The sequence below is a fragment of the Amblyomma mixtum genome, chromosome 1 (assembly GCF_055824585.1).
Source record: "Amblyomma mixtum isolate Tamu chromosome 1, ASM5582458v1, whole genome shotgun sequence".
NCBI classification, from domain to species: Eukaryota; Metazoa; Arthropoda; class Arachnida; order Ixodida; family Ixodidae; genus Amblyomma; species Amblyomma mixtum.
In genome coordinates, this window is record NC_143012.1 from 322,011,605 (window position 1) to 322,136,178 (window position 124,574).

At 49.7% G+C, this 124,574-nt stretch overlaps 4 protein-coding genes across 5 annotated transcripts; all 4 read right to left on the reverse strand.

Moving 5' to 3' along the window:
- Positions 1–404: 404 nt before the first annotated feature.
- LOC149372699 (MFS-type transporter SLC18B1-like) lies at positions 405–29,866 on the reverse strand. Its single transcript, XM_089586870.1, has 14 exons — positions 29,581–29,866; positions 26,615–26,727; positions 25,449–25,544; positions 22,120–22,193; positions 19,999–20,146; positions 15,909–15,977; positions 13,684–13,771; positions 6,955–7,100; positions 5,354–5,452; positions 4,784–4,875; positions 3,179–3,274; positions 2,288–2,362; positions 1,447–1,540; positions 405–619 (listed from the first exon to the last, which is right to left on the reverse strand). Exons 1-14 carry the CDS (start codon positions 29,813–29,815, stop codon positions 539–541), a joined length of 1,506 nt encoding a protein of 501 aa, XP_089442996.1. The 5' UTR covers positions 29,816–29,866; the 3' UTR covers positions 405–538.
- A 2,577-nt stretch (positions 29,867–32,443) lies between these two features.
- LOC149372700 (uncharacterized) lies at positions 32,444–37,397 on the reverse strand. The gene is made up of 4 exons (XM_089586878.1): positions 37,111–37,397; positions 34,245–34,491; positions 33,865–34,025; positions 32,444–32,997 (listed from the first exon to the last, which is right to left on the reverse strand). Exons 1-4 carry the CDS (start codon positions 37,178–37,180, stop codon positions 32,720–32,722), a joined length of 756 nt encoding a protein of 251 aa, XP_089443004.1. The 5' UTR covers positions 37,181–37,397; the 3' UTR covers positions 32,444–32,719.
- A 1,369-nt stretch (positions 37,398–38,766) lies between these two features.
- On the reverse strand, positions 38,767–91,219 carry LOC149372701 (ras association domain-containing protein 10-like). 2 transcript variants are annotated; one of them, XM_089586895.1, is made up of 2 exons: positions 90,662–91,219; positions 38,767–40,957 (listed from the first exon to the last, which is right to left on the reverse strand). In XM_089586895.1, exon 2 carries the CDS (start codon positions 40,898–40,900, stop codon positions 39,620–39,622), a length of 1,281 nt encoding a protein of 426 aa, XP_089443021.1. In that variant the 5' UTR covers positions 40,901–40,957; positions 90,662–91,219; the 3' UTR covers positions 38,767–39,619. The 2 variants fall into 2 exon arrangements, with proteins under 2 accessions (XP_089443021.1, XP_089443014.1); XM_089586888.1 differs by lacking the exon at positions 90,662–91,219 and adding an exon at positions 50,264–50,396.
- Positions 91,220–111,802: 20,583 nt separating this feature from the next.
- Positions 111,803–115,137, reverse strand: LOC149372702 (uncharacterized). Its single transcript, XM_089586908.1, has one exon. The coding sequence runs from the start codon at positions 113,297–113,299 to the stop codon at positions 112,103–112,105; it is 1,197 nt and encodes a 398-aa protein (XP_089443034.1). The 5' UTR covers positions 113,300–115,137; the 3' UTR covers positions 111,803–112,102.
- Positions 115,138–124,574: the final 9,437 nt, after the last annotated feature.

Sequence of the window (124,574 nt, forward strand, 5' to 3'; positions counted from 1 at the left end):
CTTGCCCCCTAAAATCAGAAATAAAAAGTTCCTTTATTTTAGTCAATTAACCGTCTAATTATTGATCTATTTCAGGTACAGTGTCCGCCATTCTGTACAATCCAGCTCAACAGAGTGCACGGACATCTGTTTTGTAATAAAATCTCTAAACTTTAAAAATCACGCTGTACACGAAACCCTTGAGCTCTAAAACTTCAACAGCGTCGGTTCTATAGTGTCGCATTATAAAGCGCTGGAAAGGCCATGGAGGCAACCACTAAATTTAAGGACGCCACGTTTCAAATTTTAGGATCTTTAAACTGCGTGTAGAGACTGACCAGTGCCCTTTTTCGAGCATGTCACATTAGTTCTTTTTTTTTTCGGCTTTTTTCCCAGCGAAATAGTGCTCTATGATTGTTATTTCGCAAAAAAGAACAAGGCGCCTTGCGCTTTTTATTGCATCCTAAAACAGCAGATACAAACTTTTTAAAATCCATAACGCAAGCATCTCCTAATTATTTTAGTAAAAATACTTTGATAAAAGTACGTCTTGAACGAATCACGTGGCTGCTTTGAGAAGAGGCACCCGGTCTTGGGGAGTCTTGCGATGGACCACCACGTAGATGCACAACGCGCAGATCTGCAACGAAGAAAGTTTGAAAAGGTGCATATATATTAATATTAATATACGTCGATATATTAATATCTGTATGGCTAATAGAATATACGTAAGGCATATAGACAGGGAGTAAGAAAGTAGTAAAGATTACGCGAGACGAGATGAGAGGTTTATCAAGGTTAAGCGAGTTGATCGGAGCAAGTCTATTGATAAGCGTTCAGCATGTCGCCCGTGTCCAGTTAAAACTATCATTTAGCAAGCATATTAAACTGGTCAGATTTCTTGCTAGTAACAGTGTCAATATAAAATTAACTGAGAACCTTCCGCAATTTCCCTTTTTATCGGAAGTGCTTTGATGTGCTCCAAATTACTTCAATTATATGAAAAAATAGACAGCATCTGAAAAAGAAAAGCAGAGAAGAATGTTTCTGTCATTTCTTATGGTGGCGTCAATCCCAGCAGAAAATTTAGTGATAATATTAGACATAAAATAATTTATTATTAGAAACCATATTAATTCTTTCCTGTGATTTCCTTCGTTTTCAAGACCGTTGGTTCTTTTGCATTTGCATCCTAACAAGCCCGTCATCCTTAATGTTTTCTGCGCACAATTACTTCGGTGACACAAGTCACCAGTTTGACAGAGTGTCAGATTACCGTCACAGCTGTGGATTGAAAACTCGTTACAAATTACAAAATGTCGCGCCCATATACGGACTTCGACATTTTGTTATGTTTAGGATGTACGCAGCTCATCAACTGCTCAACGAGGCTAAGAATGCTGCTCATTCACAGCAAACCACACTGCCACAAGCTGAAAAGTTTGATCGCTTCTCGCGAGAGCTTACGAGAAGCAGCTCGTTGCCCAGGAGTACCATGGTGCCCATCCGATAGCCGATGGCCTCCAGAAGGTAGCCTCCCAATGTGGGTCCCACGAATGCTCTGCACGTAGTGAAAAAAAAAAGGCAATTTCTACTGTGCGCGCTTCCATTATGTATATTTTCTGTGTATCTAAGGTAACGGAGTTCCTAACTGTAATTCGGCTATCTACCTGAAAGCGATGAGCCTAAAATTAATAAAGAGAGTGGGGTTACGTACTCCCACTTTACGTGACACTTCGGAAGTCATGCGACAGCTGAGTAGCCACGTCAGAGACGTTTCTTTAACAAAAGCACGTAGCTGTAGCAAAGGGAACACCATGACAAATTTTACGGGTGCACATTACACACATTATGAACGCATGCTTAGTATACACATTGCGTATTGCACTGTGTGTTGCTGCGCCCAATAGCGCTGTAGTCAGGTAGCCGGGCATTTGTCAATTAGTTCAGGCTGCTATCTCTCGCTCTATACGTGAAATATTGCGTCACTAATTTTATGAACAGTTGGAAAGTGGCGTAATGATTTAACTGTGCTGTATAGAGCGGTCAGCTGGCTTAGCCTACTGCAACAACAGCACAGGCGAATTAGTTAAATTTTATAATTTTGAATATTTTTTTATAATAAGATGTTATGGCTATAGCGCGCCGGCATCTTTCCGGCTTTCTTACGTCGCTTCATCAATCACGGTGATGAAAGGTGAAAAACGTACCCAGATGTCACCGACGGCATACACGTACGCTCAACACACAATGAGACATTGGGCTGACTGAACGGCAAGTAATCCGGCTCTCGAGTTCGCATACGTACCCCATTGAATGAGACACCGTGAACACGGAGGATACAAGGCCATACGTAGACAGGTCGTCCGGAAATCCACGCTTTCTGAAACATTGCAAAAATGAATTTTAGTTCCAGTTTTCTCGGCAACGATTATAATACAAATGTTTCGACGGTGGGAACTGAAACGCAGTATGAGTAACTTGTATAGTACCCACGAGCGCTCCCTTCAGTGAAAAAATCTGTAGTTACTGCAGCTTCTTGGGTGGAATGTTCATCTTCAACGCGGGCCCGCTTGGGAGCAAACAAGGCAGTATTTAACGACTTCTGTAATTTGTAATGTAATGGATAACTTTCCTCGTCTAGCAACTTTAATTCAATGAATTGCTTTCAGGCAGTAATATCGCAGCAAAAGTAATTAATTCCTCTCGAAATTACCGTTATTAAAATAGCAAATATTGCCAAGCGCCGACTGTCGGTGCCGACTCCTAGTAAGGTCGATGTGATAAACGTGCTTCTGCGGGCTTCAAACGGTGAGAACAGCTACAGGCAGCGGGTGTTGGGTTCGCCACTGGTTTGTCTTGTGGACAGTGAAAGCGACCAGCTGCTGGCCTTCCTTGTCTTTTCTTTGTTTTGTTCGCATTGTCTGACCTTTGTGATCAGCCGAGGTATGGGGAAACGAGGGGTGAATAGTTTGCCGGAACAGAGTTTAGCGGGGAGACCTAAGAATGTGAGCATCCGGTTTCAGAATTAAATTGAATTTAATTCAATTAAATTGCCGCCTGCTACTGTGGGCAGGTTCTGATGTCTCAAGATCACATGACCTCACGAATAATCGCGACTTTTGTGACAGACGCAGGAGTCAAAATCGCACGATTTGTAGTCTAATGCTGTTGTATTAAAACCGATAGAGCCACTCACAGGGTGTCCCGGAATGATCCGATGAACGAGGAGACTATGGTGCCTCCAGAGCCGAGGCCGAACAAAGCCAGTGCCAGCATCACGCTCCACAGGGCCCTGCAAAGTCCCCGAGAGAAAGAGCGGGACGCGAAATTTATTTCCCCACGGCGCCGCGGACAACCAAAAGGCTGGGAGTCAGCTTCTGATTGAGCACTAAAGGCACAGAAGTCGGTCTTGACTGAACAGCGTTGAATAAGCCAATCCCAAAGATGTCGCACGTTTAACAAACGCGATGCTCGCAAGCCACTTGGTTCGTGTGGTCTGCGCTGATACATAGCATGCAATGTTCCTAGAGGGCTCTTTCGTATTTCCCGCCTATCTTTCCGCCTACGCCATGTCCATTTCATAGCATGGTCAACGGTAGCGATACGCCTCAAGGCACAGCCGGCTAGTCTTAAGTGCAACTAATAAGTGCAGCGAATAGCTGCAGGATTGAAAGTGAGAGAAGCCAACAGCCACAGAAACCAAGGAGCACAGGGGATTTTTTTATTAATTAATTTATTTTTTGTGGTGTTGATCAAGTAAGAATATTACTGAATATGTTGTCGCTTAAAGCTAATTGATTAGAAAAGCAGAAGAAAAAACAACCACATGCCGCCGGTGGGATCCGAACCCACGACCTCCGAATTACGCGTCCGGTGCTCTACCTCAGAGCTACGGCGACGGCTGTCAAACCTTCTGCTTTCGGGGGTATTTGTGTTTACAATTAACCTAACCTTGAGAGTGTTCATCAGCGCCACCTACGTTCGTAAGCGGCGGACGTGGAACGTCCTGAGTTACCGCTGGTGTGACGTAGAACGTCATCGAACGGCGAGGGTGGAAGCTGTGTGAGAACCCTCTTATGCTTCCTATGGCGTCAAGGCTGCCAGAACCGAGACCCTCGCTAAGCAATTAAGCAAACAAGGGAAGGGGATTTGAGGGGCTCGTTATAAATATGATAGAAGCCAACAGCCACAGAAACCAAGGAGCACAGGGGATTTTTTTTAATTAATTTATTTTTTTGTGGTGTTGATCAAGTAAGAATATTACTGAATATGTTGTCGCTTAAAGGACCGATGATAGAAAGGAAATGCAATTAGTCTGGAAGGGTAATTTGACTTCATGATTTGAAACTACGCGTTCATGGGTCATTCGAGAGCACAGGACTGAGGGGCTCTCAACGAAAAGCTACTCTACATCGACAACTGTATACCTACAGCTACTTTATATTTCAACAAAAATCCGCTGTATATCTACAGCTGCAGACTCAGTCGCTTTAAATCTTCGTATGAATTGCAATCTTCTGCATGCAGTGTTGTTCAGCGATACACACGTAAACCTGGAATGAAGCCAGTTAATGTGACTTGTGTACACCAGGCTCTGTGTGTGTCGTTTGCCATTGCGTTATTGAGTGAAATCTTTTCTCCCGGTGTAAGTATTCGCAAGTTAGGTAGTGGACTCTAACCCCAAACTAAATGAAAATTTTTTAATTGCCTTCCTGCTATCACCTAAAGGTAACCGCGACGACGGAAGAATAGACGCCGCTTTACAGGGACCCAACAGGAGTACGGTCATTAGGGTACGCACGTGGGCAGGGGAATAAAAGGTGCCGGTCCGATGAGTACCAGGCAGGAACACAAGAGGATGCAGGCCAGAATGCCCAGTTCTTTCGTGCGGACCTGCAAGACACAAGTTTCGTCGTCATCATCAAGTTCACAAAATTTACGTTTACGGCTTCCCGGAAGCAAGTAACAGAAGGCATGAGGAAAGTAAAACCAACGTCTTTATGCTTGTCATGGCCTACGTTTTTTTTTTCGTAGAAGCCTGACAGCGCCCGTCTTCCATGACACCCCGTCACAAAAATGCCCTGTTCGTTAGCCTGAAACAGGGAGGTGAGGGAATGATTCCCCTGTCAACCTCGCTTACCACAGGATCAAGCGAACAGCGGCATGTTGCTTCACTTTTAGCTAGTGGCGTGCGTCGCCACTTCCGAGGGCATTGCTCACTAGCGCAGCTATTCTCGGATATGACAAAGGAACCCCAAAGTCCCATTATCTTTCGCATTCAGGTCTGGGTTTTATGCAACGTGGTTTCATGCAGACAAACTTACGGAACTTGCTTGCAACGTATAGAAACGAGGGTAAGAAACGGGCTTACGGTCCTATCCGCCATCTTTCCCCAGATCCAAGCTGTGCAGGCGTACACGCTTCCGTTGAGCACGAACACAAGGCCCACCAGGTACGGTTCCAGGTTGAACTGAAACATGCGTGTTGCCCACAAAATAAGCAACATTTTAACGCCATATGTTGACACAAGAAACGCACTAAATGACAACGCTCATTAGTAGCTGATACTGAATAATTTGACGTATTCTAAGCGTTTACGGATAGAGTTTGAGTAAAGGAAAGCAGGCCTCTTAGCGCGTCACCAGAGGAGTCTTCGGATCGTCAATGCACGAGCTTCCTGCGAACCCCTAGAAGCCACGAAGTTGTTGACCGCAATAAATGGCGCCCTAATTCACAAGCTCTAGAGTGCCATTAAAATTAGAGTGGGTACACTGCAGGAAACGAAGATTACTCAGGTCAGGCGCATTCATAGAGTTTCTTACTATTACCTAGAGGGAAAGCTGGCGCCCCTTCTATGGGAGTTTGCATGGAGCCCCCTCAAGGCCACTGCAGCCACCATGGGCGCTCAAAGCATATCAAGGGCCGGTGAGCTACCGACTGCAGAACCACAACTTTTGGCCAAAAAGTAATAAAAAATAAACGTTGTTCGATAATCAAGAATGTTCTAACATTAATATCCTGTCTAATGATTGCAGCAAATGAGCAGAAAAGCATGTAAATGCAAAGTTTGCCCAAAACAAGAGATGTCTCGCTCTCCTATTGGCCACGTAGTGAACACTACAAAAACTAATATTTCATGCTTAACAGGCGCACTTTTAAAAAGAAATATGTTAAAAAAAATGTTGTTGCTTAAACACTTTAAAAGGTTTTTTAAGGCATTCAAAAATAAACAAACCTTTTATTCGAATCGTGTGCTGTTGCGGTTTCGCTACTAGGCTTTTGCACGCTTTCTTCGCGCCAAAGTCGTCTGCACACACACGAACAGAGTTTTTGAAATGAAACGTCTTAGTAGTGGCACTCCGTATACCTAAAAAAATCCGACTGTCCCGCACCAAGTAGCTCACGGGCCCATGATGCTTTGAGCGTCCATGGTGGCTGAAGTGCAGCGCCGCCAGCTTTCCCTCCAGGTAATAGTAAGAAACTATGGGCGCATTTTACTGACACGGAGTTCATGGTTGCCAATGCAGTCCTATGTACCGTCGCCCGCAAATTTAACAAGAATGTTCGATCGCGTGGCTTTTCACTGCAGAGCACTGGCCGCTGGTTACGAGACCATGCTGCACGGTGTGTTTGCGGCTGCTGTCTACAGCGGATGCCCTGCAGCCACCCTGACATGGTCTCAGGCCCAGCGACCAAAGCTCAGTGGTGCTAATGTCAGTCGAAGATGCGCGCTCGAGCATTCGTCTTAAGTTTGTGGGCAGCTCTACGTTTTTCTGTTACGCACATCCCAGCAGCTACCCTACTTGCGCTGCTCATGTCGTATTATTAATTTAAGATTAAAGCCAGGTTCATGTGAGGTATGACACCCTACTCCGACAAGGCCTGACGTAAAACCTGGAGTGAAAAGCCTGACGTTCTGAAAAGCCTGACGTGTGTGAAGATATCAAAGAACATCACGATGTAGACACTCACCTGCCTGAGATGAGGCTCGAGGACAGCAGCGTTGTAGCCGATTATAACGAAAGTGCAGAATACGCAGTATGCGTCCAGTAGAATGCCAGGGTTGCACCAGAACTTGACCATGTCTCCAGTTCTCTGGTCCGATTCGTTAGAGGCGTCTGCAAGGCGAATCCGGAGGGAACCGCAACATGAGGAAAGAATGGGGTTTGGTGCCGCGCCGGGCTACTGCACTGGATGCCCTTAACCTTAGTGATGCATTTGGCACAGATAGTGTCAAGTAGTAAGCGAAACACAATTCGGAGATAGAAGCGAACTGGCATGTCTGTTCAAGAGGCTATACTGTGCCTAAGAACGAGCGTGTCGGCTCCATACATATTTGTGTGTTAACATCTTATACTCACGATATTCAAGCCACCTCCCCCCCCCCCCCTCTTCCTCGGACGTGAAGGGAAATGAGATCACAAAGCCCTGTTTTGTTTGCTTAGTACGCGACCGTTACATTGATAATTCAATCTGGACATTTCGTCGGCCGTAACAGTGTTTAATCAGCACACCCGCGGAAGATCGCCAGAGTACAGCTGACGTGTTTCTTCGGTATAAAAAGAGAAAAATACACGGCTAACGTTGAAGCTGCTGAAAGGAATGAAACTGTGAGAAAAGAACACGCACTCATATGCTTTTAAATTCGATGCAATTGCGTTTCGCTAAATTTAACAAAGTATGCTGTAGGGCCAGTTGGTCGGACATTCTTAACAAAAACGTAGCGTAAAGACGGGACGAGGAAAGACGAGGACAGGACGGTGCTACACTTACAATTGAATGAAATTGAACAACGAAAAACGTCCCATCACTCTGCAACAACGCATGTTCATGCGCAAAACATAAAAATGGCTGTGGCTTAGCTCGGTTAAGCCCGGTAATTGCGAAAGCAATATCCGTAGCTACGCCATGGTTCAGCTGCTTGTAGCTGGTGGTGGTGCTTGTGGTTAGACTTGTGGCGATGCATCGGTGTTGTGTTTCTGCACCCCCCCCCCCCTAACTCTCTTTGTGTGTTCCCGTCACACCTGTGTCCACTTAGGCCATGCCCAGAGGCAGTGGTCTTCATGAAGCACGTGCTCCCATGCAACCTCATGACAGGTGGAAAACGAACAAGAGGGAGGTATTCAGCTCCTGGATTCCTGGTACCACCACTTCGGACCACGTGGGCCCGATCATGCAGCTACCGTGAACATTCATCGAGGCCGACAACCCCGCGACGGCGGTGGGAAGTGGGATGCTTGGAATGCCCCTCCGAGCCTCAGCGGATTAGTGTAGCAAGAATGCCAGGGGCCATTGTCGGCAATGACCCCAGCGAAATTCCTATGCCGGAGGTATTGTTCGAGCGACCACAGAGGAGGCGACGGGCCGGCGCCGGTCACGCTGGCAGATAATTGAAGAATTCTGTGGCCCTGACTCGCGTTCTGGGCATTCGGCGGGGAAGCAAGTCATTCACCTGCTGGAAGACTTCGGAAGATTCCTTTCCCGCAGGGCTGGACCAGCGGCAACTCCCCCTCTCATCGACCCAGCTGCGAGAGAGAGTGGAAAAGCTCGCACCTGCCCAGCCGTGGGCGGTAACAAGAACGTCCCCTTCGGTCCATCCGATTGGACAGTGTTCGTCGACCCTTATTCCCCAGCCAGGGATCTGGGGAAACCGAACGATATTTAACTCGGCCGTGAGTGTGGCCGAGAGAAGCCTGCTAGCTCCAGTCGACTACGGTTGACGAAGACGTTGCCCTTCCACTGAGAGCCATTCTCAGTCCCGCTCTTGTAAATAATGTAAATATGTGAATACAGTTTTTTCCTTCTCTTCCCCTACTCCCCGTCTCCGGCCCACGTTCCTTCCTCCTTCGGCACAGCGGCGGTGCTCCTGGACCCGATGCCTGGTGGGACGCGCTTCTAGCATCGACAAATATATCAACTGGTTGGCAGCGGCGGGATCTTCCACGCTTGGTCCTGGCTTCAGCAGTGGTGAGCGCTTGACTTTCTTTAAGAATCTGCCAGGCTTGATAACTCTGGAAATTTATCACTACCTGTAGATTGTTTTTCTGCACGTGCTCGCTTAAGCATTTCACGTAGCAGCTTATTTTATGAAAGTCCTCGTTCGGAAGTTGCCATGGATTTGAGCAAGCTAAAGAAGCCAGAGTTGATGTTGCTGGGTGAAAAGCTGGGTATTGAGGCCAGGAAGAGTCACAGAAAGCCGCAGCTGATTGAGGCTATTGAGGAATGTGGTGCTAAGGAGGGAGACAAAATTTTGGAGACCTGGGAAGTCATTCAGGAGGGAATCAGGAACGCTAAGGAGGAGGCCGACAGGGTTGAAAAGGAACGCAAGGAGAAGGCCGTCAGGGTTGAAAAAGAACGCAAGGAGAAGGCCGACAGGGTTGAAAAAGAATGGCAGGAGCAATGCCGTAAGAGACGCGCTGAGCTCGAGGAACTACGTAAACGAGAGCAGCAGGAGCTCATACGTACGACTCAATTTCTCAGACGGAAAAGGGCCCGAGATCGGTTGAGGACTTTTCAGAGAGGCGAGAGCTTCAGAACTTTCCTCGCGAATTTTGAACAGGTATGTGCGGAGGAGGAACTAGATCAGGGCGAATGGTCAATGATGTTGCTGGCTATCCTCCCTTGTGATGTCGCTGCCGTATTAGCGCGACTGTCCGATGAGGATGCCCGCAACTACGACAAAGCCAAAAGTGCCCTCTTCCGATACTTCGGAATTCGTGTACAGACCGTATCTAAAAGCCGAAGTGATAGCAGCGGGCAGCGCTCCCATCAGTGCGTCAGTGACCAGCCAAAGAGCCTCGCTTGGTCAGCTACGCACAATTCAACTGCTCAGAAGAACAGTGGCAGTCGGGAAGTTGAAGCGATAATCTGCGGCACAGAGCGTCGTTGTCAGTCACCTGACAGCGACTGTGGCGCTCCAAGCCAGAGCGCAGCGTTTGCTGAAAAGCGGGATGCCGCAGAGATTGTCCTTGCAACCCAGATAGGCGTAGGCGCAGCGCAAAAAGGTAGTCCTCCAGAAAGCAGTCGCGCGCTGAACGCGACAGATGAAAGTTCTGCTGTAAGCGAGGAATGCGCCTCATCGCTGCTTGGAAACAAAGATCAGTTCAGCGATAAGGGAACGACAGCCGCTCGCGACAGAACACCCGAAAACGAGTTATGCGTCAATGAAAACTGCGTGTCTTTGCCAATTGCCTGCGTCGCGATCGAGAGCCCGCTCGAGGTGCGTCTGACCGAGGCAGCCGTCTCCCAAAACCTGCCTAAGCAGCATCCCTCGATTTTCTCAAATCGCTTGGATATGCTTCCCCAAGAAAAAGGCCTTTGTTTTGGAGATAACGCTGCGAAGGTCCTTACCATTTCGAAGGCTCGTGAGGTCGCGGCGCCAGCAGAGCACGTGGTTGAACAGGGCAAACCTGAACCTGTAAGCCCGAAGCCTGTAAATTCTCACGGTGATGAACTAGAGCAGGCTTTATTGCAAACTGTCGACGAGACGAACGCAGGCGATTTAAGCTGTGACGGCTCCGCGCTACCTAATGACGAGCCAGCCCAGGACTTACTCACTGGTAGCACAGGGGTAAAGAGTACCGACAGTAGTGCAGGCTATAGTGAGTCTTCCGAAGCAGGCGCAAGTGATGAGCTGGGGCTAGGTGAGAAACTGAAAACGAATCAAATGTTGCCCCACTCAGATGGCTTTCTCGAACTCCTTCGTGTGGACAGAGAAACGTTCACCGCTGAGCAAGAGAAAGACCAGACTCTACATTACTTGAGTCACCAAAGTGACACAGATGTGTCACGGAGGAACATACCTTTCCAACTCCGTTCTGGCCTGCTGTACCGCCAGTATAAGGATAGGAAAGGTATCGAACACGACCAACTTACTGCCCGCGTCGCGATCGAGAGCCCGCTCGAGCTGCGTCTGACCGAGGCAGCCGTCTCCCAAAACCTGCCTATGCAGTATCCCTCGATTTTATCAAATCGCTTGGATATGCTGCCGAAAGAAAAGGGCCTTAGTTTTGGAGATAACGCTGCGCAGGTCCTCACCAGTTCGAAGGCTCCAGAATTCGCAGCGCCAGCAGAGCACGCGGGTGAAGAGGGCAAACTTGGCCCTGTAAACTTGGCTCACGGTAGTGAGCCAAAACAGGCTGGATCACAAATTGGAAATGAGGCGAACGCCGACGACTTAACCTGTGACGGTTCTGCGATGGCTAGTGACGCGCCCCGCAAACCAACAGCGAGGGTTTCCACGGAGCGGCAGCGTAAAGAGGTGGCCAAACGGGAAGAGTTAATTAAGGGGAAAGTGCGCCTCATGTTGACTGCTGCACAGAAAACCGGACAACCGGTTACCCGCCCCAATTTGGCACCTCAGCGCTCCAGAGTTCGCACGCGCCGCTTGAAGGGAACACAAGCTAAGGGGACGCGACGCGCGAACCCAATCCGAGAGAGGCAGATTCGCTGGCACGGCATTCGCACTCGTGCGCTCCCTTCTCGCATTCTGCTTTCTGAGCGTCAGCTAAACTTCAGAACCGCGAGACTTGGACGAAGAACAGTGCAGGGTCCCAAGCTGAAGTTCCTAGCCTTGTGTAATTTTGCACCTGCTAGAGTAGCTATCGGACCGCGGCCGCGCAGGGGGCGGCTGAAAAATAGGAACCAGTAAATTCCCTGAGTCGCACCGCTGTTTGCGGGCGGGTTCGAGGAATAACCCGTTCTTGAGTTGAATGCTTGTCTCTTTTGTTCATTTAACTCTCCTGTACAGAAATGCAAGCTGAAATTCCTAGCATTATGCAATGTCTCATCTGCTAAAGCAGCTGTCGGACCGCGGCTGCGCAAGGGGCGGATATGACGCATAATCTCATATTGAGTTTAATGCTTGTTTTTTGTTTTGTTTTTGTTCATTTAACTCTGATACAAAAATGAGAGCGAAATTTTGGAGCTTGGCATTGCGGGACTCAGTTTACATGCGTTGCAGTAAAGTGCGAGGTAATGGAAACGCTGATGGCCTCAGCCGAAGCTTTCCCCTGTAATGCCCTTTCCTGACTCCCCAGACGTTATTCCGCTATGCAAATTTGTATTTTGTTTTTGCTTTAGCGGGAATCATTTTTGTCTGTTTTGTATGTGTGTTCAGCAGCTCCACCTTCCCTTTGTGCTCTCACGGGCGGTGGCTTTCTGTGACATACACCGTGCTACAGCACCCCCCCAAAATTTTAGGAAATTTTCCTCCCTTTTGGCTAAACAAGCTCTGTGTATTCTGGTTTGGTCAAACATGTCAACTTTCGGAGGAGGACGTAAATTTCACGCTACAGCTCATTTTCTCTAAAGAGGTTTTGTTGACCGAAAACAGCTTGGCAGTTCTTGAAGTCGGTTTGGCGCTTTCTGCTTGTTGGGCTTTGGACTTTGCTGGTTGAGCTCGTTACAGCTGCCAACGAAGCAAGAAGAACCTTTGGGCCCAGCTGTGACCAAAGGCCGAACGGACACAACTCCAGGTCTCTGCGCGCAGCAGCGTTGGCTGCAACCACTACGAGACCTCTTCGGGCGGCGGACGTGCTGTTGTGTTTCTGCACCCCCCCCCCCCCCCCCTAACTCTCTTTGTGTGTTCCCGTCACACCTGTGTCCACTTAGGCCATGCCCAGAGGCAGTGGTCTTCATGAAGCACGTGCTCCCATGCAACCTCATGACAGGTGGAAAACGAACAAGAGGGAGGTATTCAGCTCCTGGATTCCTGGTACCACCACTTCGGACCACGTGGGCCCGATCATGCAGCTACCGTGAACATTCATCGAGGCCGACAACCCCGCGACGGCGGTGGGAAGTGGGATGCTTGGAATGCCCCTCCGAGCCTCAGCGGATTAGTGTAGCAAGAATGCCAGGGGCCATTGTCGGCAATGACCCCAGCGAAATTCCTATGCCGGAGGTATTGTTCGAGCGACCACAGAGGAGGCGACGGGCCGGCGCCGGTCACGCTGGCAGATAATTGAAGAATTCTGTGGCCCTGACTCGCGTTCTGGGCATTCGGCGGGGAAGCAAGTCATTCACCTGCTGGAAGACTTCGGAAGATTCCTTTCCCGCAGGGCTGGACCAGCGGCAACTCCCCCTCTCATCGACCCAGCTGCGAGAGAGAGTGGAAAAGCTCGCACCTGCCCAGCCGTGGGCGGTAACAAGAACGTCCCCTTCGGTCCATCCGATTGGACAGTGTTCGTCGACCCTTATTCCCCAGCCAGGGATCTGGGGAAACCGAACGATATTTAACTCGGCCGTGAGTGTGGCCGAGAGAAGCCTGCTAGCTCCAGTCGACTACGGTTGACGAAGACGTTGCCCTTCCACTGAGAGCCATTCTCAGTCCCGCTCTTGTAAATAATGTAAATATGTGAATACAGTTTTTTCCTTCTCTTCCCCTACTCCCCGTCTCCGGCCCACGTTCCTTCCTCCTTCGGCACTGCGGCGGTGCTCCTGGACCCGATGCCTGGTGGGACACGCTTCTAGCATCGACAAATATATCATCGGTTATACAATCCAATTCAATCTAATCCAATCCAATATGCTAATATGGTAGCTACCGGCCTCGCCACGCGACGGGCTGAAAGTGCAACTAGTATTTGCTTTCGCAATAAAAGAATGCCCCACACTGATAATCTGAAAAGAGGCAGTAAAACGGCTTGGAACGTGAAAGTGCTCAGGAGCCAGGCCTGATTGAAAGGGAAGCCCACTCACCTGTGGCTGGCAAGAGAAGGTAAACAAGAGCGTTGCAGACGAGCATCAGCGAACCAATGCTCACGAAAGGCAGCACGAAGCCACCGACCTGCAAGGGGGGAGCGAAAAGTTTTGAATCCTGTCATCGTCGCGCACACACTGCAATCTTCCTTAGTAGACGCATTGTGTTTAAAGGGCCACTGACCAGGGTCCGGACATTTTTGAAAAACAAGCCCACTGCATAGATGAGGCATCGAAGATAACCTCTGCAAAATACTAGAGCCATGCGCGCCCCGAAAAGCTGCGAAAATTCAAATCAAAGCCCGTTCGTTCTTTCCTTCCTTCAAAAACGGGCCCGGCCCACTACTCTGCACCCCGCTGACGTCAAGGGGGGCTACTTTCGCTAAAGGCACTCCATTGGTGCATCGTTCTGACTGACGGGAGAAGGTTGGGCGTAGCCTTGGCGTCGCGTCGTCTGCACAACGCTTTCCGCAGCGCCTTCTGTTCTGGCTCATGCCTACAAACCCGCATGAAGGAAAAAAAAAAAAAACTGCGGAGGGAGCGTGCGGCGACAGCCTTGAACCCTAGCCATAAAAAGTAAAAAAACAGTAAAACTGAGGGAGTTGGCTCCCCCCCCCCCCCCCCCCCCGCCGTGATCCCGTCACGAGACGCTCTGCGTGCGCGCTCCCTTCTCAGTTTCTTTTCTTCTATGCGAGCCCCCCAAAACAAGGTTTTAATTAGTAGTGCAGCAGAGCCTTTCCCTCGCTCGCCCACTTTACCAATCCGCACACATACCGCTTATCTTTCGTGCATCTTGCGTACGCCTTGACTCCAATGAATGACATATGCTTTGGAGCGGAGAAAAGACACAAACACACAGAACACAAACACGCATGGAGAAAAGCAAACGGGCGGTTGCCGGGTCCGCGCTTCGCCGTGTGTTTCGAACACAACCGACTTCCGCCCCTCCGCTCGTGAAACGGTGGGGAGGCCTAAAAGAAAATGAAAAGGTGGCTCGTTAACTGGGAATGACAAACAGATGTATGAAAGGATGCGCTCGCTAACAAGTCTAGGTGGTCGAGCCGATCGCGCCTCTCGATCGTTCAGTGTGCGGAGAAAATGCAAAAACCAAGAAAAGATTTCTATTGAAGGCGGGGCCATGACGTCGCCCTGTGACGCACTCCACAGACACCACGCCTCCGGCTTACACCGGAGAAGGAAGGGGTGATTTTGCCTTGCCGAGCCTACTCGACGAGGAGCGGGAGAGAAAAATTTCGAGGAGGGAATGGAAGGAGAGGAGGCTCGCTCAAAGTGAGGTAGAGAGTGTCTGCTGGCCGCGGGTGGTCAGGGGGCCTTTAAAGCAGTGTCTGTTCTAGACACTTATTGCTCCCTCGTAGTAGTATCACAGAATGTTTTCTTATTCATGTTTGAACTGTTCTGCCAATCACGTCTTGTTTCCATCCAGTCGTCAGCGCGTTATTAAACTATCCACCAAGACGGCTTTCACTTTACGAGAACGTTGATGACCTTGCAAGATACTCCGATTAGGCTTTGACAGCGGCCTGCTTCGCTGTTCTTGAGTGTGCAGCAGTGAACAATGCAGTGAGGAGCGAGCATCGTAGCAAAGATTGCTGAGAACCGGCATTGCATCAGAAATAAAACTCCAATCACTAATCTTGCAGAGGCAAAAGAAGTTCGCTAATCCTTTAAAATCTCACGATAGTAACACATCTGCAATCTAGCAGCCCGCATATAACTGAACAGTGAGTGTAGCACTTTACAAAGAAGCGTTAGAAATGCGTATGCATGAACAGAAAACCCCGTTTTAGCGTCACGGGCCAATACGGCCCCCTACAGTTCGAAATTTGGAACCCCGTGTTAGCCTTAAACCCCGTGATAACCTTAAGCCACACATACGTGATAGATTAAAAAAAAAAAAAGATGACTTAAAGGGGTTTGCTCAGAGGCAACCCAACCAAGATATAGACGACAGCATCCGTTTTCTCATCAGCGGAGGACAAGTCGTTAAGTGCACATTAAGGGACCTGCCTCAGCTCGAGAATAAAGTCGTGTCGCACTGCCTTTGATATCGCAATTCATGTAACACAACGCCAATAGGTGTACAAAATAAAGCATGGAAACCAGACCTGGGCATACAAATAACTCTGTAAAAGTCAAAATACTGCACTGCAGCGCCGCCAGTCAATGAACAAACAATCAAATTAAACAAGAATGCGCATACTAACCTGATACAGGCAGCCGCCGACCGATGGACCAGCAACAAGACCGGCGCCGAATACAGTTTGCTGGATGGACTGTCAGACACACAAGCGACACGATAATGAGTCGTCGATTTTTCTTTGAATGGCGTAGGGAAGCACACAAGTCAATTACTGAGTATTTGGCGAAATGAAATGTGCACGTGCTCCCACGGCTTAAAAGAAGGAAAGAAACGCAATGAGAGGACAGCGCCTTTTCTGTTCTCAAATGTTGCCTTTTTACTTTTAGAGATGCCTGGTACACGAAGACTGGACAAACAAATCGTTGATGTACAAGAACATTTGTCCGAAATGTCTGGCTTCAATACCCGTGCACAACAAAGTGCGCGCGAAATGTGCAGTCCCCATGGTGATGCCGATAGGTAGGCGCCGTTGAGTCGCGCAAACTATGCAGTCCGTCATGTGACCGCAGTATGCGTTTCGACATGCGCTCTGCACTTGCGTTTCACGTATATCCCATTCTTTTCTCGTTTTTTTGGCAAAAGAAGCAGTGGCCATCACTGTTACGCGCAAACAAACAATGGGAAACACGAGTAAGAAACGAGAAGTGAAGGAAAAGAGCTCGGGTGAAATCTGGAGCGCAGGAATGTGCCAAAACCTACAAAAGTAGGCCCGATTTACTGTCACGCTTTGGAGTCGGGATGAACACACACCTCTGAAAATGACAATGCAGGCCTCTTCTGGAGACCCACATTCTGCCTGCTCTCACTCGCTGCATTTTCGTTTTTCTTTTCCATTGACAGTGTACACTTCGTAGGTTTTGGCCCTCTGCTATTGTTTGAATCGGCTAGATCAAAACACAAATAAGCTGCAGAAAGCCGGTGAGGAAGACTGCCCATGGCCTGAGGATGCTTAGAGTGCCGAAAAAAAGGCGGCAGTAAGAAAATAAAAGGTGCATAGATAAGGATCCCAGAAAAGCTACACTTCTCTTTTGCCACGCCTCCCTATCGTCGTGAAGAGAACAAGCGACTCGCTCGAAGAAGTAACAGTAACGAAAAAGATAGGACAATGACGTAGAGGCAGAGAAAATGATTCCAGAATACGAAGGGAAGTCGGCTGAGCTGCTACCTTTTGTCAAGGCCCGCTTGTCGAGTCGAGTTAACGACAGGAAAAAGAGAAAGGTGCACATATCGCGTGAGCTGGGGGTGGTGCAGATAAATCTCCTTCGCTGGAGAAGTAGGCGTGAGCTTTTTCATTCACGACGCTGACCCGGTTGCGCCCGGCGAGACGATAGGAAAATTGAATATTCAAGCTGTCAGCAGCGAGCTGCCGTAGCCGCCGGCACCGGAGTCCCAGATTTCGGGCTATTCTTCCACACCGCGCGTACGCGGCGCGGCCCGCCTCTGCTTACCTCGCGCGCAAGCTTTCGCGACGAGGAGCCGACGAGCTTTGCGTGGACCGGTCGCACAATGGTCCCCCTCAGGCGACGCGAGAGTTGCCCGAGTTTGCGCGAAGGCATTGAAACTTTGACTGCAGGAACGGCGCCAGTTGTTTAAGCTTCGGACGCAATCAGAGTGTCGAGCGAAATACGAAGCGCAAACAAATTGCAGATACAAAGTCAATACATATTGCGTATACAAAATAGAAATCATTAAACCGTGTGGTTATGTTGATGGCATACATCATCTTTCGAGCGCGGAGGTGCTTACGGCAAGCTCGATGACTATGATGTCAGTATATGTTTACAAGAGTTTTCACTGGGCTTTCCCAGCACAGCAACTATGGCCAGCGCAAAGGCTTGCATCATAAGACATCGTAAACATCAGAAGGCAAGCGGTCAACTTGCAGGCCCCCGCTTGTTAGGAGCTTGTTATTTGTAGGAAAGAAAAAAGCGTGAAGGTTTCAGTATTGTTTCGGCGCTGTTAGCAACAAACGCCGGCTCGAGTTTCCTGAACAGAGCCTGATTTGCGTGTCAGGCTGTGAACTTCAGCTTCGTGACTGCAGCTATTACCTCAGTGAAACCTCACAGTGAAGGTTTAATTTCTTTAACTTTCTCAGAAGAATGCGCATCACGTATACTGCGTACCATGGCTGTGCGTTCTTAACGCCGCTAGTAGCGTATCCATGACGTCACTGCTCCACAGGATCTCGTCATTAACAATAAAGCGGTTAAAATAATTTGCGGGATCGAAAAGTGAAGCCTATTCCCAGAGCTCACATATCTTCGCCGACTCACAGGCCACATGCAGAGCTTACAGAAGCGGTCGCATCCCAATGCAAGCTCTTCGCATCCTGGGGTATACCCTTGAACATGACCATGTCATTACCTCAGTCCCCGGCCTCGAGGGCCTGGCTGGAGGCATCAGGGCTGATACCCTAGCTTGCGATTATATTCACCGAGCAGGGCCTTCTCGCCCTGATCTCTACCCCATATCCACCCACTACGCCACACGCGAGAAAATTTGCATCTGAACAGACGCCTGTATCCCTCACCCAGAAAACACTTTTCCCGGGAAGACACCCACCTTATCCGGCGAGTTCAGACCCTCAATACCACACTTCCCTCTCCTCCACCGCCTTCACCCAATACTATGCGTAGATGAATGTCCTTGGTGTGGTAACACCCCTACTTTTACCCACATCACGTGGACATGTCCACACAAACCCAACCCCTGTGATGCGGCCTTGGAACAGTGGGAGGTGAAGCTGGCCAGCGTCTACCATCGAAGTCAGCAGAAGCCACTGGTGCCCTACGAAGGGCCCCACTCGCAACAGCTCCAAACACCCCTTCTGCCAAAAAATGTTTCATTCGTTCATTCGTTCATTCGTTCATTCGTTCAAAGCATGATTCTGACATTCTGCCGCACCATGCCAATGTTTGACATTACTAATGAACAGGCTGTACCTATAAGCAGCGTGTTCCGTTTATGTAGTAACAGTGATCACATACACAAACTGCGTTTACTTACGGTCTGTTAGAATCAACATCGTCAGTATAGGAGCTCCGGATAAGATCACGAATAAGCCCCTTTTTGAGTGTACCGACAAATGCGCATTTCCTAATAGAGAGGACTGACTCTTCGCGCTGTCTATCAAGACCGCAATGTCAGCAGCTTACCAGCATCTAGATATCGGAGGCACCGCTAGATGAAGTCATTGTTCCTCTCCGTTTCACGTGGGCCTATCCGACCTCCGCTCAGGAAGGAGCAATCTAGATCTCGCGCAATTAATTTCACGGTAACGAGGAAGCCCACGTGCTGAAGGCCAATCAGCTATTCCGCTCGTGTGCTGACTTGGCGCACTATGACGACCCACTTCTCGTCCTTCACCCAGCGAAACTGAGCGCCAGCGCCTTCCTCCCGTAGTGCAGAAACAGGAGCTCTCTGGCCAGCTGCGCGGTAATCCAGGTAAATCCTTCACCAGGGACTCGCAGATCCGAAGGACGCGCCGAGAGATCGACGACCACCTTCCCGAAATGGAGGACGCCGCCTCTAGGGGTACAGGTGAGGACACGGAATTACGCAACGGGTTCGGTGCTTCCTAAGCTCGGTCCAAAACACGATGGAAACGAGCGAATGGTGTGGGTCTCTGGCAACCGCATACTATACGTTCCTCCATATGTGCAACACCGTGTTGTGCGAGTGAAGGGATGCTCTTCGCCTCGTTCACAGCCACAACATGCAGTCATACAAAAGGTTCACGTTTTTTTCTTTTTCTAGGGAAATAACAATGGCTTTATTAACACTACACCAAGACAACTGTTACGAATCAGTCCCATTAAAACTGCGCCAACCTTTCAAGGCGAATTCAGGCGACACTTCGCTTAAAGAGAAAAAGCGGTCTCCTTCGCGTTTGTAGAGCTTTCCTTTTTTTTTCCGCTCAGAAAGTAATTTTACACGAGTAGCTGGTGGAGCCTTAAGATGAGTTAGTCAGTTGACAGAGTTGTGCGCAGGCTGTCGGTGCGCGTATACTTCCAGTCCGCATTTTCTTCATTCAGCTCGCGTTTTTACCACAAGCCCTTCATAACCTTATGAAAAGCGTGGAGACGCCCAATTTCCTTCGATCGGTACCGAATTCAGGACAGCAGCGACTCGGAAAAGCCAGGAAAAATACGTACATATGACGTGGCCAGTGAAGTAGGGAACTCTGCGGCGATTATGGAAAACACAGCTGTCTGGAAGCCGGCGGTGCCGACTCCCTCGATGGCTCGGATAGCAATGGCCAGGCCCAGAAACGTCGCGCCCGGAGGACACTTGTTCAGGAACCTGCAAACACAACGACGCGAAAGAAGAAGAAGAAAAATTCTATTGATGACGCACACGCGTGAAATGTCTTGAGGGCAGAAGTAACGAATCAAGACAGGTATAGTTTGGTGAATTAGTGATGTATGCACGCGGCGGAATCTACCGCAACTTAAACAGCAGGTGAAGATGCGGGTGACAGTGAGTGTCCAAAGACAATGGGACCAGCTCAACGCTTCAGCTAATGGTAAATACCCGAAAGATGCGTTAGGAAATCATCAGTACCCACGTACATATGTATTAAAGCCTGGGCAATGGCTAGACCAAGAATATGTTTGCTTTGTGTGTTCACCAAGTGCTTAAGTGACCGCTTCTCTTGACAGTGGGACAAACTTAATGTATGCACACAGGGCGCTAAAGCCTTTTGCAACACCTCAACACTGTGCTAGTGCACCTCAATGTCAGTGGTTCTTAGCACAAAAAAAAAATGTCTATTAGGTAGGCACATGGGTATTGGGTATGCAGTTCACTAGCAATGAAGTGTTCAAGACATCAGAATTACTGCGACGTAGGATTCATGTTCTCACTTTATTATGAACAACAACCAGCACCTAGCGTACCTAAGATACATTGTCAGACGCCCTGTAATAGCGCGGGGGGGGGGGGTGAGCAGAAAACTGTATACACTTGACTAAGGGCCGCGCTCGTGTATAGGCCGCTCCTCAATCTTGGGGAACAAAAAATATGAGAAAGAAAATTCTTCGCGTTTAATGTCCGTATAATTTTTTTTTCATTCGCCTAGCTCCCCGAGGAGATTCCACATACCGATAGCTTCCTGCTGTTATTACTATCTTATTGCTACCATTATTAGCATCTTCCACCATGCATCGCTGTCCAGCTGTGTGCCACTTAAAGCATAACTGAAACGCCTGCACTGAATGTGGATAGCAGCGGACCAGCCTAAAGTGAGGCAGACAGGACGTATAAGAGGAGCATTGCTTCAGCTCGCCTTCTCCAGAATTCTGAATTCATGGCATGTGGTGTTCCCGGAACCTTAAAGATATTTGCAAGTAGGCGCCACGTATAGCGTCAGAGTGTATAGGGAGAATGAAGTAGCTTCGCCGGAATATATTTGGAAAATTGAACTAAAAAATTCGGTCTTCGTGCAAGTGCCGCAAATCGCCAGAATAATGAAATAAAGTGGGACTCTTAGTTGAGTGAATACGTCATTCTTTACGCCGTACGTATTGAACTGGTGGAACATGAATGAAAAACTATTCTTCTCAGCCAAAACTACAGCGTGATTACAAAGCGTGAAACCGAAAAGAAATGCGACTGTAGCCTCAAGAAACACATTGCAGAACTTTTACCGCCTTGCGATCGCCAACATATCGCATTCTTCTAGTTGCAACAGGCGGCTGCATCATTTTCTAGGAAAATGTGAAGCTGCACTGAGATTGAAAGCGTCACTCGTCTGCTGCACGCCGTTATCTCACCATGATCGACTTTGAGGTGGGCGCTTTATAAACGCGATAACAACCTAGCCTTTTAACGCTAATTTCTTTTTGGTAAAAAAATGCACCATAGAAAGAGCCAATACTCATAAATATCTATTAAAATTTGCACGCAAGCTGCGATGCATTTCTTCGAAGCGAAGTTGTGTGCAGTGATGTTTAGTCATGTGCAACACAAACATTTTAGTAATGAAATTTTATTGTAGATCATTACAGACATTTTGTGAGCACGTATGTAGATTAATAGAAAAAATTGTTTGTTCAGTCCATAATTTCTGTCAAGCTACTGAATACAAAACTTCATTTCTACCACAAATCAATAAGTCCTGAGTTCCAGTTAGTTTTTTGTTGTTCTTCAAAATAATTTTCACGCTGTAACGCTCCGAAGTCTCAAATGCTATTTTTACATTACCTCTGCCTTCAGAACAGCCGGTTAAAGTATAACTATTGGGTTTATACGCTGAAAGTATGCGAGGTACTCACCCGAAAAGTATTGACGCCGTGCCAACGTACAACAGGCCAGAGATTAGCATAAATCTCGGCTTTACGATCGGCACCTGGAAAGAACGAAAGTGCTAGGGCTGAGCAGGCGTCATGTTTGAGTTCAGCGGTGAGAAACCCCTTTGCTCTGATGTTCAGGGGCAAAATAATCACGCGAATTTTACCGCTTTATACGAGTATTCACAAAAATCAATATTCACAAAATATTGAATTCTCAGTTCCCAAAATTCATATTACTTGAGTATTCAGAACAAATTCACGCTAATTTTTTACCCGCGTTCACTCTTCACAAACACATGCAATCGAATCAAAATGACGTAGACCTGCACCAATGATGGCAACTGTCCGTTTTTCACCGATGGCTAACCCTTGTTTCGTACCAATGTTTATGCACGGATCATTCCTCCGAAACATGCAACTCAGGGATCCAGGCACTATCCGCTTGCTGTCAAACGTTGAAGAAAAAATCTTTTGTTTACGTGCTTCTGGATATCCCGAAACCTCGCAATGAACAGCCTTAAGGTTCCAGGAGAAGCAGATTGGTCTGGATGAGCACTTTTGTCTTGCTTTCTGTCAGGGTTTCTCTAAGCAAGCGCAGACTGAAAAAAAAAAATTGCCGATGATTACGTTACTTCCTAATGCGAAATTTGAGCGCAGCTCATCAGCTGTTTCAACTTTTGATAGACAAAGGCAAAGAATTCGAGCAAGACATGTATGCACTGTTGCAGACAATTTGTCATTTTTCACACATATTCCTTCTTCAAGAAACACTCCACTAACATTTTTGATTGTCATGAAGGAAGCTTTGTGGACGGAGAAATAGATGGATATGTGCTCGACTTGCTGCACCAATGCCTGGTTCTCAAACACGAGGTCTGTGCAAGTATTTCAAGAGGTTGTCAAAGCTGTGGGAGCCGTTACGAGCGAGAAGAACGGGATGTTCTCCCGCATAAGTGGTAAGAAATTCCCGCTTGTCTTTACATCTACATTAAAGTCCCCACTCACCCTGCCACCCTGGCAGGTGGCAGCGTTTCTGGCGCAACGTTGTCAATGCCAAATCATGCAGCGCACATCTGTCACTACCGCCGCGTAGCTTAAAGGGACACTGAGGAGAAATTGAAGTTGGCTTGTATCGACAGAATACCAGCTCCTGATTACAAAAACGCCACTCATACTGACAACAAAGCTCTTGTGACGTAGAAAAGAGCAAGAACCAAAATACAGGTATCGCCGCCACAGGCCAAACTCGCAAGTACAAGCGTGATGACGTCATAGGACAAAGCAGTGTTGCTAGAACCAACGGTTCTAGCAACGCTAGGACACGAGAAGCACAAATCACTGAGGCGCAGCCAATGCATGCGCAAATCTCCTTGACGTCGCCAGATGGCGCCACGTGCCAGGCAGCTACGCGCTCGCCTGAAGCATCGGGACCAATCAGCGCCTGCTCGCCGGCGTTAGGCGGGCTCCCGGTATTCCGCTAGCGGTATCAAGGCACACGGTATGCTAAAGGTGTCTATTTGCGAGAACTTCGTTGACGACTTCGAGAACGAGATCCGTCGTAACGCTCGCAAAACGCCGGTGCAAACGTAAGCGAAGCGACTGTAGCGACGGCCGCAATAGCCGATAGATGCCTTCAACGTGCGGCCGGCGGTAGCTTTCTTTTCGGCTGCTGCTAGGCCGCACTGCTGGCAGCCAGAAATCACGGAGTCTGCATCACGTCATGTTTCACGTCACTTAGTCCTCTGTCGTCATAGCCGAATCCCAAGTTTGAATCACAGCGGCGGGAAAAACCTTTTCAACTTCGAATCCAAATTTCTTAGAAATAAATGCATTTTTCGCTGCCGGCCAAGTGGCAACAAAGCCATGACATGCCGAACTATCGGATTTTGCTATAAAAAATATATTAATAGTGCTCTCCTCAGTGTCCCTTTAAAGCATGATTGAGGTGTCCGCTGTTCCAAAAGGGCAGTGATGCGCCTTCCCCCTGGCTCAGGTGTCCACCGAGATGTGTGAGACACATATACTGTTCATTTCCTTTCCTCAAAAATCAATTCACAAATTTTACCCTCTGCTCTCCAAGCACCGCTCTATTGGTTTCGCAGTTGTGGGAGACAGATACTGCGCATTTCCTTTCCTCAAAAAAATACAGAAGACACTTTGCAAATTCTAAAGTGTGCTTGGCGAAAGCCTTGTGGTCAGCCCACTGCCGCTTCCCCGAACCGCTTGGCGCGGAATCACTGGGCCGCTTCGGAGCCATGCCTCTCACTCACTCGACTGCAACGAGACGTCTGGCGAGGGAGCGGCGATGTAGCTGCCACCGCCGAAGCGCGCGCGCTCGTTCTACGGCTACTGTGTGACGTCACGGTTGCTATGCACAGCTGCGCCCCCAAATGACGCGCCGGTTGCTTAGGAGGGGAGGAGGTGGCACTTTTACTTTCTCCTTTCCAAGATACCGCTCCATTGCTTTCGCAGCTCAAAGGGTGCCCACTGCTGGTTACAACGGACAACGGAGACGGCGACGCCGCGAAACGGATCCCGCACACCGTTACCTTATATGGGCCCCTGCTCATCAGGGGTTGGCAGGAAACGAGGCAGCAGACGCAGCCGCCCGCGCGCTCTCTCACCGGGCTGTTTTCTCCTCCCCGTCCGATCAGGAACCCGATTTTAATCCGGTCTATACATTCAAAGATATTACAACGTACTGTCACAATTGTCATCGCCTTTACCCTAGCCCATGTAAAGGCCTGAAGAAAACGGATGAGCGGCTCTTTCTCCGCCTTCTCACCAATACATTGCTGTGCCCGGCAGCGCTAAAACATTTTGACCCCTCCTTTAGCGGCAGCTGCCCACACTGTAGTGCAGTGTCTTCTGACCCCTATCACATGGTGTGGGCCTGCCCCTCCAACCCCGCTATTCCCCCCATCCCCAACCCAACCCGGGAGGACTGGGAGGCGAACCTGCTCGGCTGCCACGACTTACAGGCCCAACAAGCCTTAGTCGGGCGCGCCCGGGCGGCGGCAACCGCCACTGGGGTCCCATACTAGGGACCTCCACCTAGTGTTTGTAAGGATCGGTCCCTTACGGGCTGATCCAAACATACCTCCTGTTCATTCTTAATGTTTTCACCACCACCACCACCAAACGCAGAAACGGGCGCCTATGAGCTGCGCTCTAAAACGTGGTCGACTTAGCTTTATGCCTTTAATAAACAATGTTCAGCGAGAAGAGCGAAGAAACCAGCGATGGCAATAACGAGAATGCAGCGCGCACATAGCAGTGTTTGCGAGATGCAAAGATGTAGAGGAACGCACGATTTTGGCAAAGATGGGAGCCACAAAGAAGATGGTGAGCTCGAACACGCTGAACACGAAGCCGTACTCTGTGGGCGTTATTCCTTTCCTCTCGGCCTGCGGGAGCGAAGAGAAGAGAGGAGCAGGGGAAAAATTATTTACGGAGTTCTCTATTAGCGGCTACTTGAACTTGCAGTCTTAACACCTCCCCAGCATTGAAAATATTTACAAGTGTTTAAGCAGTTTAATGTGTTAGTGATCTATAGCAAGGTCACAAGTACGACCAATAAATACGAGTTGACAAAGAATAAGGGTGAGAGGAGAGGCCTTGGTTAATAACCGAAAGGGCCTTCAATCACTAATTCCCAGGAAAGCAAATGGACATGACAGCTTATTATTCAAAATTTAAATTTAAAGGCTTGTTTCTCAAGGAATGGTAACGTGAAAGAAGGTCGTGGCGAACTAAGCTCCCGATTCTTATATGACGAATGTAGGGTTCTCATTTGAGCTAAGGCTCACCTGGGCTCCTTATCCTGTTTCATAAACAGAGCTTGAGAGTCTCTCTAAACAACCCCAGTTATCGCTATACATGTATATCCGAGGACGTAGTCCATCTAATGAGACTGCAGCTGCTGCGTAGAAAGCGGCCAAAGTTGGGCGCTCATAGTCGACTAGTAGAGAGCTCTCTCGGGATATGTGGAGATTGCTGATTCAATTTCTACTGGTATTCTACCTCTTTCTGCATTATTAAATCATTACTTTAAACATCTTCCTTCTTTCAAACTATATTTCGGTGACAATTACCTGAGTTTACACCTATGACTTGGTCACCACTAATCGCTTTGCTTCTATAAACGCCCACGACTCAGAACATAGTGCTGGTGCAGTGCTTGCAGCAAATATTCAGTCAGTGTTCACTGAGCGGTGTTGATCTTGTGTGCTTGCGATGTCCTGATTCTGCCAGCTTTCCTTTTTCGAGCTGTGACATCCTCGCTTGCACTTTACACTTTAGACTGCTGTTTGCCATGTCAGTAGCGCAAGGGGATCCATTATCAACCACTACAATGTCTATTTGACCCAAAAATAAATAACAAGCTTTGCAATGTCCATTCCGACGTGCAGTGAATTTCAGCTGTACAAATGCGTGTGAGGTTATTACATGGCAGTGGATGCCCGAGCCCACTCACCTCGTTTGGGAAGAAAGGCGCCTGCATCGACACACTGGCACCGACGCAGAAGTTGCCCAGCGCCAGTAGAACGAGCACCACCTTCGATCGGCTGCAGACGCCCGAGCCGACATCTTGGGGGCAAAGCATGGGCAGTCAAGCGCGCAACATATATCAACAGTGAAAAATTCTAAAATCTACCAGTGAAGAAATTTGTCGGTCACTGACCAGTGCCAAACGAAAATTAATGTTTCGGGAGCGCTACGTGGGTGACTTGTTCACAATCAACTTTATTTAGACTCTCGTCAGTGCCCTATGAATTTGTCGAGTTCTCTTTCGTAGCCAGACGGTATGCCGCCATACCATCGACTAACATCCGAGGCAGATACTTTCGGTTGCATCCGTTTCATAAAATTTACCGTAACAAGACACTTAAAAATCAGCTGTTTATTCCCCCATCATACGTGTCATCGTGCATCGATCATCAAATTAAGCTATGTGTTCCACCATGTCGCACCGACATTCGTCATGATTCATTTATTCCTCGTACCTGCAACGAATGGAACCACCTCTCTGCCTTTCGACGGAGGCGAAATTCTAGAGGCCCGTGTACTGTGCGATGTCAGTGCACGCTAAAAAAAACTCAGGTGGTCGAAATTACCGGAGCTGTTCACTACGGCGTCCTTCATAGCCTGAGTCGCTTTGGGTCGTTAAACCCCGAAAACCTAAACCTAAATTCACTGCAGTGGCTTCAAACATGAAAGCGGCTAATGTTGGTTGCACTTTTTTCCAATGCATGCATAGACTTTCGAACCAGCAGCTATCGCCAAGTGTGGTTTGCTTGCTCTTGACGGTGCCGTAGAAGTTTCGACTGCAATCAGATCAGCTAATGAAATTCCTAACCTTGTTCTGGTCGCAACCTGAGCCCGGGATACATGAGACTTTTTTTTTCGACGATATTCGCGCGGCAGAATACGTCGTGGCGGCACGACGCGCGGCTAGAGATACTCGGACAGAAGAAGCGGCGGCGCTCCGCCGGCTGCGTATCCCTCGACGCGAAAGCAATTGCGATCAACCAGTGGCAAATACCACCGAGCAATTAGGTCTGCGAGAGCAGCGACGCTGACTCCTCTGTTAAAACCACGAAAGTATTCCCTTCGACACCAATGTATTTGCTTTAGCACGCGTGCATAAGTATCTATAAGAATTTGCGTGTTCGAATGCATGGCGTCGCGTAGCTTTGGACGCCCGCTCAGCGGCGGACACCACTGGCTGCGGTTTTCTTCGACACATTCGCTTCAGGAAGGAAATGCAGGCATTTAGATACAAGATTCGGCCGTGTTTTCTCTAAAAAAAAAAGCGACATTTCATGTCTGATGTAGCGTCTGTTTTCACGATAACATTTCCATGCGAAAATCACTGCGCAGCTCGACGGCCATGGCGGCCATGCTGGCGACGGCAGGCAGAGGCAGCCAAACGAAGAACGGGATCTGTAAGCTACTAATGACTCTCTTCAGCTGCCACTTCCGGTCTCACCGGACGCCGCGCGTCAATATCTGGCGGAAGCAGAACGGCGGCGGCGGGCGTTTTTCTCCACGCCGGGCGTCAAGTGCTCGCCGTCGGGCCGAAATCGTCGACTTGCAGCCGTAAAAACGCTCCATGTATTCCGGCCTTTCGCAATGCCAGCACAAGGGAGTGAGAACGAATGCACTCAGTAAGCACTGATTGGAAGGCTTGCAAGTAGAACAGGATGTATGCGCCTGTTCAGAGGCACTTCGATTCGCATCCGCGATCTATCGTCGCTTTAACTGCTTGCTCCACAGCTGATCACCTGCACTCTTCATATTCTTAATATTTTCAAAATTAAAGTTGATGAATGATCACCTTCAATAATAAATCTTTAATTAAATCACAAAGAACAAATTGTTTTCGTCGTGTAATGAGCCAAACTGGGGCTGTCCGCTTGCAAGATTCGCTGCCTGAATTTATAAAGAAGCCGCAGTTCATGTCTCCAGATAAAATTAAAGCAACCAACTAGGCACGCTAGTATCGTTTTATACGTGTTGTCGACCTTCCCTCTCTCGAAATGCGTGATTTAGTTTTTGTTTCAGAACCGAAAATGAGAGCACAATTACTCCAGATGAGAGCTCCTGCGCTGCAACAAACTCTCTGAAACAGGGAATCTGCAAAGATGTTAATGTCTGGAGCAGTCGAGCGGCATTATCCGCAGTGTTTCGCGGACTCGATCCGACCACTCGCCACTGGGTCTGGGATGCCTTATTTCTGAACCAGCCCCCAGTGTGTCGACTTAACATTTTAGGCCTCACTGACCGTCATTTTTGCGAACGGCTCTGTTGGGTGCCAGCTGCAGTTCCTCAGCGGCACTTAGAGGCGGTATTGTGTCGTGCCTGCTGCGTGCTTCGTGAATGAGCAAACCTTGTATGTCACCCCGTTCACCCGTCGCTAGGCATTGTTTTCGAGAGCCGAAGGTGCACATAGTAACCGGGAACCAAAGTCACACTAAACGATTCACTAGCACATCTGCACGCGCTCAGAAAATAGCTGCCTTAAACAAGGTGTCATTGATGCACTATCAAACACGGCACTCGAGCACTCTGTGGAACTGCGTAGCATGCACACACACACACACACACAAAAAAAACACAGAAGTACTCCAGCCCTCTCTCAGAGGCCAGAACTGAGAGCTTTAGCTTAATCGTGCCCTTTCCCGCACCACAGAGCTCCCTTTCCAAGGCTCACATGCGCTTTTCTCACCTATATAGCATTACCACACGAGGGGTATTTCCAAGACCATGGATACCTGTTCCCACGAAACACTAGTTGGGCAGCAAGTGAAGGTGGGAGGTTCCATCAACGACATACCGCGCCGACGGTTACACCGCGTACGCTTAAGAAAACGTTGCATACAGATATTCCATTGTGAAATTGGTCTTGAAACTCTTTCGATAGTTGTTACAGCGGCTCACCTTTACTACGCCGACGCGTCGAATCGGCCACTTCCACCTCGTTGCTTCCCAATATGCTCCGTGCTTTCTGATGATCCGGATCCAAGTGATCCTTCGAATCAGCTGCGTATTCCCGTCCGATTGATTCGAAGTAGGCATCCGTCTTATTTGGCTCCGCGGTAGTTTCTTGAATGGTCAACGGCTGCTCGTTCCACTGTGGGGAGATGCCTGTGTTGCTGCGTCCGTTTGAAACCATCGCCGGAAAAGGGTGAACACAGCTAAGCGGCGAGCTGAAGCGAGGGATGCCGCGGCGTCTGCGTTGAAAAGGGGGAGGACGCAGCGAGTCAATCACGTGAACGCCAGCGCCAGCGCCGGGAGCGGCAGCTGTCTTGCCCGAGAACTACTGCTTGTGGCCACTGGATGTCTCGAAATTAAAGCCCGCTTGTCTTCCTTTTTTTTTATCTTTGAATTCGTACGTGTTTTTCGCACGTGTTTTTCTGTACTCGCCCTTACTTTTCTTGTTTTTTTTTTGTTTTTTTTTGTGTGTGAAGGAATCGATAACGTACTCTTGGTCCTTACGAAACGAGCCAGCCAGAGTACTTGCTACCTAAAAACATTTAGTGAAGTCTAACTATAACGAAAAATTGGAAAGTAGCACTCCTGGCTCTCAAACAACGTCCAGGTAAAATGTGCGCAAAATTCTTGAAAACATATATGGGCGTGACATTTGTTGCTTCAGCTACAGAAGGAAAGCGAGCTTGTCAGGCAGGACTTCTTGCTCAAAACTACATTTTTATTGTCTGTGCGCAGCAAAAGTACACGTAACAACAGTACCAGGGTTGTGCTGCATAGTAAATTAATTAGCGAAGTTGATGAAAAAACTAACACTGTTAGGATAGCATCAGCAGACAACAGTTGCTTTGTGCGCGTTTATTCTCGACGGACAACACATCGCAACGTGTTACAGTGTGCGTGGCGCGGCCAGTCGTACCTTTGCGCAGAAGAATTTCGGTGTCCTTGAAAAATTTAAGTGCACTCGCTAGTGAAACGACTTGTCCCAAAAATGATGAAATTCGACAGCGCACATTCTTCCTCGCACTTGGGCTGCACAAGCGCGATGTGTTTCTCACTGGAAAGCTTTGGACTTCGGAAAGCTGTTTACCAACCCGCTCCGACGTTGTCTTGACCAAACATGTAAAATTCCGAAGAAATTCGTAGAACGGCAAGGGTAGAGTTAGACACGCGAACCTTATCAGTCGGCTCTTATCAGGTCACCCTCGCTGGCTAAGGATAAAGGCACTGCCATGTACGACGCATTGGTTAATCGTCACGGTTGCTCAGTGCGAGCAGAGATTGTCGGCGGCCATAGCGTTTCAGCGCTTATCCTGTTCCGTACGCAGTTCTATGCCTAATACGATCGAGATACGCTTGTATATTTAAATATTCTTGTATGCGTGTAAATTTTACATTGCTTCTGTATTGAAGAGTCACGGAATCCTTGCAGCACGGGTTGGAGACTGCTGCGACACCTAGTGAGCTTGCATTCGCACACTTACCATTTCCATAGGCTGTGCGACGTAAGAGCCAATCACATCTTATCTCCGTTCACCATGTTGGCGTAATAGGTGGCAGGAATACGGCACGAAGAGCAACTAGCCGTTCTCACTGCGTAGTGCGTTACCGGGAGGAGGGGCGAATTAACATACTGGCCGATGCAGGCCATAGCACTGACGTGTTATGTGTTCCCCACTAAAGAAAAGGGGAGGGGAAGCAAAGAGTCAGAAAAGAAGTGACCGTGAGATACGCGTGATGTTCTTTTCCTCCCAATGTTTAGCCTTCCTTCTTGGAATAGCTGTATGCAATGTCTTGGCACTGCGATTCGCAAAAATTATGAAGGCCAAGCTAAGAGCACCTAATTTGAATAACGAGCAGTATCGCTGTTTGATCTGAGTAGCAAAACTGGACTGTTAGGGGAACGTACCTTGACTACGCATGTAAGAGTGCGTTAATTACTCTGCGGGTTGTGGCAGACACGTTCAGGGTGAAATTTCGAACGTCTCCCGTTCTGAGCAGATTGAAAAGCACTGCACTGAAATAACACTCAATGTTGCACTCTTACTTCTTTATCTTTTCACCCGTCACTGTGGCTCAGAGCAGGTGACGTGCGCTAGCACTAGGTAGGTCACTAGCAAAACGATGTTTTGTTTGGTGAAGCCTGGTAGTGTATTGGTGAAGAAGGAAAACCGGTTTTCGCGGCAGCTGCAGCCACGTAGAAACCCGTGCGCGCCAGCTGCCGCTCAACACTGTCTGTAAGACCGTCATAAATAAATTATGCGGAAGGTCCATACATATTGTACTAGCGCGCCTACGTCGCAATTATTTTAACGCACTAAATCGGGGTTTATTTTTTTGTTATTTGCTGCTTAAATTAACGGACTCTGGTTTCTTTTACTTTTTATTTGCTCCCGCATGAACTTTGGGGGACATACTTTACCGAGATGTTCAGCTGATCGAGATGAGCGCAGCCCCGCAGCTCTCTGCTCTACTGTCATACATCTTTGTCTTTCTTGTTCTTTCTTCTGAAATATCCTAAAATGGAATGAAATTAGGATGTAGAAGTTTGACAAACAAAAAAAAGAACCTGGCACAGTCGAATTACCTCAGTTCGTAAAATACCGTCCCATTTTTTGAAGGTCGAATGCCTTGTTAAACCCCGAAAGGAACAACTGCTTCGTCTTTTAACGCACACAGAGCAGTATATAAGAAGAAAAAAATGTACTGCTGGATGCCACAGCCATGCTATTGCAACTTCTTTTGTCCCACATTTTAGGGAATGTGCTGTCACGCTCAGTCGCATATCGCAAAAACAGTCATACCACAGCAATGCAAAGTTAGCCTTTTTTATTCTTCCGTCTCCGTTGCAGCGGCGTTCACATTGCTCAGTGTTAGGTTCTCGGCAAGGCATTTCATTCGCCTTTTCGATGCTCTCGACCTTTTTTTTTGTCTTTCGCGTCCGTCTGGCTCTGTTTTTTGTTTCTTTCCTTTTTCTTTCTTTACGGGCGTCGACACTTGGGTCCAGTGAGACGGAGCCGGGTCAACGGACGGGGCTCCTCCAGGTCGACTTGCAGGGCGGAAGCGAGCGTTGCCGCGGCTCCGTCGTTCAGACGGCGTTGCCCTGAGAGTTGGATGTGGACGACGCGGAGGAAGGAAGGGCCGACTTGTCGTCGCCTACCACGTCCGAGTTCTTGTCGCCGGCGGAGCGGCCAATGCGCGGCGTGAAGGGCGTCCTGCCGATCCTGGGGGTGAAGGCCCCGCGTCCGATGCGCGGCGTGAAGGATCCGCGCTTGGGGTCGTCCATGAAGGAGGCGAGCTCGAGGCTGGTATCCCAGCCGGCGTCAACTTCCTCGCCGTAGCCACCGCCCAGGGACCTCCTCTTGCCTGAGAAGAGGGGTTGGATATTTAGCCGCGAAACCTGAGCTCCTCATGCAATGCACTGATTGGTTGGTTGGTTTATGGGGTTTAACGTCCCAAAGCGACTACGGCTATGAGAGACGCCGTAGTGAAGGGCTCCGGAAATTTCGACCACCTGGGGTTCTTTAACGTGCACTGACATGACTTTAACGTGCAATGCACTGAAGATGCAGGAAGAGGCTCCTTCTGTTTCTTCAGCCTCATCACTCGTTCAGCCCTGTAGAAAAGCTTCGCCCAGTTTGCCCTAAAATATTTGGCAGTTACCTATTCAGCCTTATAACATTACAAATGTATGTTTAATGTGAAAACAATTTAACAGGTATTTTAGGTTTCATGGAGCGCCTATGACGGGCTTATCTTCCTACTTTTCTGAAAGCACGTGAGGCTTGTCTTAAGATGACAAACAATGGTTTGTTCTAACTGGAGTGTCTGGCAAACTAAAAGTTATTATTTATCACACGTACAAGACAGGGTGAGTTCAGCCACCCACTTGCTTGACTCCGGCACTCAGAGTGCACTTATGGTGGCTCCCTGGACAGCGGTAGAGGTAGTTTTCCATTTTATTACGAGACAGAAGCGGAGCAACTGCCAGCGTACCGAAAGTAAGGCTAATTGCACCTGCAGCTTTATCCCCCAGCTTCCCAATGGTGGTTTGTACAAATTCGTGCCGTGACAAGCAAACATCGGCGATTTTGGCATTAGCGCAAACCTATGGTATCTCGTTCAGAGCATCGTTGTCTTAAAGCTCACGTTCTCCCTGCGGGATACTAAAATTAACTAAAAGACATGCGCGTTAGGCGTGTCTATGCGTTGCAGCTATGGTCGCCAGCATACCTAGCCTGGGCACAAAGGTTCCCCTTCCGTTGCGGACGACAGGCACGAGCTGTCGCGCGTAGGGCGAGTAGGACCAGTCCAGGTCGCTCCAGGCTGCCTGTCGGGAACGCGACAGTCCACCGTCCTCCTTGTGCACTCCGTCGTCGGGCCGCCCCACGGACCTGCGCGCAACGTTCGTGTAAGGATCCGATATTTGCAGACCTTCCTCTGCCGTTCAACCGTTAGTCCAGCGCTTATAATAAATGTTCTTTGTTCCTGCATAAAGAGTCTGCTGCCAGAGTAGACGGCAGCAGCACTATATTTGTTTGTGTGTTGCGTCTTTGTTTTTACTGCAGTTTGGTTAAAAGCCACCAATGAGCCCAGACCTGCACGTTGTATACCTTCGCTTGCGGCCGATGCGCGGCGTGAATGTGTTGCTGCGGCGCTTGTAGGGGAGCAGCAAAAACGCCCAGCCCCCCGAGGCCGCTGAGTCGGTGTCTAGGGTGATGAGGTCGTCAGGGCTCAGGTCATGGACAGCCGCAGACCTTCCTACCCTGGGGAACGGTATGAGCCCCTGGCGCTTCTGTACGTCGCCCCACCGACTGCCTCCAGGAGACCACGAGTCCTCGTCGTAGAAGGACTCATGACCTGAAGACGAGAGCAACGCATCAATCCACCGACACGCTCTTTTGCCGCATAAATCACGAGCATGTCATGGAACAACATCTGTTCATCTAAATCCTCCTCCCATCCACTACCTCTGCAGGACAAAGGCGTGTCCTATGGATCAACAATTAACTCGGTCCAGAACCAGGTACGACCGCCTTATCCCTCAAAATTTTCTGATCAAATCTGGTCACGTGACTTCCTGCCACCTCCTGCTACTTTTGCCTTCCCTTGGAATCCACTCCATTACCCTAAGGGCCCACCGAGGATGTGTTCTCCACATTACCTGACCTGCCTAGGTCTATTTCTTCTTGTGGACTTCAGCTGGGATATCAACAGCTCGTGTTTCTCCCCGAAATCACTCATATCTTTTTCCGTCTTTAATAGCTCGCCCCATAGTTTCCTTTCAATAGCTCGTAGCGTTGCCCTCAGCCCATATTCCGTTACACTTAGGCTGATCCCGATCGGTGCCTAACCCTAAGCTTTTTTTACATCTACGAATGTCATTCCCGTAAATGAATCTCGTTTCACCAAAATGCAAAACCTAAAAGGAGTAAGGGCACAGTACGCCGTGTGGCTGAAAGGTAAAGCTCTTTGATAACTTTTTCTTTGCCTGAAAGGTCGTTGAAAGAGAAGATGGCTTTAGAAGCGTTGCCACAGTCAGAGCACTAGAAAATGAAAAGTAAACATCAGAAAATATGATTAGGTGACGGTTTGAAAACAATCCATAAGTAAAGAAAAACGGCTGTGATCTTATTTTTCTGACCATTGTTTTTAGCTTGAAATTTACTGCTGGGAAATGATCTTGCAGCAACGGTAAGTGCCCGCGGCGGGTTTGGGGAGAAGCAAAATTAGCAACGCCTGATAATGCCACCTCATTTTGAAATCTTGTTCATGAGGGTGTCAGTGTTCAATTTTGCAGTGCGAGTAAGATTAATGTAAGAGTAAGCTGTCACTTCAGCGACAGTGTCAAGACGCAGTTACCGTTTGTAAAAAAGCACTGGTTGGCTCAAGCTAAAAGACGCAAAATTGTCTTTACGCAATGGTTCCTTTTAACTGCCCCAAACGAAATCCGAGATGCAACTGGCGAACAACAATTACTGGGGCAGTTACATTTTCCTAGCAAGAAAACAAGAGTTGCAGGCCGCGACGTTACTCCATCATCATCATCAGCCTGACTACGCCCACTGCAGGACGAAGTCTTCTCCCATACCTCTCCAATTAACCGTGTCCTGTGCCAGCTGCAGCCACCTTATCCCTGCAAACTTAATCTCATCCGCCCAACTGACTTTTCTGCAGCCTTCTGTTACGCTTGCCTTTCCTTGGAATCCAGCCTGTTACCCTTAAGGAGCATCGCATTATGTTATTCGCTTGCCAAATAGCAGCGTGTCATGGTGTTGGAAGTTTTGTTTTGCAGAAAAACGCCATGCAGCAGTTGAAAAACGACCTATATGTCTGTGCTTTCTGTTTCTGTCCCGTTGGTAAGGGCATATATTCGCGGACACCGCAGGCACACTTACTAAAAAGATTCACAATACATCTATTTCAGAACACCAATTTCTTTTCAGAACACGCATCATCGTCATAATCCTCATGCTGTCTACTCCCGTTGCAGGGCAAAGACCTTCCCCGCTAACCTCCAAAATATCCTGTCCCGTAACAGCTGCGGCCCCCTCAGCCACACGAATTACTTAATGGCACTTGGCCGTCCGATTCTCTGCCGCCCGCTGCTACGGTTATTTCTCTTTGAATGCATACCCCCTTACTCTTATGGAACCATCGCTTATCTGAGCATTCTCTTGAGGGGTCAACTAACCGTTAAAAGGCCTCCTTCAAGCATCATGTTGTCCGCTGAAAACAGCGGCCAAATATGCACCGCTCATGCTTCATTTTAACAGTACGTAAGGCAGCTGTCGCACAGTGCATTGCACTTGAAAAGTCAACGTAGAAACAAGGATGAGACAGCATATACTTTGGTACAGTCCGCTTCACTTTAGTAGCCACCTTCTCTGAATTAAGTCCACTTAGCGCGAACAGTACGTTTTTCCTGGTGGAATAAAGCACTCGTGCGGACACTCCGCTTCGTGTTCCTGGCTGACGTTGTTTATTTGCGCGACAAGGCATGATGACAGCGATGGGCATCAAAAAGATGGTATGAGTCATATGCCTTTGGCATTGAGAGGTTACTCAAGATGACGTAATACGACAAAGGAAAACACCGCCTTGTCGCCTGCTACAATAAGTAATTCAACCATCTTTCTGCAGTGAAGCGGTCATCAGATACAGTGCATATCCGACTGTATCGCTGTATTTTATATGCTAATTTCAGAGATAAGTCTAAAGCTCAGGAAAGCATATATGTTCCTCTCTTTAAGGCCTTCGCGAGCTGTCACTAGTTCCACTCCGACCGATTGCCATCAAGCTCGACGTAAATCTCTTGTAGCTCAACGATTCTGTTTCCGCTCTTCTACGCGTCGCGACTTCAAAGGTGTAGCCGAATGAAGCGGCTTGTGACAAGTTCTTTGGAACGTTTTTTCTCTTCGCAGAAGAGTTTACCATGAGCCCTTTCGTCACTACGTCATAGAAAGCCCGTTTACTTACCGGTAGCACCTAGGGTGACGTAAGCCAACAGAAGTTGGATACAGGATGCCCAGACTATAGAAAGTCGCATCTTGGATGACAGGGCACGAACGATGGCCGGTGCTGTGGCTGTAGGCACTGACTCGTCGTCAACCTCTGACCCAGTTCTCTTGGAGGGTCTCCGTGCGGCAGGCGACCCCTAAACTTCTTCAGAAGGGTCTTGTCAGCGGGGCTATATGTCGGCGAGTTCAACACAACGGCCACACTACTCCCGTGCGCTGTCGTGCTCGGAACGCGGCAGACGCCAGTGTACGGGGTCCTTCCACTGTGTCCTTCCAGCTTATATACGCGCACTGGCGGGGAACCGGAGGAGTGGTCTGAGACAGACCGTTAGCCTCCCCCCGGTGCCCCCGCTGCAACACAGCGACGGGCAACTTGTGATCCCATTTAGGCCTCGGCGCCTCTGCAGATCACGCAGCCGGCTTGATGCACGGATGGCCCGGGGAGCCAAATGAAAATCAATTTTCGGGTTGCGAGAGAAGCGCCGCGTACGCGGACGGCCCGGGTCGCGGATGGGATCTATGCTTCATTCCTGATATTGTGTCGCCGGCTCGGCCGTCGGCACAGAGACGACGGCCCGTGCGCTGCTGGGGTGCTAGCGTGGGAAGAAGGGATTAGCCGGACCTGGCCAGCGATCATGGCCAAAGTGGATCAACAGTGGACTCACTCGCTTGCCGCTTACCCACGCTCCGTGCGCGGGAGGCGCTGCCGCTAAGGCGGCTTTTGCCGTTTCTTTTTCGAATCTAGGATTTGGTGCGTTAGTGCTTGCAGCATCTTCTTGCCGAGCGTCCGTTGGATCCACGACGAGGGGTGTGCGCCTTCCCATTGGGCTGCGCGGCTTCGTGACGTCATTGAGAGGAGGGAGAAGCGCATCCAATGGCGTCGTTATCTGGAGGAGCTTGCAAGTCAATCCTACGCGAAAGCACAAGCGCTGGCGTCTGGACTCAGATGGCCTACTGTAGGCGGCCAGCGAAGAAGCGCACGCGTTGAGGATTATGTGGCTTATAAGTGTGAGATACTCTGCCCTTTTGTGGAACGCGTTGTTGCGACACGTGAGAAAACCCTTCTATCCACAGGGTGGCCCTCATTGAGGCACTAAGCGCCAAAGAGCTAGAACCGGCCGAAATGAAATCAGTATAAATTTGTACAAGTTGAAAGTCATTCACGTTTCTTGTCTTTTTGGACCGTTTCATCGTTTCGCACTAAACAGTGTCTGTGGTCTTAAGGCAAACTAACGATAGTGCACGAGCAACTGGAAGCGATATCGAAGACGTACGCGTATTTGCTTCATCTCCATATATGTCCTGAGTCCCGTGTTTCAACTTTTTAACGCCGCTAATGCACTACATACGCAACAAATATTGGTGATTGAGGGCCTCGAAAATGCAAATAGCTGGCTGCATGGCCGACGAAAGCCATGTTAACATGCAGAAATAACACTAAACTGCCTGCAGGTCAGTTGCACGCATGTTTTGACATAAACTGTACATACCTTCTTGAAAAGCCAGCGATGAGGAGTTGGGGACACGGTGTCTCAAAACACCTTCTTAAGCATGACTAAGAAAAAACACTGGACATCATTTGATTGCTTTAAATATGTCAACGTATAGTTTTATTTTATGCAGATAAATGTTGATTAGAGTTACAGCCACAACTATCTTGCTTAGTTCATAGACATAAATACATCTTCCATAATTACATGGTCACACACCGGGCTGTCATGAATTATTGAGGTTTTTTTTTTTTTCCTTCTGCACAACTGTACACAAACTCGCATCTGTTCGTGAACCCAAGTCCGAACGACCGGTTTTTGGTCCCTCGTCATGAACGCGTGGCGAGAGTCCGTTGCGAGAATTAAAAACGAGGCGATCGTATTTGATCATACTGCAAGAAAAAAAAAAATGCTCATGTCATTCTAAAAGGTTCTCTGCAAAGCACAGGCACTACGTCTGGGGGTGTAGTAGGCGGAATTTCATTAGAAACGTTAGTTGCTTTGAAGAAAGGACTCAGAAAACGTCTTTTAAACACGTCGCTTTCTCTCAGCTACCATCTCTGCATTTACCGCGATCTTTTAAATTTAATTTATTTAAAAATTACTGAAGGCCCTTACAATAGGCCCAAGCAGAAGGCACAAACATGTACACAGAAACCAATGCATATTACTTGGAAATGTGCGAATGTATGCTGGAGAGAAAAAAACAGCAGATATTTCGATTTTTCAGGCCTGAGTCGCTGGATCCTGAAGAGGTTCATTATTCTATCTGGCTCCACTAAAGGTTACCGATGTATTACAAAATCCTGCATTAGCCCTTGCTTCAAAGTAGCGAACTTATTCTCAGGATAATATAAACTTTAACATAGAAAAACAAGCTTTAAACAAACAGCCAGATATGCAGGTGACCCAAGAGGATAACATGAACGCTTTCTTTTCTTCGCAGACGTGAAAAAAACATTATGCACAGTCTCGTTGTCACACCAACGTGTCCAATACGTGGCTCACTTCCTCAAAACTATACATGGAGCTCACGCCTGTGTCTGAACTCGAGTCCTGCACATCCAAGCAGCAGCGTGTCGACGACGTCACCGAAGACGACGACGCTGCAACTACGACGGGCGTGTGCACCGGTGCTATCGAGGCCGGCCTGGGTGGCTCGACGGGTCGACTTCGTCTCAGCAACCGCTCCCCTTCTTCCTTCTCGGCGAACCTGAGCTGCTCTTCGAGCTGCCCCGCGAACCTCCTCTTCTCTCCGAGCAGGTGGTCGAGCTCCCTCAGCGACCGCTCGTTTCGCTCCAGCGCTTCCTCCTGAGACCTGGACAGCTCTTCCATCCTCTCCTGCTCCTCCTTGGCCGCGTTCAGCTGCTCCTGGGAGCGCCGCCTCTCCTCCTCTTGCTCCCAGACGCACTGACGCAGCTCGGCGCTGAGTCTCTGGATCTTCTCCTCTTCGGCAGTGATGCGGCGGCAGAGCTGGAGGACTCGGTCGTAGGCTTCCAGCGTGGCCTGGTACGTCTGGAGGGACTCTTCCTCGGACGCCTCCGGCCGGTAGCCGTCCAGCATGTAGTCCGGCCCCATCTGGCGCACCCGCATCGCGTGCATCTTGGCTTCGTGGTGCTCGATCTCGGCGTCGCGCCGGGCCAGTAGCGCCCCCTGCCGCTCCAGGGTCTCGCCCTGACAGATGACCCGCTTCACGAGTTCGGCCAGTTCTTCGCTCTGGAGAACGGGCTCCTGACCATGCTGTCCTTGCTGCGACGACAGGGCACCGACACTTGCGGACAGCTTCCGAGGGTGCACTGTCCTCAGAAGACGTGGCGACGCACTGGACGACGTCGTCGTCGTGGAGCTCGAGCCACCGGACGCCTGAGCTCTCCGGTGGTGGCTGTGGTGATGGCGGCGCCTGTGGTAGTGGTGGTGATGGTGACGAGGCGGCTCGGCGATGCACGAGTCCGACGTGGGCGAAGACGTGGTGGAGGACCAACAGCGGACGCGTCGCAGACTCAGTCGGACGTCGTCCTCGCTGTTCCACAGTTTGAGGATGCGCGAGTCGGATTCGAGTCTGCGCTCGATGCCCCTCGGGCAGACCTCGACCAGGGCGTACTGCTGGGCGTCACCGTGATAGGCCTGGCTGCCGGACTTGCGGGACGAACGGCCCGAGGCGAGCAGCGCGCGGACCACCTCCTCGCACGTGGTCCTGCGACCGACTCCGGTGACCCACTTCTGGACGCCGCCCACCCAGACGGGGATCTCGGCTCCCATGGCGGCGCATAGGGCTCCTTGCTTCGACTCCTCGCTCCGCCACGCAGCCACTGGGTCCTGTAAAGTGCCAAGGAAAAGGTGGCTGATTAAAGAAAAGAAATCACATTCGACCCCTCGAGGATTACGAATGTAATAGGAAGCGGTTCATTCGATCCTATTAGAAGAAATGCTAAATGACTGCCTGTAGAGCGGATTGAGACCGTTTTCATTTGCGATTTTTTAAATAGTTAAAATTGTAAGAAAGTTTAGAAAAATTTAATTGGATATTTAAAGCACATTAAAATTAATTAGCACATGAGCGTATGTAGGGTCGTGGTTAACGCTAGCGAATCAACGCCCTAAAAATGCATGACTTTTCTTTTTCTGGAAACTTGATCATACAGCTGTTTTGCCAATTTTCCAAACTATGTGCTGTCGCTGGACGGGCAATATAAGCGGCGTCATGTGATTTCTGTTTAAAGCTGTGATTGATCTTCACAAATGAACGAAGCAAAATAATACTTTTATAACTTAATCATGACCCATAGCAATCCTCTGGTCAACCATCATTACAAACACCCTTTATGTCCTGAGGCAATAAATCACGCTTTAAAAAAAATCTTCTTGTATGTTTTCAAGAATCCGCAGTGCAAACACTTTCCTGCAGTCAGAGCTGGAAGATGTCCAGTTTTAAAACCAGTGTTTGACTCAACCACAAAGAGAATTTAAAATTTTCAGCGCCACCTCGCACAATAGCGCCCCTCTGGTCATCACGATTCGATAGATGGATTGAAAGGGTAGGTCCTGATGAGATAAGCTAAAGAAAGAAAGAAGAAATGCGCAGATGCACTGGTTTTAAAGAGAACTCGTGTCAATGAGTGCTGACCGTATAATAAAAAAATATGGGGACACTTAAGATCAGCCTTTAGAGTTGACGCGATAGCATCAATGGGTGTCGTCAGCGGCTCCTCTTGACCACGAAGACACGGACATTGTTTTCATATTATGTATACGACATACACATAAAGCTCCGCTTTAACCAAGCCGTACGAACGCGCCTGCGTGGTAGGCTTAGCGTGTCTGATTCTGAGCTCAAGGGTCAGGTGTTCGATTCTTGACTAATTGCCCCAATTTTCTTCTCAGCGAACATTGACTTTATATACTTACATGCCGTCATGACGTTTGAGCGCTGTTGCGACCTTCTAGTCACCAGCTTTCTAATGCCTAAATAACTTTTTGTTCCACAACTCTATATGTGACATCCTGATCCTCTCGACCAATCCGGCTCTACCGCACACACCGGCGGCGACGCCTTCTACGCCAGGCTTATCCTTAAGGCTGTCGTGTTAAAAAATAAACCTACTCAGACTATTGCCGCTTCGTATCTGCATACCGGAAAAAGGATTACACGCCGTGCGGAAGCGGCTGCACCCTGCAAGCATGCAATCGCAGCCTGCAGGTATACGGTCACGAAAAAAAGGAAAAAAAAATACGGGTTCGCTCTACAAACTTTCACAGCGGCCGCGAAGAGAGAGAGGAAGTGATGAAGCGATGAAAACTTTTATGTCTCCTGCGCGGTCGTAACCGCCGTTATGTCCCTATAACCAATGACGTCACGGCCAGTCCCGGGCGAACAGGAGCGGCACGCAGTCTGTTCAGCTCTCCCTCGGTTACAGACTGAAGAAAGAAAAGAACGCAAGAACAATGGAGCCATTGCGTCTTTTACGACCCTCGGCGGCGTCGCGGCGGCATTCGGAAGGGGCGATCGCGAGTGGTTGCAGTCGAGATCTTCGGGCACAACCTCGCGGCCATGTGGCGCGCATCGCCAAGAGCGGCATCGTCTCGAAGACTCGACTCGAAGAAGGCGAGGCACTCCCGGAGAGCACTGGAGTCTCAGAAACAATGATAGCAGGCGAATGGAGGCGAAGGGAGCGACCCCTTCTATTTCTCCTCCACAAAGAAAAACCACAATGACCCGCGGATGCCGCATGCATGCAGAGTTGCGCGCCCTCCAGGAGGGACGCCCTGGAAACAAAGAACAGTTTGGGAGTACGTGGAACAATGAACGGGTCGCTGGTGGCACGAGGAAGTGTCGCCGTCCAGTGTTGCCCCGCTCTCGCCGCATGCGTGATCTTGAGTGCGAGCGTGTGCGTGCGTGAGCACCTGCGTAGACTGTGTGTGACCGACCCCCTCCTCTAGGTGGGCTCGGTGTTGTTTTTTGTCCGTGGTATGTGCATGCAAATAGTAATGTATGCGTCGTAGCAACCACCTATAGGGCAAGGCGCTCACGGACCTTTTGTTTTTATTGAAATACGCGCTTGGCAAGCTTGCGGTTAATGTGATGCCGACGCCTGATAGGTACATGGTTTCAATGAGCACTAAAGCATGACGAGGACATGGCCGCCTACTTTTTCCGTTTTAGAACGGGGATGGGCTTATTTTCATTTTAAGACAGTATCGCACGCACAGACATGCTTGTGAAGTTTAGGACGCGGTATGAAAGAAATGACTTCGTTGCCGTAAGGGATGACGCAGAGTCAGTATCCTTCTCTGATACACCGCGCTGACGAACCCAGTGTTTCGCTGTCTCTGTACACAGGAGCAAAAATAGATAAAGGAAAAAATGAAAGTTGAAAACGGACGGCTCACATCTATGAAGGTTGTAGAATGCAGTTCTGTAAAATCCACCACGACCTTCAATACAATCAGACTTTTTGGCGAATTTTGAGAAGTCGGACCGAAAGCTTAAGTCAAGCTTCCGAAAAACCACGCCAAAAGAGAGAGAGAGAGAGAGAGAATGTTTGTGTGTGTGTGTGTGTGTGTGTGTGTGTGTGTGTTTGCGCCTGTGCGTGTGTGTGTTTGTGCCTGTGCGTGTTTGTGTTTATGTTTGTGGCTTTGTGTACGTTTGCGTCTATGTGTGCGTGTTTGTGCCTGTGCGTGTTTGTGCCTGTGCGTGTTTGTGTCTGTGTGTGTTTATGTTTGCGGCTGTGTGTGCGTTTGCGTCTGTGTTTGTGCCTGTGCGTGTTTGTATTTATGTTTGTGGCTATGTGTGCGTTTGCGTCTGTGTGTGTGTGTGTTTGTGCGTGTTTGTGTCTGTGTGTGTTTATGTTTGTGCCTGTGTGTGCGTTTGCGTCTATGTGTGCGTGTTTGTGCCTGCGCGTGTATTTGTCTATGTGTGTTTGTGTCTGTGTGTGCGTTTTCGTCTGTGTGTGTGTTTGTGCCTGTGCGTGTTTGTGTCTATGTGTGTTTGTGTGTACGTTTGCGTCTGTGCCTGTGTTTGTGTGTGTGTGTGTGTGTGTGTGTGTGTGTGTGAGTGTGAGTGTGTGTGTGTGTGTGTGTGTGTGTGTGTGTGTGTGTGTGTGTGTGTGTGTGTGTGTGTGTGTGTGCCTGTGCGTGTTTGTGTCTATGTGTGTTTGTGTGTGAGAGAGAGAGGAGAGAGAGAAAGAGGACAGAGAGCGCGAACAGATTTGGAAACTCCCTCTGGATTCCATTACAGTACATTGCGATGCACATGTCGACATGCGGGCTGCGTGGGCTTAATGAGCAAGGAGAATGCTTACGAGCAGTCAGATATTTCTTCAACGACTAGGCGCCTCCGTTTACGCCAACTGGGGGTGTCCTATATCACTGCAAAACAGTTATCGGAATACAAAAGAAAAAAGACTACTCAGAATTTGTTCAAGCACGCATCCGATCGGTTGCTGCGCAAGTTTCACATATTTGAACGATCACTTTTTTTCTTGTGTCCCGCTAGGAATTAACTTTTTTACTATGTTTTGAACACTGATGCTTTTCTACTCTTTATCGGCATCGTAGACACTTGCAAAATCATATAACCCAATAAAAAAGTTACCCTTCGACCTGCTGCAAGCAGATATTTCTACCTTTGCGAAGTACGCGACTCCTATGAAAGACCAGTTAATACTTAATACCTCCTCACGAAATATCCGAAATATGGGATTAAATCTAACGCACTTGTCTTAATTTTTTTATGTGATTTACAATACAATGGGATAGAGAAACATTACGTAGAGCGAAGCATTTAGGTAGAACTCTCTGACGCGTCCAGGTTTCATGAGGCGTTACTATCAGGACAAAATCACAAATATTAGGTAGCAAATGTATCTCTGTTTTTAGCGGACCAGCAAACCGTTTTTATTTTGGCATACAGTTTGCTTAAACACTTAAGGGGACACTCATTCAGCATTAATGGCTCCCTTCAGGGAATGCGGAATCAGTCATTCTCTACTTTACACTCGTAGATCGCGGAGTCCTCTATCCCTCCTGGCGCAGTAATTAAGCGAGGGCCACTGTTCCGACAGGTGGCCGCTTCGAACGCAGTCAGCGGTGGTGCCTGTGAGGCCCAAGCTACCTCTCGCGGCCAATCATTAAATTAACTGCCACCTTTCCCGCTTGGCAGGTTGGGATGACGTCACACGGTCAGGTGACCTAGGTTGATGCAGGGTCATCTGCTGTTCCTCTCACAACGCCGGCGTCGGACTTTCTGCAGAACGGGAGCCTTAACGCTATCACGTTAAAAGTAAAAACGCAACAATAGACCATACTGGCAGGTTTAACTGGAAAGGCCTTTTTCCTCGCTTGAGTGAAGTTCGGGAATAAATGCAAGAAATAAGGGAGTAAGAGCCAAGGCAGGCGGTGGTCCTGGGTACGCTCCCCAGACCAAGTCAAATTTTTCTTAAACTTTGCACCCGTATTCTTTTCTTTGCAGCCGCATGGCTCCTATCGAAAAATCTCATAAATATTTGGTTTGGTTTGGTTTTATGGGGTTTAACGTCCCAAAGCGACCTAGGCTATGAGAGACGCCGTAGTGGAGGGCTCCGGAAATTTCGACCACCTGGGGTTCTTTAACGTGCACTGACATCGCACAGTACACGGGCTACGAATTTCTCCTCCAAAGAAATTCAACCGCCGCGGCCGGGATCGAACCCGCGTCTTCTCATAAATGTGTGCCAACGTGTCTCGTGCATATGCGTCTATCGCATATGTGTTGTGTGTGTTTCATATACGGGGTGTTTCACATAACTTGAACCAAGAATTAAAAGAAAGTGATGCACCGGAGCTGCGTAAAACGAAATACATATTGTTTCCCGTCGTGTGGCGCTCCTCAGAGTATTTTTAATTGCGCTTACTTAATTACCTTATATTAATTATACAACAAAATTATTATTCACTTTAGGGTACCTTGCGTTTCGTTAAGTTGGGGGGGGGGGGGTTACGAAACTCTCGATGCAGCTCTCGATGTAGTACATGGGACCCCGAAAGGTGTAGGGACAGAACGTACAGTCTTTGCCAAAAGTAACCAGTCTGCACGGTTTGCTTCTCAGTCGAATATTAAATCTACTATGCCAGCCCTCAAGCTCCAAAAATCTGCATGGTAAGAAGAATCCCTAGCTTCACCTTCAAATAACTTTTTGATCTTTACGGAAGCCGTGAGGGCTCTACTATACGAATGAGAAGCAAACCATGCAGCCTGGCTACTTTTGACAAAGACGTACAGTCTTTGTCAAAAGTTTAGAGCCCAGGGGGATTGCTTCTAAGCACTATTATGGCGCTCTTGTAGCACTAATGGAAGTCATACGCATCGGAGGGAGCAGGACCAAAAATCTTCTTACCTTCAGGAAATCTGGGACGCTGAGGACGCATTACCAACAAAGCAATGTGGTTCAGAAGCAGACCCCCTGGGCTCTAAACGTTTGACAAAGGCTGTACATTGTACTCGCCGCGTTAATTCGGAAGAACCCCGCGGCTGATCGCCTTAGTTAAATTCACGAGAAGGCTACTAACATCTTTCTATTTATTCTGTATAAACGGCAGTCTTCTTAAGCTGAGCGTTCATTCTTTGCGAGCTAAGCTCAATGAGCCTCGAACGCGCAAGGAACAGACCGCTGCAAATTACATCGAGCACATTCATGTTAAACCTGTACGCCTGACGTATACATATGAAAGATTAAAACACGTAATATTGGCGCCAGTACGGAACTTTCAGCTTCGAAAGCAAATGTCAGTGTGTAGAAGCCGACGATGAAGAATTCGAAGGCGGAACCAGGAATTATGCTCACATAAGGTGTCTCGGCGTTGAAGTGAAAGATAAAGCTGAGGATTAGACTCCTATGTCAAGGTATAGCGCACGTAACAGCGGTCTGTGACTGGCTCAGGCCAGATACTTTGGCAATATAGCCATAGCCTAGTGTAATATGTCACGAGTGCGAGGTATAATTATGCAAAGTTCCAAAGTGGGAACAACTCTGAGAATTTCGCCCGATTTACTAGCGCTCGCTGCAGCTTTTATATCGAGTGCCAACAGGGTAGAGCAATTCAAGGGATAATGAGAATGATGATGATGATGATGATGATGATGATGACGACGACGACGACGACGGCAGCAGTAGGGTGGCGGTAGTGTTGAAGAGGGCAATGAGCAAAATGATCATGCTGATGATGACACTGACGCTGATAAGGCCAATCCCTTTTGAAGCGGGAGATCACTGCGTTCACCGGTGATGTCACTGTCTTGCGAGGCACTGGCCAGTCCGAAAAATGTCCCAGCGTAGAAAACGTGGAGCGCATGATAAACACATTGCCGTATTCACGGGCATCGAGGAGATAGGCGTGCATATTGGTGGTAATCAATCAGTAGCATCAGACCTAGACGGTGGGAGAACGGCGAGTGAAAGTGCAATGTAAGCCTTTCGAGACGAATTCCAACAAGCGAACTGCGCCTGCGCTAGCGGCTATGTTGGTGTTTCAATTATCAGGTGCCGTTGAGTAGAACCAAGTATTCCGTGAGTGGCATTATACTCGGCGCCATGATAGGCCGTCATTTTCTTTCCTTTGTCTTTCTCCTTGCGGAAGCAGAAGGTAATGACGACACACAGCGCAGTGTGTACAATAAGGAACTCGGCACTCCACTAAAGAGAATCTTTCCTCCCCGTCTCAAGAAGAGGCAGGGACACCGTGAGCCCAAGATAGCCAGAGAGGCTGTTCCGCTGCGCACCTCCAACAGGTACGCTGCCCAGTTTAACGGTACCTGCAATTACGCGCGGTCCAGCGACAGAGCGTCACACAATTGTCTGTGTATGGTGCAAACAGAGCCTAACGCGCGCACAGAGCGGAGCACAGCCGGCCTTTTTTCAGCGACGGGGAACGACCCGAATCGAAAGGTGCAAACTGCAAAAACACAGCTAGCAATCAGACATCGAGAGAATAGGGGGGGAGCCCAGAAAAACCTGTCAGAAATTACCTCTCTCTCGCTCACGCCGGTACAGCCCGCTCGCGTCACATGTCACGCGTCCCGAAATGCACTAATCGCCTCCTTTCTGACAGCAGCCGCTTCTAAATCCGGCGGTACTCGCCTAAAAGTCTCGTTCCGGCTCGCGCTTCGCTCGCACGCAGGACACGAACTGGCGTGCACATACAACGGAGCAGCGAACGAAACGGGGCATCCTACTACATGCACACCGTACACTTATAGCGAGCGCGGTGAACTGAAGAGAAGAGAGACATGCTGCGGCTGAGCGACGCACAGAAGCCGGCCCATGGGGCGCGAGCAGAGGAAGAAGAAGCCGTGAAGCGACCAGTTTCTCAGAGACACTCGCTCCTCGGAAACAAAAGGGCGCTTTAGCAGCTGCTCGCCACCATGCCAAGCGGCAGGACAATGGGCCGCAAGTATAACGCGGCCAAAAGGAATGAAGAAAGGAAGCAAGAAAGAACGCTTCGCCTTCTAATGGAGCCCGGCTCGTTTCGGGGGCGCTTCAGAAGGGCTTCTCGTCCCCGTCCTTCTCGCCGAGCTTGAAGAAGCCGGGCCGGAAGAAGTCGGAACGAGGCCAAGCGCCGGCGCAGCGCGCACGTGCGCACGCCGGTGTACGGTATAGACACAGTGTATTGCACACAGGGAAGTTCTTTCGCTGTTTGTCTTGTCTTCGTTTCTGAGTCGCCAAACGCCCGATCACACTGAGCGCGGTTGGTGCCGGATCGGCTCAAGTAGGGTGCTTCGATACCACTCGGGTGTGGAGGCACCCGGTGTTACCCGCAAAGAGGACGCAGCGCTATCGTGCAGTATGCGCCACTGTTCAGGTTTTGGGAGCACACGATCGGCACGACGTACGCATGCGCGTCAGATTACGTGGCTGGTTCGACTTTTCGTGTTTGCGCGGACAAGTAGTATTTATTCGTGAAATTGACAGTTTTATATCTCGCGTATTCATAATTTTCTCGTAAAATGCAGCTGAAAGACGTCTCGTATAAGAGCGCTGCTGTTGGCAGGGTTTGTGGTGCCTGTCATGACCTCAGGACGTGAGGGGCATTAAAGCGGCAGCTACCATTTCTTAGCACTTTGTCGTTCTTGCAGACCTGAAGCTTCAGAGCGAAACGCCAGAGGCCCAGTAACCTCACCGTTACAGCCTTCATCTGGTTTACCTCTTCCAACCTAAAATAATTGTTTTTCAGCAATAAAAACCATTCCTTGCGCTTTATTGCAAAGCTTCCCTAGCAAAAATGTCTGAAGCACAAATGTTGACCAAGTTTACAGTGCGACAAAAGTGCACACAATATTACGGAACGAGTTGTTTTCATCCTGCGTACACGACGGCTCAGCTGGCTGCAAAGCCTGTCTCGACCATACCCGTACGCTGCCGTAGCCTTGAGGGAACAGAATCGGGCTTTTCCGCGCCGACGATGTCCACCGAACGCCTTCTTCAACACTCCTTGCTCTGAGCAGTTACGGTCCAATGCGCTAATGTACGCACGCTTGAGGTGCGCAGAATTTGGAGCACTAAATGTGACACTTCTTCCAGCGCCAGTCATTATAAAGACTCACTCCAAGTCTTTCCTGGCCTCCTACATAGTTCGATGAACTCCATTGCCCCCGATAGTGTTCACAGGCTTCAAAGAGCGGCACGAAACTGTTGAAATAAATATCCACCAAGCTCCGGTCGCGAATCCTGCACCATCATTGTCGTGGCGCCCACCTCGCTGAATGACCTGACAGGAGCCACTCCAACACTGCCGCAACATCAGCAGCAGCAGCGGAACCTATATTATGCTCGCATTCCATACTCAGCCAATGTGCGCATGCCATATATACATAGAGGCTGACAACATCAAATCCGCGACCTCGGGGTGACTGCTCTAGCGTAGCGTTACACTTGCCGCGAAGAAGGTGCGAGTCCCTCGGAGACACATTCGACACGGCGGAGCCCGCTTGTACCTGGCCGGCGCGGCGTCCACTTTTATGTTTGCGTGCACACAGTCGCGAGGCGCTACCAGCGGAAAGCGTTATCGCCTCGCTCCCGGCGGCAGGTGCGGCATACGTGACTCAGCTGCGTGCTCGCCCCCCCCCCCCCCCCCCCCCTTCCTCTCTCTCACCTCCTCCGCTGTGTAGAGCAGCATCCACGGCGTTCCGCTCGGTTCGGTGCCGGATACCGCCGCTGCAGGAGAAGCAGAATAGTAGCGCGCTTAGAGACGCGTAAGTGGCGCGTCGCACGAGGCCTCAGAGGGTGGGCTCCACCTGTTTGTCCATTGCGGTCACGCGCTACCCGCGACAGCCCGGTAGCCTCCGGGATGCGGGCTTTATGGGCGCATTACCCGCGCACCACAGGTACTGCGTCCAGACAGGGAGGGGGATGGGTCGGCTGAGCTGGGGAACGCTCGTCAATAGGCGCGTATAGATATAAATGCGCGGCAGCTTGCGACCGGTAATGGATGCACAGCTCGCTTATCCTGGCGAGATAACGGCTGCGCACGCAAGGATTCACCGTCACGGCATGCAGATGAAAGCAGCTTCGGGCAGCGATGTCCGTGTAAACATACTTAGGAAGGCTCGCGATCTTAATTGCGAGCTTGTGGGCGGTTCCCACGACGAGGCAGACTCTTATGGGAGTCCGCCGAGCAATGGCGAGGACGGTGTGGACGTGTTGGATGATAGTGGATGTCAGAGAGGCTGCGGAGAGCAGCGCTGGATACGAGTGCTGCCATCGTCTCTCCCTCGCGCCCACACGCACGCGGAGACAGACACATGTGCGCGCACCACCAACACGATATATTGTTCGCCGATTACGAGATGAAAACTTCTCTGCGTCTACTCTGTTCTTCTTAAATCCCTGAAGAACCTTGGGAGCAATGGCTGAGAACAACTGAGGATTATGAATTGCTGGAACGCTAGAGTGGCTGAACTAGAAAGATATGGTAATAGAAATGAGGAGAAGCAAGCGTGAAATAAGGTTTCCTTAATCGTATCCCGGCAGAAATTCCTGCTGTTTTTGTGCTAAGATGCAAGGAACGAAATAACAAAAAAAAAGCAGTCCGTCACATGAGGGGACAAAGTGGGTGCTCCAAAATTACCACGGCATAAGCGAAGCCCCATGGGCAATATTTCTGCCCGTATGGCTTCGACACAGATGCTCGCCGCGGCACCTGGTCCGACGTTCGACCTCCGCCACCACTGTATAAAAGCAGACAGCACACCTTGGCTACCAGACATGATAAAGTCGTTTATCCAGTCCAGCCCTTCAGGGACTTCGTGCGTTGATACGCGGCGCAAGAAAAAAAAACTTCCAGAATAGTTTTTGTTTTACGAACTGCAATTTGTGGTTTTATCTGAAGCACTAATACTAATTAATACTAATTATATATTACCAATAAAAATACCACTATTAATACATACAAATTAGTAAGCATGTATTTGTATTCCTCCTTGCTCTATACGTATCGTATAGCAGTATATTGCTTCAATTTCACTCTGGCAGAGTGAAAATAATCACATTCCCCCCCTTTGCGATAAAAGTGTTTCAAGAAGGGAGTGTTCGCGTCGTTATGGTTAGTACAGCACACTTCCGTTGTGATCATATCCACGAAGCCGGTAGCTGAAATTTTCAATTACAGCGAATTTAATGTAACTGCCCCCCCCCCCCCCCCCTCCCCCCCCCCCCCTTTTTTTGTTGCTACAGACTCATACCTTGAAACGTGTGCTGGCGGAGACAGGGGTGTTCAGGATCGTAAGTCCTTGCAGCTGAACGAGGCCTACTTCAAACCGGGCTGTACTTACTCGATTATATTGAAATAAAAAAAGTGAGTAGGGATCAAAGAACAAGAAGTTCCATAGAGGCTCTGACGCAGCAGTGAACATCCACTGTCCAGCAGAGAATCAAAGTGGTGACCCGCGTCCGCCTTTTCAATGTGCATCTAATATCTAAAGCGAAGATCAACTGCGCATGCGGCACAACACGGTATGCAATCGAGCAGCATTTCCTCAAGAAGGAAGGTGCTAAGCGAGGTCGTTCTGCCATACCCACGCCTTGCTTGTTATATTGCAAGAGGAAAACCAGCTTCTTCGTTCGGCGAGCACTACAGGAAAGGCCTACGCAACTTGTGGTTACGCAATATACGCATCTCAGTCACGCGTTAATTGCCCGGAGTCCCGCACACTGGTTGCGGTGGTCAACAAAGCCTCAGTGAGGATGCTTGGCGAGGCAAATTTATCTCTCTCTTTTCTTACAGTGAGCAACAATCATTCATCATTATGCGCTATTATGCTAATATATAATTGGAGTAAATTACTATCGCCACCTGATTATCACTCAATAGGTACTGTAGCCGATTTTTTTTCCTGGTTAAATGAGTGCATCTTATTCGTTCGTTAGTGCTGGCGGTACTGTCGCAATACGTGTACATGTGGACGGCTTTACTGAACTTGCGTTTCCGTGTCGCACACGTTTTGTTCTGTATTCGGATAACTGTGACTTAAGCGCATAGCACGCGTGAGTGTAACTCAGCCAACAACAGCACATGCAGAATGAAGTCTCTTTCAACAAATTAATTACACCCTTGACCATGCGGATGTTCAGCACTAGGTACGTGGTCCGCCTGTTATGTTGCGACATCGTGAGACCACCTGATAACGACGAAGTTTGCGCGAAGCATCGGCTGTGTCAGCGCCTGTTCTACTAGATGGTCACCTGAACGCGGACGCTGGATGTTGACGCCGACTGCTACGCAGAGGCAGGGAACCTCATGGTTTTAACAGATGGCGGCGTAAAAGCCCGCGTTTGTTAGTGTTCTCGACTTCTTGTGGCAACAAATCACTGTATGAGCCCGGAAGCTTCCGTGACCACACTGCTATACAGCCCCATCGATCTTTTCTTCAGATTACAGGTCATCGAACTTTAACCCGAGTGTCAGTAACTTTATATTTAAATAACCCCTTGATGAACACCTTTCTCGTGGATAGCGTTGCAAATAAGGGCATTCCCGCCCTCTCTGGTGATGCCTCTATAATACACATAATTGCAGCATTAAACTCCTTTTTATTAAAGAAAGTAAAAAATTATTAGTATACTACAGGCCCGAAGACGTAAAGCATAAAGCAAGGCTTAGAAATCATTTTGGAGAAAAACTAACGCAATATTCAGCAACTAAGTGAAGCTTTGCAACCTTAAGAAACGAGGCAATGGAAATCGTGAGCGAATATGAGAAAAGTAGTAAGGGCAGACGGCGGTCACAACGAACAATTCAGCAGTGGAATAAGACGGTTTAGGAGTGCATTTTGCTGACACCTCAACTGGGCAATAGGGTGGATGTAGCTGACCCAAGCAAGGCCCAATCAGAAATCACTAGGGCCATCCTTGGCCTGTATAACGGACTAAGTCTTTATGATGATGACAATGCTAACCTCCTTTAATTTATCTTATTTACCGCGATCCATTACTTGAGAAAAAAAAATGCCCCACAAGTAAAACATCTTGCATCGCAAAGGAAGTAACGTACAGAGGGCAAAACGCATCTCTAGAACGACCTAAATGTGTGTTCCCCAGATCCCAAAGCCGCTAAGACAAGGAAGACAAAAAATGACGATGAAACCTTATGAGTTTTCTGCACATGCTTACATCCAGACCATTTTTAACCAAATGTTATCGCTAGACATCGCGTGTTCAGACCGAAACCAGCTCGAACATGTTCTAGGGAAGCGTTTTGCCCTCTGTACGTTGCATGAGAAAACTCCGCCGGTAGCTTGGAATCTGAAAGCTTGATGTAACCGCAAGGCCAAGACCGCATCTCGCATGGGTCTTAAAGGTGCACTGAAGAGGAATCTGAACTCGTCTTTTTGCCGCGGGAACTCGATCTACACGTTCCCAGCATTCTTAGAAACTTCGATTTATTGCCCGGTGTGGCCAATTTCTCTAATTAAATAGGATTAACATCCGGCTCCCGCCTTTTTCTTTAATTCTCCGCATACGGTGGAAGGAGTCGACCAACGCATGGAGTGCCTTTCAAGCAGTGGCGTGAAGACTTTGCTTTCGCTTTTATTTTTTTCTTTTAAATTTCCATGAATAAATAGGTCTAGTCAGAGATATAGCTGCAAATTAGGCCCACGGAAATAAAAATACGCGTGGACTTTTTGCTTTCCCCGATCACTACGTATCACTCCGCCGATGGCATAGCGGCAAGCCGCCACGGGTCTGGGCGAAAGGTTGGTCGACTCCTCTCACTGTTTGCGGAGAATTCAAAAATAAAGGGCAGGAGCCCGACGTTAATCCGATTTAAATTAGGGAAATCGGCCGCACAGGGCAATAATTCGATGTTTCAAAGAACGCTCGGAACGTGTAGACGAGTTCCAGCCGTAAAAATACGAGTTCAGATTCCTATTCAATACACCTTTAACAAAGAGTCTCGTGACGAAATTTGTGTGAACGTGGATTCAAACTTGCCCTTAATACCCAACGATAGCGATCGACTGATCAAGACTTCAGACATAATGATCGCTCAGACGTTGCGTAGGTGCTTCGTCCCCTGTATCTCTACTGGGGCACCGCCCACTTGAAGACTCCCTGCAGAGAATTCGAGACATCAATGGCCACTGTATCAGGAAGGGTAGCTTCATGCCGTCGGGCCCCATGGGAAGAGCAGGCGAGGAACGGGGTGCAGGGTGGGGGTGCCCCGCTCGGGTGGCCCGGCGGCGCCATCGTCCCTCGGTAGGTGGCCGGACACACAGGCACTCACGCAGGCAGCACCGGGGACCGTCTCCTATGCTTCGTTCGCTCACGACCCCGCGTCTTCTCGGAATTGGGCCGGCTCGCGCCGTTGCCTTTCATACACCATTACGCGCACTTATCAAATTATCCCCCGCCCAGACGTTGACCGGGCCGTTCGCAGCAACTTTCATGCGGACGGCCACGTGGTTTAACTGACCTTGAAACTCCCCAGGGTTCAATGAGATGCCCGTGTTTTCACGGGCTTTCCCTTGCAAAGCGTGCTGTAGTGTGGCGGGAGATGGAAAATGAATACTCCTATTTTTCTGGTCTCGATTTTTTTTTTTTGCGTTCTTTCTTGTTCAGCATTCTGTCCACTGTTATGTTCAGTGTTCTGTTCAGTGTTCTGTTCAGTGTTCTGTTCAGTGTTCTCTTCAATGTTGCGTCCATTGTTTTGCTGGGTGTTTTGTTTTTAGTGTTGTTCTCAGTGTTCTGTGCAGTGTCCTGTTTAGTGTTCTGTGCAGTGTCCTGTTTAGTGTTCTGTGCAGTGTCCTGTTTAATGTTCTGCTAAGTGGTCTGTTCAGAGTTCTGTTCGGAGTTCTGTTCGGAGTTCTGTCCAGCGATCTGTCCATTCTTCTGTCCAACGTCATGTCCCGTGTTCTGGTCAGTGTCCTCTTCAGTGCTTTTTCTTTATTTAGCAGCACAGATGTTTTATTGGTAGCTGAGTCAGCGGCAGCACTATAAACATAACAGATTTGGTGCATTCATGCTGTCTGCTGCCTTTCACTTAGCGCTCAGTAGCCTAGCGAAAAGGAACGGTCATACGCATTCCTTTGCAAGTGCTACACCTTTGTAGAGAATGTGTGTACCCTTACAAAAAAAGTTTTAGACAGTCTATAGAGTGTCTATCGACTTCTGTCTATAAAGTCTATAGACTGTCTAAAGACAAATCTTAGAGAGCAGCCTATAGGCAATACAAATGCCATAGACAGTCTATAGACAATCTACAGATTTATGGCCATACACTTTTAGTAGACTTTTCTCTATAGACAGTCTATAGACTATGAATAGACAGGAAGCAATATCTATAGGAAGTCAATAGAGTCAATAAGAAGTCTATAGACTGTCTATAGACCATTTTTATGAATCGCTATTTCCTTGCTTTAGTTTAAAAAATTATGATTTTGCGACCTCCTGATAAAGAATTTCTTTAAGTTTCAGAGATAATATTGTATCAAGCAGAGCTTTATTGAGTGCAGAACGGGTGATTGGAGCCAGCTCAGGCCGCTTGTGGCGTTGGAGGACGAGACGTCTCTACCTCATTCTCTTAATTTTATCTTCTGCATGGTCGCCATAGCCTTTTTGATGGCCGTTACAGTATTCCACTAGGGTATTTGCGACTTCAAAAATGCTCTTTTGATAGTTTTTCTGTCACGTCGAGAATGGAAAAGTGAAAGTTTTCAGAGGCTTTAATTGCATTTTTCTCTTCCCACTTTGTTTTGTAAAAAATTAAAAAAATGATTTTTTTTATATCTTGAGAACATCTCATAGGGCTTTTTTTTTTTGGCTTTCGGGAAATATATTATTTCACTTGGGTATGCGTGACTTTAAAAAGGCTTTTTTTTTATTTAATCCTTTTTAGTCGTCACGTAGAACGGAGAAGGGGGAGTTTTCAGAGGCTTTATTCCCATCTTTCTCAAAGCAGCTTTTCTGGTGGCTTATGTACATTTTTCACAGGAACTACAAGGAGCAAGCAAACGAAATTTTCCGCAGATTTTAATCACTACCTTTGACATGATTTGAACCAAAATTAGTAGCCGAATTGAATTTGAACTTTTATGCCTGAGAAAAAAAAGGTTCATAGGTGGCAATATTATTGCACCGAAGAAAAAACATAATAAACCTTTCTTTTTCTCAAAGCGCATAATTTTAATAGCAGCCGCCCACTAAAATACAAGAGCTGAGAACTATGCATCTAGCAAATTTAAGAAAAAGTATACATTAGTTGAAAAATAAAGACAAACAATACGGGACAAAATTTTAACGAAGTTTGGAGCCTTCACGCAAGCTGCATTCTTTTAAAAGGTTATTTCATAGTAGTAACTTCTATTACAACTACTCTACAGCGAATTTTTCAAAACCATTTTCGAAGTTTCACCGCACTTTGGGTGCCGATTCCTACGAGGAAACGCAGTCATTCGGACATATATTTCAAGCTCCGAGCCTGCAGGCTGAAGAACCTTCAAACGGAACAAAAGAAGAAACTTGCCTTCACGTCAACGGCGGACCTTTGAGCGCACGAGTTGAAGGAACTCATTTACTGCGTCCGTGTAAGTATAACTGAGGATCTTCCAGCAAAGCTGAGCTCCGGATTGTTTGGCAAAAATGAAATTCACTTCCCTGAACTCTGCAAACTTCACCTTCACAAACTGTAACTCTGGAGAGCATTATACTTGCAAATTACGACTCTGAACTTTCATAATTTTGCGACAGTGTAGAGTAAGACAAGAAATAACTGCAGCATAATCGCGTTCATATAAGGCCTGCCACGAATCCAACTAGGCGCGCTACTCTTAGCTAAGTCGTTTGTTTCACCAGCGTTCGTTTCGATGCCTTGCTAATCTGCACTCAACTTATCTGCAACCGTGAAAGCAACGCTGGACAAAATATGTGGTTGTATAATTGTCCTGAAAAAAGCGTACGAGGCTCAAGGTCATCGATGCAGGCACGTGGGCGAGCCCGAGTTACAAGACAATAAAAGCCGCCGCCTTGAACCAATCTCGAGCCCAAATTCCTTTCCCCTAATGACAGCAAATTCATTACTCTCTGAACGCCATTTCCAAGCGTAATCCCGTTATACACAAACTGCCCCTTTCGCGTGCAGGAATCGTGATAGCGCTGAGCACGTCCTAACGGCGATTTTCAAACTGGTCAAGCTGCTACATCAACTACACGGTCGCCAACGCGCAAAGCTTGGCGTACGCACGAGCCAAGAATTGAGCCGTCGCTACCGACGAGTGCAGCGTGGAAGACAGAGCAGCCGCAACAATCTCGAGGCCGAATCTTCTTCGGCTCGCCGAGAGTAATCAGGCTAGGAAACGGAAGACGCATCATTTACCTTCGCTCCACACACGCGCGGAGCAGGTATACGGCGACAACAACAACAACACGACCAAAAGGAGAAGAAAAAATCAAACGGTAGACTCCCGTTTGGCGCTCTCCCTCGCAATTTAAATCTGCGGGGCGGGCAATGGGCAATCGATCAGGCTCTCTGATTCGCCATGCTCGCGGCGTGCGCGAGTCTCTCTCGAAACCTTCGTGCAGACTTTATCGATCTAACTGTACCGCCACGTTGACAGGGCAGAGTAGTGGAACAGCAAGGGGGGGGGGGGGGGAGGGGGTGGGGGGGGGGGTGGCAGCCTCTTCGCATAACTTCTCCACACACCGCGTAGCCAAACTGGGACGAAGCATATAGACTGCCGGCGGTGAGAAACAAAAACGAAGACACACACAGAGTGAGAGAAGGTTGCAAATAAATCAGCAGACCTGCACACGATCTGCGCAAAGACAAGCAGAACTACAGTATACATATAGGGTGCTTCTGGCGAGAGTTTCAGGCAGGGCGAGCGATAAGCGAGGCAGCAGCTTTCAAACCCCGCAGGAAGCGTATATCTTATACGCAGGTCGTGCAAGCTTCTTCCTTCTCTTAGTTGGGCCACCGAACGGGCTTAGGGATTGCGTTGAATATTTAACGACTCAGCGAGCGAGAGCGCACGTGCGTTCAAAACGAATCACGAGGATCAATGGGGTTCGCGATTAATTACCCAGCCAGTGTCTCCAAGAACGACGCTCTGGCGACTGAAGCTGTCTCTTCGCTTTTCTCTCTCTCTCTCTTCCGCTTCATAGGTGTTTGGTTTTGCCCGTTTATTTATTTTGTGTGTGTGAGTGCATGCGTATTACCTTCGGTTTTAGTCCAATCGAGAAGCAGCAACGCATGAGAGTTTTGTTGCAAGCCGATGGCCAGATATGGGGCACGCATAATCAGTGTGTCGAAAACGAATTTTACCGCCGGAGTGTAATGCATACGCCATGCGTCATGCCGCGACGAGACCCGCGGTGAACGAGTAGGGGAGTTTTGTGTAACGCCGCATTGCGCCGACTTAATGCGCCGTGGCAGCCAGCACGCGACTGCTGTGCGGTGTACTATACTGCTCTGCATCGACATGCTCAGAGATGAGAAGGTTCGGACTGCAGTGGCGCAGATGCTATCATCACAGGCGGTAAAGCTTTAAGTGCGGCAGTGAACAAAAAGAAAAGCTTCTGAAACCGCGACCCCTTTGCCCTTCCCTACCACAAAAATAAATAAGTAATAAAAGACTGAAGGCAAATGAGCTCGTTAAGTGGGACAGCCTGCTTCTGAATCGGCACATCGCGTGAAGAAACAGGACGCGGTACACTCGAGAAAATATACACAAAAAAGAACAAATGTGCACTTAGTATACTTGAGGCGAAGGTGTCCTATATGCACGCTCTCATTAGACAGTCGCAGTGAAGTTAAACTAGCTCAAAACCGATTTCCTACTGAAAACACTCACATAGCTGCTTCTGGGATCAATTGATATTTATGCGTTGAGTAGCGCTGCAGGCTATCAGGCATCATTAAAGGAGGGTTCCAGATCAGTTTCAACCACCCGAGGCTACTTAATCAGATTTGAAATCTTAATGCAGGGCCATTTTTGCCTTTCGCCTCCAACGCAATGCGGCCACAGCGGCTGGGATCGAACCATTGAAATGAACCAGCGTTTCTTTTTTTTTTTTTAAGCTACATTCGCATTTTTAGAGGGGTAACGTTCATTTAACAAACAGTAAGGCTGCTACGGCAGAATTTTCATGCACTCTTTTCGTTCTGCCGTTAAAAGTAGGTAAATTGAAACTTAGCGGAGGAGTGACACATCGCTAAACAGGAATAAGTTTCTGAACATGCTTCGCATTGTTGATGTTGTAGTCATTACAATTATTATTGTTTGTTGTTGCTGTTGCTATTCTTAGGAGCTGTTTGTATGATATGACTCAAAATCTAGCGCGCGGTCAACATCACGTCCTAAAAAATCAATAAAAACCGAGCGAAAGCGCGGGGAACATGTAGTACGCTATTCACGTGACACTCCGAACGGTGACACTACCCTCCGTGCTACCGTCGGCACTAGACACAAGCCGCAGAGCGCACATATTAGTTGTTGCAAAAAACAGCTGTTAATCGTTGCAACCAGCACCGTTGACCAATAAAAACCTAACAAAATTTGCGGCAGCTGCAAATGACAGCGCTATAACAACCAACAACAGCTCTTAGTTGCAAAAAAGTGTTGCTCGTGTTTGCGTAATGTAGATCGAGTTGAAATGCATAGAAGACGTGCGATAGTGTCATGCCATATTAGCGCACGCACGCACGCACGCACGCACATATGCACGCGGACACGCACGCACGCACGCTAACCGACCAACTGGCAAACCCCTTTTCTTCACAGGGAAGGCAGGAAAGGCATCGGTGCCTGCCGGCCTGTCACTCTCGCGAGAACGGACATGGAAGCGCGCGTCCAATCCGCATATTACGTCTATCCATTGTCCCGTTGAGTCGCACTCGGCATAAGACGCGTCACGGGGCAACACCCACCCGCTGGGAGCGGCGTTCGAACGCGGACGAGGAAGTGGGAACGCATCGGCGTTTCCTGCCTCCGCTCTCGGCCCGATCAGCCGCGTTCGGAACGTACCCCTCGCCAGACAATGCCCCGTGCGGCCGGTATTGTGCCCGTTGCATAACGTATTGCCTTCGCCTCGCACGCAAGCAACGTACGACGCATTGTTCGGGTAGCGGCTCCTCCCCCCTCCTACTGTACACCATTGGAAGCTCGCCCTGTGCATTACTGGGAAGCAATAATAAGATCGGCATTCGAAGGTTGGGAAAGCCTGTACTTTCCGCCTGCCATGCCGCCCCGGTCGCTCGAGGGAATGTCCCAACACTGAGGGCAAGGTTCTGTGTTCGACCCTCGGAAAAATTGGCTATGTGTTTTGATGGAGGCGAAATACAAAACTTTATCAGGCCTGAAGAGGGATAATACTGGCTGGTTAGTATATGTTGACGAAAACGAAGTAACAGCGCTTTTTGAACACGAGACAATACAACGACACAGGCACCTGCGCAGGTGTCTGTATAGTTCTATGTCCCATACTCAAAAAGCGCTGTTCTTTACCGTCATCAGGCCTGCATTAGTACGTCGGTTCAGGTTAAAATAAACAGCGAGCATAGCTTCATCCTGTGCATTACAGTGCAGCGGTTTGTATTATTTTTGGACTGTGCTGCGATGAGAGGTCACAGACTGCAGAACATTATGCCAATAACTTTATTATTATCTTAGTAAGGCATGTTGATGACGGGCTAGTTGGTTTTTCATCTTGAAACTTGGGAAAAAACCCACCTAGGCGCAAATGATTTCACGACACAAAAAGAGACGAGGAGACAACGGACAGGCGCTTTATTATTATTATTAAACCAACTTTATTATTAAACCAACCGCCATGCCACTTTCAGCGCTGACGTATGTGCCTCAGCTGACCTCCCGGCAGCAGTAGCTCCGATTTAACCGGTTAACGTGTGGAGACGGCTAGTGGGCCAGAGAGAAACAGGAAGATTGGATGAAGGGAAAGAAAGACACACGAGTCTGGCCTGTGGGAAATGCACGAAAGCTTATTCCCTGTGATGGCTGGCAGTCCGGCCTGAAATGCACGGCGTTGCGAAGAAATGACATAGACCATGCTTTTTCTTTGAGCATTTCAGTGGCATTGGCGTTCACTCGCCTCAGCATTCGGACGTTCGGACGATTGGCGAAAACTGTGCCTCATTTGAAGTCCGCCACTCATTGGGACGGACGGCATTGAACACAGCGTTGTGCTTTCCGAAACAGGCCGGTCAATCCGAACATCCTTCAATGCACAACGTGCTTTTCTGTGAACGTGCACTGTGTTTATCCGCGCAAAAAGTACTTCACGAATGCTTCGAAGCTTCGAATTCATGCAGTGGTGTCTCGTATTGTCGTGGCTCTTCATACACAACTTAATTTTTGCAACCCCCCCCCCCCCCCCCCCCCAACAAAAAAAATGATAATAAAAAATGCGCGTTGAAACCGTTAGTTGGAATGCACATTCGGTGGAAGATAGTAGAGTGAAACGAAGGGTTCAGAAAAATTAAAGCTCTCGATCTTTCGTTCTTCTCTGCGGCGATATGAGAGATGTGCGCTCTGACCCCCTCCCTGATGAGGGCGTCTACTCCCCCACAAATCAAGCCTTATTTGGTTATGAGAGAGTCACGGTCAGACCCTCTCGAAAATGCTCCCTCTGAGAACGCCCTCCACACAGCCATGGCAGTAATACGAGCAGAAGGGATACATCTGACAGCTAAATGTAAGCCGTCAAAATACGGGCAGCTTAGACTAAGCTTACTGCATGTAGAAGCTACGCCATGGCCCTATCAAGACTTAACTGTGACGATTTCTTTCTATCTCCGCGACATCATCGACTTGCTGCTAAACGTGTGGCATTTACTCTTGCAAGATACCGTGTAGCTACAACACGTGTAGCCGGCATACTCGAACGTGCACTGAAATCTGAGGTATCCAAACGATCCTTCTTGTCGACAGGGTAACTACGTGCGTGGCTGCATGGTCCCAAGTCTTTAAACACACCGGCATGTCTGAGCTGCTTATGTATTCACTGCTGCAATCCAACCAGTGGAGAGGATGCCCGACCAAAGGAAAGGAAAGAGCAACAGATTTCGGAATGCCTAGAATTAATCGAAATCCTGTGCGCCACAAACGAAGCGGGTCTTCGCTAACCAAACGAGCGACAGCTCTTCGCGGCCGAAATCGTTCCGCATACCGGAAGGCCAGTGCACCAAAGCGTCCTCGCGCATCGAAGGTGACGTCCGATGCAGAAACGGTGTCTTCGATCACCCTCCATTAACCGCGCCGTGCACGGCGCGGATCAACCGATCAATCATTCCATCAGCCTCCGACACGGGAACCGCGCGCTTATCTGACGCTGGCATGCATCCCCCTTTCCCTCATGGGATGAACAGTCTTGAGCTCTGAGAGCCACACTTATACAAAGCGGTGCAGCACTGGTGCATCTTGCACCCGCATAAGCCAATCAGCTGGGCTGTTTAATTAGCGCGCCCACCGAAACTTACTTAGCAGAGCGCCTGGCCACTTCTGTGGCTGCTGTTGGTTGTCGCCGGGATGCGGGCTCAGTGCAACCGCAAGACAGCGTCACGTGCGAGCTGCTTCGTTCCCGAAGGGCTAAACACATCTCCAGCGCTTTCACAGCGCTGCATCGTTTTGACGGGACGGGCACACAGTACGGTTCTCATCGGCAGCAGTCGAAGCCGTGACGAGCGAAGCCCGTAGCGCACACACCGGCACGCCCGGGTACTCGGACGAAGAGGCGCGTTCACAGAAACAGTTCGCACGGTTTTGTATTGTATACTGCAGCCGAGGCGGCAGCGGCGTCCCCGGGTGCATTGTTTGACAGTGGCTCTGCGCACAGAATGGTGCGCATGCTGCGGAAGCAACAAAAGCCGCGAAGTGCACACACACACAGCGATACGACCCTCGCACGGTGCAGCCGTCGACTCGTCCCGTCAAGAGCCGTTTCTCCCGATTCCACGGCGGGCTGGCGCGCTCTCACGGACGGACGGCGGCGGGGTGACTGACTTTTATTTTGCTCTCACAGGAGGCTCCTTCTCAGCGCGTCGCATGCGACGCACGACCCGATAAGCGCAGTGCAACAAAAGATGCGCTATGCTCTCTCTTCGTCCGTAACGCGGCTGAGCGACGAGCAACAAAAAAGCAGCGCCACCGAGGCTAGCAAGCGTGAAGCACGCCAAGAAGCTTTCTTCTTTCCCCTTTGAAGCTCGCCCGTGCTCGCGCAGAACGGCGCTTCGCTGCTCACGACGCTCTCCGTCGCAGTCGCGTGGTGCGCGCCTCCCTCCTTTCGGCGGGCGGTGTCGCCTCGCCTTTGCGCCGGCCCGACCGGGCGGGCTGGAGAACCCACATGGCTCCCTGGACCGGCCGAGCGTCGTTTCGCCGCCGTCGCTTTGTCTCCGCCGAGACATTCCAGGCGCGCCGCTCTCGCTCCGAGCACACGCCCCGTCGCTATAGCGCCCCGCTCTTTTGTTTGTTTGTTTTTTCTTTCTTCCAGGGCGCTAACAACCGTTGCGGCCTCAGCCGTCTACCCGCCTTTTCGTCGCTACCAGCGCAGGTCGCTAAGAGCCGTTTTTGAGCGTGCGAAAGCTAGTACACGAAAACTCTATCGGCTGGACACTAGTTTCGGTACATTTTCTCAGTTCGCGAAAAATCTTCAAGGGGCTTCGTTGAATACCTTCATGTGCTCAGCAGCGCTCTCTCCACTGACAATGTTGTACTCTCTCCCATATTCATATGTTAGTGCTCATTGTTCATTACGAATGCCTAGTCGCTTCCGTAGCTTTTCAGAAGAGGTAAGGTGTACAGACAGCCCACTTGTAACGGCCGCAGTTATAACGAACGCTCGCTTATTCAGAACAAGGCCGGTTCTACCGTCAAATTATTTACTATGGAAAAGACATTGGATCTCAGAAACCACGAACATGTGTGGTCACGCAACTCGGTTATAGCGAACGAGGAGGCGCTGTAAACTCGGCCCTGAAGTTGAAAATTCCGTTTCTTGCAGGAGCGGAGAATAAAGAACGCCTCCATGACACCTCCTCCCTCCTTTGTAAGGAAAGAATGCGATCGCCAAAAGGCGAAAAATATTACGGGATGCATAGAACGCCGGTGAAACGTTTTGAAAGATGCGGCCGTCAAAAACGCATGCCTTGAAAAGCCGCGCCTAGAGCTGGTGAAAAGTGGAAAGCGAAGCGACCTTCCTTGTATGCACATTCATGGAGGACAGCCACCAGTTGTCGCCGTGTGTTATCGGGGAGACGCATGGCGCAGTGCTTTGGAAGCTACATTCTTGTGCGCCACAGACACAACACAAAGGCCTGAACGAAGCACGCCTTTTTTTTTTTTCGACTTTCTTTTTACTAGTTATACGTGCACTGGAAAGGTTGCTTTGCTTGCATTCTTTACGAAAGCGCGTGTGTTTTCGCACGATATAGCCAAATTTTGTCGAGCCATAGCGCCCAGGGTAATCGCGTTTTCGAAATTGTAACAACTGATATGGCTATTTCTAACCACCGGCTAGAAATCTCTTGATTTGAAGAAAATAGCGCCAGAGCATGCAAACCACGAAAAGACAAGGACGAGACACAAAGCGCTATGTGTCTCGTCCTTGTCTTTTCGTGGTTTGCATGCTCTGGCGCTATTTTCTTCAAATTAAGTATGCACCAACTCGCCCAAGAAGAAGTGTTAATGTAGAAATCTCTAATGGCAACTAGAGGCCTCCCTCTAGAGGCCTCTGATAGCTAAAAAGTTATATATCAAAATTCAGTTAATCAGCTTACTACGTAATAGATTTCACTGAATTTTCGGTGTCTGCCAACACTGGTAATACTATGCCGCAAAAGCCATATTTTTACCCCAAAAAGCCCATTTTCGAACTCACACTTGGTTTATCGAACGGAGTGCAGCGCCCCTGCTGGTTGCACTTCTCCTGACGGCGCTCCTCTATTATCCTCGAGGTACTTTTCGCGTGCAGAGACGGGTTCACTGAGCATCCTTGGGCACCTGCTGCCAGCGCTGGCACTGTGAAACCGCATGGCAAAGTGAACATGAGGAGTGCATGAGAGTGGTATTCGGCCCTTTGTAGTCGTTTTCCACACTACCTCGCTGTAATGCGGTGAAGCAAACCTAACGAAAACCTCGCATGGCGTGCTTCGCTGCTGAAGGCGTTGCGGAAAGCAACTGTACCTTTATTTTATTGAGCGATTTTCTTATTTATAGTGACCTGGTAACAGAATTAAACGACTTTTGATAGGCAGTGACCAGTTCCAAAGCACTGTCCGCTGCGGCTCCGATAAGAAGCAGGTTAGGCCTAAAACGCCTAGCAAGCAGTACGCTGTCAGCACGCCGGCGGGAGTCATATCACTAGCGGCAATATGTGAGTCACTTGCGTGGGTGCAATGTATTCTTGCTTATAGAATGCAGATACGCTTACCATTTGCAATTTTTGTATATCGAACTATTTCGCGATAACCTTCGAGTTCAGTAATGCGGTTCCGACTGTAACTGGCTTTTTCAAAGGCTTCAGACGATGAGGGCACCTCCGGGAGGCGAAACCCTGGGTTCGCCGCTCATTTTGAGTGTCTAACAGTGGTTTAATTTTACCGTTATATTGGCTTTGTATTATCATTGTAATGGTTCGAGCTATGGGTAAGAAGTGAAGGCCCACAGTTGCCTGCGACGGAATTCGGTGGGAAGACTAAACAATATATGCGTCGTGTATTGAAAGAGGTTTTGGCGCCACCAGTCTTTCTCAGTTTGCTTTGGGACAGTAGACTGCCGGAGTTGAAGGACTGGGCGTTTAATTTATTGAACCAATCACTTCCGGTTTGCTGTTGTTGGTAATTAATGAGCGTTTGCTGGACTTCTGGCCCTTAAAAACCAAGTCTGGAAGAGCGACCCAGTATTCCGGACTAGTGCGCTCTGTGTATCGGATAAGCCGGGAGAAAAAGCTTCCCTGTTTTGCTAGCCAGATCCGTTTTTGTCTCCTTGCTTAATATGTCTGTAAAACTTGTAAATTCTGCAATACTGTGCATATAAAAACTAGCGATCATACTACTTCCCTCTTCCCTCGGCTTTCATCGCCGTATAACGTGTCTGACGGGGCAGCCCTGATGCAAGAAGCCTTCACGTTGAGAGTGCACCTCAACCCCCCCACCCCCCTCCACCCCCACCCCAAAGAATCTTTGGAAATTAACTACGCATTTCCCTTCTTCCCTCATCTTTGTCACGATTCACGATATGTTTCCTGCTCTTTCGTTCCTCCCTCTTGCACTGCGTTACTCGTTCTGGAGTAATATTTCGCGCTTGTTTATTTTTCTTTTTACTGGCAACGCACACGTGTATATAGCCAGTCGGCACGGTGCCTGCTTACCACTTTCTGATTTTACGCTATGCTTCGCTGTCCCTTCCCCCAATCCCAGAGGGCGTTTACTAATATGGAATAGCCCTTGCAGTCGGCTACTCTATAGCGCAGAAATTTGTGCGACTTACAAGGAGAACACAGTCATTAGGCGGCGAGCACTGTACAGCAAAATGGGAGTAAGTGAAGGCTTACTCGAGTCCTAGATTTGTTACTGGCTCGGCACAAAATTAAACACAGTGAAGAAGGAAAACGCTGTTCTTTTTAGTGCATAGGTGTATCAGGAAGGACACCCTGCAAACCGGTTGTCGCTTAAGTTTTGAGGCTGAAGCGAAAATTAAAAAAGAATAGCGAAAAATGGGTTGTTAGCAAGTGCGTACAACGCCGCCGCCGGTGGTCAAAAATCAATGAGCCGGAAAGAGGTTTGTCAGGCCCGTTGGTCGCCATTGTCGGGACAGTGATTACGCGGGGACAAAATGGGGGGGCCTGTGGAGGGACTGCCGAGGCCGCCTTTTCTCCTTGAGACACATTCGACGCGGTCGTTAGCATTTCTGTGCCACGTCGCGGAGCCACAAAGCAGGGGGAGCTACCAGCTTCAACGAACCAAAAGGAGCGAACGAAGTCACAGTGCTTTGCTTTCGCCGTCCCAAAGAAAGCCCCTTGAGTGTTCCCACGGATCGATCTTGAGACGAAATTGCGCTAAGCGACGTTAGCTGAGTCGCAAGGCGTCCTTTTAGATTACTGCTGCTTGCATTCAGTGTACAACTGCGCTTTGTCAGGAACGAACGTCGTTAATGTGAACCACTATGCCTCTTGCTATATGGCTTCCGTCGCTGCGACAACAAATAGCCCGTTCTGACTTTTAAAGGGAGGTTTTGCCGGAGTCGCCTTCATCGTCGTCGTAAGTGATAGCACAAACCTACGTGATGTAGTCGAGTCACGTGACCACTATAGTGTGGTTGGTCAAGCGTAAGCAGCGCGCGAACAGTGCCGTTGAAACATTTCACGGCCACCTGCCGACACAATGGTGACAAGTGCTCTGCTCAAATCACCGCGACAACGTTAGCTGAGTCAATCACAGCGCGCGCCGCGACTGTCGTCGCGAATTATGTATTGCAGAGGTAAAGTTAGACTAGGTTTCAATTCTTTGTTCAAAGCCAAGAATTTCACGGAAGCAGACGCTATCCTCATCTGCTGGCGCTCGCGCAGAACCTGTATGTAATGGTATGTACTGAGCACGGTGCTACCGAGGCTGTGACACAATTTTTATTTACCTTTATTTTTCTCTTTCCTCTTTTCGTTTTCCTCTATCCCGCCTGCTTCCGTCTCCGAAATCGCGCATCTCGGAAACCCTCGACGCGTATAAATAAGCTTCCTCCGTCATGGATACCTTTTAGGCATGACAAAAGGTAGATACGCGCTATACGGCGGCTTGGCATCGCTTCCTCGTCTCTCTTCCATAGAGCGCACGTTTTCCTCCGTCTCTCCTCCCCTTTCGCCAGGCGTGCACGATCCACTTTCTCCCGCGTCGCGCTGCGCGCGCTGCCGCTCGCTTCATACGCGAGCGCTGCTGCTGCTGCTGCGTGCACGGCGGTTCTCGGAGCCGAATTCCCGAGCTTTGTTCGAATGGACGAAAGCGCGGCCGTTGCATGCATCCACGGCCGCTTCACTCGCGCACGACGCTTTCGGTCCGCGCGCGTTCGTGGGCGAGTCGTGCGTGCAGACGCGAGAATGGCGTGAGCCGTGAATGCGCCAAGGGAGAAAGAGCGGGGCGAGAAGGAGTGTACACGAATGCGCGATTTATCTGGACACTCGTGGTGGTGCGTGAATTCACTTTCCGAGCTTTACGGGCCAGCAACGCAGTGTCTATACGCGTTTGATTAGGAAACTGCGCGCTGCTGTTGCATGGGCGGGCGAGCGCGGGGTCAGTGCAGTGAGCGTGTACGCGAGCGCTTGCATTGTTGAGCGGTCGGGAGGCGGGATATGAACCGATCGGCAACCCAAGTGGTTGGTGCCGCCGCTGCGGGAATGCGCCGATGAACCTAGCGCGCGTTTTCTTCTTTGTGCCAGCGCGTTTGCAATGCGGCCTTGCGGTCTCCGATCGAAACAATGCCCTTTTCTTCCGTTGGTTCTTGATTGTTTTTTTTCCTACGTTAATACTACGACACTGAAGCTTTTCAACTTAATTACAAGCGATCGATTTAATCTTGCCGCAGTCGTTTGAGGCAATAATGTTGTCTCAGTTAAATGCTCAAATTTCTTTCTTTCTTTATTTCTCACTTTCTTTCTTTCTTTCTTTCTTTCGTTCGTTCTTTCTTTCTCTCTCTCACTTTCTCTCTCTCTCTCTTTCCTTCTTTCTTTCTTTCTTTCTTTCTTTCTTACTTTCTTTCTTTCTTTCTATCTATCTCTCTTTCTTACTTTCTAGCTTTCTTTCTCTCTTTCTCTCTTTCTTTCTTTCGTTCTCTCTCTTTCTTTCTCTTTTTCTTCGTTTATTTATTTGCCCCCGCAATTGTCAGGTAACGTGCAACACATCAATATAACGGAAAAAGATGAAGTGACTGAGAACAAGAAATCAGCATTAGTATGTGCCATTCAGCCCGAGGACATCATCATCATCATCATCGCCCACGTGTGCAGGAAAGAAAAGTGATTTTAAGGCCCAGTAAACGTGCTGAGGTAAGCTGCGAGAACGGCGTGCGTGGCGCCGAGCACGCAGTTAACTTCCAATGAATGCGTGGATATTCGCGTTTTGCGTGCGCTCTGAATGCCCGCTATTCGGCGCGCAGCTCGGCGAGGAAGTACAACCCAGGAGACCGGCTCTCCGTGGCAAATGTGCTTGAAAGTGCGAGCAGCGACGGTAAATTTCAGCTGCGCTGAGACCGTGATCGAATGCCGCTGCAAGCACGGAATACAGTTGAAATCGTGACTGAATTCTTTCTCTTTTGCGTGATTCACGGGTTTAGAAGCACTCACCTCACGCACAAGCCCGAAACCAGTTGTGACTCTAGAAGCTGATGACACACTTCTTGCCGTGAAACGGCACGCACGGCAGAGTAGTGCAAAGACAGCAACGAACCGAGGAACTCGAGAAAAAAAAAAACGGGAATGAATACTAGCAGCTGAGAGGTTTACCGTGAGGAGAAGCCAACTAAAAGTTTTATGTCAAACAACAGATAGTGAAACATGTGGCATGTTTTTGAACTTCTATATTCTTCTTAGCTACACCAACGCACCAACCTTCTCTGATTAAATTTATTTATTCTTCCCATTCTCTTGCCCCAGAGGTAAAACAGTGTCTAGTGACAGTCCACTTTGTCTGTATAGATAACAAGCAATAGCCGCGAAACCACTTTGTCTGCCAGTGCTGGCATGTTTATCTTGTTGGTGTTCGTGTGAATGCGATCATTGCACATATACATAGCAGTACCTCTTTCCCCTATCCTTTCTCACTATCCATCCTGTCTTTACTTCCTTATCAATCACGCTCGCTGTCGCTTTTAGTTCCGCCAGTCCCGGATCAGGAAGTGCGGCAACTTCCGCGGCTGCCAAACATCTTTTTTCTTCATTTTTTTATAGTATTTTTGAATAAACCACTGCACATAGTTATTTTTTGACTCAGTATAGCATACATAACTTTGTCCCCGGAATTTCTCGTCGCGTCTCGTCTCGATGACACACCATGCCACACATTGCTGACTACCCTAATAAAAATGGTCTATAGATAGTCTATAGACTTCTTATAGACCATATTGCCTTCCTATAGATATTTCTTTTTGTCTCTTCATAGTCTATCGACAAAAGTCTATTAAAAGCGTATGGCCATAAATCTATAGTTTGTCTATAGACTGTTCTCTAGGATTTGTCTATAGAGCTTCTATAGACTTTATAGACAGAAGTCTATAGGCAGTCTATAGACTGTCTAAAAAATTTTGTAAGGGTATGTCTGTTGGTCGCAAACGTGACCGAAAAGACGTGCCTTGACGCAGCGGCATACTTGAACCTCCCTTGTGCTCCCACCACCTTTAATCCTCCTCTGTCGGGTGCGAGAAGTGTGGCTAGCCCTCATTACAGAGGTGCTGCTTTCAGTGACGGGCAGTGCTGCAGCGGGGTTGTTTTACCATAAGATTAAGGCGTCACTGTCTCAAAGTCAGCTGTTAGACAAACACGCCGTATACAATGAACTCTTATCGCAGAGAGCACGTATAGCCGCTGGACGGGAGCTGATCCATATACCGTGAACAAGAGCAAACAAGTCCTCACATACGCTTGCTCTCACTCGATGGCTCTCTCTATGAGAGAGTAACCGAGTTTGTACGAGCGTCTAGTGGTCAAGAAAGCCACAAGTGAGTCTGTACATTCATTGCTGATCGTCGTCATTGAGCTGGAAACAGAAGACCACTATGCACTCCACGAAGTGCTCTGGGGCGAGACATCCATTTCTTGCAGCAAGCACTCAGGCGTGCACTTAGTCTGGACGGCTTCGCACTCCTTTGTACTACAGAGAAATAATAATAAAAAACCTCCAGAGGAGAAGAAACAAGCGGTGCATTCCAGCGCATGTTACTCGCCGCCCGCTCAAGGGTCCTCCCACGCACCAATTGCGGCGCGTACGTAGGACCTGTGCGCGGAACATGAAACAAACGCTCGCAAGTAACTCGCGGCGGCGGGGCTTCCTAAAAGAAAAAAAAAATAGCCAGCCAAGGAGCGGGCGCAGAGAGAGAGAGCGGCCTGGCCAGAGGCGTACGAAGAAGGAGACGATGACGAATTTGCTCTCCACGCATCACGCGCCAACGGCCCCGGAACGCCCCGACGCCCGCAAAGCACACAGAGAAATATGTGGCTGCGCCACGCGCGAGCGGCATTCTTTTGTACTCATCCGCTCCTCTCGCTCGCAGCTTCTCTCGCAGCTGCTGCGTTTTCTGGGCTTCGTGCTTTCCCGGGCTCCCTCCTTTCACGTTTGCACCGCAGATAGGTGCAGAGGAGAGCGGATGAATACCTCCCCGCACACATATATGCACACACACACGTCGAGTGAGTGGATTCCGTAGAGGTGAAAACAAAAAGACGAGAGAAGCGGCAGCCAAGAAAGGCGAAGACGGAGAACCCAGAGCGGCTAGCGCGGCGCGGGTGGTGCATGTGCCTTCACTGCATAAGGCCAGTGCAAGAAGAGGGGGGGTAAGGGGGGAGTGGGATCGTCGTGAAAAATGCGGGGAACAATCATTCTGCCGCCTTCGCCGCTCCTTCCTCCCAGCCCGGAGCATCGAGCCCCCTTACTCCACCTTCTCCCCGCCGCCCCCACCCCTACGGCTCCTAAGAGGGACCGAGCTCTCGTAGCGTCGTGACCGGGCCGTTTCCTGTCGAAATCGGTTCCCTATATATATATATCCGCCCCCTACACCCCGCTCCCCCCCCCCCCCCCCCCCCACCTCTCGTGTGTGTCTCGTGTGTTCACGGGTATAAACGCACCAAACAGTGCCCACATGAGCATACTACACGCACGCACACCGCGGACAGACAGACACTCTTTGATATCGGCCGCCAACGTCGTGCCTCTCTATATTAGAGTGGCGAGCGGGGCAGTCTCTCCAATTGTCTTACATATATAGTCTCCGTTGTGCGTACACTCGTTGTGCGTTCTTGCTTTCGCGCGGGCCCAAGTTTACCTTTAATGGCTACACGCGCGGGCCCGGTCTCGGAGAAGGCGAAAGAGCACCGCGCGCTAAGGGGCTGCGCTCGTGAGTGCGCGGCGGGGCTAGGCTGAGGGGGCGTCGCGAGGAGGCAGTTCGGCGTTAAGCAACAGCGGGCCGGAACGCATGGAGGCAAAAGCCCGCGTTCCGTCGTCGTCCGTGAGCCAGATACGTTCCGCCTCCCATCGAAGTCACTCCCGGCGTCTTCGCTTTCTCGAGGGGGCGCAAGCACGACCGGCGTGGTTCGCGGAGGGAAGACGCGAGCTTCGGTGCGAGTCCAGCGGCGGAGAGGGAGAGATGGGAGAGAGGAGCGGGAACACCCAGGGCGACTGGGGGAGGGTGAAGGAATTCGTGCGTCTGTCCCGGACGGCGATGAACTACAAACGCCGCCGCCAACCAAGCGCGCTGGTGGTACGTGTTCGGGGCATTCGAGTTTATTTTCTTTTTGTTGTTGTTTTTGGGAGGCCCACACACGTGAGTGCGAACGAGGGCGGGTGACGGCGCTGAACGAGCGATGTCAATAGCAGTCGTCGGACGAGCACCTCACGAAATGATGATGATGATGTTGACGGTAATGACGCGGCGACAGTGATGGCTCTATCAGCCCCGGAAAAAAAAGAGGTGGTTGGAGAGGAATGCGCAGAAAAAAAGAGGGGCGAGAGTGAAACTAGGCAAAACCGGAGAGCGAGAGAGTGAAGTAGGTAGTACGTGTTTCGCGGGCGCGGCCCGCTGTGTTGAGGTTCTCGGCTCCGGTCATTTATTCCCCGCCCAAAGCGTTTCGCGTAAAGGAAAGAAAAGGAAATGAAAGAAAGAAAGAAAGGTGGTTATGGAGTGAGCAGTAGGAAGCTGCGTTTCTCTGGTAGAATAGAGATGGAATGGTGGGCGACGTAAGGGATGGCACGCTGAGCGGAGGGGGGGGGGGGGGGGGGGTATGCAATCGTAGTCCGCGGAAGGAAGGAGTACGGAAGCCCATCAGGCAAACGACGCTCCGGAAGAAACTAAAATAACGCACCAAGACATGGAAAATGTTCACGACTGCTAATCGCGTTCGCCCAGACTACACAGGAGGCGTTTCTCAATCTCGTTTCTGAGATGGGATCTGCACCCACAAGAAGTGCTGATACTGAGACCTCCAAGAAGTCCCAAGTCACTCTGGTTTTACAACTGCGCTATTGCGCATATTAATGGGACAAATGTGATCATCATACTCTGACGTGGAAAATCGCACGCACCAAGCGACTAGCACGAATTCAGATTGACCGGCTACTTGGTAGGAAGACACTCTGAAAAGGAAAAAAGAAGCAAAGAGCAGGGTGACGGGACAGCCCATCACAATGGGCTGCACATGCACACACAATGACCCCCGTGCCATTCTACTTTATTCCAAGGAAAAAGTGAATGTAGAAGCACCGGCCACGGCTCTATATCCGGAAACTGCAGAAATCAGTAAGAAAAAAACCATGCGAGGCAAACATCTAGCAACTAATGCAATCAGAGGCCGGAAGCGTGGCCGAAACTAAGGAAAATTGAAACTATTAGCAAGCGCCGAGAAAAAGAAGATTTTTACCGGCAGGGTCACAAAGGGATGGAGAACGGACCTATCTTAAAAAGTGGTTCTTTCCCGCACCTCTGTAGCCTGTGTGAACTAGCGTTAATACCAACAATTTCCGTGCCACAGACAAAAAAGAAAAAAAAATGTCTTCAGCGCAGGCCCAAGTGGCCAGCAACAGCCTTTCGTGCAATGACAGAGTGTTTTAAGGCACCTACTGATTGAGCTGCGTGCGCACTGCGGCGCGCTCACGTCCGTGTACGAGGGCGTGCTAAGGAAACTGAAGAGGGCACAGCGTATAGGTGAAGCCAGCTTGCCGGAAGAGTGCATGGGGTAACTCTATAGAGGAAAACCCCTTGCAATTTCATAAAACGTCGAAGAGATTGGACGCGCCCCGCCGCGGTGGCTCAGTGGTTATGGCGCTCGACTACTGGCCTGAAAGACGCGGGTTCGATCCCGGCCGCGGCGGCTGAATTTCGATGGAGGCGAAATTCTAGAGGCCCGTGTGCTGTGCGATGTCAGTGCACGATAAAGAACCCCAGGTGGTCGAAATTTCCGGAGCCCTTCACTACGACATCCCACATAGCCTGAGTTGCTTTGGGACGTTAAACCGCAATAAACCAATAAACCAGCCAAAAGATTGGACGCTTTGGTCTTGTGCGTATATAATTTTTTCGGTCCTTAACAAGTCGCGTTCCTTTCTTGTTCCCTAAATCGGCTCCTGACAGCGCTAGTAGCTCGGCTGCAGCAAATTTTTTCTACAAATTCTCTTCGAGGAAAACAACAAGCGCGATCTTGATAAGAGAGCTATACAACTATGTCAAACGTATACACCACGCCTCGTACGTATTTGTTTCTTCCGCTTGCAGAAAAGCAAACCGGTCTCATTTTAGATCGATCACCAAACCTCGCATACGAATCTAAGAGGCGCACCTTCTTGCCGCACTGCGAGCCACATTTGCAAACAACCGCAGTCGCACCTGCAACTGGCCGCTTCAAAACCCTCAATCTTTCTCCCTCACTCTTTCAGTGATTCTCTCTGCAGTCGGCTGCGATCAGCGGGCGCACAACGAATTGTTTCGTCAAATACACTTCGAGCAAAGAAAAAAGAAAGCGACAGACGAACAGCGCTACGTGCTGAACAGCCGGGCGCGATGCACGCCCAGTTCGAAGACTGTCCGTTCGCTCACTGTACGTACAGACAGGAGGGAAGCTCAGCAGACTCCAAGTGCCGAGGCGTAGCACCTGTTGCTACGAGTCAGCAGCAGCGGCCCATCGCGGTGCGGCGTAAATTGCGAGCAGTGCACACGCCGTGAGAAGGCCGACACGCTCGGTAGGAAAAGAAAACACAAACACCGATTTCCATCTCTTCCGTGAGAGAGAGAGAGGGAATAAGCTCCGCTATATTCATGAGACCGCGCGTAAGCGCGCCTTCTTCGTCTGCAGGCAGACAGCGAGCACACATACACACATGCAAATGTCTGTGATCACAGGCTCGATCAACTGCAACACCCCCTCAGCCCTATCTTCCATTAAAAAAGGGAACACATTTGGGAAGCCTCATGTACAAAAGAAACACGCTTCAGTGGAGTGAAGTATAGGTTCTATGTAGACGTAGCTCGACGTGGCTTCACCACTGTTCCAAGCACTGCCCACAACTCTATCCAGGCAACGCCTACATGACTCCGCCAAAGCCGGCGGTTTCGGGCGCGATTTTTCGCCACGCGCTAGAAGAGAGGGGAAGGAATGGAAGAGGGCGAGAGAAGGAGAGCGGTCGCTTCTCCGACTGACTGATCGTTTCATTCATACCGGCTTACGCGTTCTGCCGGGGTGCTATGCAAATGACGGGGCCGTGCCTTTATTTTGCCACGCGCGCGCAATCAGGAAGGTCCAGTCAGCACGGCCTCCGCCGCCTGCAGGGCTAACGGCCTCTGCACAGCCTCCACCTGCTCATCCCCCTTTCCTCACGCCGCCACCTTCCTGAGCGCAAGTGCAAGCAGTGCGCGCTTGAGCCGCACGTTCATCGGAGAGGAGGGAGATCGCTGGACAGAGCCACGCGCGCTCGAGTGGCAAGCGTATGGCAAGTCTTAATCCGAACCCAGAAAGAAAAGGCTTATGGACGGATGAGACCAAGTGGAAGAGATCCGCTTTACTTTCGTGCACTGTCCTCGCATCTTTTCCGCAGGTCCTTGAGCTAGGCTCGAGACTCACCGGGAAACGTGTTTCCGGCTCGGTTTCGCAATTCCCACGCGCTTTGTTGCTCTTGCGCTGACCGCAGCTTGGACGGCGCCCTGCCACCAGGGATCTGCTTTCACGGAAGAGTAACGTCGTGCTCAGCAGCACATGAGCGGATAGCACTTTTTCATCGCATCGATACAAACTCATATTATCCGACCGGTCGCGTTCGCATTTAGGGCCACCACAACCCTCTTCTCCAAACTGGTGGGTGTGATTGGAGTCGGTGGACCTCGCCGACCAGCAAACCATGGTCCTTCTGGCAAAGGAATATGCCTGTAAGCCTTTGTTTGACCTTAACATAACATCTTTTCTCTCTCCTTTTAACATCCGCGGCATCGGAAAATCCCTGCCCAGTTTCATCAATCTCAACTGCAGGAGTTGTGAACTAACTACAATCTCTCCCGATTGTTAAGCCACTGAATTGAAGGCAACTTGCCTAATTGATTGTCTGTACTGCCGAAGCCTGAACCACTCGGAACGCCACAAAAGGCTCTAATAAGCATGCTTCTTTCTCACTCTCACTTCGAGAACCCGAGGCCATTTGGCAACGAACAATTACTACCGTTCTAGGGGGATGCAGCTATCAACTTCTCTTCAGCATCATCGACTTACCAATAACATCGCGGGTTATCCAGATGGGGTTTACAGTGGCAAGCAGTCGCCACTGTTAGTTGTTTAATTCCTCGCCACGGTGGGCGACAAAAAAGGCGGGGAGCTTTTTCTGTCGTAAGTGCGACATGTAGGCTCACCCCGACTTTACGCAAACAAACCCTTACTTTGAGCACAAGTCATCGTCAAAACTATACATGTTTCTTACAGCAGCTCCCTCAGTTTCCTCCGCCAGCGTTCCGTGACTGCAGCAGCAGCGCTCTGGGGGATTTCGCGCCAGCGGTCACCGGAAGACGGAGGAGGGGGTGAGCGCATCGCGTCGGGCACCTTCTCCTTCGCTCGCTGGGGCGCGGAAGATGGACGCGAGCTATGGAGGCGTGCTCTCAGCCGCCTCCGTCGACCGGCCGGGAGGGTGAAAGCACGGCGGGCCGTTTTCGGACGCGCGCGGCCAATCTGCCGGGGCGACGCGCTTGGACGAGCGCGAGCAGCATCTGCCGCGGCCTGGTCCCCCTCTCTCTCTCCGCCGACGAAGACGACGAAGACGCCGGCGGACGCGAGGCTTATTAAAGTCGGCCGGCGCTATAAAATGAGAGCGACCGGCCTGTCCCCTTGTTCTGCGCAGGAGGCGCTGCGGGGATAATGGGAGCACGGCGTCACGGGCCGTTTCCGAGCCGACGAACGAGCGCGTACTGTTGCGTGCGTGTGTTTGTGTGTATGAGTACGTGTGAGCGCACGCTAAGGGTTGCTGCCGTGGCACTTGCAAGACGTGACGCAACTCCGGTATGGCCGGCCGCTCCCCAATGGGCCACCTGCTGTTGTCCGGCGACGCACGCACCCTCTATGTAGTGTGTGTGTGTGTGTGTGTGTGTGTGTGTGTGTGTGTGTGTGTGTGTGTGTGTGTGTGTGTGTGTGTGTGTGTGTGTGTGTGTGTGTGTGTGTGTGTGTGTGTGTGTGTGTGTGTGTGTGTGTGTGTGTGTGTAGGTAGTCGCCTGGGTAACGAGGAGCCAGCAGCCTTTCTTCGAACGAGCATATTGACTAACAAGCACACGAGAGCAAGCGAGAGGCTGTGCAACGCGAAGCGCCCAGCTGGACGGCGGCTGTCTTGTCCTCCACTAGTTAGCGCTCAGATGCGTGTCGGCTCACATGGGCTAGACCGGAGCGCTCATTGTTTTCGTGCGCTACATCCGGTGAATATTGTGAGACGCGCATATTAACGGGTAGATTCCTCCGCTTAGACCCCTAAACTTCCAGGACCAAGATCCAGTCTACGAGCGACGCTGTGAGTGCTCGTCCACTTTCATGTAATACGGTAAAGGGAAAAAGAATCGTCTTTCACTTGCGAGAACAGTGTGTACTGCGGTACTTCTAGTGCAGGGGTCCGCAAAGGAAGCCATCAGTGCGGCTTTGAAACTGCACTTTGCAAGTTGTTAATTAGAGTTCGGATTTCTACGTAAATGCGTGTTCTCCTTTTCTCCCGGCAAGTGCTCGGTCAATACAGTGAGTCTGCTGTCCTGTGATGTAAGGCGGCGGGTGTACGGCCAAATTTATTTTTAAGCGAAGCATATTGCTAGAGCTACCACTCACGCCGTCGCCGTGGGACCCCCACGTGACACCGTGACGTCACACCACGTGACATCGGATGAGAGAGCCGGCCTCCACCTCGCGCCGTCGCCGTGGGACCCCTAGCCGTCACGCCACGTGACACCGTGATGTCACAAACGTCTCTCACTTTCGAGAACAGTGTGTACCGCGGTACTTCTCGTGCAGGAGTCCGCAAAGGAAGCCATCAGTGCGGCTTTGAAACTGCACTTTGCAAGTTGTTAATTAGAGTTCGGATTTCTACGTAAATGCGTGTTCTCCTTTTCTCCCGGCAAGTGCTCGGTCAATACAGTTAGTCTGCTGTCCTGTGATGTAAGGCGGCGGGTGTACGGCCAAATTTATTTTTATGCGAAGCATATTGCTAGAGCTACCACTCACGCCGTCGCCGTGGGACCCCCACGTGACACCGTGACGTCACACCACGTGACACCGTGACGTCACACCACGTGACATCGGATGAGAGAGCCGGCCTCCACCTCGCGCCGTCGCCGTGGGACCCCTAGCCGTCACGCCACGTGACACCGTGACGTCACACCACGTGACATCGGATGAGAGAGCCGGCCTCCACCTCGCGCCGTCGCCGTGGGACCCCTAGCCGTCACACCCGCGCATTCCCGCGCATTTCGAACGCGCGTTCACACTCGGTGTAGGTGAAACGCTCGCTCCACCGGGCAGGCAGACGCGGCTTCCGTGGCAATCCAGGCGCTCACCCAACGCGCGTCTCGGGGTTAGTCGGCGTTCCGCTGTAGCCATGCCGTTGTCTTCCCCCACGACGAAGGCTTCTAGTGGTTGTATTAAAATGACCAAGTATTCAACCAAGGAAAGCCATGTATTACCAAGCCTAGCCACTAATATGCTTCGCATTCCCCAGGCTTAGCCAAGCTGAGCCTCAGCAATTTTTTTTTCACTTTTTCTCTCCCTCTCTTTCTGGTGCTAAAGCGGAGCGATATAAGGTCAAGAGTGAGAAGTGCACTTTATATGGGTCAACTAGATTAAAATATGTGAGAGGAAGGCTGGCCAATTTTCAGTCCCGCCAGTGCTCCTCCTCGCTACACACCTGCTGCAGTGGCTCACAACCAAAGAGTAGCAGGCATTTCTCTCAGGTAGCAAAATATTAGGAGTACTATAAGGAGGACAGAAAAAAAAAGAGAGGCTTGTGCTTGAGTTGAGTTCCCGCGTTGATCAACAGTTGGTTCCCGCCACTTGTGTGAAGAAGGCAGCTCTCCAGTCAGCACCTACTTCATTCTAACACTCGCTTTCACGTCGTCACTTTTCTATACGGACCACCATATCGTTAACTCCATTGATATGCAGCCGTCCAGAGACCCGTCTTGAACAACGCCGTGCTGCGCTGCGCTCTGCACAGCGCGAGCGACGCCTAGCGGGGGCGCCTGGTTCGAGATGGCGCATCTCTGAGCATGGTCTGAGCATACTCAGAGATGCGCCATCTCGAACCAGGCGACCCCGCTAGACGACACTCGCGCGCTGCAGAGCACAGCGCAGCACGGCGTTCTAGTGCTCTAGACGGGTCTGTGGACGACTGCACGCCTCAAGGATGATGCAGACATCGCACATTTACCATACAGCCAGAGACCCCGCTTCATACTTCATACGGTTCATACCAGAAGACGCGCAGTTGCCACTCCTGTGGGCAGTGACGGGAGGGGCCAATAATGATCCTAGGGCAGTAGGGCAAGAAGCCTTTCACTTTAATTTTTAGTTGCAAGGTAAATGAGTACGCTGTTTTCGTGGTGTTCATGTTTGGTCAACATGATGAAAACGCTCGCCCTGGTTTGGCGATAAACAGGAGATACTGCAGGACATGAGGCTATAGGCATTTCTCTTGCTGTCCACTGAACTCAGACAGTGACGACGGATGTCGATGCTGATGATGATGACATGGTAATTAGTGAATCATGTTGTGTTCTTCGGCGCACGAGCTATCGATGCGGTCGTGCACAATTTAAACGGAGACTTTTATTTTAAGAGTTTTTTTTTTTTATTCGTGAAGTCTGCCTTGAGGCATAAGTTGAGAAAAGGGGGAGTGGAATGTAGGTTACAGAAAGTTAAAAGAAGGAGTGTAGACCAGTTTCGGCGAGGTACTCGCATAGGCTGCTGGTGAAGTGATTGTCCATAGTCCACTTCACATAGTCCCCGTCGCGGTTCCACCACAGGCCGACCTCCCTGAGGAGCCGTTTTCTAATAGGGGCCGTCGCTGGGCAAGTCCACAACAGGTGCCGCACATCACAAATGTCCGGTGCAGCGCCGCAGTGAGGGCACCTGTCAGTTGCTGGCAGATATTTATCACCCCACCGATAACGGACAGATGGGGTCAGGGCCGCCCCTGCCCGAATCCGGCGCACTGATACCTCCTCCTGCCGAGTTAGACTACGGGGGAGAGGGTGCGAACACGGAGGAATTAGAGCGCGTGTTCGCTGGCGCAGAGCTTGTGAATCGGAGACATGGGACAGGAACGGATCTGGGGGAAGAGGGGAAGGTGGCGGGTCGTCTGATGTGTCAATGTGAGTCATAGCATCTGCTTGAATGTTATGTGGATCGTGAGCATGACCGCGAATCCAGTGTATGCGTACAGGACATGGGTATTTTGCGCAGAGTAGGTGAATTGATTGTGTAATCTGGAATGTGCGTCGAACAGCCTTAAGCTGTTTAAGGGCGGCGAGGGAGTCTGTATAAATATGAACTGCATTGAATGTGGGAACGAGCGGAAGGGAAGCAATGGCATTGTAAATGGCTTGAAGTTCCATTGCCAGAGGGGTACATGTATCTGCGATGTACGTCGCACGAGAGTTGAGATGCGGATGGGAGGGACTATATACAGCGGTAACTCCCCGCTCTGCAGTATGTGACGCATCGATGTACAATATGCACCCTTCAGGCAGATGCGCGGCTGATACCGACGGGGAAACAGTGGGGCGATTGTCTGTGAGCTGACAATACGACCACGGAGGGAGCGTCTTTAAACGATGAAGTTGTAGAGACTGTTTGCGAGCTCTGTTTGCCACCCGCTGGTCGATGAGTTCACTGAGAGTATTAATTTGGGCGAACTCCTGAAGCACGGGTATGGGTGTCAAACGAGGCAAAAATGTTATTGCGCGCATAGCCTCACGATTGATAGCTTCAAGGGAGTCCCACTGTCTGCGGGTGAGACGTTGAAATTGTGCCTGATATATTATCCGTGGCTGAAGGATAGAGCGCACAAGCTGGCGGGCCGTATGAGCACGTGCGCCACCAGATCGCATAGCTATGCGACGAATCAGACCTATAGTAGCGTGAGCTGATTTACGTGTGGCTGTCAGCCAAGGGGTGCCAGTCCCAGAGGTATGAAGGAGGAGGCCAAGAATACGAACAGTTTCTACCTGAGGAATCGGAGAACTATCTACTGTAAAGTTTAAAGGGACTGCTTTCCGTAAGCCGGCTTTGTTTCCAATGCGAATGAAACATGACTTAGTAGGCGAGAGGGTTAGACCCAGAGGTGGGAGGCGAGATCTCAAGACATCTAGCGCATGTTGGAGGGCCGACTGATGGATAGACGCATCTGGGTGACAGCACCACAAGGTTATGTCATCGGCGTATGCAAGCACACGGATAGAAGGGATGGTTTCTAGGGCTCTAACAAGAGGAATAAAAGCCACATTGAATAATGTGGGGGCGAGAACGGAGCCCTGGGGCACTCCTCTATTGGAAGTGAAGTTACCAAAGGGCTTTCCATGGACCCGTACACTGAAGGTTCGATTTGTTAAAAAGGCGTGAATGGATAGGAGAAACCGGTGAGGGAGACCAAGAGTTTGAAGGGAGGCAAGAATGGCAGAGTGAAGGATGTTATCATATGCCTTTGTTATGTCTGTCGCGATCACCGTTCGAACGAGGTGACTCTGCGGAGAGTGGTGAAGCACGTCAGTAGCCAAAGTAGCAAGACCATCCTCCGTTCCAATTTGGGGACGGAAACCTATTTGGGAATCTGGGTAACAATCGTGTGATTCTAGCCACCACGACAAACGTGCGGCGAGAATGCTTTCGTAAAGCTTGCAGATGGTAGACGTGAGAGAAATTGGACGAAGGGCCGAAAGAGATACTGGAGGCTGACCTGACTTGGGTATTGGGACTACAATAGAATGCTTCCACTCTCCAGGGATGACACCAGAACGCCACACTTGGTTGAAAGTATCCAGTAGGGTTTGCAAAGCAGACCCATCCAAGTTACGGAATAAAGAGTTTGGTATGCCGTCGTGCCCGGGAGAAGTGGTAGTCTTGAGGCGTTCAATGGAGGCTAGCAATTCTGCCATAGTTAGATCAGAAGTAACCTCATCGGAAGGCTCTGTAACCGATAAGACTGGAGGAGATGTAGGGGTGCAGTCATGGTGTGGAAAAAACTGACGGGCCGCTTGTTGTGCAAATGTATCTTCGTCCACATTCAGCGCGAGGCGAATGCTTTCAGTGTAATCTGCAACCTGAGAAGGGCGCTCCATGGCGTGAAACACTCTCCAAAGATGTCGATTGCCCTGCGTAGAGGACAGGCGGGCACACCATGCAGCCCAGCGTTTCCTGCCTAGTTGCTTTGCATAACGCCGCGTTCGGGCGGCAGCTCGGTGAAGAGAGGGAAGAGCCAAGGGGTCTTCAGGGTTGCGAGAAGCATAATGATCGGCCTGGCGACGAAGAGCCCACAGATTCAGGAGGTGTATGTCCGGGTTTGGGTCGCCTTCATTTACAGTACTGGTAATAGTATGAGTTGCAAGAACATTACTGCCCTATTTTAAGAGTTAGAACTTGCTCAGCGGAACAAAAATGTGCTAGTGCTCTTGAACTACTCGCATCTGTTTAAAACCAACAAACGACAGAAGAAGCCAGGATGCAAACAGCGTTGAAACCGTCACGAGTACGGCTGAGAGCGAAAGTGAGGTAAGTCTCGCGTGATGGCGAGCAGCTGAAGTCAGGTTTTTATTCCTGCGTTTGCTCATTGCCTTCGTTTAATTCGACCAATATGACTTTCGCAGTATTCTATTGACTGCACTTTCAATGTGAAATAAAACCCGTCAAACAGCCCCGGAGGCGGCTAACAAGCGGTGCTCGAAAAAAGAAGACAGGAGAGAAAAGTAAAAAGAAGAAAAAAAAGGAACACTCCGTAGCATCTCATTAGTGGACGAGTTACGGCGCGTGAGTGCGTCGGGCGGAGCCAGAACATGACAAGACAGCCAGACACACAAGCACGCGAGCAGGTACTCAGCAGAAAGAAACACGCTCTCCTGTCATGCGGGCCTTCTTCCTCTTCACGGTGCACCAAACACCTTTTCCATCCCAGCCGTCGCCGTACATTACCCCAACTTTCAGCAAGCCCTCGCGTATACGCTGCACTACGGCTAGAGGGACAGGGCAGCGCGCGCTTTCCTGCGCAGAGACATCTATATATATGTTCCTGCGCGGTTCCCTTTGCATGCTAACGACCAACGGCCAGCACAGGGAGGGGTCTGGTTAAGTTAGCGGTGCACGCGAAGACGTAGCTTCCAGCGGTGCGCGGGCGCGTGCGAAGATGACCTGCCGCCGCGCAGTCACGGCCCCTCGGCAGCCACGCAGTGCCTCGAGCGAGCGGGCAAACGTACTGCGTGGCGGCGATGCGGGCAGCGCGGCGCTGGAGAATTAATGCGTTCGCACGTTCCGCGAGTCGGTGACAGCGCGCGCGTTGGGCGAAGCCGGGGAAAAGACAACCCGCCGGTGTGCAGACAGCCGTGCGTGGTGCGTGCACGAAATGCGCCCGCGTGCTAAGAAGTGTGAAGGAGAGGAATTTTACTCGGTTCGCGGAGTTTAACGCCTCAAGACTGCTTGCTTTCCGTGGGGGAAGAACGTATGGTGTCGCCGTAGAAGCTGTTTACGACTCGGCCTAAAACGCCGGGTGGATATGTTCAACTCACGTTTAAATTTAAGCGCAAGGTGATTTCGCGCACGCTTTTTCGTTGGACGTTACACTGAGGTGCCACGTAATGCACACAGCCAACGCCCAACCACGCAGTTAGTTTTGCCAGTCATTCACGTCGAAGGACTCTGGTTTTATCCTCGCGTGTTGCTGCAATTTTTGCGCCGTGAAAAATTGAGCAATCTGATTGTTCACAACTGAAGAAGCTCACTGTCAAAATCTCTCCTAATCTCTCCATGCCTTCGTACCTGTGAGGCCTACTTTAGCCTCAACTTTGACAGACTAGCTGAATTTTAGCCGAGCACATAAACTCCTTCTACTACACCAACACTAAAGCTAAGAGACACATACACTGGAGGTTAGGTCTTTCAGTACGATTATATTTCTGAACAAACTTAGTGTTTCAGCGAATGCGCTAGCCAGCCGCGAAGGACGGAACCCATTCCTTATGTGTGAGTATACATATCATGCCGACGCGACAGTCCTTCCGGAATATATGCGAGGGCCACCAAAATATGAAATGTCTGCAAAGAAGCGTACTAATCCGTCGGTTATTTTATTTCGTTTAGGCGTCAATACCAGCAAGTGATGCGGTAGCGGAACGGCAACCATCACCGTGTGTGATTACGAGAGATATTAGAGCTGTGGCCTAAAACACTGACACACAGAATGGTTACTAACAAAAGGACACCTGCTGCCTGCTGCTTCCTGGAATATAAAAGTGTGCACTCTAGGCTGCAAAGAGCCCATTTGCGAGGTAATTGTTTGGCTAAGGGGTAGTCGGTAAATCATTAAACTATGGCAACGCAGTGTCCACCCAACCCGCTTAAACAGGTCACGCACATTAACTCCGGCAAACCCCACGGCATAATGTTCAAGCTGCGTTTTTATGTTATACTTCGGCAGTTAGGCCTCAGAGAGGTGTGAATTTTCCTGTGTAATTGTAGTAACCGTTTCAACGGAGCAGAAAGCTCTCTTTAGTGCTGACTAAAAAGGTTCATACGCATGGTGACTACGACTACACTAGGCAAGATAATACGACAAAGTAATGCACACTCACACGCAATTAACGATGAACTCACGGTGAAGATAATTGCCCATGCCTCTTATTTTATTTATTTTTATTTATTTGAACATACTGTTAGTCCCTTCTTGGGACTGTTACAGGAGTGGATTTATAAATAACAAGATGCAAGTTAACAACACAATAAAACAAAAGCCAGCAATCAGGTTTAAAAGACAAGAAATCAGCATTCATATGCGGAATCACATCAAATGAAAAACAGAAAACGGAAGAAAGCCAACTCTGGCCTTCAAAACATGTGTTCAAACACGTATCGAAGTATTCATTAATACAATCATACATTTGGTACATAATCGAGTGAGCAAGAGAAGTCGAAAGGGCGCTTGTTGCAAGCAGCGCAGAAGCAGCGGCTAAGTGCGCTAGAACATTAGCCAGTTTTAGGGAAGATTCATGGCGCACGGTCAAAGCGCAGTATTAAACACCCTACATGAGCGAGTAAAGCGATTGAATACACCAGAAATGTATTCTTCAAGGTCCACACGCTCAGCACACGCGCGGGCAATGGTGGCCACTATTGCACATTTTAAACGAAAAGTATTTAGCACATGAATATACTCTTTGTAACAATCACTCCTTCCATCGGCTATCTGCGTGGCCTTGACTGCCTGGTAGTCATGGTAGCACTGACGGTATTTAGCACAAGGGGGAAACAATAAAGACGCTACCGCCTCTGCAACGCCTCCGTACATGGCCGGAAGGTAGCTACAAAATTACAACCTATCCGGTAGGTGAATCTGTAGAAATAAGCACCGAATCGCTATACAGACGCATTCATCGCCATCAAGGTCAATCGTGCGCTCTTCGTCATTATGGTCGTCTTTCCTCAAAGCGAAGTCCCAGCGTTTATCTCCGTCCTTCGAAATGCAGCACACGCTCCGCCTGAAGCATTATAACCTACTCCGAACGCGTGCTATTGGTGATGAAATCGCGGCTTAAATCGTTGGAGAGTCGTTGTTAAAATGGCTATTTCGACACGACCTGTGCTTTCTATGTTGATGATTGAAAAGCGATGGTTATTAGCTCAGAGCTGAGACAGCAGCATGCTGGAAATCTGGTCGGCAGTGCCTGTAAGCAGCTTACGGACAGTGTCAGTGTGCTCCAAAAGGAAAAGCACTCGGGTTTCTTAGTTAGCTACACGGTTTTTGCTTCCAAGTACGTGTGAGGCCGTGCAGTTTAGAAAAAGAAGCCTGTGTGAAACAGTGGAGGGGGGGGGGGGGGGGGGGGCGTTTTTTACTTCCGCGTGTGTTCACCGCTTCCGGTCTCTCTCACGCTAGGTAACGTAGTCCTCCCGCGCTACTCTCACGGTCTCGCTGCTGATTGTGCGGGCGGCGGCCAGACCTTTGCGGCGTGTCATCGACTCCGCGCGTGCAGGGCAGAGTCTTCCCATGAGCTATGCAGCTTATTGCTGCGAATTCTCTTTTTCTATCCTTCCTCCCTTCTCTAATATACCTCGGCGTTGTTATCTCCCCCTACTTTAACTTCACTGCGAGAGTTCCCGCTGACAGCCGCCCTGATGCCCCTATCCGAACTCAGTGCGGAAATTAACCTCGCCAGGGCCACGACGGCGATGTTGCCTTCTTCATTTTGCATGCATCTAGTTTACTATAGGGGTTATCAAAAAGTTTGCTAAGTGGGTCCGTCGCCCAAAAACGACCAGGCAACGGTGTTCGTTTCTTAGTCGTGTAGTGGAGCCCTCACGGCGCCTCTTAAGCTCAAAATCTGCGCAAGGTCTTCACTTTTCTTTGTCTTCACTTTTCCGTACCTTTAGGGGTACCATAAGGTCTCGAGTGACGGCTGAGAAGGAAGCACCGTTGCCTAGTTACTTTTGGCAATGACGGTACATTACATAGCAAAGTTGGGTGTCATGTTCATGGACGCAAGTTTATGATATTTTGCTAATCCTTCTAAATCCTCGCAATGGGGCTAAAACTGCCATCTTGGAGCTGCGTCTTCATCCTCGAGAAAAAGAAGTCGGAAGTGACTGCGGAAGCGAAATCATGTTGTGGTTTGCGAGAAGTTCCCGAACGAGGAGTGCTCTGTGAGAGGGTGCACTGCAGTACTGGAGAATCGAATTCTTCGCGAGCCACAGGCTCGGTCCCTTTCATCTAACATTTCCCTCACGCCCCGCAGAACGTCGCAGTATTTCTGTTCATTGACTGCCTAGCCTGGATGAATTTGCAACGAACTGTGCCACGGACGTTGAAAAACACGATGATTATTCAATTGTGGCTCTTTCGTGCCTTCCTCTCGCGTGACGATGATGGGCTTTTCCACCCCATCGACGACTGCTGCTTTGTCTCAGGGCCATACCCGTAGGCCCAAGGCTCGTCGATATGAGCGCCTTTATGGGCGCATCTTTCCGACTAATGTTTGTTATGCGCACCTGACATTCTGTCCGAATAGGGAATTTTCTTATCGATCCAATTCTTAATCGTTTAATCAGCAATCAAGTAGTTGCCAAAACAGCAGCTTCCAGTTCTGCCCTTGATAAACTAATTCTCACTAACTTTACAACCTATCCGCTCCAAAGCTGCACGAATCCAGCATGTACAACTAAGATAAAGGCGCTACAACGAAGCCAATTGCCGCGCTGTACAGCGAAGAGACAAATTCTAGTACGCCTACGAACTTCCGGGCCGCCATTAGAGCCACGGCGGACGCCCGTCATCAGATATGCAGGCGCCATGTCAAGAATTCACCAACAACCAAGCTCGCGGCCGACATCCTGGCAACCAATATATGTCCATTAAGGACGCTCGATTCAGACGGTCATGAACAGCGCAAGAAGCCCACAGTGGGGGCGCTAGTGCAATTACATTATCGTTACCCATTGCATTAGACCAGCAAAGAAAAGAGACAAGGAAAACGAGTAAATAAACGGCCGGAAGGCAATTTGCGTTTCGTGTGCGCGCCTATGACGCGCGGCGTATACGTTCGGGCCAAACTGACTGCGCTGGAAGAAAAAAATGATAAACAAGAAAGGGCTGTCCTCGCCGAAGACTCCGTCCGCGCGCGCGCCTGTCTCTCGTGGCAAGGGCTTGCCTACTACTAAGCCCGTATGCTCACCGCCACAGAACCGTGCAGTGATTCCACCGCCGACGCAATCGCATACAGAGACGCTGCGTGGCTCGTGCCCTGGCGGTGCCGACAAGCGTAATTAGGCTTCCCCCGAGGCGTGTCGGTTCTCGCGCCAACAACCTCGCTTGCCCGCCCGCACCGCTGGCTGACTGCGCATTTCCTCCTTAGCTTCACGCGAGCGCACTGCACGCGCGAAGGATAATAAAACGCAAGAAATACACACGCAGACGGGGGCCATTTCTTACGTTTCTCGGAGATTTCGCTTTTCTGCGTTTGTTTGTTGCTCCGCCGTTGAGGTGCTTCGAGGCGGAGCAGTGGAAAGGTGTCGCTGAGAGCGGCGGGCCCCGCAGGCAATTTCCGGCCGTTAAGCAGTTCCTTTCGTTCCGCCCACCGCGAAACGTCTTCCTTCGTTCGCTCTCCTTGCTTGCTTGCCTGTCTTTCCTCGGCGGAGCGCGACCTTAACCATCTCCACTGCCGCGCGGATTTAGCAAGGGCGATCCTGCGCTGATGGCGCGCGAGTCATCTGGTATATGAATCGGTCGCTCTTATTTGCTTCTTGTATACGTATAGCGTGAATTAAGTCAATGAGAGACTATCGAGGGTGGGTAGAGCCTGTAATCACTGCTAAATGCAACGCCTGAAGTGCATAACCACAGCACACTTATCTCGACAACGCGATACTAAGAAATCGATGGTGGCGTTAATTATCATCATTATTTCCCGCCTGCTGGAGGTTTTGCCTCCGCATGTATCCCAGTACGTAGACGTTTTGCTTCAAACTAACGGCTTCGCGTTAAAAGAGAAAAAAAAATAATAAAGGCAGCGCTCATTCGGTGTGCTTTACAATATTCTAGACTACACAATTTAGTTTAGTCCGCCACGTTATTAAATACGAACGTACACGTGCTGCGCAGTTCGGATAACATTAAATATCTGCGCCTTAACCATTCGCCGCCATTAATTAACTTTGGCTGCGCGGCACTAGCAATGCACGCGAAGCATATACATTTTGTTTCGGTGCGGATAAATTAAGTTTACGTAGGTCAGGTCCGAACAATAGTTGTAATACATTCGAGCTTCAGGCACCAACAGGAGGAAGGTTACACAAGGAACAGAGCGCTGCGTATAATGAACGAAGAAAGTAAAAAAACGCCAAACAAGAAAAACACGACTTCGTGCCTTTCCTCGATATGCATGAAAATACCCCCAGGAATCTCCAAGACAATTATAGTTACCGTTCAGCTTCAAATGAATGAGCTGTGCATTTCGGCGATCACATGTAAGGTAGGAAGACTCCAATTGTCGGTGGAAATTGGAGACATTACCAATGATCAGGATCACAGAGCAGAGCTATAGGCGGGTGTGCTGTGTGAAGCATTATCTCCGGATTAGACCACGTTAGAGCGTTGCATCAGTCTTTGGAAAACGAGTTAATAAGCTATTGGATAATTACACGTGCCAAACTATCAACTGAAGCACAACTAGCCCGTTTCAGTCGTGTTTACATGAATGCGACAGAAGTCGACTCCAGTCCAATCTTTGAGGGAAAGTGCTAAAACGTCGAGGAAGCGAGTACAGGTCCAGTCACGCCTTTACTTCTCTAAACCTGCTTTTTCTCGAAAAATAGACTAAAGACGCATTCATGTAAACGTGGCTAGTGTCTCTAGTTAGTTAAATAATTAACTTCTATCTTTAAAAGGAATCGGCGCCGCCTCACAGAGGGTGTTGAAGGGCGCTATATACAGTCATGCTTTCCTGCAGCTTTGCACCGCAGGATAATAAAAAAAAAAAATCAATGAGGCAAGGTCAGTGTTCTACACAAACAGTAAGAATTTAGACATGAAGTCGCTGACGCAGTCACTCGCAATAGCGCTTTGAGTTTCCACGCTCCCATTATCTGAACCCCGTGCACTCACCTAAGGTAAAGGTGCCGCCGACTGGTGACGGTGCTCAGGTGTCAACAGCAGCAGCACTGGCAGCATTGGCAAGCGTCGTCCACAGCTCCGGGACACTCATTTTCCAGCACAGAAAAGAACACGGAACCGAAAACGCAGACGTCGGCCAACGACCGCGGCAACAGTAGCAGAAGACGACGACGTCGACGACACGGGTGGAAGACCCTCACAGAGGTGTCGTCTGCTAGCGACGACGCGGTGACGGCAGTATCCTCGGAACCGGCACATCACCAAGACGGCCCGTGCACCGTTACAGATTCATCTTGACAAGCGCGGTTAGGGAGGAGGACGGGGCGTTCAACGACGATGTAGAGGCCACCGCCGCCACTTCCAGAAAGCAGCAACCGGGGTGGTCAGCGTAAACGCCGATCCGGCGCCGATTCCCGCTTGTCGTCGTCGATGCGAGCGAGCGCGCGACGAAAGTGCTTGTCGGTGTCGGCAGCAGCAGCAGCAGAAGCGTCAGCAGTCGCCGCGCCAGCCCCCCGCCGTGTTCTGAGAGGAGACGGTCTACGCCGGCGAACGGAAATCTTGTCCGGCGTGAATAAGCTGTTCGGAGGGGGCCGGGAGAGCGACGGGAGAGGGCGAACAGGTGCCGCCGAGAGGGGAGAACCAGGTTGCCGCATCGGTCGCCTCCCATTGGAAGCCCGAGCGGCGAGAGCGTTCTTGCTCGCTCCTCAGCTGGCGTTGGCACCATCACCACCACGCTCTTCGGCGTGAGACTGCGCGGCGACTCAAAGCTACGCAACACCTCCCCCCCCCCCCCCCCGCACCCCCCTCTTCGCCACTCCTAGATCATTCCTCCCATTGTCATATCTTCCTGTTAACAGGTGAGGTATAACGTAGAGCAGAAGCAGGGCGTAGTATCGGAGAGTTTTAATAAGTGGGAGAGGAGGGGGTTGCTATCTTATTAATGCCTCCACCTCCCCCACCAACCAACCGCGCGCGTCTCTCCATTGATACGCGGCCTCGCAGGAATCCGACCGTGACAACAATGACACTTGCAGCAGGTTGTACTTTCGTGCCAGTGACGCTGCGTTTTTAACGGGCGGCCCCCCAGCGAGCGGACGCTGTACGGCGTTTCATGTATCGTTTTTGTAATAACAGAGCGAAAAATTTGTGTTAAGCTTTCGTTAGCGATCTCGGTAACGTTGATGTACTACGTAATGCGTGCATTTGGCATATAAAGGAATGCCATCTCTCTGATGCTTTCGTTTAGCTGCCTCGAGAGACCGGCCGTGTAACTGCAGCGTGGGAGCGCACGAGCTGCTAAGGTCTCTGGTGAGAAGAAAACAGATGAAGTGAAGGGGGATGGCTGCACAACTTTGCTCTTTTCTGCCGTCAACACCTGCCAGTGCGCACTGAGCGATTAGTACTCAACATCAGCTGCCTTCTTGTTGATATCTTGGCTGAATACTGCAGCAGAGATATCATCGTACCACAACTCGAAGAGATGGGAACACCGAGAGTACCAAAACGCTGATATCTCAGGCACTATGCATCGAAAATATTGAGTACAGTACGCCCAAAAAGGAAGTACTCTTTTTGTTAAGTCAGTGCAGAAGGCAATGAAAGCAATAGAGATTAGCAATGCGGCTTCGTATGTCAATTAATCTTGATGATGGAAATTCACCGCGAGGAATGCAGTACTGTGGTCGCGTGCACATGCATGCTCGTTTTTCGTATCACACTGTCTGCTGAACTCCATTTTGTGGATATGCGCAAAAAAAAAAAATCAGTAAAGAACTTGGTGACGACATTCCTCAGCTGGTCGAAGACAGGGTTGTTAATGTCCCTCGACTTCCTAACCAGGCTAACTAGCCGCAGGCAACTAGCAGCAGTTGCGCTTAACGCATCCTCGTTCCCGCTGTCACCTCGCGCGTAATGTCTCCTCCAGGATCAACACCATAAAGGTAGCACACCAAGCCTGTGAAGACGAAGAGCGCCATTACAGCAGCATGGACATTAATGGCCCCCTTTTTTTATGGCACGCCGTGTTTAGGACGATATGCGCAGAGGACGTGTACCCAAACCGGGACAGCGCGATACGCACGTCTTCAAGTGGGTAACATCGAAGGCCACAGCAGCGGATGCACGGCTAAGGCGTCAGTAAGGAAAGAACTCGTCTCCGCGACTCTGCTTTGCATGCACGATAAGCGTCCAGAGAGCACGCATCGGCGGAAGGCACTGCATGTCGCGGCCTCTTTAATAAATCGCGACGTGCGCGCTCAATCGCGTTCCTGGCCGGCGGTATCTGTTGTTTTGCTCTTCGGTTCACTAGATAGTACGAAACGAAGGATTCCTGTAGTTCATGCTGAAAATAAAGAAAACACGGACGGAGAGACGAAGGGAAGTGTTCGCTGATCGGTACGCCTCTCTCTCTTTCTCTTTTTGCCGCGTGTTTTCGGACATCCTCGAGGCTTGCAAGATCGGAGGACATTATACAGGACACATCGAAAGGGCTTCGCTCTGGTTTCTATTCCTTCCCACGACTCAGGTCATCGCGCTGCCTCTGCTTTCCAGGTCGGAAAAACGACCGAACCGAACCCAAAATACAACAAAATGTCTTGTTGTTTTGTCGCAACGGCATGTTTTTCTATTGTAGTATTTTTATTTTGTATTTTCTGTGGTATTTATCTATACTTCTGTCGTTTCTACAAGGGGCAGCACAATGCTACAGAAAATTTTGTTACTACATCAATTTCAGTTGTTACTACAGTTTCATGACCAGAAACTCAACAAAATATCTGTTGTGACAACAGAAAATTTTCGGTCGTTTTTCGACTGGGTTGTATTGTTTACTGTCGCGCAACACTAAAGGAGCAACGGCACCTGGCCGTGTTCTTTACCTGATGCACACTGAATGGAGGCTTCGCGGACGCTGAAGCTGGACGACGACTCATTCCTGGCACCAGGAACGGTGTCTCTGTAACGCAGGGACATTCGAAAGTTCACCGTGCGGCTATCTACTACTGAAGCGAAGCTGCGGGTCAACGACCGGCGGCTTCCAGCGACCGTCCGTACAGCAAAGGTGCTTTGCTGCCGCCGGTGACATATCCCATGTATGGCGTATGCGTGGCTTGGACGATGCATTCAGCGAGCGGTGCATCGCCTATCCTTACTCCTAGGCCCATACCCCTTGAACGCCAGTACCGTTCGTGACTGCACAAAGAACGCTCGTGCCTGCGCGTGCACACAAATTAATGTCTACGCCTCCCCCCCCCCCCTTTTCTTTCTCTTGGTCCGTATACTACCCTGGACGGACCCAGCTGGTGGACCAGATTCGGAGGGCTAATGACTCGGTCGCAACGCAAAGTGCGCCTTGCAGGGCCGACGACGCGCCGCCCGCAACAGCGTGGCGGCGGAGGCCAGTTAGCGCTGAGGGGAGTCGGTTCGGCGAGCACCACATTGCCTTTGCTGGCAGCGCCGCTCGGCCAACGGCACGCACCTCTCTACCTTATACTACAGGTGGGGGGCGCTACACTACTAAAGCTGGTCGCGGTCAAGCCCTCGGCATTATCCCCGTGACCTCGGCGGCGGCGGAGAGCGACCCCCGAACGTTGATGATGACCCTCCCCATCCCATCTTCTTTCTTCCCGCCGGCTTTTTATTTAGCGGCGCACCAGAGCTAGACGACAAGTGTCCAGAGCACCGCGCTTGAGCGGCGCCGGCGTCTCGTTGCGTTTGCTGCGTGCGGTGGCGGTTCGTGCGTGCGCGCCGCCCTCGCGTGGTGCCGTACGGTCTCCTTGGGGGAGCGTGTGCTGCCCTTGCGCTGCAAACACTGTGCGTAGAATGTGTAGAACAGCACGCGAGTGGCATTACTGCGCCCGCTCCAGACTCCCCCACACGGTGTGGTGCGTGGCTCTGCATGGAGGAGGCTGGAGTCGCCTCGAGCCACTGACGTTGCCCTTGCACGCTCAGTGGGCGAAGAAGCAAGGCCTGAGACCTAATGCGTGCGATGCAGTGTACGGGCAGTGTTCGTTAGTGCCATGCACGGGTGCCCTGCGTGAACGCATGCCATAAACTGCGCTTCTGGGAGAGAATTCCTAATGTGTGTTTGTTCTATTCCGGGAAAAAAAAACGTCCCGCAGAAATGTTTCCTTAACATGGTATGTTGGTATGAGGGTTTCACCGTCCCAAGGCTGGCGCATACTGGGCCATGCGCCTGTTGGTAATGGTGGTAGGACTGGGCAGAAAATCGAGAATTTTAGAAACAAAAACTTTTTTTCTGCCTTTTCCCTGAGAGTTGGAAAACTGAAAAAAAAAAAAACAATATCAGACGTGGTCTTGAGGGTTCGTAAAGGAGGTATTTATTAACCGTTCAAGTGAACATTACAACTGTGATGAACTGCTGCGTCAAAATAATAAAAAAAATTGTGTTCACTTAGTATTATGCTTGTTTCAAAATAATTTGGGGTTGAGCCACATAAACAGGGCGAATGAAGGACTGGAAAAGAAAGGGCATACAACAACATGAGCGCTGACGTCCAATGTTTTTTTTTTCTTGGTGAGGTACGTTTATGCATACAACGCACATCATATATGTACATACGTACAGTCTTTGTCAAAAGTAACCAGGCTGCATGGTTTGCTTCTAGCTTGTATAGTGGAGCTCTTGTGACTTTCCTAAACATCAAAAGTTGTTGGAAGGTAAGAAGACCCCCAGTCCTTACCTTTAACAACCATTTCAGCTTCAGCGAAGCTGTAAGGGCTCCACTGTGTGAGCTAGAAGCAAACCATACAGCCTGGTTACTTTTTACAAAGACTGTACGTACATAATTCGTGTCTCAGAAAGAAATAGTTGGTAGTCAGCCCCAATGTTGCCCTGAGCCCTTTCTTGTCCTTGGTTTCGGACTGTTTATGTGGCATAAACGACCAACTCACCCAACAATAATCGATTCCTGGGTTGAGCCCTTACATCACGCTTACCTGTATGTTGGTGAGGGAGGCCTAAACAACCAATGTTTATCGGTTGTGTTTTACATGAGAGGGCGGCTACATGTGGTGAGCATTTTAAATGTTAATTTTTTAATAGCTGCTATATCCTCGCTACCGCAAGTCCACGACTAAACAATTTGCTTCTTCCTTTCAAAAAAAGCGCTTATTTCATTCTGGTCTTGGCAGAATTACACCCCTTGATCTTTCTCATTTCCGAAAAAAAGTTCCTAGCCGCGAAATGCCAAGCGCGGTCTGAATAACCTTTTGCTACCTCTTGCATTGTAACACGTACTGACACCATGCGAGAGCGTATTATATTTTTTAGATTTTTTCTAGTGTGTTTGCCGCATCACCCTATCTTAGCCGCCGAAAGCCTCCCGCTTAGGGAATGCAATTCACAGTATTTCGAATGCGAGTCTTCGAACCTCGAAGGCTTCGAGCCAGTATCAGTTCTATACAACATACACCTGTCCGACAGGCGTACACTGCTTGTGTCAACGCCTCATCAAGTGTCCTGGAGCGCTGTGGTGCAGTCTGCCCAACAGACGTTGCTAAAACGCCAACAAGTGGCAGTCTTTGGGAAGCTAGCTCCAAGGAATAGTGCACATAGCTGGTAAAGAATCCATGAAAAAGTATTTTAGGTGTCAAATGTCGAGCGTATAATATAAATTATCTGCATATTCTTGTTTTCGGTATCTTTTCAATCTTTACAATATTTCAGGGAAAAAATAAATAAATGTTTTGTTTCCTCCTTCTTTCTCAGCATTCAACATTTCGGGAAATTTAAAACCATACCTTGGGGTTCTTTAACGCGCGATCAAAGCACAGCATACGGGTGCGATTGTGACCGCCGCGGCTGGGATTCGATCCCACGCCCTTGGGCTCACAGCCGAGCGACACAGCCACTGAGCCCAGCTGGTATGTGCCGTTTATGTTCACATGAGCGAAGCCGTGCAGCCATGAAAACAAGCTGTTCAGCCAATTTTTCTTTAGCGTACGCATTTTTTTTTAGCTTGCTGAACATTCGCGAGAATTATTCCCTCTTTAAAATCTTCTTCACAGTGGGGAGTCCCATTAACAACCTTACTGTGTCACCTTTCGCGCTCCAACTTGTTAGTTATATTGCCCTCGTTTGCCAACTGTTAGCCGCTGTGATTGACCAGTGCGCTCGGTGCGGGGTTTTCAGAGGGTTTGTATCAGACCCGTGCTGCGGCCTTTTACAGTTTATCAGTAGACAGAACTAGGACATTCCATTTGGCGTCGGCAAGTGGAAGAGGCCAATGAAATACCGCGTGACCTGCTGTTTGTGCTTGCTGCATCCTTCTTTCTAGGCTTGACCTATACGTACTTGAAGTCGCATTTGCGGGTTTACTTAATTGTAGGGTCAACCCCAACCAGTGCCGCACGGAACTCTTCCCTGCCCTCTGCATCCACGGAATCTTCAACTCTTGTAAAGCGTCTTGGTCCCAGCCTCGGTCTTCTCGGAAGCATGAGGTCAGGGCGTCACGAGTTCGCTGCCCTTAGATGTACACCGCGGGCGCACTGGACCCGTCAAAGCGAATGCTCATCGGTCATAATCTCGAAGCAGTCACGACCAGCCGACGGCGAACGTTACAGATCCTTCTTCAAATCCATTAGCGACCAGGTCTCCGGAGACGCTGAAAGGGCGCCAAGCGGTGCCGGTATTGAGGAGACGGGTTCACGTTTACAGGAAGCGGTATGCGTTCGATCGAACCTAGCCCGGAACTGTGCCAGAAGATCCAGGAAGTGATTGAATGTCGGCCAGTTCTGCCTTTTGAACCTCGAGCCCTGGTCACGTGGAGCCAGAAGTCGACCGGAGATGTAGCGACGTTCATCGATAGGCTCAATCCGTCATAACACTGCGAACCTATATGCATGCTCGCGTCATGCTTTCATGACTGCAGCTATATAGTGAAATTGTTGACTAGCTGCAACAGATTCCACCATGCAATCAGGCAAGATGTCGTCACGATTATGCGAACAAGATAGTGTTAATCACCTAGAACACCATGCAGTTTGTTCATTTATTTATCTCGATGTGTCATACTGCACCCAGATTTTCTAGTAACTTTCTATTGACAGGAGTAAATACAAAGAAGTAAGTCTACCAACTTTGTATTAACAAAGATGCATAGAATGTAAAAATTATTTTCTAGTAACTTTCTATTGACAGGAGTACATACAAAGAAGTAACTTCTACCAACGTTGTATGAACAATTGTTGATAGAATGTAAAAGTTTATACAAGGTTACTAGAGTCAATAGAGTGTTAATACAAATTCTAAAGAAAGTTGATATCCATTTTTGTAAGGGAAAGTTTGAAGGACAGTTTGTGCACAATAATAAGACAGGGAGCTAACGAAACTACGGACATTTATCTCGGCATATTCGCGTATACATACACAACACTTCTGGACACAAGCATTTTTGAGCGGGAAAGCAATTTATGAACGCATTTTTTTTTTCATGTAATGAAAGGTTTTGTTGTGGGCAGTAGCCACACGCAGTGGCTAGGCCAGTTAGCTTGGCTGCGCTGCTCCGCGCGAGGCTCGCTGCGGCTGACACGTGTCTCGTGCTGGATGAATAAACCTGTCCTGTTAGAATCTCAACAAGTTTCTCTATAACAATCAATATATCCGCAGATCACTCGACAGCAGGCTTGCATTTTTTTTTCTAATAATGTTCTTGCTATCCTCAAAAGCGTTTCCCGTTGCTTTTCTATGGCAGTCTCAACTGTTCGATGCGTTCGATGGAAACACTTCAAAAGAAAGCTTTTGCTACATATCGGAAGAATGGACCGCTACCTTCGGTATTTATATAACATTATCTTGCAATTTTCCAATTTTCAAAATTTGTGTCCGAGAATGTTGGACATGCTATCGACTCATTTCTCGTTCACTTGTCTATGCGTGACTTCTCGACACTGTTCCTCAACACTTCAAAACCTGCTAAACAGAAAAATTGCAATCGCCATACACCGCGCAGTCAAGTTTAATGAAACTGAATTTTTCCAAAAATATCTGCTGAAGGAACACAGCTACAACACAAGGTGCACAGCTTACAACATATGTAAAATACGCACAAATTATGGCATGCAAAAGCAATCCTTTGTTATACCAGATTTGTTAAATGGTCACCCAGCCATCATGACAATTGTATATCAATCATCGTCCATAGGGGTTTTCAAAAAAAAAATTGAATGCTTACTTAATGTTATAGTAGAAAGGACTTGACTTCGTACATTTCTTGCTTTTTGAGTGCCAGTTTCTCACCTTTGCATCACGTTTTGTATCGCTGCATGTTTTTCGTTTGTTTACTTATCCTTCAGTGCCTGCAACCGTTTTCATGTCCACATTTTCCTTTTTTTTTTCTTCACCGTATGCTGAGGTGTTGTGTGTATTGAAAGGCTGACACTCGTCAGGCATCCGTGCCTTTTTGTCAGCCTCTTAGACAGACCTGCATATTTGTATCTAGTCTGCCTGAAATAAACTTTCAACTTTCAAGTTTCAACCATGCTTACAGAGTACTCAGGACCTTTCCGCCGCACATAACCGGCGTACGAAAGGAACAGGCTCGATAAAAACTCCGAATTTTGCCCTCCTCTAGGCCAAAAAACCACATGACCAAACCACATGGTTTGGTCAGGAAACCACGTGGCCTTAGGTGGCACATTCTTACTGTCCAGCAGGTAGGCTCATATCAGAAATGCTTCATGCTCATCGGCCAGCGAGTGAACTCTTGACAAAAATGCTTCACCCGCATTGGTCATATTGTGATCACGTGATTTCAGAAAAGTGAGGTCATGAAGTTGTCATCGAAATCATCAATGTTATTAGCAATCTAAAACCTTCACAATGCATCTATCTTCGTGAAATATAGATCGTGTTACGTTATTTTATTTCCTCGCATTGTGTGGCGGGAAAACAGAATAGCCGTGGGCCTCTATGCATCGCGTTGAAATGAAGGACGGAGTTAGAGCACGAGCTCAAACCTGCATCATGGCGTGGTGAGAAAGACGGCAGCGACAATGCCCGCAGTCAGACAGCCAGTGAGCATACGTCACATAAAAGTGCTCCAAGGGAAACCGTTTGATCAACGACTGCAGAGTGTACAACATATGCGGACATGGAGAGACGAAGGTGTAGACATAGAATGCATTCCTGTCTTAAAACGGTGCTCTGAGTACTTGTGTGATACGTGTCCTATATAGCGCTAGCACGCAAGAGTCGAGATAGACTGGGATCTTATTTTTTTTTTACTTTTGGAGGAACGAGAAGACATCTGAGGCACAATTTCCACAAATAGCTCCGTGCGGTCTTTGTCCACCTACCCTGCCGACTGATGCCAAAAGGAAGCAGATCTTTGCAGACCTGTACCCGTTTGGGAGCAGCTACTGGAGGGTCGGTTGTTTACTGCCTAAATAGCTCGGGCACGGAGAGAACAAAGCGACAGCAATGTGGCTGTGCGTATTGAAAGGAGGGCGTCAACGTATACGTGAGCCACGTTGGGCGAAGTCGAGCTCAGCAGCGGCATGACGACACAAAGGTCCCTATTCTGGCCAACGCTCTCCATGCGGCGCGTGATCTCGTACTTGGCATTGCTGTGCACCACTGCGTGCTGACAGTTGAGAGATCTCGTCTATGCGAGAACGTCGAGGGAACTTGAGTCGAAGTTATTCCCGTGTTTGTGCGCGATCGCCTGGTGTTTGTTGTGAACGTAGAAAAGAGAGTGTGATGAAGAATATACAGCGTCGCAGTTATAATGCAGTGGCATTAGAACTTCCATGAGGCCAAAATGCATCGTCGGTAGTAAAATTCACCCATTGGCTAGAGGGAAATTACGTCACCAGACCGGACCGCGCCCATTGGTTGATGGGAAGTGATGTCACTTCCGCTAAAGGCATCAACAGCTGCTAATACTATCACATTGCCAATGCATAATGAAGTTAGGTGCCCCTATGAATTTTCATGATTTACTTATTTAGAGTCCTTTAACATCAAAAAGAAAGAAAAATGACTCCTAAGCTTTTAGTTCTCATTCGGGCTAAGAGAGAGCAAGACTGCACCTTCTATAAAGACCGCCTTAAATATGTGATCACGCAGGGCATATTATTTAAAGCTCCAATGTCACTTCTCCTCACTGGATAACATTTTAATTAGCCAATAAAGATATTCGGTTACCACTCCTCACTGGATAACATTTTAATTAGTCAATAAACATATTCGGTTACCACTCACCACGCCGATGCCCCATAGAATTAACTGTGCATACGGAGTCCCGTATTCAGCTGTCGCTGTGAGATATGGCGATCACTTCACCATCTGCGAAAATTCCAATCTGCGATTGGCAGTTGACCACGCACAACAGTTAACCAGAGCACACGAAGAAACGTTAATAGTAAATCAGACTGACTTTCCCGTGTGTCCGGTCACTCACTGTCCTGTCCACATGTTTTGTCTCTCACTTTCCCGCTCTACTTTATCCGTCCATCCGCATATGTGGAAAGAAGCGTCTGTGTAAAGCTCAATTCACTCCTGCTCTTAGCTTGTGCTTATAATATAGAGCACCTGCCCAGATATGCGGACGCCGAACGCTGGGAAACAAGCCACCGACCCTCATCTGATCCCAATCCCAAAGGTAAAGTCTCAAAGCTTGTGGGGATTGAGCTTCTTGGGCTACCCGAGTGCGCGCCCGCTTCTGCCGTTTCGCTCGTTAGAGAGACTCCCCGTGGGGTGTCCGCGAGCGGAATTTGGGCAGCCGCGCTGCTTGTCCTCCCTTGCAAGGGAAGCTCTTTCCAGAACCGCAGTAAAACACCCTCCCTTCCGTTCTTCCCGCTTCGACCTCGCGTCCCCATTGGGTCACTCCGAGTGACAGTTGGGGGCGTTGTTTCGGCGAGAGGTCCCGAGCGGGAAATGAGCGGGGAGATCGCCACAGGCTCGGGCAGCAGAAAGGTGCGTAGAGTTTGGCTCCCGGGTGCCTCGGCCTTTGCCGGGGGCCCAAGAGCGCGGGTGCTTTAACGTGCGCATCTAGTATGCATGCTTGAGTCCAGGCCCGAACCTCCGGAGTCGTGTAGCCCGCCTGTGCGGCGCCGACGGGCTCCGGATTCGGGAGGGCCTGATTTGGCTGGTTCTCTGTCATCGCCGGCCATTGCCGGTGACGACGCGCGATGAGCCATCGATGTGCGACCTGCGTCGTCAAGATGTGCTCCGCGTAAACCCCATCCTTCCTCGTGTTGCGCTGCGTGTGATTTAACCCTTTGGTTGGCCGTGCGGCATGCGATCGCCCAGCTGTGCCGCCACGCGCGTAGGTAGTCTTTGCTTTGTGCGCGCGGCTCCGCGGGCCCGCTTTCGGGTGCTGCAGCGGGGCTATGGGTTGCACCGAGGTCTGGGGATTAGTGCAGTGTTATGTAATGCATACTGTTTAATAAACACTTGTGCTCTCAAATAACTGCGCCTTCCTTCCTTCGGAGCGAGAGCGCAGGCGCGCACCAAACGCCGGCAGTGCCCTCAGCTTGCTCCGGCCCGAACCCGCGATATGTGGGCGAAGTGCCACCTAATTAGCACACCGTCACTCGGATGTGGGCGAAGTGCCACTTAACTTAATTAGCACACGGTCACTCCGGTGTTGACGATCCCACAAGCTCTGGAGTCGTAGGGAAACTATTTCCGCGGCTGTTCGCCATACTGCTATGTTCGATCTTTCCCCTTTCCCGAACAAGCCTTTGTTCAGCCCACAAGGGATGTCAGTCTTGGCTCGGCATTCGTTTGTAATGGAACTCCCGTTTGTCGCTGCCGCCAGGTGCGAAGCTCGCGCAGTTATTTGGTTTTTGAACGCTAAAGGCATCTTTTAACCTATCGAAATTCATCGCCGGTTGACGGAAGTGCACGGAGAGTCGTGCATGGATGTCAAAAACGTTCGCAAGTGGTGTAGTGTAGTTTACGGCCGGTCGCACAGAAGTTCACGATGAAGAAAGAAGCGTGAGACCACCGATTTCTGACGAGACAGTCCCGAAGGTTTAAGAAATGATGCGGCAAGAAAGGGGGGATCACGGTCGATGATCTCTACATTTTGGTTCCTGGGAGTTTTCGAAACACCATTCATAGGATTTTGACAGAGAAGTTCGAATATCAGAAGTTGTGCGCAAGATGGATCCCGCGAATGTTCACAGCAGAATACCGGCGGCAACGCGTTATAACTTCTCCCGCGAATTTCTTCGGCGCTGTGCAGACGAAAAGTTCAACCTTTTGGATTCCATTGTTACGGGTGACGAGACCAGGACATTCCACTTCACACCTGAGACGAAACAGGAATCATATGAGTGGCGAAGTTCACCCTCGCTCAAGCCGCGCAAATTCAAGTGAACGCATGTCTCCCGACAAAGTCATGGCGACTGTGTTTTGGTATCGATAGGGCGTGTTATTGGTTGACTTCTTGGCTCCTGGGACCACGACAAATGCTGATAGGTATTGCGAGATATTTAAACAATTCAGACGGGCGATTCAAAATCGGAGAAGAGGAATCTTGAGCAAGGGCGTAAGTCTTCTCCACGACAACACTCGCCGCCATGTCGTCTGTCAAACCGTCGCTCTCCTGCAACAGTTTCACCCACCTGCGCGGTTATCCGGACTTGGCACTCACTGACTACCACTTGTTTAAAGTTAAAGTTAAAGTTAAAGAACACCTGGCTGTAAGGCGCTTCACCGACGATAACGAAGTGAAAGATGAGGTCGAACGCTTCCCCAGCGACATGACGGTGAGCTGGTATGAAAAGGACATACACAAACTGCCCCAGGGCCACCAAAAATGCATCGAGTAGAATAGCAATCATGTGAAAAAATAGAAGAAGGATCAATCTTTCAAATTATATATCAATTGCAATAAATAAACATATCTTTCTATTTATAAAAAAAAATTGGAGATCTTATTTTTGGGATGACCTCAACTAGCCTGACATGGCAGTAATTAAATGATTGCAATGCGACTACAGAGACGTGAATACTGTTTTCGGTCATTTGTAACGTAATGGCTTCCTGCTCTGCTAGTAATTCGGAAATTAAATAACAACTTATATAATAACACAATTAATAGTAACTTAGGCAGCAATTTCGCAGTAAGATTAAATAGTTAATTTTGCTTTTATTACTTTTATTAAAGATGCATCACCGCTTTCTTTTTTTTTTTGCAAAGCTTCCGTTGCTCACTTGCCCTGCCGAGAACCTCGAAAGCCGGACCGATGCAAGGAAAGCCTGGAGCAGCAGCTAGCGAAGTTGCACACTCGGACGAGCGATGCACGCATATGTGGGAGCCGCCCCCTTGGCACCAAGAACAATAAAGGGAAAGTTACGCAGCATCGGGCACTGCTTACTCACGCGCACACTAATACAAAATTGTCAATTTGAATATTTTTGAAGCGAAAAGCTTCACTAGGCTAGTCAGCACCGGGTCTGGCGTGCGCCGTGATCAATTTTAGCCACAGCTGCGCATGCGCGAGTTCGCCGCGTGACGTCACTGGAGAGGCGCAGGTGATCGGCGGAGCCGCCGCCGAGCGCGGCTCCGCCGGTCGACCTTCGCCGTCGTTCGCGCGCTCTGCGCGTGTTTACCGAGTGTGCATCGGCGCGCGCTCGGCTTCCTCGTATGACGCTACTTGCAGAAGCGTGTTTACTTCAGTTACTACGCATGCGGAAGGAGGGCTATATAACACGCTTGCCTACACCGTTATCGTGGTGCTCCCAGTGCATTGTGCGCGAACTGCGACAGCCATGGCGTCAAACAAAGCATAACTGCAGCTTTTCGCTTGTATATCCAGGCTTAACCAGAGCTAAGCCATTGCCAATTTTTTAGTTCGACACAAAAAACAAAAAATAAGCGTTTCACAATGTACGAAGCTGTGTTACTCTGAACTACCTTGAGCGAGCGGCTATTCTGTTAACCAACACCTGTATTCGAAGCGGCGCGAAATTTCCGGCGCTAACTTTAAAACTCAGCTTCTCAGTGCGGCGCAAAAAATGAAGAAATCGGAAAATATTCTAGGAGGTGTGAACAGTGTACTTCCTACAATGCTTGAAAACTGAAAAGTAATTTAAAAATTGACTGCATTTCTTTTCAGAAGTATTTGTGATGTAATGCCATTTCTTTTAATGAGCAGTAATTGGTAATTCAACTTAATTACTTCTCAAAATCAATATTTCCATCCATGCAGTTAGCTTAAATTAAGGACAACGCGGCGAGCTATGGAAAGAAAAATGATAGGTGCAACGTTAAGAGATCGGAAGAGGGCGGAGTGGGTGAGGGAACAAACGCGGGTTAATGACATCTTAGTTGAAATCAAGAAGAAGAAATGGGCTTGGGCAGGGCATGTAATGCGAAGGCAAGATAACCGCTGGTCCTTAAGGGTAACGGAGTGGATTCCAAGAGAAGGCAAACGTAGCAGGGGACGACAGAAAGTTAGGTGGGCGGATGAGATTAAGAAGTTCGCGGGGATACAGTGACCGCAACTGGCAAAGGACAGGGTTGATTGGAGAGACATGGGAGAGGCCTTTGGCCTGCAGTGGGTGTAGTCAGGCTGATGATGATAATGTTGATGATGAGTTAGCTACAATACATGATCTCCAGTGGGAGCCCATTTTTAACCGATACGGGTGTAGCCTCACCTCGATAAGAATGGACCACTCATGATTTATTTACAGGCGTAGACGATATCCTCGAAGAATTCATGGACCTCTATGGGAGGAGCCGTTACGTGACGCGCAATGAGGAGGTGCCCACTCTTAAAGGAACAGCTCAATGCATGAACTGCAGTACTGTAACCTAGGCGCAACAATGATTAGCCATTATCTGCAAGTTTTCTTTTTACAGCAAATTCCGCAAGCTGGCCGCTACTTCTGACGTGCCGCCGTCAATTTCGTATTCTCTTGCTATCATAGAGCACCCGATTTCGCCCAGGTGCAACAATACTCGGCAATCTTGTGCGACGATTCGGTTTCATGCGCTTTGTCCTCAGCGTTACATCTAAAACAGATGCATATTTTTGGAAACGACGCCGATCAGGTTTCCTTTTACCTTCGAAAATACTTCTTCTATCTTCTACGCATCTGTAGAGCGGCTGAAAATTTATGGTTGCGGAATAATCGAAGTGTTAAGAAATAAAAAGAAATGAATTGCATGGAGCAGCCAGATAAAAATACTTAAGTTTTAATTATTTAGACGTATAAAGTTGATATTATTAAGCCCTTAGATTGTGTAAACTGGGGCACCTTGTTTATATGCATACGAATGATTTTTAATAAAAAGATCGAGCAGTCAGAAGGATTCGCGCATGTGTGCGCGCTTGTCTTTCTCTGACGCGTCAGTACAAATCCAGCCTTTATAATATGAGGAATGTCGCTGACGCTGCCACTTCGAAACGACCGGCGGAAACCCGGAAGTGAGAAGACAGCGCGTCACCGGGGGACCGCAGCGTGATGCAGGCTTGAGCCGTCACGAAACCGAGGGGGACAAAACGACGATGCACGACGATTACTGTCCTCGCCCCACGACAGTCCTCGCCGAGGACGCCTCCGAAGACCGCGCACGCCCGATGAAGTCGGAAAAGGATGCCTCACTCTGCGGCGGGCAGACGAAGAAGAAGCCGCAAAGCAGCGGCGACGACTTTGTGCCCTGCTTTGTCTCCATTGTGGTCTCCTTGCTCTCGCTCGTCTTTCAGCAACAGTCCACGCTCGTCGCCGCATTGTCGTCGCTAGGCGGCAGCAGCTGCGGTAGAGATGCATTAGCGAGCGAACTTCCATTACCACGTGGCGGCGACGACCGCCCGACGGAAGCGAATGCGGGACCGGGAGACGTATATGCGCCGTTGTTTGGGAAGAGAACGACTTGCTGCTGCTGATGCTGCTTGAGCGGCCTTCGCGGCGCCCGCCGCCGTGCTTTCGCATCGCGGGTGCCTGCGAGTCCTGGTCCGCCGCCGCATACCCTTGTTGATGCTGTGTTGCGGTACGATCTTATTCTTTCGTTTTTCTCCGCGGCATGGGAACGAGATTCGTACGGACAGAAAAGAAGAAAAAGATTCGAAGAGAGAGAGAGAAAAAGAAGCGCCCGCCCATGGTAGTACTACAGAGTCTCCGCCGTGGAGAGATATGAACGTGCTGAGCCTTCTGCAGCGAGCGGCCCGGCGGGCCTGGCCAACCACTTTCTTGGCGAAAGCAGCCGGTTAGTGCCCCGCGGAAAGGGAGCGGGCCAGGAAAGGAACGAGAAAAGGAAATAAAAATGCGCGGATTCTCCCGAGTGCCGGGTTTTGTGAGAACGTCTCGCCGCGAGAGATGTATGTGTATGCGCGCGCGCGCGCGTCTGCATGGCGGACTCCACGCTGGTCTCGGTTCGTTTCGTCGGAGAAGCAACTTGCAAGGTGCAGCAAAGCTTTCCGCGGTGGAGAACGACGCAATTTCCGCGGCTAAGTTGGCGTGCCAAGAGCACGAGTGCTCGAGTATTCCCGCGGCGTTTCTTGCTGTTGTTTTCCTTTTCCTGCTTTTTCGAGAGAACGCGAACTGTATATTCGTGCAAGCTCTGCTGAGTCAATGCCACTTAGAACTGGCTAAGTCCATACATGTTCATTTCTGCAGTCGCGCTGTTGCGAGAGGATTTAGTCGCGCAAGCAAGGAACCGCGGCGTCTTAGCATCGTTGACAACGAACCCACGCCTTCTTAAGTGCGCTCTTCTGCAGCCACACGATGTACGGCAACCACGCTCGACAATATTTTGTTCATTAATTACAGTTGTTATACTTGTCTGGGTCCGCCCTGCAGATCACATCACTAAAGACGAAAGCAAGGTGATGGTATGGTGATGGTATGGTGATGGTATGGTATGGTATGGTATGGTATGGTATGGTATGGTATGGTGATGGTATGGTATGGTATGGTATGGTATGGTATGGTATGGTATGGTATGGTATGGTATGGTATGGTATGGTATGGTATGGTATGGTATGGTATGGTTTTACATTAACAGCCTGACATTTAACAGCCCAAGGGTGTTTTCGAGTTCCTCCACCGAAATGCGGTCTTATAGGACGGGGTTCGCTGCCGTGACCATGAGCACAGCAGTAGAACGCCAAAGCCGCTGAGCCATCCCGGAGGGTAGGGAACCAACAAATTCTTGTTTGACAACCAACCAACCATTGCGTGGTCTGGCCCCAAGCGAGTAAATTTAGTATAAGAGCTTATTTGCGTTAGCGAAATTATACCAGCACATCGTACAGGCTCATGCCTATAAGTCTGGCAACTATTGGCATAACCTCACCCCTCCTGGAGCTAGCTGATTCGCTCCTAGTATGATAGAGCATTGCAGTAACTGACGTAGATCAAGCAGATGTAGGTTGACCAGAGTGCACAAATTCAAATATTGGTTGACGGTGGAATATATTAATGCGACAGCGTTACAGGTCCCATTCGGCGGAAAACCCGGTGTCGTCCTGACCTGAAAACCCTGATTGGTCGATAGGGTACTGATGTAGAAAAGCAGTTTTGCTGAAAAGAAAAAAAAAAGATGGTCAGGTTGGTTGGTAGCCGGGCACGCTCCCTCTACACCACTGAGGAAGGTTCGTTCAGTGGAATAAATGGAGGCCTCGGACGAGCCCCTCACACCGCACAGTAGGTGAATCAAACTGCAGGAACACTTAGTCATTGGGGGCCACTAATTAGTGCCACTAATTAATATGGGTGATGATGTGTAATAAAGTAGTATGTGATAGCAGCAAGTAAATTTTCTCCCTCAAGTTTTTGGCTGATAAAATTGCACCGCTGGAATTACTCTGCTTCCATAACGTGCGACCAAACTGTTATGTATTATTAAGAATGCCCGCCGCGGTGGCCCAGTGGTTAGGGCGCTCGGCTGCTGAGCCGGAGTACCCGGGTGCGAAGCAGCGGCCGCGTTTCGATGGAGGCGGAACGCTAAAGGCGCCCGTGTGCTGTGCAATGTCAGTGCACGTTAAAGATGCCCAAAGGGTCGAAATTATTCCGGACTTCTCCAGCACGGCACCTTTTTCTCTCTTCCATCTTTCACTCCCACCTTCCTCGCTTCCTTCACGACGCGGCTGAGGTGTCCGCTGACAAGTGAGACAGTTACTATGCCGTTTTCTTTCGTGGAAAGCCACCATTTTATTATTAAGAAGAATATTATTTTCAACTCTTGGGTCAGTCAGTATTTAATGTCATCTCATGTGGAACTGCCCAGGACTAGATAGTAGCCGTCGGTAGCTGCGTGTTCAACTTGAATACTGCCATATGAAGCCTGGATTCGGCCGCGCGGGCAGCATAGAGAGACATGGCGCTTCGTATGCGAAACTACCTTAGCGGGCCACTACAAATCCCCCAGTCCTCCACTACTAACCCTCTGAAACCTCGAGCCATCTCCACAATAAAGGTCCTTGGATTGAATTGAATTGTATTGTCTGCAATGAAGCCTTCTGCTCGTGCATACGATGATATTTGCGTTAATCGCATTGTTCGTTGAATATTTTACCTTTTAAGCTCCATATTTCGGTTCTTTTTTCCAACTGATGTCAATTTATGCTTTCTATCCGTCTGCAAGGAAAGGAGCAGCAAGAGCCACGTAAGGGACTGATCTTTTCTTTCAGGTATACTTCAATAAAGAAAACTGAACTTTCCAGATGGCTCCGCGAGCTTTTCTTATATAATGTTGTTCACACGATGGTTTCAGACATGCGGATCTTTCGCTTGTTGGTCAATCACATGCTGCCAAGCAACCCGTTGCCGTGTGATCGTCGTCGACTTCACCATGAGGCGAGTATTATGCTATATGCTGCGGCTGTCTCTAACATATATGCTTAGACGACACCGTGCATACGCGCTCACTTGTCCGCTCCTCCATTTTTGTTCTGTAGGATCATTCTCCCAGAACCTGTTTGCATCGTACATTCAATGCGTGCGTCAAGAACAACGCGGCCGGCAGAGCCCATCTGATGATGTCAATACTCGAACGCTTCCGAGACACTTACGTCCCCGTCTTCTGAGGGTTCGTTTCTACAAGTGCAGCGAAACAATTGCCCGGCAGCAGCAAGGCGCGGCACCATTGACGGCATAAGGCAGGAAGGCATAGCTAATGCAGCCCCAAGATTCTCCCGCTCTGTACTTTTAAAATCTGAGTCATTATCTGCCACCATCGGGCCAACTCTCACCCGCCTGTGGCATGAGGCGCACGAGCGAGTCAGTTTCCTCCATGCGGCCCGACGCGCCCGAAGACACGCCCTGCACCAGCGCAACAAGGCCCGTTCCTTCTGACCTCACATTACACAGGGACACCTTCGCTATCGTAACGCCTCTCCGGCACACTCGCGCAAGCCATACTTGCGCCCTGATGCCGAGGTGCAGGGGGTGACCTCCGCATACGGGTGAGAGTGCACGCATGTAAAGGGAGCCTTGTGAAGAGTGCGCGGTTCCGCATCGAGGTCCTCGCGCGGTGCCGTTTCTCTTTATTTCCACCCCCACCCCCCCTTCATACCCCCTCTCCCGCCCCCCAACTAGCTCCCTGTGCAAGAGGATATCGCGGTCATATCGCCGACGCCGCTGCAGCGACGCAGAACGGCTTTGCACGGTTCCACGAGTACAATGACTTCCAGCGTCGCCGACGTCGGCCGAGCAGCGTGCAACGTTCCCCTCGAGCGAGCAAGATCGCCGGTTCGCCGCCGCGATGCTGTCCGCCGGTGAAAGTGCCGCTCTTCAGGGCGAACCCTCGTCGCGAGAGGCTGCAGAACCCCTCGGCGCCCTTTCAGTCCGCCCAGCTTCTATCCACACGTGCGTTTAAGGCCACCTTGTACCATACGGGAGAGGCTGTCCGTGCGAAGCGCTGACGTTATATTTTTAGAGCGCGCGTTCTCGCGGAAGGGACTCCTTCGGAGGATGGGCGGCGCGTGATGCTCGCGAGAATTCGCGCCTCCAAAAACGACGGACATTCTACCGTGCGCACGCACCGCCGTTGGCGAAGATAGCCGCTAGCTTAGGCTGAGGAAAAGAGCGGGCCCTTGTTCCCGAGCGGAGACTATGCACCTGTAATTCGTTCTTTCTTTTCATTTGGCCCTTTCTTCGTTCGCGCAGGCGCGTGCCAGCCAAACTTTGTGCCCCGTGCGCGCTTTCATCTGCCTGCAGCTGCGCAAGTCTACATCAAGTGCGAAATTTCCCTTCAGTTCGCCATCAGAGTGGCAAGCACGGGATTTGGCTGTTGCAATAATACTCTGCACTAACCGTCTCCAAGATCAATTGTTATCCAGAACCGCGTCTTTAAGGTTAATTAATGTACGTGGGGAACAAAACTGGCTGTTGCCATTATTACCTACATTGGTTTTGCTATTGTTGAGGCCCTGTCTTCCATCTGCTTTATCGTCGCATGAAACTCGTTTTCGTCTAACGGCGAGACGTGAAACGCTGCACTGAGCGCTGAAAGCCGAATTCGCTGCACAGCGTAACACTTATTAGGTGGCCTGCCACAGAGCAAAGCCATAAACCATGATGAATCAGTGCAAAATAAAGAAAATAGCTGCTAGTGACACAAAGAGTTCACTGATTGTACACCTTTGAACAACAGTATTTGGAAAAGAGAAAAGCATTTGAAGGGCTCCTTACTTGCGGGTACGATCTTCCTGTGCTCCAGAATAAACGTTAGCACATTCCCGCTGTTATTGTTTTTGCGGGGACATATAACTTCTGTTAGCTCTGTCACCGTTGTTGCCATACTGCTCTTCTCTACCATACTTCGCAATGTACCCAATGTTAGTAGTGTGCGAAGACTGCTAGAAACCAATGCCGCAGTTCTTTGAAGCATTAGGCCCGGGACGCCGTGATCTCTAGGCAGCTTTTTAGGCTTCACACTTCAGATACGTGTTTTTCCGTCATTTTACTGAAATAGTGGCCTGTCATTGTCCCTTTAGCGACGGGACCTTCGATTATTCTTCTTGGTTCCGTTCTTGTCAAGTGAATTTGGAATGCCGTAGGCGAAAGCTGCGTACGCTCATATAACTTCATCCCTGTGTGGTCGACCACTCAGGAACGAGATCTGCGCTACTACATTCTCATATCCTGCATGCACGGACGCTTTAAATTGCTGGTTAGGGAGGCGCAGAAGGAAATAAAGAAGCTTGAACTCAATTTTTACAATCATTTATTTGTGAATCTAATGACTGAATGAAGGGAAAGCTGTGGACCTGAAGCACGTCCATACAGCTCCCCACTGGATTGATGCCCTCCATAGTGAGCGTCGTTATGTACAGAAACCACCCCGTCAAACGTCCGAGGGGATTCAAAGTCAATCCTGCCGATTTGGCGGCTTCGGCATGTATCCGTCGCAAAGCAGGAACAGAGCGAAGCCGCCTGAAGTACAGGCCCGCGATCTGGGTTACGTCGAAGTCCGCACACCCTTGAAGTGGCCCAAGACACCATCTAGCTCACTCTTCGATGTACAGCCTGTGCCGCCTTCTGTTGTCCGTGGCCCTCTCGTTCTTCATGTCGACGGAGGACGGTATGAGCATGATGGACCGTATCCATTTAGGGCGCTTCGTGGTGCCTCCGGCCTGCGCGCCCTTCATGGAAAGATGCAGAACCACGGGCTTCATACCACGGTAGTTGCGCCCACGGTGTTCCACGTTAGCGGGCCACTTGCCCGAGCTGGTAACAACGCCTCGGTCGCTCTGCAAAGGCGACGACGCCGGGAACATGCCAATGGTCTTCCATTTGGATTTCTTGGACGTGTCGCGGTTAGTGTAGCCCGCTCTCAGCCGCTGGCTTCGCTGCTGTTTGGTCCGCGGAAGCTGCGACCTGGCTTCCAGGTTTCCGATGAGTGCCAGGGGGTCCTCGGCCTGCAGCGCAGCGCTCAGCTTCTCTATCGGGAACCGCTTGATGACCAGCCTCGGCTTCTTGGTGCCGCGAGCGCTCGTGTAGCGGCCTGCGCCTGTTGCAGTCCTGCTGCGGGTCTGCTGGCGGTGCCGTCCTCTTCCGCCTCTTCCGGCGGCCGACACCAGCCGCGCGTAACCCACGGCTCTGGGAGCAGGAGGCGCTTCTTCGTACTCGGCGTCCTCCGTCCGGATCACGGCTGGCGACCTTCCGTAGATGTCTCCAGGAGAGTCGAAGTCATCGCCGATGTCTGGAGCTTCGGCAGCCGGCTCGACATCATCGTCGAAAGACGCTGCGGGGCCACCTCCGTACCCTCCAGTTGGCCGGGAAGGTGGTCTTCGGGGAGATCCGTAGCTGGGCGGTGGTGGAGGCTCCTCGACCGGTGGAGGAGGAGGAGGGAGCGGCTGAGGTGCGGGGGGAGGGGGAGGGGGAGGCTGCAGCTTGGTCACCTGTGGCGGCGCGCCAGGTTCCAGGTTCACCACATTGCCGTCTTCACCGCCCTCGACGAGTACGTTGCCTTCAATGTCTGAGGTGCCGATGGTCTCGACTATGTCGATGACGCTGGTGACGTCGAACATGCCCCCGGGCATCATTGGCGGCGGTGCCGCCGGCGGTGGTCCGCCACCTCCACCACCTCCGCCCCCGTGGCTGAAAAGGTTGAAGAACGTTGCCGAGCAGCACGCTACGCAGGAGAGCAGGAGGACCAGGCTGTGCCGGTGGTGATTCTGGAAAGATGACGTCATGCCAGACATGTAAATTGGGCTGTAAATGACAATGCCCCGCTCCTTAGCGCAAAGGCAATCTAAGGGCCAACTACATACATAACATACTGGACTGATTGCACACGTAGTTTACATCCTCCACGCTTCGCTATAGAAGATTAACTGCGGGCTTTTCTTCATACGCGCTTGCAGCAGACGAACAAGTCCCTTATGATTCTGCCGCACAATGACCGCCGCCTACCCTTGGAATACGCGGCTCAAATCCAGTCCACTAGAGAAGACGACAAAGCATGTTGTTGGGTATCCAAGTGGCTCCCGACGCCTTTGCGCTCCAGCGGTGGCGTACTCCTGGAGGGCGAAAGTGTTGCGTCTGCCGCCTGTAACAATGTATGCACCTACCGTCCCCATGATCCCGAGAGAGGCTGCTCTGGCTGCACCGGAGGATCTGCGACGAGTGACTCCCAGCAGGGTGCCGCGGGTGCCTTATACGCGACCCAAGAATGCGGACACCCTCCGTAACTGTGCACGATCCGGCCATGGCATTGGGGGCGCTTGCGGCGCCGTCGTGACGAGCCGCATTTGACGCGGCCCGCAGGAAAACCGCAGGCGCCGACGCGACGCCGGCGCTTCCAACTCGCGGGCCGGCCTTCGTCGTCTACTCGTGCGCTTTTTGGAACGCGAAAGTGCAAAGTACATCGCGCCCGCGCGCTCGGCTGTGCACCAAAGGAAAAAGGCGGCCGCCTCCTTCTTTTGTCTTTCGTTCTGCTAGTTTTTTGGTTGCGCCGTGGGTGCGCGTACGGCGTGCTATAACCGCCTGCCGGGGTTAGCAGGGGTCATCGGAAGAAAGGAAGAAGCGCTCGTTCAGTCGCCCTCTCTCTTTCGCTCTCCGAGATCGAGGCCCTTCCATGCGTCTTGAAGGCCGTTGTTACGGCTCAGGCACTCGCGCGAGCCAGCGGGCGCTTTCGGAATGCACCACCGCCGGCCCACCCGCTTCGGCCCGTCGGCTCGCCTCTTCACGTCTCTCCCTTAGTTCTGTGCAGTTGAGTCAGAAGCTGCAGCAGCACCAACTCGATCGATTGACCCCAGCTGTCCTAAGTTGTTCGAGCTGCCACCACTTTGGTGTTTCGCTTGATCTTTGGTCGGCGTATGTGTCTTCTTGAGTCAACTGGGGATCTGGTTTAACAGCACGTGTTAAGATGTCGCCCCTTCGAGAGGAAGATGCGTCTTCCAAGGCCTCTCTTCGGTGAGCCCATACTATTCGCCTCGTAAGCAGGACGTTCCTTATACGCTCTGGGCCTCGCAGCCACCGCACGCAATTCACCGGTCCGTTCAACGCGACCGGCGAGTAGTCGTGCATCCGGCGTGGTTTCCGAATGGTGCTTGGCGCGCCGACGCGCATCGAACAAGCCGCGCCGTCGACAAAAGAAGAACTGGGTGGTCCCCCACCCCCTTACTAGAGTCGTGCGGGCACCGGCACGTGGTACTATTAGCTCGATGGGAGGCACATCCGGAGAGACGCATGCGTCGTCGCGTTCTGTCATCGTCGAATCGCCGAAGCACTTGACTTTTACGTCTTTCTTCAGAAGCTCAGCCAGTAACCGGTGGAATGCGTCGTTGAACACGGGACGCTTCGGCGGCAGGCAAGCTGGCAGAGGGAGACCGCCCTTTCAAGGTCGCCGAGCGCCATTGTTGTCCACTTGGACCCGAGAAAGCTTCGTGCATTTTGGGACCACCGCGGCGGGCGACGACGGGTCACTGAGCCGTCCTGCGCCTGAGAGTGACTCAGTAAGCCACTTCGGGGAACGCTACGGTCTGCTGAGCTCGGCGGATGAAGACGTGTGTGCCTGGACTGTTATTAGCAGTCCCGCCTCCAGATCGTTTCGGACATACGTGCGCGATTCCTGCAGAGCGTGCGACCTACTTCGCGTTGGAGAGTGGCCACACATCACCTTGTCGGCTCGTTGCTATACGACTGGACAGCGGAGTACACTTTTAGATAGGTGCGTTCGCAATTGTGGCCGCCGCATTACGTTGGTTTCTGCCCAAGGTCATTCAAGGCCGTTCAAAAAGCGGCCCGGACACTTGAACTGGAACACAAGACATACAGGAATCCATGCATTAGTATCATGCACCATCATCAGCCAGGACAAGTCCTCTGCACGACAAAGGCCTCTTGCAGTTATCACAAATAACCACTGTCTTAGAATAATCAGTCATCTATGTCTTCAGTAATGAGCCAGACAATCAGCTAACCAATTCATCAGTCAATCTAACTCTCTGCCATTGTTTCCGACTGCGTTTCTTTTTTTCTTGCAGCGACAGCTGTTAAAGGCTCGTTCCCTGTGTTTCGCGTCGTTGTAGCAGCAATAGTAGCAGTCGGCGTAACCGGAATCCATGCTTGCTCTTATGTTGATTTCTTACTCACGATTTTAATCCGGCATCACTACTCGGCAAGGTACGTAAGCGCACTCCTTATTCCCCCACCATATGCCCTCTACACACTGCTGCTAGTCAACCATATTATTATCAGTTTTAGCTCTACGTTTATCCTATGAATTTTCAACCCTACCATAACAATTAACTTGTCCGTACAGATTCTCAATCATTTGTTGTAATTCGTCACCTGTGCTGCTTAACAGGGCATAGTCAGCGAGACGAGGTTGCCCAAATATTCTTCGTTAACCGGCATATAGGTTTACGGGGGTTTAACGTCCCAGAGCGACTCAGGCTATGAGGGACGCCGTAGTGAAGGGCTGCGGAAATTTCGACCGCCTGAAGTTTTTGACGTGCTCTGATATTGCACAGTAGACGGGCCTCTAGAATTTCGCCTCCATAGAAATTCGGCCGCCGTGGCCCGGATAGACCCTGCGTTTTTCGGGTTAGCAGCCGAGCGCCATAACCACTGAGCCACAGCGGCGGGTTTAACCGGCATATAACGTACACCCTCAACCAAGGGACACGCTCGTGTATAAGCCGCTGCCCCGACTTGAGTTTGGAGCTGATAACATAAAAAAAAAACGCCACTCCATGAGAGACTGCCAGATGACGACCGGCAGCTTCCTGCTGCTATAGCTCTTGTTATCTTCCAGCACGCACCGCTGTGCAGCTGTGTGTGCCATTAAAAGCAGAATGCAGGCGCCTGTCTCTATGGCAAAGGGCGCCTGCGTAGTAACGTCGGCACGACGGCCAAGATAAAAGCATCGCTTCAGGCGTGCATTTAGAATCCGTGGCGTGCAGTGTCCTCGCACATATCCAGGATGTTAAAAGATTTAAAATTACAGAAATTTCTAATGCAGTGTATGAAATTGAAGATGTCTTCATTTATGAGGGTGGTGAGGTCGGACCCAAGCCGCGGCGACAGCCGTAACATGAAGAGCCTCAACTACATGTCAGTTATAGCGTTAGTCCCTCGTCGTCATTGTCGTCATCACCAGCAGCAGCCTGACTACGCCCACTGCAGGGTAAAGGTCGTACCATGTCTCTCCAATTAACCTTGTTCTGTGCCAGCCGCGGCCACCCTGTCCCCGCAAACATCTTACTCCCATCCATCCACCTATTTTGTGCCCCTGTCTGCTACGCTTGCCTTCTCCTGGAATCCAGACCGCCGCCATTATTGACCATCGGTTATCTTGCCTTCGCAATTACATGCCCTGCCCACGTCAATTTCTTATTTTTCATTTCGACTAAGACGTCATCAACTCGAGTTCCGTCCCTGACCCTCTCAGCCCTTTCCTGTCTCTTAACGTTACACCTATCACTTTCCTTTGCATAACTTGATGCGTTATCCTCAATTTAAGTTCAACCCTTCTCGTTTGCCACCACGTTCCTACGCCTAGGTGTGTGCCGGTTCGACACAGCTGATATAATTTTCTCTTGAAAAATACTGGTGAACTTACATTAATGATTTGAGAGTATCTGCGAAACGTCCTCCATACCATCCCATCCCATCAGTCTGCAGACAGTCTGTGAAGTGCAATAAAGTAGTCTGCTCGGAATATACATGAAAATTGAGCCGGAAACTGCCACTTTCACGTAGCTCGCCGAAATCGCGGTAAAAAAAGTGCGGCCCTCCGTCATGTGTATACGCAATACCTGGTTCTTTTGAATTTTACTTTCTAAGTATTTCATACGCACATGCAGTAAATAGAACTATTAGTTTTTTGTCTCCCACTGTGTCATTCTTTTGAAGTGTAATTTTCTCACTGCTCTTATGAAGCACTCGATTCGTTCAGCAGAGTCGATGACATGTGGTTCACCGACTGCATGGCTGCGCAAAGCTTGGATGGCGCTGGTGCTTCCACAGAATGGAACGCTTTTTTTTTTCTAATCTCCGAAGGGCCACATATATAAGCGAGCGCTGTATCCTGCTCATTTTCATGCAGCCTAGTTTATGGCATGAGTATGATCTTTCGAAGAGTAATTCTTGAAAAAAGCTTTTATGCTGTTCTGGCTGTTTTGAAGTGTGGCTTTCACTGATTTTCTTAGCTGTTAGTTTAGTAAATGTTTTGCATACACCAGGAGTACGAGGCTTTCAGGTATTTGGCGCTCCTACTAGTATTATCGTTCTTTAATTTCTCTGGTGCACTTAAAGGGGTGGAGACACCAAATTTTGAAGCTATAAAAAGCCTGCTATGGGATTCCTATGTATGCAAGGGCAGTCACTGCCAGGTGTTGGACGCAACAAACGTTTAAAAAATATTTTAATTCGGTTCCAAAGATTACCTAAATGCTCACTCTCACGACCTAGACCCATTCGCTAGCGCCATCAACCATGACGTCACAAGGGGTGTAGAAAAATAAAGTTTTAGTGACGTCATACCAAAATACAGTGACGTACGATGAGCGGGGCACAGCCGCGTGAGCGCAGTCGACGCACCAGCTAGCCGCGTTTGCTGCTAACCGCCACTCGCTCGGTTTGCGGCGCGCCGTTGCGAACAGCGTCGCAACGTCCGATTGCAGCTCGTTGCCTGCGTCCGGCCTGCTAGATGTCAACGGCGGGCCGCTCGCGGCAACAACGACGGGAAGCGGCAGCGTCATGATGACATAGGGCGCACTCCTTGGAGCCGGGCGGTCTGCGCCAGTCTTCGTGCCGAACGCCGGCATCTGAAGAACGCGATAGTATTGTTTGTTCACGTTCATAGCAAACCCTGGGATATATGAATACCAAAAATGCATCGTTTCTGACGATCGTTGGCAAATACCGAGTTCCTGGTAGAAGTGATGACTGCGATGCAAGCAAATTTCATCAGCCAGTTTGCTGCTGCTACCTGGTGCGGATCGCCTGCCGTCTGCTAGCTCTGTTGCTGAAGACGTCGTGGAAATCGAGCATATCTTTTATTATGGGACGAGTTCACAGTAAAGGGGTGCTGAGCGGAGCACGTTTCTGAGCGCTGGCCAGTCCCGAAGCTCCCTCAGCTGCGGAGTCGATATCGAAAGCAGCTAGGCCTAGCGACGACTAGGGCAGTCTGGGACCAGCGCGCAGGTCGTCGGCCGGCGTTGCCGCAGGCAGTGTCGCTGCCGAAAGATCCACTTTTAGCACAGATGCATGCTGTCGTATCTCGAATCTAGAAAGCATCCTTTCTGGTGGCATGGCTGTTTTGTATTTTCTTGTGCGGACTTGAAGTACGCCGAGTCTGCCGGCCGGTAGGTCAGCCTGGATACCGTCTGCCGACGTCATAAAAGCGAGCTAAAGAGTGTTCTTGACGTAAATAATAAACCATGGGACAAGAAATGTGAAAAAAGTGTCATTTTTGAGGATCGCTGACCAATACTGAGCTGCTAGTAGAGGTAACAACTGTGATATGAGCAAATTTCTCACAACCGCGCCTAGCAGCTGCCGCTGGCGCGACGTCGGGGTCCGGCTCGCCTGGCGCCCGCTAGCTCCGCTGCCGAAGGCGTCGAGGAGATTGACCATACTATTATTTTATTGTGAGATGATTCTGTTAACACTACAGCTATTTGTGAAAAGTAGGCCTTTTATTATAGCGCAGGCGACTTCCGAAGCGCCGGCCGCTTGCTAAACAGGCTATAGGCCTAGCGACGACCACGGCAGCCAGGCAGCAGCGCTGAGCTCGTCGCCCGGAGCGCCCGCGAGCGGTGCCGTTGCCGAAAGCTCCCAACATAAGCAGACATGCTTTGTCGCTGCTCGAGTATAGCTGGCAGTTCTGATAACAAGGCGATCTTGTCTTTTCTTGTGATATTTGTACACCATCCCAAGCAGCGCTCAGGTACTGCTGCACGGCAGCGAAGTGTGACACCGGTTGTGGGCGCAGCTTGGGTAGAGCGGCGCAACGATGCTTACTGGCATTTTGCAAAGTGTTTCGCATCCTCACGCGAACCCGCGAAGGCGATATTAGCGTGCGAACAAAAAAAAAGTCGATGTCCTCACTCGTTGGAATCAGATCTGTCAGAATCCGAGCTGCTGGGACTAGACGTGCAGTTGTTTGTTTTCATATGCGCTGGTCAGCACGTGTGTGGGAAAGCAGACGATGCAGCAGTAGGTGCGTCACAACTTTTGTGGGCCCACGTGACCAAGCGAAGCAGTTGATCTTCCCCCTCTGTGACGTCACTGTACAACTCGGCGTTCCGAAACCGAAACCGAAAATCGTTCACCTAAAAATGCTATAATAAATTACTCACTGTGAATATATGAATCTTTGAGTGTGTATCATGCTTCCTGGAGCCATAAGAAACGTTTGCAACTAAGAACGCGCGAACCACAAATTTGGTGTCTCCACCCCTTTAAGTAACAAGGTACTATGTAAAGAAAGCTGCAGTTTTTGCCTGAACGGTGAGTTTTTTTCATCTTTGCAAATTTTTATTTTAAAGGGCGTGAGAGATACGTCGGTGCGGTTTTTGCAGACGGAATAACACAGCAAGGCGGACATTATATACGCGATAGAGCTCAGTTAATAAATTACCTGAAATTAACTATATACTTTTCTTTTTGCCTTTGTGACGCAGAATTATATTGGGAAACTGAGGGCCATCAATATCTAGGTGACCCTAGTTCTTTAAATCATCTGAATCGGCAGCGTGGTTCGCAAAAATCTAGCTTAAAAATATTTTTCTGAAAGCTCGTTGAGATGGCTTCTCTGCCTTGCACATTTATAGATAGGCGTCGCTCGTATTTCAAATGCAGCAAATACAGGCGCAGTTTATGTATTTTATAGTGCAGAAGTTGCCAGTTCAGCGACAATGCCACGCGCAGCGTCGCCATTTTATAAACTGACAATGCGGGAAAGCCAACTCAGTGAGCTTACAAAGCCGTATAATTTTACGCTCGATATCTGGAACTACTATGCCGATTCCGAAATTAAAAAAAGAAACTGTGCTTTATTTCCATGTTTACGGCCTTCAATTTCGCAATATAATCTTGCGCCCTAGAACCAAAAATAAAAAGCTGATCAGTTCACTTTAGTTCATTAATATGTATTAACTGAGCTCTACCAAGTACAAAATATCCGCCTTGCTTTGCAGTCTACATGCACAGACCGAACCGACGAATCTTTCATGATTTTTATTAAAGTAACGATCTGTAAACATTAAAAAAGAATCACCCGACACATCTTCGGCGTTTAACAAATATTTACTGTCTCTTGATCCCCACAGGCACCGTAATGATTAGTAATGGCCGCAGGTATGACCGAGCACCCATGCGCGTCGTGAGCGGCACGTAAACTTACTATAAGTACAAGGAACCCCTGGTCTGACCCTCGGCTCTTTATTTATACTATACTGTAAATAATATTGTAGCGCGCGGTGGAAGCGATGACGCGTGGGGATTAAAGCCACTAGGACCCACTGTCTCAGCGCTTGATTATGGTTAATGATTAACAAATTTATTCATGACACAGGAAGATAATGAGCTACCAGGTTCAACCCCCCCCCCCCCCAAAAAAAAAAAAAAAGCGTAGCGTGTGAGTGCATTTCCATGGGTCACTGCGGCGTCGACTACTGCGGTGGCTCAGTGTCTTTGGCGTTCGGCTGCTGATCCCAAGGTCGCGGGTTCGACCATGGCCTCGGTGGCCGTATTTCGATCAAGAGGAAATAGAAGAGAGTCCGCGCGCTGTGTGATGTCAGTGTACGTTAAAGAACCCGGGTAGTCTAAATAAATGCGGAGCCCTCCACTACGGCGCCCGTTATAGCCCATGCGTCGCTTCGGGCCGTTGAACTTCACTGGCGGCGTCGGGCACTGGGCCCCAACGCACTGAGATACTGGGATATTGTACTGAATGCCAGGGCAATAAGCAGCGCCTAAAAGACGGGGTTAAATGAATGGATCAAATGAATGCAAGAGGTGCTGGGATCGATACACGGCATCTGTGCCAAATGTGACACAGGGATTTATTCAGAGAATATTGGGAAACGGGAGCAGAGGAGAATGCAGTCTGAGGTCACCCAGTGCAAAAAGGGTCTCGCGCTGAGCGAGACCCTTGGCAATGCGGCACGCGCGTATACCAGTCTTCTTTATATTCGTGCATTGCCAATCCAGCCTTAGAAACTTCTCCCCCACCACACACACACGAGTCCCATTCAGATCCCCTTTAAAGGGCCTGTGAAGGTGCTGTCGATAAAGTTGCGCTATGCTTAGGATGTTAAAGGACGCCGCTTCACAAATATCCTCCAGCAAGAATTTTTTAATTCGTTTTGTGGCAGCTGAGTTATCTGTAGTTAAAATTTGAATTTCCGCGTCTTCGCGCCTTTGTCTCTCTTCTCGTCACTTTTGCACCCTGAAATGTCGGTGGACCTCCGCCGGCTGCAGACGCGCGCGGGAGCAACGTTGCGCGGGAGTTCCCCGGTGGGGTGGCGGGAGCTTCCGGCGTGACGTCAGAAAGAGTTGGCACGGCGAACCAATGATAGCCCTCCTCTGCTGACGTAACGAACCCTGCACGACGCGGTGCGCGCGGATTCGGGCGAAATCCCAACACCGCTGGTCGCCGTGAGTAGTAGAAGCGCGAATTGTTAAAAATATATTGCAAACGATCGGCTCGCTTTTGAGGTCTTGTACGCGGCATGAACGCTCAGTGGTCTGTACTCTACATATTGCATGCGTAATATACCCAACCTCAAACACTGCTTCACGAATATCCTCCAGCAAGAATTTTTTTTATCTGCTTTGTAGAAGCCCCGTTATCTGTAGTAAATATTTGAATTTCAGCGTCCTCGCGTCTTTTCTTCTCTCTCGTTAAATTTTGCGCGCTGAAACGCAGGGCTTCTCCGCCGGTCCCACCGCCGATGCGCGCGGGAATTCTCCAGGGGGCGGAGCTTGGTGTGACTGACGTCTGAAAACAATCTAACCAACAGCCGTCTCTGAACTCGCATACACAGGAGCGTGCGATGGAGGAGGCTGCGGGCATGAAAATTACGCCGGAAATTGCTCGTCTACTTTCGCGCGCGATGTTGGGTTGTCTGCTGCGTGTAGACGTGTACTATTTGGCTCAGCTGTTCATCACAGCCCAATGCACTGACTGAGCGGGTTTATGCACTCTCCTCGGAAGGTGTTTCAGATCCCCTTTAACATATACCAGTTATACCGCAACTTTATATTACAGCTCCTAACTCAAAGCAAATAGTCGAACCTCGATATAACGAACGCGGATATACGAATTATTGACCATATCAAGCTGCTCCTAAACATTTGTAACACATGCAATTCTTTATAACATAAAACGGATATCTCGAATCTCCGAGTGACAGGCGGTGCCCGCTCGGGTGCCAGGCGGCAGGCTTTGTCTCACTACACTAGAGACGCGATGGCGCAGAAAGCGTTCATGCTACGGCTTACCCCTTATCCCGGGCCGCCGCGGAGGCCACAGGGGTCCCGGACTAGGGATCCCTCCTAGTGATTGCGAGGGCCGGGCCCTTCAGGCACGGTCCAAGCAATACCTCTGTATTTAGTATAAATGTTTTACACCACCACCACCCCTTATCTCGTTTGGCTTGGTTTATTGGGGTTTGACGTCCCAAAGCAACTGAGGCTATGAGAGACGCCGAAGTGAAGGGCTCCGGAAATTTCGACCACCTGGGGTTCTTAAACGTGCACAGACATCGCACAGTACACGGGCCTCTAGAATTTCGTCTTCATCGAAATTCAGCCGCCGCGGCCGGAATCGTACAAGCATACATAGGAACACTACCTTGCACTATTGAGTCCCTTTCCAATGACACTACCTCGTACTTGCCAAATTTGGTAGCCAGGCGGTCGGCACCTCTCTTCTCTCATCCGTCAACAGTGTACCAGAACCAGCGGCATGGTCAACTGCAGCCTTCCAGCAGCTATCCTGTGCTCAAGCCGGCTGTCCGGCTGTCACGGAAGTGGCGAAAATAGCGAGTTTTCGTCCTGGCGTCCCATTTCTCATGCGACGTCGCTGCAGTGCGGGAAAGCCACTCCAGCTGGCATTTGACCTACCGTCTCAACGCGTTGGCGGGGCTGTGCGCGGATGTCAACTTACCTGACGTCTGGCACTATTTCCTGGGGCCTACGCAATCACAACGAGCAGTTTTCAAACGGCGCTAAACTTCGGGAGAGGTCTCTCCCAGTTGTGCTTTCAATGACTAAATTGAGATTCTCCTGCGCGAATTTTTGGTGAAATTATGAACTTCGGTTATATCGAACTATTTTAAAATTTATCTGTTCGCTATACCGAGGTGTGAATAAGTGCAGAGCGCAATGGTGGCGCTGTTATATACCAACCTCCAGGAATTAGGCGTGACACGCAGTCAGGTTTTGATTTAGGGCTTTGTAGCTGTAGAGATAGCAGAAGTCTGGCCAGCACAGGATATGCATGGCATTTAGTGGTAAAGCTCATATGAATAACTGCTGTTACTTCTCCTCACTGGCATCGCCACTTTGCAGTAGGTTCGGATTCATAATGAACGACCAGAGCTCTGCTTTGCACTTGTTTTACACAGAGTGAAACAAAGAATTCGGAAGACCACCAAACCGCCTACTAGGGACTCTGCAGCGCGCTTATTGCAATGAACTGATAAATGAAGCACCTAAACATGCTTCAGAAAGAATGCTAGTTGGAAGGAACAGCATAATACTTTTGAGAAAAACGTGCTTTATCCCAAAAGTGACATCGCAATAGAAGATGCAAAGAAGGAAGTGCAGCGATTGCAGATTATTCTGAGTAGATGCATTTTTTAGACCTGTTAAGCAGAGAAGTTCAGCAACTACAGGAACAGAGGCTTTGTTTATAGGTTTATAGGATTTCATATCCCATAGCAACTCAGGCTATGAGGAACGCATAGTAGAGGGCTCCAGATAATTTCAATCACCTGGTGTTCTTTAACGTGCACC

What these genes read in the sequence shown, in the direction of transcription:
- LOC149372699 (XM_089586870.1), bottom strand. Translation starts at nt 29,815, where the DNA reads ATGGTTTCAAACGGACGCAGCAACACAGGCATCTCCCCACAGTGGAAC. An exon ending in CTCCCATCTTTGCCAAAATC is followed by an intron (nt 22,194 to 25,448) that starts GTGCGTTCCTCT and finishes CGTTCTTTCCAG; the next exon opens with GTGCCGATCGTAAAGCCGAG. An exon ending in TCGAGCCTCATCTCAGGCAG is followed by an intron (nt 5,453 to 6,954) that starts GTGAGTGTCTAC and finishes CGCATGTTTCAG; the next exon opens with TTCAACCTGGAACCGTACCT.
- LOC149372700 (XM_089586878.1), bottom strand. Translation starts at nt 37,180, where the DNA reads ATGCGACTTTCTATAGTCTGGGCATCCTGTATCCAACTTCTGTTGGCT. An exon ending in CGTCACCCTAGGTGCTACCG is followed by an intron (nt 34,492 to 37,110) that starts GTAAGTAAACGG and finishes TCTCGTCTTCAG; the next exon opens with GTCATGAGTCCTTCTACGAC. An exon ending in AACCTTTGTGCCCAGGCTAG is followed by an intron (nt 32,998 to 33,864) that starts GTATGCTGGCGA and finishes CCCTCTTCTCAG; the next exon opens with GCAAGAGGAGGTCCCTGGGC.
- LOC149372701 (XM_089586888.1), bottom strand. Translation starts at nt 50,287, where the DNA reads ATGCTGCTCTACACAGCGGAGGAG. An exon ending in TGCTCTACACAGCGGAGGAG is followed by an intron (nt 40,958 to 50,263) that starts GTGAGAGAGAGG and finishes GGCACTTTACAG; the next exon opens with GACCCAGTGGCTGCGTGGCG.
- LOC149372702 (XM_089586908.1), bottom strand. Translation starts at nt 113,299, where the DNA reads ATGTCTGGCATGACGTCATCTTTCCAGAATCACCACCGGCACAGCCTG.